The sequence below is a fragment of the Asterias amurensis genome, chromosome 5, assembly GCF_032118995.1.
Source record: "Asterias amurensis chromosome 5, ASM3211899v1".
In the NCBI taxonomy this organism is placed as follows: domain Eukaryota; kingdom Metazoa; phylum Echinodermata; class Asteroidea; order Forcipulatida; family Asteriidae; genus Asterias; species Asterias amurensis.
This window is the reverse complement of record NC_092652.1, coordinates 10,219,735-10,333,055: the sequence shown is the minus strand read 5'-3', so window position 1 is coordinate 10,333,055 and position 113,321 is coordinate 10,219,735. Positions and strand designations below refer to the sequence as shown.

Here is a 113,321-nt window from a genome sequence, read left to right as displayed (position 1 = left end):
ACACAACTTCGTGTGACCATGGTGCGACAAGGTTTTTTTTCTTTAATTAATATCTCGCAACTTCGGTGACAGATTGGGCTCAAATTTTCACCGGTTTGTTATTTTATACACCAAGGGGGTTAGTGTGAAGACATATCTTCGACAATTACCAATAGTGTCCAGTGTCTTTAAAGGAACACGTTGCCTTGGATCGGTCGAGTTGGTCCTTGAAAAGCGTCCTGTAACAGTTTTTTTATAAAATCGGTATGGTTAATAGAAAGATGTTATAAAAGTAGAATACAATGATCTACACAAATATCCCTCGAAATTGCTTGGTTTTCTTTTTACCTCGTCAATGGCCGACCGTGTTAGTTCGCGACGTATAATGAAAACCGTGCAATTTTGAGTGATACTTGTGTGGATAATTATATTCTACTTTGTAAACATCTTTCTAACCATATGCATTTCATAACAAACGGTTTCAAACGCTTTTTATAGACTAACTCGTCTGATCCAAGGCACGTGTTCCTTTAAGTATACCGTTGGTAATTACTCCGAAACATATTATTTTGGTTTTTACCCATACACTCGTGTGTGTTAGCACTGCAGTGCACTGTATCTCGCTGTACTTTCCTTGGGTTCGAATCCCACCCGAGTAATATGCCTGTGAGCTTTGTTCACAAAATTCGGGAAAGTACTGAGTATACATTGCTAACACACACACCGGCGTTTTGGGGGTAAACAAAACACAAAAAGAGGAATAAAACTTCCTAATTCCCGATGCAAAACTTACCCCGAAACAACTTTCTTTGTTAAAAGCACTTCATCTGTTGATAATGCATAAGAATATGAAAGACAAATTCCCTTTTAACAAATGTGGATTTAGAGAGATGGGTTCAAAAACAAAGGTATACTTTCTACACCTTATTGCTGGTGTTTCGAGCATGTGTGTAAACTTGTTTATTTGTCTTGATCTGTTTCGCTTGTTCGTTGTTTTTATTTTGTTTTATAGAGGGGGGGGCTGCGGCTCGTGGTTTCACAAAGAAGATGACACTGTTTGAAAAAGCCAGTGGTGGAACGGTTCCCTTAGCTACATTGATCACGGGCAGCAGTGAGCAGTGCTATTATCATTGTATATGCCAGGGGCGCTTTCACGGCAACTTTGATGCTTTTTGTTTATAAGTTGGACACTTGGACACTCATGCAAAATGTAATCCCCCGCCCACACACACACTTGAACACATCACTGTCAGGAAAATCCAACACAAACTCCTTCTTCAATACATTTTGAATGTTTCCCGATGGTCTAACATTCAAACGCATCGTTGTTTGGGGACTATAGACCTGGCACATTGGCCCATCCAAGCAAGCCCTTGTTTAGCTACGATGGAAGGACCTGGCCCAATTTTCATAAAGCTGCAGAAAATACTAGTCAGCAAAAACATGAGTGGGTGACTATATGAAAACTTAATGGACTAAATTATTACAAGAAAAAAAAAAAATGAGGGGAAAAACACTGTTGGACGAATTTGTGTGCTTTCAGATAGGAATAAAAGACTTCTGGCTAGAAGTATTTTATTAATTTAGTGAAAAATTACCTCTTTCTCAAAATCTATGCTACTTCAGAGGGAGTCGTTTCTCACAATGTTTTATACTATCAACAGCTCTCGAATGCTCGTTACCAAGTCGGTTTTTAAGTAAATATTTGTTTAGAGTTTTTAGTAATTACCAAACGTGTACCTTCCCTTTAATGCCGATACTGTGGACAAAATACACCAGTGTCAGTCGCCCTAAAAACGAGGGCGACATGACAACAACGGACACGCCCCCACCCTCCCCATCCCCATACTATGAAATATTTTGTATGAGTGGGTCCACGTTTCAAATCAGCTTTTACTGAATAAGTGGGGGAAATATTCTGAACTAGTTGGGCAATTTGTGTTATCTTGAGGAACATTCCCTCTTCCCAGTCTCTCCATGGAGGTCCTCTCCCACTCCGGCCGCCCCTTCGTCTGTCCCTCAAGTGGCGGCGACGAAGCGAGAGCCATCTGCAAAAAACTGCTTGAAAAGAGACTAAACGCATACTGCATGGTACCCAGCTTTATTGTCATGAGATGCTAAGCAACAGTAGGATTACCATGTATGCCTTCTAGTCTGGTTCTTCTTCTACCGCTGTCCTACTTATTTGATATAGGGATTGCTGTACGGAACCAGACCGTTCGGCGGTGTCGCAATCCACGTGTCTGAAATACACGCTCTTTAATTAAGAACGTACATGCGGTACGGAATGTATATTTTCCGTAATTTTTTGTAGCGTTTTACCGGTTTTTCACTGATTGTCGTTTTTTTTTCTCACCAGTGTTTGTCTCCTTACTATAGCAACCATCATGTCGATGTATAATTTTAAGAAAATAACCGTCGTTCCGACGTCAAAGGTAACCTTTTCGTTCTTTTTAAAATTTTACATTGATCAATTTGATTTGTATTGATTGACTGATTTTTTTATATGAATGATTTAATTATTAATATAATAATGTTACTATTTTATTAATTAATTGTCAAATTGTCACTCAAGACTCAGATCAAGTCAATGAGATAGGCCTATCCCTTTTTGTAAAGATTTGTGAAAAATTGGTGGTGCCATACGGAAAGTTATCCGATATCGCTTCCAACAAAAGCAATCTGTATGTTGGCGGTCCTACCGTACTAAGTAATAAATATAAAAGCTGACAACAAGCCGACCAAGCCGACAACAAGTCCAGAGTGCCAACAACACGCTGCCGACAACAAGTTTGGAATGGCTCAAAAACAGCAAATAAACCAAAGAATTATTGGAACTATGTTCGGTTTAATTATATACAAATAAACGAAAAGTCTGAATTTTTAACCAGTAAAAAACCCTGAACTTACACAGGGAGCAGTCGGACGCCATCTTGGCTTAAAAACCGTGTTTAGACCAGTCCATATGTTGGGCGCTATCGGGGATCGGTCAATGGGCGCGATCGATCGATCGTGCTGTTGATCGCGCTGCGCTTTCAACCGATCGCGCTGCGCTATTGAAAGATCTATGTGTCGCGCAGCAATCGGTCGGTCCTACTAAAAGCCGACAACAAGTCCAGAGCGCCGCCAACACGCCGTCAACACGTTTTTAACAACGTTTTAAAATTCCTCAAAAATGGCAAATAAACCATATACATTTTAGAACTATATGTGTTCTGGGAAAAGTTTCCGTATGGCGCCACCACTTTTTCATTCGAAATAAAATAATATAGTATCTAATTTACCTGATTGACATATCCCTTTTTGTAAAAATGAGTGAAAAAGTGGTGGCGCCATACGGAAAGTTATCCCCGTTCTGTAATATAAACATAAAGTTAATGTAAAAACTTCACAAAAAGTGTGAATTTTTAACCAGAAAAAAACTTCACTTGCACGGAAAGCGGTCGGACGCCATCTAGGCTTAAAAACCGTGTTTGGACCAGACCATTATGATATGGGTAGATTTAGCACTTGTCAACAACAGAGGGCGGGCTTCATGTGAAGACCTTCACTGCAGAGTGCATGACGCCCGCCCTCTATTGCTAAGTCTGACTCACCCGCATCATAATGGACTGGTCCAAACACGATTTTAAGCCAAGATGGCGTCCGACCGTTCTCCGTGAACGTTAAGTTTTTTTTCTGATTAAAAATTCACACTTTTCACACTTTTCGTGAAGTTTTTCCATTAAATTTATGTTTATATTACAAAACACACATAGTTCTAAAATTTATATGGTTTATTTGCCATTTTTGAGGTATTTAATACTTGTTGGCGGCGCTCTGGACTTGTTGTCGGCGTTGTCGGCTTGTTGTCGGCTTTTAGTAGGACCCGCAATCGGTCGATCATGTAAAATAAAATTCTCTCAAGTCAATATGTGTTGTTTTCCAGACTGTTTTGTGATTCTAACATTGAATTTGTTTCTATTCACCAACAGGACTTCATCGACATTGTGCTGTCTAAGACACAGCGCAAGACACCTACGGTCGTTCACAAACATTACAAGATCAGTCGTATCCGTCAATTTTACATGCGCAAAGTCAAATACACCCAGCAGAATTACCATGACAAACTCACGATGATTATCACCGATTTTCCAAAATTAGAGGTGAGTAAATTCTAAGTAGTCTTGATCCATTAATATTGGTGCCTTTTTTGAAACAAAGTGATACACAAAGTACAGAATCCTATGAGGGTTGTTTTAAGTAGTGCATCAAGGATCCCACTTAGTCATGACTTTGAGTGATATCAGGGGGTGTGTAACGTCCGTCGATGTCGGTTTTTTCCCATAACCGATATATCGAAAATTTAATATCGAGTATACTCGATATATCGAGTATTTCCCGCACGCAAGATGGAAGCCTAAAAACAGCACTTGGTATACTCATGGAGGTAGAAATATATATACCGTAGACTGACAGTTTAATAGGGTTACATTTCAACCTGTTTTTGTCTGATCCCCCGAACTTGTTTGTAGTTCAAACAATTTCAAATTGCGTAGTCCCGCCCCGATTATTTCTGGTTTTACAACAAAGTATGATCGCCGCTACCGCTGGCTTGGCCATTTGGTGAACGCTCACCACAATTCTCGATTCGTGATTGGCCATGATTGGCCGTCTCAAAATGACACAGAGCCTTTGTGAGTTGCGTGACTCGCCGACATTAAGGTGTCAGTTGCCGATGCATTGACGTAGAAGTGTCAATCAAGTTGTCCGACGGGCGCCCGGACTACCTTTACGGTTGAAAATGGTTGAGATAATCATCGAAAAAAAATCACTAGAAAGTCCCGCAAAACACAGACCTACCACTCCGCGATCACAATATACAACGCACGCAGCATGCAGTCACATAGTCTCCAATAAAGGCTCGTAGTCTTTTTACTTTGCATTCTATAACAAAGGCAAGAAACATTGAATGCTAGAACGCCCTCTACTGTCGAAATAACGCAGTGCATCACGCGTTACCGCCTTGACCAAAGACTGCACGTGTCTGTGCATGCTTGGGCAAACGGGTTTTCCCCCCGAATTGCAATAACCATACACGCTGGTGTGCACGCTTAAACCGTACAAAAGCATAGTCTTCGCTGGTACGCACGCAATAGCCGCCGACAGCGTGGTCTGTGCTGCGAAGCATAAAGTTCCTCGGAAATGTTAGCTTGTTTACCGAAAACAACACAACGTGTAGGCTTTATTTGACCAAAATGACGCCATTACGAAACCTTGGATTGTTAGAAAGATTATTTTACTATATAACGTAAGATTGTTTTCTTCCTTGTTTTGTTTTGTCTTGTTGATTCGGGGAAGTTTTTGCGGGGTGAAGACGCATTGATTTTGATCACATGCGCAATGGGAAGTTGCATCTTAAACAGCCGATGGGGCAGCAGCGGCGGTTTCTTTTGAGGTTTTACCGAGCGCTCGCCGCGGGGTCGTGAACTTCTGCGGCGGGCCGGCGGCTGATGGCGAAAACACAAAGAACAAGCAGACATACTTGGTTGTAAAACGTATTTTATTTAATAGGGCAACTCAAAATGATGAAACTACATAACGACGACGGCTTTTCTAATACTCAAACACAGATTTCTTTTAAATAATCGGACACTCTTTTGGTATTTTCGATATCATTTAGGAACATCGAAATTTTCAAAACATCGAAATTATTTTCGATATATCGAAAATCCGATATTACGATATGATTATAAAAGTAATATCGGCGATTTCGATGTCAAAAAAATAGCGAGTTTTTGAGTATTTTCGATATATCGACGGACGTTAGGGGTGTGGGGGTGACCAATCTGCCCATGACTGCGAGGTTACCACACACCATGTCATAGACACTACAGGATTTGTTTAACAGCTTGCTGACCATCTGAAACAATTCGGCTAGGGTTATGCACACAGGTAAATTGTGTGTACAAAAACGATGGGGTTGTAGACATTCGTGGATATTGAATGGTGTATCAGTAGGAGGGTTAAGATACTAATCTTGTTTACAACAAATGTGCGTGGTCAATGTTTGTTTTTTGTCAACGTAATACAGATTTAAAGGCAAAACTATAAGAAAGGTCAACTGAACAGGGTCTAGTTGCTTAACAGCAAAAAACTGTCACAGTATTTCTGTATGAACGTCTAATGCATCCATGTTTAGTAAGGCGACAGCTGGGGTTGAACAAAGACAAATTGACTTCTGTGGGATTTGAACCTATGACCTCCAGATTTGCTTACCGGCGCTCTACCAACTGAGCTATTTAGCCCGGTATTAGTGGTCTACGTATTTTGTCAATATTTTTCGGGGTGCCGGTCAGAAACCATACATGTACAACCGTTAACTGCCGTGTAGCCAGGGATCACAGTCAAATTTATGATACAACCTATGAAGAAACAGTCAGGGATCACCTCAAGGGGCTACAACTTTCTAATTATTCTAGTAGCATCAGCAAAGCTGAGAATCAAATTTGTTTTCATTGCACCTTATTTGCAAACACTTTATTTATCATGTTGATCGTTGCTTTTTTATAGGACATACATCCGTTCTACGCTGATCTAATGAATGTTCTCTATGACAAAGATCATTACAAGCTCGCTCTGGGACAGATCAACACTGCAAGACATCTCATTGACAAGTAAGACTTAGAATTTCTTATTTCAGCGGAAAAAAATGCATTGGCTTATTTTTGCTAAATGTTGTCCTTTGAAAGAGACTCTCCTAGGGTTGAAACATCAGGCCATTTTTTTTTTTTTTTTTTTGCATTCAAACATATGTCCTTTTGGTTGGTGAGCAGTTTGCAACAACTAAATCGTCTGGGTCCTCTTGGTTTGCTCCTTCCGTAAAAAATTCAATCTCGGGCAATTTTCCATGGCCATACATAGGTTGATGTGGGTGACTGCCATAGGCACCCCTGCATGCCTGCGACCAAAGCGTGTTGTAGCCGTGTCCTTCGTCATTCAGCTTCTCGGCTGCGAGGGAGAAAGATGAGCCTCACAAATTATTGTTATTATTATCCAGGCCTGTGTGCTTCGTTTTTGAAAGGGCAATGGGCATCAAGGCATTTTCTCCTTGGTAAAGGGCACCCTTTGAGGAAATTTTAAGCTTTCAACATTTCAAGTGCACCAAGCCAATGACCAAATGGCATGGAAGCAATCGCCTTGATGCCTCTGTTAAGTATCAAGCCTGATTATCAATAAGTTTTTCATATTTTTCTCTGCAGCGTTGCCCGTGACTATGTACGTCTCTTGAAGTATGGAGACACTCTTTACCGTTGTAAGCAGCTCAAGCGTGCCGCTATGGGCCGCATGTGCACCATCATGAAACGCCAGAATCAGAGTTTACAGTATCTGGAACAAGTCCGCCAACATTTGTCTCGTCTACCTTCAATCGATCCAAACACACGCACACTGTTGCTGTGTGGTTTCCCCAACGTTGGAAAGTCGAGCTTCATGAACAAGGTATTGGAATTATATTATTTAATACAAGGTTTTTTTCTGGCCAATTTTATTAAAAGCCAATTCATTTTCACACTCAGATCATTCAGTTTGGTTTGAAAAGAAAATGCTTCGTTGAATCAGCATTCATTAATCAAGAGGCCATGAGACTCATTCTTCTGATGTCATCCCCCATGATTGTTCAACACTCAAAAATAATGTTCATAACCGAAAGTTATTTTATGCTTTTCCATTTGAATCAGGTCACCAGAGCAGACGTGGAAGTTGAACCCTACGCCTTCACCACCAAGTCTCTGTACGTAGGTCATATGGATTACCGTTACCTACGCTGGCAGGTGGTGGACACGCCAGGAATCCTGGATCATCCATTGGAGGATAGGAACACCATTGAGATGCAAGCGATCACGGCATTGGCTCATCTCAGGGCTGCTGTACTCTACATCCTGGACGTGTCGGAGCAGTGTGGTCATTCCGTCGAAGAGCAGGTATAGTAATATTAATAATACCTAGTTCGTATATAGTGCATTTTATAATGTATCAAAGCGCTTAAAGTTAGTGCCCTGGGCCCAATTTCATAGCGCTGTTTAGCGGCCGATTTTGTGCTCACTGTGTGATTTCCATTTCATAGCGCTGCTAACCGTAAGCACATGAAAAGGTATGCTAACCTTCCGGTGCTTACTACACAAAAATAAATGACGTCTCAACGCAAACCCACGGTAAATGCACAATATGGCCGCCCATTTTATTTTTGCTAACCTGTCAAATACACTTGCCCCTTAGCAAATTTTTCTGCTACAGTAAGCATGAAAATTTGCTTACCCCTTAAGCAGCGCTATGAAATTGGGCCCTGGTCATTGGGTCGATAACATTCCTGTAATCTTTCTCAGCTCCCAGGGAAATATACCGCCCGAAAGGGCTCTTGGAGCTGTTTCATACACAATATCAACCTCTACCCTTGCAGGTACCCATTTATACCCCTGGGTGAAGAGAAGCAATTATAGTAAAGTATCTTGCTCAAGGACACAAGTGTCATGACTGGGATTCTTCTATGAGGAAAAATCAATTTGTGTTGGAATTTGCAAAGAGCACACAGCAATTGCCGAGGGTGCTGTGGGTTATGACGAGGCCTGGTCTTGGAGTATCTGCCTATATGAGGGTTTTGACGGATTAAGTTTTCAATTTGATTGACAGGTGGAGCTGTTTGAAAGTATCCGCCCGCTGTTCTCTAACAAGCCTCTGATTGTGTGCGCTAACAAGACGGACATCGTGACCTTGGATGAACTAGCTCCTGAGAAAAAGGTATGTGAGATGGCTCCCTTTGAAGTAGCGTATTTTTTGAGAAAGAATTAATATCTCAATAAAATATTAAAATACCTCAATCTGTAACTGCCGTATAGCGAGGGATCATTCACTAGTTGATACAACCTAGTAAGCGGCCGAGTGTTGTAAAGATTTCAGATAAAAAGAGACTGTGTTATTCTCGTACTGAGTGACCCCTTGTGGGGCGCATTTTCTGTGACTTCTTAACCACGTTTCGAGACGTGCAGTTATCACCTTAATTGGGTGTTAGAGTTTAATAAAGAATCTTTGTTCTGGTGTGCCAGGGATCATATGCAAGATTACGATACAACCTGAAGTTGATTTGTTTGCGATTTTACAGCAAATTGAAAGCATATTGGAATTAATTTCATTTTGATTGTTCTCCTGATCTTATTTTAAGGCATTCCTCGATAAATTTAAGGAAGATGATATTCCAGTTATCAGCATGAGCACAGTAACCGAGGACGGGGTCATGGAGGTCAAGACAGAGGTGAGAGGTCATTTACAATTACCCCTTTCATCAGACAACAAGTAAATGTGTAATGATAAGAAGAGCAGGGCTCCATCACGCTTAATACTAAACCAGCGTACATGGTCTGGTAAAAAACTGCTATGGGCTAGTTAGTAAACACCACTTCTCAACTTGCCCTGTAGACGACTGAGAGGGCTTTATTAACTACAAACTGTGCAAATGCAACGCACTGTACATGTAGCAACCAATGCACTCTCTAATAGCCACCAATAAACTATACTTATAGCATTACCAGCTAAAATACAATTTGTCATGTAGAATCTGTGACTGGTACCCTGCTTATTTTTGCTTAGCAGAAAATTGTTAAGAAATATTCAGTGCTCAAGCAGCTCCATTAGCCTCTATGGGGTATGGTAGACGTGATGGGAGTGTACTGTTTGGTTTGGGAGTGTACAGAAAAATGTGCCCAAACTTTACAATGTTGTAGTATTTTGTCCGCCATATCTCAAAATGGCTTATGAAATTGGGCCCTCTGAAATATTGCTTCTTAGGCAGAAATGAGTAGGTTACCCGTCACAATTTGTGCATGTGACATGGTATTTTGGCTGGTAACCCACGTCTGGTAAGCGCTATTTTGTTTTGCTGAGCTACCTTTTATGCTTAAGCAGCTCTATGAAATTTGGCCCTGATGTATTGTGTCCTCCCATCCACACAGGCTTGTGACCGTCTCTTAGCCCAGAGAGTTGACATGAAGATGAAGGGAAAGAAAGTCACGGAGGTTCTTAATCGTCTCCGAGTCGCCATGCCAGCTCAGAGGGATACCAAGGTCAGAAATTTGTCTTTATTTGGTTTTGATTCTCCTGTTTTATTATAATTGCAGAATACTTTTTAAGGTTTTTTTTCTCCTCTGTTGGAAAGGCTGATGTGACTGATGTTGTCTATAGTTTTTTTAAGTCTTTTTAATTTTTGTTGTTTTGTTTGTTACTTCTTGTTGGGAGTATGTACCAATCTATGACTGTACCTTTTAGGTCTCAAGGCCTGATTTAGACAGAGCCAAGTGAAAAGTGAAAGGGTGACAAATATGAATTTGTAATCGCACTTTCACAATCCGCTTTCATCTCACACGTCATGATTTTTGCACTCTTTCTAACGATACAAAAACTCTCTTTTGTTCAGATCTACCTATTTCTGTCCAGTGGGCATGCATTTTTGGAGTGCTTACCAATCTATGAACCAACCTATTAAATCAATCAATCAATCGTACATTAATATGGCGCCATATTCCAATGATCATTGGGTCTTGTAAATGGGTGAGATTTGAGTGTTGTCTTAACATAATATATGTATTAAAAACTGATTTGTATTTCCAATATGGATTCCAACAGCCGAGGCCACCATGCATCCCAGCTGCCATCGCCAACCGCTCCAGCCAGCACGCCATGGACGTAGACAAACCCAAACGCAAGCTGTACCGAGACTACGAGCTGGAGGCAGCCGACGATTACATCCTGGACCTCCAGAGGGAGTGGGACGTCAACGAGGACGAGAAAGATGACATCATTCCCGAGATGTGGATGGGACACAACATCATTGATTACGTGGATCCGGAGATCGAGGCCAAGCTGGAGGAGTTGGAACGTGAGGAGGAGCTGAGAGAACAGGCTGGGATGTATGATGACGACGAGTCGGTAAGTTTGACCAGTCAATATCATCCATACTGGGGTTTTTTCAATGATAGATAAACCTGCAATGTGATATCATGTGATGAATACATCCGCACAGTACAAGGTTAACCCTCTTACTATCTGACCAGTAGATATCATCCACTGTGATGGTTTTTGAATAATAGATAAACTTTGCCAGCCTGCCATATAATATCATAATAATAATAGTCGGTTTTTATAAACGATTTATACACCATGTCTCAAAGCGCTTCCACATTATTACCCCTGGTCACTGGGCCTTAAATCATTCCTGAAACAATCTCAGCTCCCTGGGGAGTATACAGTCTGTGTGCAATATATGCGCTACTCGGCTAAACCAATCACAAGAACCTTCTCTGCCCTCACAGATACCCATTTACCACTGGGTATCATGTGGTATATACATTACACAGTAAACAATGGAAAGTTATTTCTATGCACAACCAATGTCACCGTTCACAACGAGTGCAGTTGGATGCAGAGTTGCCAACTCTCCCTGATTCTGCAGAAAGTTCCCTGAAAATAAACCAATCTTTCCATAATAACCAATTCTTATATGGCGCATTTCACAATAACCGTATCAATGCACTTGACATTTAGTGCCCCTGGTCATAGGGCCAATAACATCCCTTTTTAATGTTTCTCAGCTCCCTTGGGAGTATACAACCTGGGCAACAGTTTATATCGCTCCAAAGACTATTTCATTCACAATATCAACCTCTACCCTCACAGGTACCCATTTATACCCCGGGTGAAGAGAAGCAATTATAGTACAGTATCTTGCTCAAGGACACAAGTGTCACGACCAGGATTCGAACCCACACTCCGATGAATTAGCACCAGAACTTGAATTTGATGCTCTTAACCACTCGGCCATGACACTTTCCATGCTTTGATGATCAAATTTGAAAATCCCCCTATTTTGGAAAGTTTTTTCTATTACATTAAATGTAATTTGAAATGTCTCTCTAGTTGTTGTACATAACATTTCTGATTGCAAGATGCAAATGTTGGCAGCTCTGTGAATAGTTTTAAGTGGTTGGTCAACTCACTGGAAAATGGTAACAAGAGTAGGAGGGTTGATGTTTTTGTTCAGTGGTAATGATGCTTCTGATTTGTTTTCTCCTTTTCAGGATGAAGATGATGACATGAAGGAGATAAGAAAAACTGCCAAGAAGTAAGTAGATAGATCAACGAAGAAGTTGCTGAACGAAATTGAAGACAAATTTGTCCATTCTCTGTTTTTTATTTGTTTTTAAATGTTTAATTTAATTTTGTCAGTTAAAGGCTCTAGACACTATTGGTAAATGTCAAAGACCATTATTCTCTCTTGATGTTTCCCAACATGTGCATAAAATAAAAACTGAACAAATTTGGGAACAGTTGGTCATCAAAGTTGAAAGAAAATAATGAAGGGAAAAAACAACTTTGTTTCAAAAATTGTTGGGCCTACAAGTTTCAGGACTGATTTTTTCTCAGTGTCAAATATTTGAGTGAAAAATTACCTCTTTCTCAAAAACTCTCTTACTTCAAGGGATTTATACTATCAACAACTCTCCGTTGCTTGATACCAGGTGAGTTTTTATGCTAATATGTACTTTGAGTAATTGCCATTAACCAAACGTCTAGTGTCTTACAATACAATGTGGTCCTTATAAAAAATTGTTTAAATTTCATAGAAATTGGTCTACATCATTTTGAAAAGAGTTTTTGAGTTTATTGGGGATTTATATTCGCCAATGTATTTAACTGTTGAAAAATAAACATGAATTCTTTTGGAGCCCCTGTTTAATATTGGAAACTTTAAAATAATGTTTGGTGTTTTTTCTTTTTCTTCAAGGATTCGTGACAAGAAGACACTGATCATGAATGCATCAAAGGAGAAACGTCGCATTAATAAACCTCACATGCCTCGACCAGCACAACCTGTAAGTAAATCATGTCATTAGAGAGGTTTCGCAAGCGTCGGATACAGATACAGATACTGATACATCGACACTTTGTGTGTTCACGTGACGCGTATCCGTGACTATAGTAATTTGCATACACGTTACCAACGGATACGCGAGCTCACACACGTCGTAGAAAAAAGGATACTGTTTTGCAGACTTTTAGTTGTATTTTTGTCCCAGATCAAAAACATTTCCTACGGAATTGCTTTCACTTGTATAGTGCTTGATATACTATGTAGAAAATTGCTAGTCATTTGCAAGCAAAACGATGAGAAAATGCAGTGTATAAAACACGGTGTCTCTATCGGTCATGTTTGTCAGAAAAACTCATGCGAACGCACTCAAGTGAAACATACCTATAGTTTGCGAAACAATGTCCAACATGCGGCTGACGTGAACGGATACGGTTATCTTATCCGTATCTGTATCTGTATCCGTACGCTTGCGAAACCTCTTTATTGACTCTCAAAGTAAGACATCGCTTGGGGTCAGAAGTCAAGGCCTTTACCACTGTTTGGAAATAGTATTGACTCATAGGCCCTTTTAGAATCCACGGCTTCAGCTTTGGATTCAGCTTCAGGCTCCATTCTCATGTCTGAATCCCTGAGTGCGTACGCACTGCATATGAAAATGTAGAAACAACCCCAGGCCACGCTAGCCTGAGCCGAATATTCAAGCCAAAACCAAGTGAAAAGGGCCATAGTTAACACATTCAATTTAAATACCACAAGACCCCCGGATGTATTAGGTCATTAGTTTAGGGGTCTATGGTCCGATGTGAAATTTAAGCCCCAACATCATAGCTTAAGTATCTGTTGTCTTTTTATTGAATGAATATTCACTATTTTTTTGATTGCCTAATTTTGGCAGGGGGCACCCAGCCTCGGTACTTCAGTCTTGTATGGGCAAGGCGGTTTCTCCTAAGTGAGGGGCACCTCTATGACTGAAACATTTTAAGAACATTTTAAGGTGCACCGTGGCAAACAGTGTTTTTTTTTTCATAGTCTTGCTTTTGCTAAAGCAATACAAAGCTAAGCACAACCAAATTATGCCTACTGTTATCCTGCTCATTTCTGCTGAGCAGAAATTTGTAAAGCAGGTAATTGTCTTTGAAGTATCAGGCCTGGTTGTGACGGCTTTTCAGGAATGAGATTCAAGCAACCAAGTATTTGCAGATTGATAAAATATGTAAATTATTAATTAATTAATCTTGAATCTGTTTTATTTCTGAAGGTCAAGAGGAAGAGGTTCATGTCTGAGATGACAGAATTAGGGGTTGAACCAGCAGAGGACGTAAGTACAACACATCCTTCTTTGTGTAGGCTGGACTTTTCTTGTGGTTGTTAATAATAATAATAATATTAAGTTTTTATATGGCACTTTTTCACTCCCGAAGGGTGTCCCAATGCGCTACTGCATGTTTACGTCACTGCATGTTTATCCAATGAAATCATTGTATCATTGAAATCAGTGATTCTAAAAAGCCAGTGCCTGTCTTTAAAGGCAGTGGACACTATTGGTAATTACTCAAAAGAATTGTTAGCCTAAAACCTTTCTTGGTATTAAGTAATGGGGAGGTGTTGATAGTATAAAACATTTCGAGAAACGGCTCCCTCTGAAGTAGCGTAGTTTTCGAAAAAGAAGTAATTTTCCACAAATTCGATTTTGAGACCTCGGATTTAGAATTTGAGGTCTCGAAATCGAGCATATGAATCAAGCAAACAACTTTGTGTGACAGGGGTGTTTTTTCTTTTATTATTATCTTGCAACTTTGACGACCGATTGAGCTCTAATTTTCACAGTTTTGTTATTTTATGCATGTGTTTAGATACACCAAGTGAGAAGACTGGTCTTTGACAATTACCAAAAGTGTCTTTTAACCTTGTGGATAAATACGGGGGACCAGTCTTGAGGCACCCAACAGGAACAGCCGATGATCCAATATTGTTTTAAATACATTTGTGTTTGTTTTTTTCTTTTTCTTCTCTAGGGCCACTACACCAGGACACGATCCCGTAGCAGAACACCAGTGGTAGCTAAGAGACAGCGTAAAGACTCTAGAGGGCGCTCTATCAGCAGTACGCGCGTACCAAGAGATCTCTCGGGCGTTAGAGACAGCGTAGTAAGTGTCCTTTGTCCAGTATTGATCTCATCAACATTTATAAATTAAAAAGAGGACTCCAACATCGAATTCAGTTTGAAAACGGGGAAAAGTTACCATTCCCTTAATTATAACACCATTGTATTTGATACCGTTATTAAACTCATACCCAAACTATATATTTCAAATATAAATTGTTCACCTTTTTCAATTTAATGAACCAATCAAAGTGTTGTAGCGTGACCAATTTTAGTGTTGGGCTCTAAATCAAAGTTAGCCCACCAAGGACGAGCGGTTCAACAAAATGGTTCATGTTTAGATATGGGCCATCATTTTTTAAGTGCAATCTGGGGGAAATCTGTGCTGGGCAGCACAGTGAGTCTTTTTTTTCTCAGAGTGCTGGGCAAAATTTTCTAGTTCTTGGCAGGCTCCCTCAGCCCCACCCACCATGGCTACAACACTGCCACAGTTATTTAATGTAAACGCTCCCACTCTGTGAAAAGGATGTATACTTTCAATTGTTTTTGTGGGCAAACTCATAAACCCTTAAGTGGAGCTTTCCCGTAGTGTTTTTAGGTGATGAATTTTTTTTAGTTCGCACAATTTTTTTAACACTTTGATTTGTCTTCCTCCCCCCCCCCCCACAGCAACAAACGAAGGTGGAGAAAATGAGAAAGGTCGTCCAACGCAAGAGCAACATGTTGGCCAAGAAAGGTGAAGCTGATCGTAAGATCCCAAGTAAGATGCCCAAGCATCTCTTTGCCGGGAAGAGAAAAGGAGGCAAGACAAGCAGACGTTAACAACAACTATTGTTTTTATCGTTTTTATTGCAAAAGGGGGCTATTCTGTCTTTACTCTATTATTAGACAGTGTGACGTAAGGTCAGGGCTCAAATTTTACGAAGGACCAGAGGCCAGTGATTTGAGCACTGTGGAAAGTAAACATAAGTGCACAGCCATAATCATTGCTAGGGTCGTGGGTTCGAATCCCACCCGAGTAACATGCCTGTGATATTTTTTTCACAGGACTCGGCAAAGTACTGAGTATACAGTGCTAACACACATCAGTGCATGGGTTAAAAAAAACAAAAAACTAATATTCTTTATCCCTGATGCAAATTTAACATCTATTACATAATCATGGGTTCGAATTTTGTTTGTGTCTTTTTTATGGACAACCGTTTGAAAACCACTGCTGTAGCAGTTATCTCATTGTTATTTATACATCAAATAACTAATCCCTGTGTCAATGATAAATACAAAGTTCTGGAGTTTGTCAAAGACAATAATCTGCAAAAAGTTACTCAATGTTTATCTGTTGTTCTTTCTGTGTTTTTGCAAACCAAATGTGTACCCGTGATTGTGGCTATGCACTTAAGCATAACAAATAAAACAATACAATATTTTGTCCGTTTGTGATGAAGAAATTATGGGTCTCATCATCTGTAAAGTATAAATTATTTTGTTGTGCATGAAATAAATGTTATTTCAGGCATATGATTTCTCAGGAATTTTACCTGATTTTGTAAAAAGTCTCCTTGCTCCCGTCAAATTTTCTTTAGAAGTAAAGCACACACCAAAGCATCGTTTCCAAACCTGTAGTTTTGTATTTTTGGAGATGCATAAAGTCTGTAAACTTCCTCAATTGTAACATTTGAGATGTTCCAGGTGTAGAATAAAGGGGAACCATCCAGCTCTGTGTTGCAGTCACTTTGTGGACATTCCTTTGTTCTGTACTCTTAACTAAAATCCTATTCTTCACCACTGTAAGAAACACTGTGTGGACCTGTGTACGTCCACATGGTGTTTCAAGTCCCTACATTATGTGAACCTCTTTGTTTTCTCGGGTCCACGCTTTGTATTGACCCAATTCACCTGACGTCATTATCGGAACAATATTGGATGAGCATTTTGGTGGTCAATGTCTTTGTACGTTATTCAGTGAAGTGCGCATTTTAGACGATGTGGCGTTTACACGTAAACCTATTGACCACCACAATGGTGAGTGTGGCACAGCCGCTGCGTGTGATGTGCATGCAAGGGGTCAATAGGGGTAAAACCACAGACATATAATACCTGTAGACCGACAGCACCTATGGAAATTAACGTCTTGATAGTGTAATTTGGACGGCAACCGACTATACCCAAACCATGGGCAAAATCTGTGAAAACGCACGTAAAAACACAAGTAAAGCAATGGGCGAGTGAAGAGATGACGACAGAAAACTTGTGTTTTTAGGGTAAACAAATCACCAAAAGTCTAAGAAAACGATGTTAAATCAATAGCTAGATACCTTTTCTGTCGTTACTTGTTTGCCGTTTCTCGTCTTTTTTCTTAATTTTCTCCAAAACGATGAAAGTAGAAGGATTTTGCCAAGAAAATATTTTTGTCGTGCACTTTCCGGCCGAAGTGTGCGTTGGTGCGTTTTTTGCGCGGGCGTTGATGACGCGTATCACACAGACTTACGTGCTACCGATACGCGATTGTTTGGTGTGCATTTGACGCGAGCGTACGCAACACGGTGGGCCGAAGTATGAACAACAGAGTGAGTCTAGACTGGATTTCCCGGAAAAAAGGTCATAAAAACAAGATTTTAAAAGTTAAACCTCAACGCCCAACATTTGTAAACAGTCGTATGGAATATTTATGAAGTGTTGTCTTAAATGTTAAGGTTACAATCCAGCATCACGTCAATATCTCATGAAAATTTATTAAATATAATTAACAAGTGCGGGCACTGCCTCAAGGTTATACCAAAACGTGTACTAAAAGCAGCGGGTCGCGTGTTAACTTCCGCCCATGGTTTGAGAAAGTACAAAATTTTACAGTTTGGCGCCCCCTACTGTCCGTCTATAGGTTCTTTATGTATGTGGTTAAAACTCATACACCAGCCATATTTTTTTAATTTCTACTTTCATCCAATTTGTCCCAGTTATTTCTGATTAATCTTTGCTGTCAAATTTTGCTGTAACATACAAACAAATTGGAGGATTGTAGGATTACTGTATTCTTTCTATTTTAATTTTTTAATTATCAATTAAAAATAACCTTTATTGATTTCTATTTCTTATAGTGAAAAGTTGCAGCCGCTGAAAATTGCATTGGATATTAATCTTCTTTTTTTTTTTAATTGAATATTCATAATGTAGAATGAATGTGATAAAATTATATTAAATTTCACGAATATTAACAAAGCGTGCAGTTTTAAGATTGTTTTCTTTTGTGGTTGCCAATTTTCCTTGAAAAACTAGCAGAGTGTTTGAAATTGAAGATAAAGAGGTCACAGTTGAGGTCTGTCTAGATATGAAACTAAATTTTCTGTTTTCTGTTTTTTTTTTTCTGTTTTGATGAAAGAAACGAACAATATTGGCAATGTCTTGACATTTTATGATTATTATATAGGATGAAGGGTCACCTAAGGGTTGAACGCGTTGGGGTACAACAACCATGGAGCTAAGAATGTAAACTACACATCAAACACAAAAGAAGGAAAAAGGAACATCCTGCAATTGTGTTTATTTTTATTATCAAATGTTGAGGTACTTACACTACAGTTTCTATTTCAATTGCCACTATGAAGTTAAATATCCAAATAATTAAAAAAGTGGTTGATTAAAGTTTTAAAAGCAAGAAGAAAGGTAATGGGTTTTGGCTCAAGCTAAAATTTAATACTAAATTTTCACTTTACCATGAAAAATAAATTAATAATTAACAATAATTAAACGCAGTAACAAATTAAACTCGGGCTCAATATTTGTTAGGAATTATAACATTGGACCCTGTTTTCATGAAGGATACAAGTCTTTTAAACCTTAACATTTTAGCACGGTGGATCAAATTTATAAAATGTTATACTTCGTAAACATTGGTGCAGGTACACATGTACATACACATAAAAAAAAACATTACAGTAGGTTTAAATATAATGGCCGACTGCCTGTGAATTCGGTGTACTCGTCCCAAAATATGTAAACTGCACATGGCACATGCGCAGTAACACTACTAATGGGTGCGTTCGTTTAGCTTCCCTGGGTCTACCCCGTGGTGCTCACTTGGGTGAGCCCCTGACGAGAGCTTAACGAATGATCACACTCGCCCTCTCGTGGGGTCGGCATGCACCTCAGGTCACCTCACCCGGGTGAGCCCAGTCAAAGCTATTCGAATGTACCGGGGCAGACAGGGGTGGCCCAGGGAAGCTAAACGAACACACCCATTGTAAACTGCAAATGCACACTAGCGTACTAACACTACTGGTTTTCAAAATAAGGGAACTTTGCGCATTTTTGTATGGAACTTATAGTGGTAAGGCGCATACACGTTTGAATGATTGATCTTCCCGTTAAGGGAACTCGGCAAACTCTGACAAGGGGATATAAACACCAAGCTGATTCACAGAAAACATAAGTGTTACGTCTATGATTATGAAGGGCACAAATCAAGAAATTGTGATTCAGTAACTAGACAACAAACTTATTCTTGTCAAATCAGCAGTTAGCCGCTGGATCAGAATCCAAATCCCTATGATTACAAGTCCTGCAGTCCAGGAGTAACTGGATGCGCTAGAAGTCGAAAGATGGACTGTTGCAGTCGTTTGGAACGACTCTGGAGCGCCTTGATTTTAGGAGTCAATCTTGTCATGAGCCGAGCCAATGTAAATGTTATTTTAATTTCTCCTGTCTGAAATTTCATTGGGTAAACCTTTTTGGGTTTGGCGCAACTCTGGCGCACCTGTCTGAAATGGGTGTTAATCCTTGGATTACGAGTCAAATTTAAATGAATATCTAGCAGTGGGATAACCCAATTGGGATTGCCTTTTTTTGTGTTTTTACAACCATTTTTCCCCTCTTGTGTGTATTGCATGAATAAATAATACTGAAGTGCTTCAAGCACTACAACATAAAAGAACAAGATATTTACACATGCTATACTATACAGTTAACAAAATCATGTTTCAAAATGCAACACAAATACAATAAATTATATGCTGTTGAGATTTGCTATTTCAAATTTCCTCCACTGGATGAAAAATATGCGGCACTGGACATAGAGTAACATGCCATTGGGCAAGTCATTCTTGTTTTATGCAACACTTGTGGTAATTTACGGTTGTACGTGATTTTAGTGTCTTTTGCTGTAGCAGTCGACAAGTAATTACTTGTTATCAGAAACACAGACAAGTTTTAATCTGAAAGCTCACTTCTCATACCAGTACCAATCCTCCAGAAATATTTGTCCATCTGAAATAGCACTTCAAGATCTCTAAATCGCCACAAGATCCCTACATTGATGTACAGTACTCATCCACCAAACATTGATAAACCATAACGGTGTAGGCATAAACTGTATCCTAGCCAAACCTAGCCACAGCCATTGATTCCTACACAGTCCTAGGCCTTAATTCCATTCAAGGCTTGGACTCTGGCTAAGGGCCCAGTCCAATATTGAAAAAGTTTTTAAATTTTCTGATGAAGCTCAAGCCGCAAACTAAGCCATGTGCTCAAATTGTTTCAAGACTGGTAAAAGTAGAGTCCAGAGAAACAAAATAGCTACATCTGAACAAATAACAGAATGGAAACAATCTATATACTGGTGTGGTGGGAAATAATTCTTAAAAGAAAAAAAAACTGGGGCAAATCATTGATAAAATTGAAAATTACAATAACACAAACTCGTAATGTTTGTCTTCAAAAAGATGCATGTTTTGTCTTGAAAAATTAAAATACACCTGGTGAAACATGTCATACATTTACTTTTTTGATCTATTCAATATTTCAATCGTATTCAGACTTTATTGTATTAAAAATAATCTAAGCCACTTTGATTTCTCAAATTTGAGAATGGCAGAATGTTAGTTCAGAATCCATTGCACAAAAGACAAATTTTTAAAAGCACATAATTTACGCAGTTAAATGTTTAATTGTTACTTAAATTATTGTTACTTAAACAAATTTACCTCAGTTATCAAATGCCCAGCTTATGTTTGTTTGTTTGTTTGTTTGTTTGTTTGTTTGTTTGTTTGACTTGTTATTTGTTTGTATGTTGGGGTGTTTGTTTGTCGTCTTCATGCCTTACATCAAACAGGACGCAGCTTCATTTACGTAATTGTAATTAACTCTGTGATTATTAAACTACACTTAATTTAATTACCTTTATAAATAATTGTTTATTAAAAAATACCAGCAATTCCCAACAGTTATTTCATTACATTATAAAAATTGTTAGTCAAATTTATTACACCTCATACATATTTACAAGATTGTTATGAATATTCAATGTTGTGACTAATTTTTTGTGACCACCTGACCACGGCCTCGCAATATGCTACGGGTTTGACTTTAAAACCTTACAAGCATGTGAATAACATTGGCAGTTGTTATACGACCAGTATCCGCACATTGTGTAACCCAACATAAACATAACAAAGCGGTGAAAATTTGAGCTCAGTCGGTCATCGGAGTCGCAAGGAAAATAGTGAGAGAAAAAAATCTTGCAATTTTTTCACTGTTTTTAACTACATCAGATTTTGGACGAGATCAAAACTTATTGTTTCTCACATTTCGCGACAATTTAAGGATTCAGGCAAAAACATTTCTACTAATAGGGAAGTTTTCCATCATGACCATCAAATCTGTCGACTTTTATAGTTTCACTCTTGCCAATGTTGCGACAACCTTTTCTGCTAAATTTCATCAAAATTGACATTTTCTTGTTCCCGTAATAAATTTAAAAAAACACTCCACTTCGATTCTAAATATTTATGAGATGTAATCAAACAAATACAACATGAGTTGAGCGAAGTTGAGCAATTTGCCTCAGATTGTGCTGTTGAATTATTAAAGCTATCCCCCTTTATATCCCCCATAGTATTAGGGAGGAAGTCAACAACTTCTAACAGCAGAAAATAGTTCTCTGAAATGTGATGCGATCAAGCTAAATGAGTTGTTTGTCGGAAATTATTGTGATACAAGCCGAAATAGGCCGAAACGGTTGAAGCGGTTGCATTTTGACAAACATTGTTTTTGAAAATTTAAATGTCACAATTTATCTTAATGTAGTTTGTTTATAATTAGCAACTTCCATCCTGATATGTAACATCAAAAAGGAAGTGTGCTGATGTATGTTTAATAAACAACCGAACTTTAAACTTCTTTTTCTCACATCTCTTGGCGTTTCTACTTGCACAACTTAACGGTACCAACATGTGGTTTTACAGCATTAAAGCTTAGATCAAGCTCTTTTCAAATGTAAATACAAATAAAAACACACCCTGGGTCGACAAACGACTCATTTGTTTGATCGCATCATAACTAATGTTCTCCACAATAAAAAACAGCCATTTTGTGCTTTGCTCTTTCTTTAATAAAAAAAAATCATCTGTTTAATGGCAAATTGAACATGTTTTTCTATAGATGTACATGTACTACTAAAAGCCTGTGCGTTGCTATTTACATGTAGACTGATTAAATAGTGGCAGTTTTAGAAGTGAAAACACCCTGAGAGGAAGTGAAAGAATTAAGACGACCAGGAAATTAATATAATTAAGATAGTACACTCTCTGGGAAAGTGGGACCCTTGGCTTCGCCTCGGACCCCGTCACAGCGTGCAACAACTGTATACTGTGGGCGTTTATGTGCATGAATATTTTGGAAACAAATAGGGACCAATCCCAAACAGCAACCTGGGCCCAATTTCATAGAGCTGCTAAGCACAAAAATTTGCTAAGCATGGAATATCTAACTTTGTAAAAACAGGATTACCAACCATATTTCAATTTGTTGCATATTCCTTGTTACTTGTTTTCAGCTGTTAGTTGGTCATCCTGAAAATCACTTTGAAATTTGGTTGGTAATCCTGTTTTTATCGAGGAAGAATTTTTGTGCTTAGCAGCTCAATGAAATTGGGCCCGGTTGAGAGATTTAAAGGCATATGTATAGTAAAATGTTTGCGTAGTTTTACAGACATCAGACATCAACTTAAAGTAACATCACGCCTGCTTGTACCTGAATGCAACAGCGTGAAAGATTGGACTTATTACAGCTCAACCCAAAAGGTTCAAGTAAACGCAAAGTGTTGAAATGATATTTTCCTAATTAAATGTTTCTACATGTACATTACCAACAAAGAAAATTCATATTTTTACCTTTGCACTAAACAAAATTTGATCAAAATATCAACAATATTTGCTATTGGGATGAAGTGTTAAAATACAAACTTTTGTGGAAGTTAATTTTTAAAAAGCGAGAGGCGATGGGTTTTTGAGTTTGGTGGTTTCGGTAATTACTCAAGAATAACAAAAGAGGAATGACGTGGGCAAATTTTGGAGCAATGTGCAAAGATACAAAAGAACTAGAAATTGGTCGCTTTATGAAATGTTTTTTTTTTTTAAGGCAAGCAACAAAATTATAAAGATAAATTTGTGAAAAGTAGAGTGAAAGACAATGAAAGTAAAACAGTGACTACCGTGACCTTTGACCTTGTGACATCCGGGGCTAAACCAGGGCAAGGTTCATCTGTGAAAGTAAACAAAAATGAGCAATTTGTGATTATTTCCTTAATAATATAAATAGCAATTTGCGGTTAAATGAAAAAAAAAACGACTGGAATTCGAGGCAGCGGCCTTCGGATTTATGTGGCAGCACTCTACCAATTAGGTTTGAACCATGGCTTCATGGCAATTAACAATTATATGGCTTCTGACTGGCACCCTCGCAAAAGATATTGACAAAATAGGGAGACCGCCAGCATAAGGCTAGATAGAGAGCTCAGTGTGTAGAGCACCGGCATGTTAAGTCGCTGGTTCAAATCCTGCTGCAGTCAATTTCTCTTTGTCTAACCCAAAAATCATTGAAAATTTACCCAGTCAGTTTCACTTGTAGTGCGTTACTTAATATCAATTACAATAAGCAAATATTGTACAGATGTCGGACAGATTTCTAATAATTCACATCAACAACCTCTACCCTGGCAGGTACCCGTATACTCCTCAGTGATGAGAAACAATAATAGTTTAAGTAAGTTGCCCAAGAACACAGGTTTCCTGACAAGGGTTAGAATTACCACCTCTGACGACTTATATTACGCCTGCGGTGAGCAATATGCCATGCATCTTATGAAATAAAAAATAGTCCCGACTAGTCTCAAAGTCGCGACTATTTGAGACCCAAATTAGTCGAGTAGTTAATTTCACTAGTCGCCCAGGCTTAGATACACTAACCTGTTATGATATGAAACCATTGAAATGCATTTGAATAGCTTACCTGTCGATAAAGATTTGACTAACTTCATGCACCTATGCCCACAGCCATTTGAGCAGCACTTCTTGCCATAACCGCAACTCTGGTCACTAACGATACAGTCTTCTGAACACACTCCGATAGAATCGTAAGCTAGCTTGGGACACTCCCCTTCATCACCGGGTTCTGTAAATCAGACAAGATTAGTACTGTGTTTCAGGCTACAAAATCCAATAAGAGAAGTCTAATCGACAGCTGGTCACTGGGCCTTACATCATTCCTGAAACCATCTCAATTCCCTGGGGAGTATACAGCCTGTGCTGCGAGTTACAGCGCTCAAAGCTTATCAATCACATAAACCATCTCTTCCCACACAGGTACCCATTTTACCCCTGGGTGGAGAGTAGCAATTGTAAAGTGTCTTGCTCAAGGGCACAAGTGTCACAACCGGGATTCGATGAACAAAATTTATCTTTACCCACATCCAGATGAAGCACCTGAACTTAAATATTATATTAATTTCACCCTTGCAGAGTGACTGGCCAGCAGGACCAGTTAGCTTGTCATTTACTAGACTGGTACCTGTCTTTATCTGCAAGGATAAAGACAGGAACCAGCTATTCAGATCCAGTGATTCCATTGGGTATAATGATACCATTGGATAAATGCTGTGACTGAAAGCTACCTTAGCTGGGTTTGTTTTGACTGGTCTGACTCACCTCGGTTGGCCAATCAAAACTCAGAATGATATGGAAAGCTTACTTTCGGTCGTCGGCACATGTGTGTCCACGTGTGTGGTAGTATGTACACAGTACATGCATGGTGGATACGGTACTTGCTTGGTAATTTTGGTGTAGAATTTGTGTGTATCTCTATGAGCGGTCAAAGGTCAAACCACACACCGGTTTTTGGCCGGTCTCTGGCATTATTCACGAGCCTCGAAGAATGACGTCAGACGTTCAGGCAAGTCATTTACTAGTCCACCTCCTTTTTCAGTAGTCCGTATTTAACACGAAAAAAGGATGCTTTTCAAAACAGAGCTAGCCAGTTGGACCACCTAGAGTATTTTTTGACTTGTCTTCAGGTGTTTTAAAGGCACTGGACACTAATTGCTAATTACTCAAAATATTTGTCAACATAAAAACTTACTTGGTAACAAGCAATGGATAGCTTTTGATAGTATAAATCATTGTGAGAAATGGCTCCCTCTGACGAAGCGTAGTTTTTGAGAAAGAAGTAATTTTCCACGAATTTGACTTTGAGACCTCAGAGTGAGATTTTGAGGTCCCGAAATCAAGCATCTGAAAGCACACAACTTCGTGTGACACAGGTGTTTTTTCTTCCATTATTATCTCGCAACTTTGACGACCAATTGAGTTCAAATTTTCACAGGTTTGTTATTTTATGCATATGTTGAGATACACCAAGTGGGAAGACTGGTCTTTGAAAATTACCAATAGTGTCCAGTGTCTTTAAGTGGCATTTGGCAAGCGAATTACTGCTAAGAAAGATCATTCATCCCTTCTTTCATTAAAGGAACACGTTGCCTCGGATCAGACGAGTTGGTCTATGAAAAGCGTTTGAAACAGTTTGTTATGAAATGCATATGGTTAGAAAGATGTTTTAAAAGTAGAATATAATGATCCACACAAGTATCACTCGAATCTGCACGGTTTTCCATTTAAGTCGCGAACTATCACGGTCGGCCATTTATGGGAGCCAAAGTTTTGACTTCCATAAATGGCTGACCGTGTTTGTCGACCACGCAATTGCGAGGCATATTTGTGTAGATCATTGTATTCTACTTTTACAACATCTTTCTAACCATATCGATGTTATAACAAACGGTTACAGGACGTTTTTCAAAGACCAACTCGACCGATCCAAGGCAACGTATTCCTTTAATGGTTTATTCTTACTGGAAATAAACATACATGAAGATTACACAATTTATTGTGCATTGCAATAAAAAAAAGTCTGTGGTACCAGTGTATCAAAAAACAAATGCACACAAACATGACTGATCGTTGCTTACCACTAACTGTAAGTTCCAGAGTTTTTCCACGTCTGGAACCTCGAGGACATAATGATCCGCAGAGTTCTTGACAAGACGGGCAGACAATCTTTCCTGTGTGGAGGTATTCCGATGATGTAACGCTGATTTCGATCGACTGACCTTCCCAGGAGCACAAATAGTTTACCCCCTCTATGGTGATTTTAAGGCCATCTTTACCACAAGAATACTAACAAGAAATGCGTGAAGAAAAAAAAAGGAATTAATTGACACCCAGAAGATGAAACAACATTAAAGCCATTGGACCCTTTCGGTAAACAGTGTTGTCCAAGGCCCACACTTTGTGTACCACAACTTCTATATCAAATAACAAACCTGTGAAAATTTAGGCTCAATTGGTCATCGGAGTCGGGAGAAAACAACGAAAAAACTCACCCTTGTTTCGCGCGTTTTGCCGTGTCATGACATGTGTTTAAAATAAATCCGTAATTCTTGTTAACGAGAATTTATATTGTTTTTCTGTTTTCTCAAAAAGTAAAGCATTTCATGGAATAATATTTCAAGAGAAGTCTTTCACCATTGCCTTCTGTAAACCTTGTAAGTTATTTGTAAATCTGTGAACCTTTTTTTTTTTCTGAACCGAAAGGATCCAATGGCTTTAACTGCAGCTAAAATATAGGATTCAAACTGCCTCTAGCTACTGGGCAATCGCGGTGGTCTAGTTGGTATGACACTGCTCTGGAATAGACCCTTCCCATATGTAAATTGCACATAGCGCGTGCGCACTAAAGTTTTGGTTGGCAAAATGAGGGAACGTCGCGCTGTTTTGTACACGGCTAATGGGTGCGTGACGCAGACGCGATTGCGCGTCTGCTTAGTGCACAACTCTATGGCGTTTGCCAACCAACAGGGTCTGTACGCATGCGTGAATGTAATTAGCATTTTTCATGGGAAGGGTCCATTGCAAAGGTCTGGGGTTTGAATGTCTCCCGAGCAATATGCATAGAGTGATTGTTTTTACAGAGCTTGGGAAAGTAGTGAGTGTACAAGGCTAACACATATCGGTGTTTATGAGTAAAACCCTAAATTTACAATTCGGAGATATTTTTCTGTTGGTATTTGGAAGAATGAGATCGTTCACATCATCTGGTTTTCAATAAACATACCATACAAACAACCTGCGGAAAAATTCAACCAAATAGACCCCTTGCAAATAGCGCCACAAGCTGTAACAGCTTGGCATGCTGAACATTTTTAAAAGGGCAATTCCATGGTTATTCTGGTTACATTTTGGATGTACTTTTGAGGTTCCTTTGGCTGTATCTACCTGACTGAAAGGGTTTAATAACTGTTTTTCCCGTATAAGTTAGGGTAAACCTAGACCTACTTCAGCACCAAAGATGAGATCCACTAAAATGTGTTAGGTAATGAAGACACTCAAAATTGGTAACTCATGATACACTTCTTGACATTTTCATTTCCCGAATGTTTTGCAGGAGCTAAGCACAGGGCGACGAATGCCGATTATTCATTGCGAATTTGTGGCGTCAAAATTTGTACATTCGCAATCACAGGAAGTATGAACCAGGCTTAACCGTGAAATTGCCCAAAACAAATATAACTTGCAGAAATGGAGTTAAGAACGTTAATAGCTGATGAATACAGTCTGAATATTTGTACTTACCTGGTAACATCCTGCTCCCCATGTCTGCTGTGCTTGATATTGATCACACTGTGACTGTCGCCAGGCTACCCCGTGCTCTACACACGTTGACCCCATCCCATAATACTCTGCTGCTACATTCTCACTTCTACCTGAAATAGTCAATTGTAATTGATCATATTTGTGATATCGCAGTGAATATAAAATGCACTTGGGAATGTTTAAAGGCAGTGGACACTATTAGTAATTCCTCAAAATAATGATTAGCATAAAACCTTACTTGGTAACGAGTAAGTGGGAGAGGTTGATGGTATAAAACATTGTGAGAAACGGCTCCCTCTGAAGTGACGTAGTTTTCGAGAAAGTAGTAATTTTCCACGAATTTGATTTTGAGAATAGTTTAGAAGTTGAGGTCTCGAAATCAAGCATCTGAAAGCACATAACTTCATGTGACAAGGGTGTTTTTTCTTTCATTAGTTATCTCGCAACTCCGACGACCAATCAAGCTCAAATTTTCACAGGTTTGTTATTTTATGCATATGTTGAGATACACAAAGTGAGAACACTGGTCTTTGACAATTACCAATAGTGTCCAGTGTCTTTAAGAAGATGAATGAAACTGACAATAACTATAGTTGAGGACTTGCATGGCGAGGTACAAATATACATTTGGTTTAATAATCATAACGATAATAACAACAAAGTTTCATACAGCACACTTATCCACCAAGGTGCTCAGCAACAGAAATATTTTACAAGATTTCAAGCCTTTTAGGGCTCCATTCAATGAAATATGCTAATTACATTCACGCATGCGTACAGACCCTGTTGGTTGGCAAACGCCATAGAGTTGTGCACTAAGCAGACGCGCAATCGCGTCTGCGTCACGCACCCATTAGCCGTGTACAAAACAGCGCGATGTTCCCTCATTTTGCCAACCAAAACATTAGTGCGCACGTGCTATGTGCAATTTACATATTTCATAGGAAGGGTCTATTGTGATGAAACGCCTTGCTGAACCCCATATCCACAACCCAGAACCACAGCTCGGGTTCAGTGCACCATTTGACCACATCACTCCATGCGTCCTTTGTACTTACTTGGTGTATTTGCTGAAATTTGACACGTTGTAGATTTTTTAGCACCACTTGGTTCTTTATAATTAAATTGCTGAAAAACAATTGAAAGGAATTTGATTCTTTAATGCAACATAACATTTTAACAGAAAAAAGAAATTGTGATAACAGAAATACATTGTCAAGATACAACTGGCACGTTATGGTGAATGGACCAGTGAGAACTTGGCTCTCAATCATGAATATGTACGAAGAATTTAACGCACCAGTGAAAAATGAATGTCTTAATTTCTATAAAATAAAACAAAATTGATATTTTCTCCATAGATTGTTTCAGGCTTCAAGGCACTTTTGATAATTTTTTGTTTCATTACCACAAATAACTAACAATGATATCAAGTTTGCTAGTAATTCTATACAAATATTAATATGTACCAACCTGATGAAAAGGGCAATAATCTGCTAACTCAGACGTTCCGCCATATTTCGCTAAATCTTCGCTACTAATTCCCGGCAATGAATCAAAATACTGCAAGAAAAGAATACAAATAATTAAGTTGGGAAGCAAAATACTCCCCTAGCATTGGCTTCCATCGTTGATGAAACGTGCATGTATGAAAGGCTTTTTCAGCTGAGAGATACACGCTTCCATTGTTTGACATCAAAGATGGTTGTCAATGCCGTCATGTGCAGTCCTTTGGTAAACAGAGCGTTCAGCCTCATTCATTTTGTAGGCCTTCAAAATGTTCTATTCTAGACAGATTTGAGAGCCCAAGAAACTGGATACAGCGTAAAAACATTTTCCAATTGTGACCCAGGGGTTGTTGACTTCCAACCAACTTAGGGTATTTTTGATGACATAAAATGGTCCTATTTACTGGGAGGTGTAGGGGCAATTTTTAAGATTCATGCCTCAAACGCTAAAATTACACTGGTTTAGCTGTGTTTTTTATTTGGACAGTCCCAGGGACTCCCCAGATCAAACTAAGCAGCTCTAGGATCAAAGTTCAAGAGTCAATGAACAGTTTTCCCTTTACTGCCCAAAAATGCAAGACTTCTAAGTTCTTTTCGTGTTTTAAAAATATTTAGCATTTTGCATTGTAGGCTATGGGGGACTATTTAGTGTGGTGAAACCATGAAATATATAAGATGCGCAATTTGCTAGATGTTTTTTTTTTTTAACTGTCTCTAGCTACCGGGCAACCTCGGTAGTCTAGTTGGTAAGACACTGCTCTAGAATTGCAAGGGTCCTGGGTTCGAATTCCACCCGAGTAACATGCCTGTGATATTTTTTAACAGGACTCCGGAAAGTACTGAGTATACAGTGCTCACACACATCGGTGTATGGGCATTAGTGCTGGGCGAATAGTGAAATTTTGGTATTCGGTTACCGCTGGCCAAGTATCCAAAATTAACCGGATATTCAAATAGTTTTTTTCGCCGCTAGAGGGTCCCTTCTTAAAAAAAAAAAAAAAAAAGGGGGGGGGGCTCTGTTCGTTTGTGAATGAGATCTTTTGAGCGGATTGATGTTAGTTTTAGACAGTGTCACTCGGTTCATTCATAAAAATAACCAGTTCTAATTTAAAGATGGCGATTTGCTTTTTCTTTTGATCGTGATTGACTCTACGTGAAGGAAAACTTTTGTAATCTTTGAACAAATTACGCCAGAAATGTCATTGTTTAAACTCTTAACGGAGGTGAGCAAAGTTAATACTTAACTTATGCTGCTTTATGCTGTCTTAATAAAAGTTTCATAAGGATTCAAACAAAACATTCCTATCAGTTGTCGCCCGACGTCCGTGGATATTCGGATATTAAAGAATATCCGGTTACTTGGTTGTAATTACAGGACTATCCGGTTTACAAATAGGTATTCGCGCCCATTGCAGACGTACGGTTTAGAAAAAAAAGGCATTTGCGGTTACGGATAGGAAAACCTATTCGCCATTAACTGGATATGCGAATAATTCGCCCAGGCCTAATGGGCATGTATATGAAGTCATGTGAATTATTCTCCACTGTACCTGATATTTGGGCTCCAAGTCCGTGCTGTACTGATGTAGGTTACATAGAGCTACTGACTTTCTACCCACACTGCACGTCAATGTGAATGGCTCTTCCCGTATTACATCACAAAAAGGGCTCAATTTTTCCTGACTGAAAAGAACGAAAAAGGCGAGAAAAAGCAATGACTTTTTGGGGGAATCTGTCAGTTGTCAAAAAACAAAACAAAGTGGCCAAACTTGAATGTTAAACTCATTTAATTGCTTTGTTATACCGTGTGTATATATCTACTCTGCTTTGTAGTTTTGTTCTTTGAGAACTTATTTTACTATTTATTCTATTATTGAGGAGTAGATTTCAGAATTCATGAGACTACTTAGCTATGAAAAGAACTGTTCTGCTTTAACTACTACCTGGGCGGAAGGTAGGAAATCGGTCGGGACTAATCTTTCGCTTAGTGGTCGAAGGGACTTAAGGGTTTATTAACTTCAATGCCGCAGAGTGGGCTCTTATTGATTTCAACATTTCAACCAGCTTGCTCTAGCCACCGTAGAGAACTAAGAAGTCTCCCAAATTCTGAAATCTACTCAACAGCAGTAGAATAAATAGCAAGACGAGTTCACAAAGAACAAATCCACACAGCGAAAGTAGATAGATACACAACCTGAATATACATTGATACCTAACCTTAATGCCTCAAAACCCATATCCTTTTTACATTTCAAACTTTTAAAATTTGTAAACCTCACTTTGGTTCAACTATGCCAAGTTTTTTAGTTTAATTTTTGTAATGAGATATCACCCAAACTCATAAGACCGAATAGCTACTTCAAGGTGAAGGCTACACTTAATTGATTTGGGCAACCGACCCAAATCAACTGTCACCAGGGACTCGTTGCCACCTACTCCTAACGCTGAAACAGGGTTATTCCCTTTTACAGTCCATAAGGATGTAGGCACTAGAAGCCTGGTTGCTAGAGCAGAATACACTACCTTCCCAACTTTTCCACAAGTTGCATTCATTTGGTTCAAACTGTAATTATTTTAAGTCCTAATTTATGCATAACAGATACATTTAGTTCAATAAGTTACAATTCATAGGAAATCTAAAACGTTCTCGACAAGACACAAGACACAACTCCACTTACGATTCGCGTTGTTTATCCATCCAATATTTACAGCTTTTTCTAACAAAATCACATCCAAGTCCTTTGCCCCAGTCCAGAGGGTCAGCCATGTCATAGTTGGGTTGGTACCATCCCGTGTCCTCCAAGACGGCTAGAGTCAGACGAGAGAAGACGCGCTCATGGGTGTGTGTCCCGGTCATAGCTTCATTCTGTCAAACAAACATAGTACCTTTTTTTCAAAACTAAGATATTGACAAAATAGAGAGACCCCCAACATAAGGCTAGATAAATCATTTGGTAGAGCACAGGCACACAACGCAACACTGAACGCCAAGGCAAGTTTATGACTTTTCTACCGCCATGATTACACACAGCGCATCCACGCCCAACACAGAACGGATCAACCGCAGGACTAATTGTAATATCCCATATATTTTGATATTTTGGAGCTACACTTCCAGTGGTTATGACCGAGCAAGGCATGCTGGGAAAACATGGCGCGCCGAGATTGATCACCCCTGGGAATGAGGTTGGAGTTTTCCTCCCACATCTAAAACGGACTATTTCTTCATCTTCTCTACACAGGTACATGTATCTAATTGGGAGTTATGGCACTAGTCACTCTTTTAAGAGTCCCTTGGTTTCATTAACAGAAAGATTTACCAATACTAAACCTATAGAAAGGTTTGCGGTAACACCATGTCATGAATATCTCTAATGAGTTGGGGTGGTTCTAAAAAGAACCAGTGGTTTCAACTTGACGTTTCGATCAGTATGCTCTGATAGTCTTCTGGAGAAAGCTGACGGTTCTTTTCAGAACCACCCAAACTCATTAGATAAAGATAGTCATTACATGGGGTTACCGCAAACCTTTCTATATCGTATTTCCACCATGCAAAGTTTCAAATCCTACTAATACTAAACCTTACCTCCAGAAGTCTTTTTTCAAAATGAGTTAATTTTGTTCCGTAACCTCCGTTGTTCTCTACTTCCATTCCAACCATGACTGGGCAGTCAAAATGCGCTCTAGCCTCCCTCTGTAAAAATTTTTAAAAATTCATTTTAGCTTCCCTGCTACTTTATAAGATCATCATTGAAACCACTCAAGGGTTAGATTACATCAAGGCTCAAATTAAGGGCAAAAATCAACTAGACACTGGAGTTTTGTAGCTCATAACATCTTAAATGGTGTCCAGTGTCTTTAACAGATATATGCAATTGAGTTAAATACATAGAACTCTGTACGTAATCCACCTACCCTAACATTAGGCGTAACCATTGTGTGTATCGTATGTGTTATCTGGCCTCCTCGTACATCCCAGTCCGTCCGTTTAAGCTCTTTAATCACCCTATCACTCCATTGGTACAGTCCAAGGCTGTTAAGAAACACAAACAAACAACATAGACTCTTTAATAGATGTTAAATTTGCATCGGGGATAAAGATGCAAATGTAACATCGGGGATAAAGATGCAAATTTAACATCTATTAAACCGTCTGCAGTACCCGCAGCTAAAACATAGGATTCGAACTGCCTCTAGCTACCGGGCAATCTCGGTGGTCTAGTTGGTATGACACTGCTCTAGAATTGCAAAGGTCGTGGGTTTGAATCCCACCCGAGTAAAATGCCTGTGATTTTTTTTTCACAGGACTCGGGAAAGTACTGAGTATACAGTGCTACATACATCGGTGTATATGGGTACAAACCAAAAATTAACATAGACTCTCCCAGTCATTCAGTGGCAAATAAACAACCAATTCAAAGGGACCTGTTGCCTTGTGTTGGTCGAGTTGGTCTATGAAAAGCGTTTGCAAATGTTTGTTATGAAATCAATATGGTTAGAAAGTTGTTTTAAAAGTGGAATATAATGATCCATACAAATATGCCTCAAAATTGCGTGGTTTTCCTTTTACTTTGCGAACTTACACGGTCGGCCATTTTATGGAGTCAAAAACTTGACTTCACAAAAAGGCGTGCCGTGTTAGTTTACTACTAAGGAAAACCATGCAATTTCGAGGCATATTTGTGTGGAACATTATATTCTACTTTTAAAACGTCTTTCTAACCACACTGATTTCATAACAAACAGTTTCAAATGATTTTCATACCCCAAAAAGAAAAGTTGGCGTGTCATAAGATGTGTTTTCAATGCGATTTTGTAATAAATTACCTTTCACTAAACGGTGGTAGACCTGATGGGTCCCTAGGCGTAAAAGGCAGACCATCACTATCATGATAAAAGGCATATAAGGCGGCAGTAAAACCCTGAGGGAAAGAAAAAAAATGAAAGTAAGACACTACACAATACCTGTTATTATTATTATTATCATTATTAATTTGTAGTCAACAGCAGGACGCTGACCATATCTTCATTTTCAAGATGCAGCAAGATAAACAGAAGCAGCTTAAGCGTGCTCAAATCCTGCAACTTTGTTTACGGCTATTGGCCTTTTCAGCAACTTTTAGAAACTTTTGAGATTGTTCCTTAAAGACAGTGGACACTATTGGTAATTGTCAAAGGCCAGTCTTCTCATTTGGTGTATCTCAACATATGCATAAAATAACAAACCTGTGAACATTTGAGCTCAACCGGTTGTCAAAGTTGCGAAATAATAATGAAAGAAAAAACACCTTGTCACACAAAGTTGTGTGCTTTTAGATGCTTGATTTCGAGACCTCAAGTTCTAAATCTGAGGTCTCGAAATCTTTCTTTAAAACTACTCCATTAAGCAGCTCTATGAAATTGGGCCCTGGAGTCTAGTGGACAGACTTGATGTAACATATTGATGAATACCTACCAATGAGTGAATAATCTCATGCTGTACGGTGGTGAGTTGCATGGTGCGGTGGGATGGATCGGTGCTCAGAGCGCTCGGACACAGGTTTATGTAGCCAGCAATCGGCCTGCATGGAAAATAACAAATAAAGACAAAGCTACAATCTCATTCATATTATTATACATCCAGGCAGCCAAGCCACTCATCAGTCTTGTCTGTTTACACAGTCACAATATCCGTATTTGTGTGCTTTACTTTACACTACAATTCAACTCTTGCTCTAAGAGACTTACACTGGCTACCCGTTCACTCTCGCATTTCATTCAAAATATTGCTTATGAATGTTTAAATAATTTTGCGCCTCCTTATTTGATAGAGCTGCTAACATTGTACACACCTACAAGAAATCTTTTGTTCTATTAAGAAGAAGAAAAAATTTTGTTAGGCCTATTCCACCATTTTTGACCAAGTCATATGGTCACACTGCCTCAAGTCACACTGCCTCAACCTTAAAGGCAGTGGACACTATTGGCAATTACTCAAAATAATTATCAGCATAAAACCTCATTTGGTAACGAGTAATGGGGAGAGGTTGATAGTATGAAACATTGTGAGAAACGGCTCCCTCTGAAGTGACGTAGTTTTCGAGAAAGGAGTAATTTTCCAACAATTTGATTTCGAGACCTCAAGTTTAGAATTTGAGGTCTCGAAATCAAGCATCTGAATGCATACAACTTTGTGTGACAAGGGTGTTCTTTCTTTCATAGTTATCTCGCAACTCCGACGACCAATCAAGCTCAAATTTTTACAGGTTTGTTATTTTATGCATATGTTGAGACACACCAAGTGAGAAGACTGGTCTTTGACATTTACCAATTGTGTCCACTGTCTTTAAGGAACAATCTCCCGGAACATTTAAAAAAATGTTGACTCCATTGTTGACTTTAAAATTGCTCTACAGACGCACATTTTTTTCATGCATTTTGTTTGATACCTAGTACATCCTGTATCTTGTATTTATATTCTGTTGTCTTTTTTCTCTACGGCACATAGGGACATAGGGATTTAATCACTATGTGTTATGCGCTTGGAAAATTGGTTAGTTATTATTACAATTATTTATGACATTTCAAATTACAAACCTATCCAGGGTGGCCTCCAGTTGACAGAAAGACGCATGCGCCGTTGTGTCCTCAATCTGACAATCAGAGGTCATCTCCGCGGTAACGTAGAGAATGAAATCCGTGTCAGCCACCCCTGGACCCGTCTCCCCGCCGCTTTGTTTACACTGGCTCTGGGTCTCATCACACGTGTAGCACGCCTAGTAGGGATAATGAAAAATGGATATAAAGCAATTAATAACGGTGAAATTAACAATCATGAGGTAACACACAACACACTGGTTTCATTATATTCAGAGTAACACTAGTATATAATAATATGCAGTTCTTGTTCTTATTATTATTATTTATTATAATAATATGCAGTTCTTATTATTATTATTATTATTTATTATTTGTTCTGCATAAAAAAAACATACAAAATAAAAACATAATCAAAACACACAAAAACAGGGACATATGCCTGGAATTTAGAAAAAAAAAAAAAAAAACAAAAACAAAAAACCTGTAACCCGAAGGCCATCAATTCCAATATCCCTGGTCATATATTAAAAATCTATAATTGTTTACAATAAATCTATGTAGACATTAAGAACATTAGACAACAGCAGAAAAAAAGCAATGACGCAGAATGAGTAAAGATGCAAAATATCCCCCCCCCCACCTCCGACCAGGCAAATACGAAACAAAACCAGCAAAAATTTAACAAAAAACAAACGTGTAAAAAAAAAATTAAAAAATTAAGGGTGTCACAAAGGACTCATTATTGTTTTACAAAGTATGCAGAGATTTGTTCGAGTTATAAGAAACCCAGCCATTAACTGATTGAAATTTTTAGTGAAAAACGAAATCCTAACACATGTATCAGTCAACTAAACTTGAAACTTATGTTGACAATTTTATGGGTGGTGTCAGGTAATAGTAATATTAATAGTAATAAACAAATTCTTATTTAGGGCATTTCACAATAACCGTCTCAATGCGCTTTACCTTAGTGCTTTGGTCATTGGGCCAATAACATCCCTTTAACCTTTCTCAGCTCCCTGGGAAGTACACAACCTGTTATGGGCAACTGCAGTGCTCCAAAGGCTTTTTCATGCACAATATCAACCTCTACCCTCGCAGGTACCCATCCCTGCATCAACCTCTGTCTGCCCTGGTACGTTCGAATAGCTTTGGCGGGGCTCACCCGGGTCAGCCCCCAGTTGGGGGTGACCTGAGGAGCATGCCGTCACCACGAGAGGACGAATGTGATTGTCCGATTAGCTCTTGTCAGGGGCTCACCCGAGAGAGCACCGCGGGGTCGACCCAGGGAAGCTAAACAAACGCACCCAGTATCTTGCTCAAGGGCATAAGTGCCACGACCAGGATTCGAACCCACACTCCGATGACTTCAACCACCAGAACTTGAATTCGATGCTCTTAACCCCTCGACCGTGACACCCTATAAGGTAGATTTCTAGGGTTTCTGTACTCACATGAAGATGTTTGTTAGGTATCGTGACAGGCCCACATCGTGTGACATTCCCACAAGCACCAAGGCAGTACTCGTGGGTATCATTAGGCAAAGTGTAGTAATGCGAGTAGGCACATGCTCTGAAAAGAAACAAATGACGACAAGATAAAACAACAGCGCCCTCAAGGACCAACATATCAAATACAAATCTGCCTCATTACAATCAATAGTAATGCTAAAACAGAGTTCTTACACTGTACACATGTATATATGGATAGTACTTTATCACAAGTGGTGCCGATTTCTCAAAGCATTAAAAAATCATCGTAAGACAAATTGTCAGTATCACCATAGTAATTTGCATTGTGACATCACACTTTACTTAGCAACTACCATTGGTTCGCAGTTTAGATCAATCTTGACGCTTTGAGAAAACAGCCCCTGGAGCCAATTTCACGGCCCTGCTTAACGGTAGGCAGATTTTTGTGCCAATTATGGCAGAACAGTTTGCTGAAAAGCGTAATCGTATTTCTTGGCTTGCACATTCACAATGGCTTTGATTTTATTATGTAATTTTGCTGTATTTTGCTTACTCTTTTTAGCTTAATGTTTATAATATGTAATATACTGTACAGCGTTTTGAGATTTTTGTTTATGTAAGACGCTATATTAAAAATAAATTATTATTATTATTATTATTATTATTATTGTTTATGTGGTTCAATTTCATACAGTAGGCACCAGAAGGTTAGCATACAAGTACCTTTTCGTGTTCTTCCGGTTAGCAGCACTGTGAAATGTAAACTGGCGCAGTAAGCACCAAATTGGCTACGAAACTGCTCTATGGAAGGGCCCTGAGCGAATCTGTATGCACCGATGGGGGACATAAATCACTTACCTATTTAGCCTAACAGGGCCTGTAGCTGATGACCAAACATTAAGCATACGAGATAAAAGTAAGACGGCAGCGGGCAACAGGTCATTCTGAAGGAAAACATGAAAGAAGAAAAAAGGATTTGGGTGATTTTCGTTTAAAAGGAACCCATTGCCTTGGATCGGTCGAGTTGGTCTTTGAAAAGCGTTTGTAACCGTTTGTTATAAAATGCATATATGAGTAGAGAGATGTTGTAAAAAAAGAATGCAATGATCCACACAAACAAGCCTCGAAATTGCACGGTTGTCCTTTTACATTGTGGACAAACACAGTCGGCCATTTATGTGAGTCAAATGTTTTACTCCCATAAATGGCTGACCGTGTTAGTTAATTGTGTTTTACTTTTAACAAACGGTTACAATGCTTTTTATAGACCAACAGGATGTGTGCTTTCAAATGCCATGCATTTTAGCCCCGAGGTCTTGCCTAGATATAAACACCCCTTCCATTTCACAATTTTTAGTCAGAACCTTTCCCTTTAAGAGATCACTTTAAAATAGCTGCAGGTGAACCTAGAAGCGATGCCCAATTGAAACTCAAATGCTTTTGACACAAATAAATAATTCACTGGTGTTCTCTAAAAGTGGACGTCTGAGTCGAAACGGTTCAATTCAAGAAACAGCAGGCCTTGACTTAACCCACTGCATCCTCAGCAAATGCCGTGGTGCCCTGTGCTTTTACTGTGGAGCCTTTTGAAAAGTTCCAACACGTTTTCCTCAGATGTGACCTTTACCACCGAGAAAATTGCTGTGTCCCTTCAAGAACAAAATTCAAGGCCTGAATCAGCCCTTATTAAAGGCGGTGGACACTTTTGGGAATAATTGTCACAGACCAGTCTTCTCATTTGGTGTATTTCAACATAGTTATGCATAAAATAACAAACCTGTGAAATTGGAGCTCAATTGGTCGTTGAGGTTGCGAGAGAATAATGGAAGAAAAATTACCCTTGTTGCACAAGTTGTGTGCTTTCAGATGCTTATTTTCGGGAACTCAAAATCTTAATTTGAGGACTCAAATCAAATTCAAAAATTTCAGTGAGAAATTACTTCTTTCTCAAAAACTACGTTACTTCAGCATTCAGGGGGAGCTGTTTCTCAATTTTGTTTTATTATCAACAGCTCCCCATTTATACTCATTACCAAGTAAGGTTTTATGCCAATAACTATTTTGAGTAATTATCAATAGTGGCCAGTGCCTTTGACACAAACTACCCGGTTCTATTTACTTTAGTTGTTTCTTCCGACCATAATTCTGAGATAAGCCTACCCCCCCCCCCTTAAAGACAGAAAGATTTACAAAACAAATAACTAAATAAAAACATTCTTCAATTCTTCATTCTTCTTTTTTACTATTTGCCTTTTTATGTATGAACAGCAACTTATAGGACTATTGTGTAGGTTTTCTATTTTGTTCGTGTAGTTTTGGTAGTTTTTGTTTTTAGTTGGGTTTTTCATATCACGTGATTAAAAAATTCAACAACTTGTACATTGAGACTAACAATGTAGGCTGAATGTGCGTCAACGGAATCATTGACTAACGAGTAAAGAACGGCTATCCAAAGAATTCAAAGCAAGGAGAGTCACCTTTTGAACTTTACCATCGAGTCACCATGGCAACAGTATTTGCTTTTCAGTTTCTAGCGGCATCCTACATTCTATTAAGAAGCTCTGGATAGTTTGCCAACATCCAAATGGCCGGCATCCTTCACTCACTCTTGAGTAATCAATGCACGCTTTAATTTACTGAGCACTCCCAATGTTACTCGGTCTGAACATGGAGGAAAGAATAGAAGGAGCTCGAACAAAGGGACTTCAAAAGTCGAACCCGCGGTACCGCGGTCGTTTAACAATACCTCGTAATCAGCGACATACCTTATACAGACAATGGGCGACCTGGCGTATGTGAGTTTGCGCGTGCGCACTTGGTTCTTCACTCAACCATGGTGTCGTATGTCGTATGGATATAAAACAGAAAAACAACTTTTTTGAGACCTGAAAAAAATTGTGTACACTTGTGCTCACCAAATCGAAAAACACAATTGAATACCAACAACCCTCGTGTGCTAATACCCAAATTTTGAACCACCACTAGTGACCGGAAAGTCACAAGAAATGTAAAAATATGCCATGATGTTTCCGTGAAACACCACAAACGGTAAATGAAAACGTGTATATTCACAATTCTTGTCTCCAATGATTCAACTTTACACGCAGGCAAGAGCGCAGACTGGCGGTACCACACGTTCTGTACAAAGAGATTTAATCCTACTCGTTAATCGGCCGTCCAGCTGGAGGTCCCCATTCTTTTTCCACTGGCCAGACAGGGGCATTGTCAGAGTATTCTTTTGTTACTCTGCGGTTTTGCTGGTCGTTCGAGCTCCTTCTCTTCCTTCCTCCATGGTCTGAACGACCAAAGAATGCCTTCAACTCAAATCAATAGTAGCATTGCAAGAAAAATCATTTTGTGTTTGTGCTATTTTATTACCATTGACTCACAGAACACCCCACCCCACACCCATTCAAACCGGCGCCCTTTATTTGACCAGGAACGTTAATGAACCCATAAGTATCTGTTACATTCTTAATATACTTTCATGATGGTGAAAACAGATGGCAAGACATAACTGTCACTTTTGCATGTCCCAAGGGACTCCGTCCCTCCCAGTCTTACCAGCTTGATGCGCAAGTAATGACATTTAAAGGGAGCACAACTGAGCTTTGGGTTACCATGGTAACTCCACATCTTTCCCCAGCAATGCGTTGATTTAATCTGAGAGTCGAAAGTTGCTTGAAATCTAGTGTGACCATGTTGATTGTTCAGAACAGTTATACTTGTTTCATGACAACAATTTGTGGCCATTCGAGGGTTTATAATCCTCTTGAGTAGAAAGTACAACATTTTATAGCCGGATTATGTCCACTGGAATTACATTATAAGTACATGTAAGTGGAGAAAAATCAAGTAATGTGAAAAAATGAATTCCTAAAGGCTAGGTCCCACTGCAGCGATTATGAGAACGATAACGATAATGACGCAAAGATAATGCATTCCATTGGTTGAATGAGCATGTTCGTGTTCTTCGTGGAGCAATTCAAACAATAGAATGCTTTCTCTTTGCGTCATGATCGTTATTGTTTTCGATATCGCTGCAGTGTAACTCGGCCTTTAGAGGACGGCATCAACCTTAAAGGGAGGTTGTGCTTTTTTAAATTTTCCCCTAAAGGTTTATGTATCCATTTTAAGGTAAGGTAAGGTTTATATAGGGAACGATTTCATCCAGCAACTTTTAGTCAGAAGCTTATTTTGTGCACACTAAGTGCTAACATTGAGTAGAAGCTGATGATTTTTGAGTGGCAATTGATACATTTTGTGAAACATTTTGCTTGGCTATAAAAGGGAAATCGTGTACAGGTTTTGTACATCGTTCTGAAGAGGCATGGCAATTTTCTCCTGGTAAGGGGCTTGCTTTGAGGCAAATGTAATCTTGTATTTGAAATTTGCAAAGGGCAGGGCAGCAAAAGCACAGGGCACCAGGGCAATTGCTGTGTGTGCCATGGACTTGTTGAGGCCACTGAAGTTCATAGATTGTTTTGGTCAGTGTGTGCTGATAGACAACATAAAAAAATAAAAAATAAAACATCAACACTTTTGGATGCACAGTAAACACCCACATAACAAATGATCATTTCAGACTGGACTCGAAGTCTTTCCTTTATGGTATCATAACTCATGGGGCCATTTACAAAATACCAAAACGCTTAGAAAAGTTGCAAATTGTTTCAATTCAGTGTACTTCGGCCAATCTTGCAACTTTGTGTCCCAGAATGCCCCCTGAAAGTTTTTACATATCCTGGGGAGAACCTAACGGACATTACCTTGACTAGAAAAGAGGTAGCTGCAGGTAGCTTATCAACATCATCTTCATATTCCACATGGATGCGTAGGGGATGAGACGCACTTCTTTTTCTTAATCGGCCTGTTGGTGTTTGGTCCAAATGAACGCCATACTTTATCTGCAAATGTCAGACAATATTTCAGGAGTCAATTAATTCAAGGGATGTATTTGGGGTAATATTGTCGGGGCTTTATGTATAAAAAGAAATTCTAAATTGGATTTAAAAATAAGAAAAAAATACTGGAGCAGGACTTAAACCAATGACACCTGGTTTATTTTCCAACTGAGCTTTTCAAACTGATTTTTTTCAGCCCTATATTGGTGATATTCCTGTCAATAACTTTGTTCGGGGCCAGTGCCAGCCAGAACCATATAATCGGTAACTGTCATGTTTTTGTAGCCAGGGATCACACCCAAGTTTATGATACAACCTGGGAAGCAGAAGCCAGGCAATCACCTAAAAGGGATGGGATTTTTGTTATTTTAATATCAAGAAATACAACACAGGGGAGAATGACGGGGCGAGTTTTAAAAACTTAACTAGTCAGTTTTCCCTTATGGTTTACAGGCATGCATGCTTCGTTTTTGAAAGAGCAAGGGCACCAAGGCCTACGTGTATTCTCAAAGGGTGGAGTGGTGATTTAATGCTAAAAACCCCAAATTCACCTTCTTCATCTGCTACACTGCCCTTCTCGGGCAAAACAGCCAAACTCGAAATTATTTGATGTTTTCTCAGTAAATTGTGGGTGATTTTCCCTTTCCAAAATTTCAAAGGCATGCTATGTCTGGATGTGAATATAGACGATGTGACCTCTGACGTCATACGAAAACCATAACATGATTGGCGCGCATACTGCCAGGCAAAACCTTTGTGTTTTGGCAGCCTGCTAGAAAGTGTATGCAGTCTTACCATATGCATCTTTTGGCCATTTGCTCGGCTAAACATGACGTATATATATATGTATATATGACGTATACATTGTATAGTGTTTTGTCAACAGAGAGCGGTTTGAATGTAAACATAGGTCACATCCTCTATATAATGTTCCATCTTGGCATATTTTCCTATTTTTACACTTTCATCGCGGTTAGTTGCAAAACCGAACACCTCTGTACTTGCTTTTTCTCAAAATGCGGTTTGAATGTAAACATAGGTCACATCCTCTATATAATGTTCCATCTTGGCATATTTTCCTATTTTTACACTTTCATCCCGGTTAGTTGCAAAACCGAACACCTCTGTACTTGCTTTTTCTCAAAATGTCATTTTTCTAGCAAGGCTGTTTTGCCATTAAGGGCCGCACACTGCTTGACTTCACAACCTTTCATGGCAATTTGGAAATTCTGTCGAACGTCATTCTGCTTGAATGAACCTTGCGAAATCTAATTAGTTTGCCTTCTCCTGGATGCACAGTAAACACCCACAGAACAAATTATCATTACAGACTGGACCCAAAGTCTTTCCTTTATGGTATCATAACTCATGGGGCCATTTACAAAATACCAAAAGGCTTAGAAAAGTTGCAAATAGCAGGGCCTTATTGCTCTGCTCTTTATCAAAGCCTTGAAATTGGGCACAGGTTACCAGCCAAAAGAGCAGTGTTATTGACTGGTTCCACGCAAATGTATTTGCTCAGCATGCTTAGCACATTACTGTTTAAAAAGCAATATTCAATAATAGCCAGATAAAAGCATCAAATTCTGAAAAAGTATTGCACCGGCAGTTTTATTTTTTAATTAGTTTTCAATTACTGAGTCTGAAAACTCACAGATAAAAGTTAATTCCATTTTAAGGCAATAAAAGTGTAGCGACAAGTTCTTTCGAGACTGTTTACACGCTGGGTCGTTGCCGTTTGATAAAGGCCTCAGCCGAAGGCGAGGGCCTTTATCACTTGGCAACGACCCTGCAAGGTTTTAAACGCCCGTTCAAGGACACGTCACTGCTCTTTCATTCCCGTTCTTAAATGCTGTTTTGGTTAAAAGTAATAAAGTAAGAAACTCTGTAAAACGTATCCGTTTCCGACATGATTGAGCTCTGTATGTACATGTACGACGCCCGTGTGTTGCATTGTTTTGACTGAAAAACCTATTTCCGACAGTTTCTGGTTCCGTTCATGCGCGTATAGTCTTGGTGCAACAAGTTCTTGTTTTCCTTTCACACAGAGTGCGTCCGCTCGCCCATAACAAGAAAAGTCTAGCACCAAGACTAGCATGGAGTATCTGCTCACAACCGGCCATAAACACTGTTCATTATCAACTGTTTAAACACCCCCTACATGACGCACTCTCGACCAATAGGATTTAGTGAAACTGTCCATTTGTATTTGTGAAAAATTCTTCAGAAAACAAGGTCCATCTGATATAGTATCAAGTAAATGAAATAACACTTGAAAACCCTAAATGTATTATTTTGATATAAATGCATTCAAAATAATCAGTCATCTACCCCTTTTTCTACTTATCTTCTAAAACCATCATTAAAAGCATAATGTCCTCACAGTCTTTGCTATACATGAGAAAGCATGCCCAACTGGATGTAGAAAATTGTCTGCCTGTAAAAGAATTACAAATCCTCTCTAATTTGTTCCACCGGAGTGAACCCAACATTCATCCATCCATGTGAATAAGTGCTGCATGATTATACACAGTCCGCTGCTCATTGAACTCATCTGCTTTTTAATAAACACAAGCTTTAAAGGCAGTGCACACTATTGGTAATTACTCAAAATAATTATTAGCATAAAACCTTACTTTGTAAAGAGTAATGTGGAGAGGTTGATAGTAGCGCTCCTTCTGAAGTGACATACTTTTCGAGAAAAAAGTATTTTTCCACGAATTTGATTTCAAGCCCTCAGATTTAGAATTTGAGGTCTCAAAATCAAGCATCTGAAGGCACACAACTTCGTGTGAAAAGAGTGTTTTTTCTTGCACTATTATCTCGCAACTTCGATGACCAATGGAGCTCAAATTTTCACAGGTTAGTTATTTTATGCATATGTTGATATATACACCAAGTGAGAAGACTGGTCTTTGACAATTACTAATAGTGTCCGGTGTCTTTAAAGGTAACATTTACAGCTGCACCTTTCCAGACTGATTTGGAGCATTATCATAGTTACACTCTTTAACCTGCGATTGAACTTGCTAATTATAATTAAAGGCAGTGGACACTATTGGTAATTGTCAAAGACTAGCCTTCACAGTTGGTGTATCTCAACATATGCATAAAATAATGAACCTGTGAAAATTTGAGTTCAATGGGTCATCAAAGTTGTGAGATAATAATGAAAGAAGAAAACACCCTTGTCACACAAAGTTGTGTGCGTTTAGATGGTTGATTTCGAGGTCTCGAAATCAAATTCGTGGAAAATTACTTCTTTCTCCAAAACTATGGCACTTCAGAGGGAGCTGTTTCTCACAATGTTTTATACCACCAACCTCTCCCCATTACTTGTCACCAAGAAAGGTTTTATGCTAATAATTGTTTTGAGTAATTACCAATAGTGTCCACTGCCTTTAATGAGCTTTACAAATTATTTTGTGCAGTATCACCGACTCCCTATGCACAAACTTGCTTATCTGGGCAATACACGCAAATTCAGACCGATACACAATCAATTGTGGACTGTAATACACACCAATTGTGGGCCAATACGCGCGAATTGGGACAATGTACTAAAAATGTAGGCCAATACATGTATGCCAGCTGTGGCCAATACACGCAAATTGAGGCTGATACAAAACATGTCAACAAAATTCAAATATTAAGTATTTATTATTTGATTTTGATTCACCAAAGTTGTAAATAATTTTCTGTTTTAGATGGTCAAGATTGCGCAGTATTGTTAAGGCCCAGTCCCACTGCAGCGATAACGAGAGCGAGAACGATAACGACGCAAAGAGAACGCATTCCATTGGTTGAATGAGGGCATGCGTATTCTGCGTGGAGCAATTCAACCAGTACAATGCGTTCTCTGTGCGTCGTGATCATTATCGTTCTCAGTATCGCTGTAGTGTGACTCGGCCTTAAGGCTCTTAAAACCTGTAAGTTAACATAAACATCCTGTGTCTCCTGTCCATTCAGCATTTTGCGAAATCCTGGGTGTAAACCCTCATCATACTGTATAATTATTCCAATGTCTGGAGTGTTGCCTTGACCTCTTCAGCTATTGCATAGTCAAAGGTTACACAATTGATGCAGCAGAATGTTTGATAGTAACTTTAAAGGGAGGGACCAACTTCAGAAATGGAACCCATTTTCCAATGGTTGTTTAAAGGCAGTGGACACTAATTGGTATTTACTCAAAATAATCATTAGCATAAAACCTTACTGGATAACGAGTAACTGGGAGAGGTTGATAGTATAAAACATTGTGAGAAATGGCTCCCTCTGAAGTAACGTAGTTTTCGAGACAGAAGTAATTGAAGCATCTGAAAGCACACAACTTCGTGTGACAAGGGTGTTTTTTCCTTCCATATTATCTCGCAAATTCGACTACCAATTGAACTCAAATTTTCACAGGTTTGTTTTTTTATGCATATGTTGAGATACACCAAGTGACAAGACTGGTCTGGTCTTTGACAATTATCAATTGTGTCCACTGTCTTTATCTGTATATTAAGTACCTGAAATAACCCTAATCAGAAACACAAGAGCTAAGTCCAGTGATCTTACCCACTCGGCCATGTATTTAAGATGCCAGCCGTCGATTTCACAATACTCTTCCTAACTTAGGATTAATTTTAGGACGAATTAAATTAAAGAATCAGTATTATTACTTTGTATCTGAATTTATGATTACGTTACTCATCACAAGCATCAAAGCACATCTCTAACTATTTTTATTTTAGATTCAAACCAAACCCTTCACCGTATGACATCTGTTTTTTTCTCAGCAGCATTATCCACCCACTGAAGCTGTTTTGTAAAAAAAAAAAAAAAGATTAACTTGATATAATTCCAGAGCTTAATACAAAAGGGCAAAGTTCTTTCTTTGCAAGATTGTCTCGCCCCGTGAAACTGACCTGCCTAGAAAGTACAACATATAAGAAGACTGCATTTTAAAACTAGCCAGGTGTTCATAGAGTTTATACAATTTTCAAAAAATAATAATGGAAGCTTTTGTAGCACCGGTAACCGCTGCAAACGCCGCTCATGGACCTGCTCTACAAAAACTATTATTAAAATCCAGACAGATTTTCTTTTGAGCTTCAACTGAGAGTATTTTTGAGCACCTCAGGATATGTGTGAACCAAACCTACGTGATGTGAAACCGGTGAAACGGAACAGTTTTCTATTGTTATTATCTATTTGGTCATTGATGCAAAAAAAAATAGCATAATGGTACAGGCAGTCAGGCCTGGAAGTTCATCTATGAAAGGACAAGGCCATTTTCATTTTGGAAAGGGCACTTCCATTAGAAAATCTTTAAAGGAACACGTTGCCTTGCAGCGGTCGAGTTGGTCTTTGAAAAGCGTTTGTAACCGTTTTTTATAAAATGCATATGGGTAGAAAGATGTTGTAAAAATAGAATACAATGATCCACACAAACATGCCTCAAAATTGCTTGGTTTTCTATTTACCTCGTTGACTAACACGTCGGCCATTTATGGGGGTCAAATTTTGACGCCAAAAAATTGCCAACCATGTTAGTTCGCACACCAGAAGGAAAACCACGCAACTTCGAGGCAAACTTGTGCGGATCATTGTATTCTACTTTTAAAACATCTTTCCAAACCATATGCATTTTATAAAAAACGGTTACAAAGGCTTCTGTTTTGACCAACTCGTCCGATCCAAGGCAACATGTTCCTTTAAGTCATTGGGAATTTTTTGATTCAAGGGCACAAAGGCCAAGACCAGGAGCATCGGAGGCAATGCCCTCCATGGCCTACGTGTAATTCAAATCTGTGATTGTGATACAAAGATATTGCCCATTGAAAGCGCCCTCGTGCAATTCAACAGCATACATTAAATGGAAGAAAAAACAAGATAGTTAGATCCAGAGGAAAAGTTATGAGTGCAACATCCGGTACTGCTGGAATAGCATTTGCAGGCCTGTATGCTTCGTTATTGAAAGGGCAAGGGCTCCAAGGCACGTTTTCTTTGGTAAAAAGGGCACCCTAGAAAGAACTTGATCACTTCGAACGGAGCATTTAAAGGGGGCAACAAGGCAATCCCCAGGGGGGGGGGGGGGGGGCTGGAGGCAATCCCCTGAGACAATCGCCTTCATTGCCTCCGTGGAATATCAGACCTGCATTTGTCATCCCATTATGTAAACCTTTTCTATTGAAACCTTGCACGGTGGGAACAGAATCTAATGAGGTTTGCGAAGACTCCACAAACAAAAACCTCTCTATTTGAGTTGGTGGCTCTGAGGAGATTCAGTGGTTAAACAACTCAATGCTTCGATCAATATGCTCTGATCGCCTTCAGGAGAATGCTAACCCTATTCCTGTTTCCCAGCCAACCTTCCCAGCCAACCACCCTGCCTTTATAGCCCGGTTCATACTTCCTGCAAATGCGAATGCGATACGAATGTTGACGTTACAAATTCGCAACAAATAATTCACAGTATTGAGTTGTGCTTAGCAACTCTCTTGTCAAAATCGCATTGAATTCGCATTCGCAGGAAGTATGAACCGGACTTAAGTCCCTTAAAATGTTTCAGTAATTTCCCTCATAAAGGAGCCCTTAATAATTGTTACAACAACAACAACAACAACAACAAAGGGCTGAATCATGATTACCAAATACCAATAATGGTTTTAAACTGCTTCACCCTTTTGTAATTGAGCATCAATTTCTACGATTTCTATTTTTCTATGAAACATAATAGTATCCAGCAAGAATAACAATAAATGGGCTTCCTGTTCCTGTTATGACTGGTACTTCAAGATGCGGGGTGAGCCCTTGTTGACTCGCGACTTCCTCTTTTGTTTCTCAGTAATATGTTCTCCGAAAAGCAGCTCTATGAAATTGTGCCCATAAAGTTTGGGTCATAAGCAAATAGAAAGATACACTAAAAGTCAAATTTAAAATAGTTTCAGCTGAACAGGGTTGTGCTTGCTGAGAAAACAGCAAAAAAATGTCACCCGTGTTGTCACAAAAAAAGTGGAATCCATCCACGTTTAGTGAGGTTACAGTGCTCGGTAAATTATCTGGCTGCAGCAATTGCAAGCGGACACCATCCCTCAGTTATCCGAGAATTTGATTCATGCGTGATTGTTTCTCAGATTCAAATGTATAAGGGTACAAAATTTAAAAAAACAAATTTCTTGGAAGGGAATCCTTTCTCAAAATAGTCGACAGCTGCCGTGTATTTTACCAACTTTAAAAACTTTTCAGGGTCATCCATTAATTTTTGGAGTACTTGTACTTACCACTTGTACTTTACCACTTAGTGTACTTTATGAAATAAAAGAGTGAGTTGTATGTGTTTATACATCATGAAAGGGAGGATTCAGAACCACAGTCTAGACATTTGGTCTATCACAAATAGTTGAGGTTTGCCTTAAAGGGTCAATGTACTTTTTTTCTAACACAAAACTTAAAGATTACGTTAAACTTGCACAGTTTGAAGATAATGATAGTAGAAAGCCTCCCTTGAAATATTATTTACTGAAGTGCTGTAGTTTTTGAGAAATTAGTAAAACAATGTCTGACAGAAACTTTGAAGTGAGGCAATTTGCGGGTTAAATTTTGAATCATGTCTGGTGCCATGACTTGATTGGTCACAAGAGAATACTCCAATTGGATATTTCTGTAATGTACATTGCATGGTTCGGGCAAGCTGTTGTTCAGCAACCTCAGATTGGACAAAGCATGGTACGATTTTACCATTAACATGTGTTCATTCAGAATTGTGTATTGTGTCTCCGGTTGCTTGCAAAATCACACAAAAGTGTACCCTGAACTATTTGTTAAACTAGAAAAGTTATAGTCAAAGGAATTCATATTGTAAAAGCAGTCATTTGTGACTGAGCTACATGTACATGTAACATGTAGCAATTGCAAAAGAACCACTTGATCTGAATCCGAGTATCATTTCTTTCTGACAAATAGATGGCTGCAGAAAATTTGAAGTAAGCATTTTGCTGGTAAGATTTAGTATCATGTTTGGTGCCATGCCCGTGACATAATTGGCCACAAGAGATTACTCTAATTGGATATTTCTGTAATGTACATCACATGATCCGGGCAAGCTATTGTTCAACAACCTCAGGATGGGCAATAAAACATGGTACAATTTTACCACTAATAACACGTGACATGTTCATTCAGAATTGTGTATTGTGTCTAAGGTTGCTTACAAAATCACACAAAAGCGTGCCCTGAACCATTTGAACTAGACAAGTCCTATCTCTATAGTCAAAGGAATTCACATTGTAAAAGCAGTCACATGTGACTAAGCTTCATGTAGTCCAGAGATGCCAAGTCCAGAGGCCAGCTATGCGTGAGATTTTTCAAAACTCACCACCACCCCCCCCCCCAATTTGGCAATGCATTGTCGTTAATTTTTTTTTTTTTCCCGGTGTCTGGCCCCAATGCGTGAGAAAATAGTTGCTGTGCGTGTGAGCGTGAGACAGAGCCCAAATGCGTGAGTCTCACGCCTAATGCGTGGGACTTGGCAGGTCTGGTAGGCCTATTCATTGTACCACATCATTCAAATCTAACTTGCGATTGGCTCCATTTGAATCATTTAAAAAATACTTGCAACAATTTTACAAATTCCAAATAAAATCAAAGTCTGAAGTTGAAGTTAACAGACTATTAGCAAAACAAGATCTATAGTAAAAAATGTAAAAAAAAAAGGAGAAAAAAAAACAGCCTGAAAATAACTTGCAGTACCACCGGACCACTGGGACCAGCTTATTTTTTTAAAGCATTTAACGTAATTTGACACTTGATGATGTTATGTTGATGCTCTAAAGGCGATTTATTTTCAGCTTTAAACTGTTCTGCCATCTTGTCACTTTTATTACGAATTCATTGTGTCATGTATTATGTTCATCTGCCCTTTTGTCTGTTTGTCTGCCTGTCTGGTTGTCTTGTTTTCTTGTCTGTCTGGCTGTTTTTTACAAGCTAAATGCTTACCAAAACAGCCCCGCCCTCTATTAATTTATTCATGTTTACTCTTACTTAATGATATGTTTTGCTTTACTCCTAATACATGTAACTGTTGTTATTCTTTTATGGAAGTATGGAAATAAAATGTATTCTTGAATTGAATTTAATGGACACTTTTGGTAATTACTCAAAATTATTATTATCATAAAACCTATCTTGATTCTGAGTAATGGGTAGAGGTTGATAGTATAAAACATTGTGAAAAACGGCTCCCTCTGAAGTGATGTAGTTTTCGAGAAAGAAGTAATTTTCCACGGATTTGATGTCGAGACCTCAGATTTAGAATTTGAGGTCTCGAAATCAAGCATCTGAAAGCACACAACTTCGTGTGACAAGGGTGTTTTTTTTCTTTCATTTTTAATCTCGCAACTTCGACGATCGATTGAGCTCAAATTTTCACAGGTTTGTTATTTTGTGCATATGTTGGGATACACCAAGTGAACTGGTCTTTGACAATTACCAATAGTGTCTAGTGTCTTTAACAAGAAACAACTATATTACACCATTTTAGGCATTCCATTCTGTAGAATACCTTTTTACCAAGACTTTCTAAGATTCTGGTTCAGGGGAAGAGATAAATGCAGTTGAATTAAATTGTAATCTCAATTTCCTGTAATCTCAATTTCAGTAAACAGGAGCTGCTGTACTTTTTGCCATAAAGACAAGTCCACTAAAACAGTGTCTACAACTCCATGGACTAGTCATTGACTCATTACTGAGCTGTATGGTCTACAATGAGTGTTTTGCACATCGTCAGTGTTTTACTCAATTAACTGCATTCGTACCAAAAGTCAATTATACCACGATTTTGTTTCTTCTTGAAAACAGTTCTAAATATGTATGTGAATGTCTGTCTGTCTGTCGAAACAATCTGGGCCCAATTTCATGGCTCTGCTTACCGTAAGCACAGAATCGGCGCTTACGGAAACAGGGAATTCTGTGCTTACGGCAAGCGTATTTCACGGGTTAGCGGCGAAATTGGGCTTCTGCGCGTGCGTTCTCCACGTTACTAGGCATTCTACGCTTACAAGGCTAGCGCAGAAATTTGGCGCTTGCACGTAAGCGGGGAATCACGATCGTAAGCGCAGAATTTGGCGGTAAGCAGAGCCATGAAATTGGGCCCTGTAGTTATACCTGTAAGACACAGGCGTCATATGAAAGTAAGACACTATCTAATGTTTCTATCCACACATCATGCACGGATATCTTAGAAAATCACTTTAAAAAGTTTCCAATTCATACAAAATAATATTTTAATCATAAATAATTTTGAAAAGTTTCTGTATCACGCCTTACGCCACCCCTTTTTTCATTCAATATGTTATAATATATAAATAGTAAATAATTTACCACAATAAGATTAGACCCAGTGTTATGGGCGCTAGATTCCTTTTTTCGAAATTTTGACATTATCGGTCATAGGCCTATTAATTATTATAATGTCAAAATTTCAAAAGAAGGAATCTAGCGCCCCAGTCACTGGGTCTACATTGACTCAAATGAGATATCCCTTTTTCTTTTTGTAAAAAATGAGTGAAAAGGTGGTGGCATGATTGATACGGAAAGTTATCCCATAATTTGTCAGTAAATCCATAGAGCAAGGGTAAATCAAATACATAACTTGTTCAACAACAATACATAAAACAAAAAAGTGCAGTGAGGACATCTTTGTTTGGGATGTTGGCAAACAGTTTAGTTTTAGAGTAGTGGCACTGGAGTGGTAGAGGCGACTTCCGGCGACTGTTTAGAAAGGGGCAACTTTGTATGGGGCAACTTTGTTGTGAGAAACTTCATGACTTTTGACGTGGACGACCTTGTTACCGGCAAAATGACAAGTCAGGCATCATCAGGGAACCAATTAATTTGTTTGACACGTTAATCGTGATTGTGTAACTAAAAAACATAGCAAGAAAATGTATTTTGCCTACCTCGTCTCGGCCTGGTGGCCGATGAACACAGACACTTGCAGTCACCACACTAAACAGATACAGATGTGAAAGAAAATAAAGCAGCTTTCCCATGTTTAGACCCAAATATTACCCCCAAACCAACACGGCCCAATCAAGACAACGTTGACATTGTGCACAGCATCACCGGTCTCTCGAAAATAATGTAACTGAACACTTCCGCTGATTAAAAGTATAGTACTGTATTGTTGTGGTCAACCCACGGTCAACCTCGCGCTCATAACAAAAAAACAAGGTTGTCTGAATTCAAGTCGTATGGTTCCACTACTCCTAAAGTGATAATTACTGTTGTTTGTTTGTCCTTTGAAGGTACCAGACTTTAAACATTTTGAACGGTCTTGTTGGACAGCGCCCTCTTGTTGAAAAGCTCCATGTGATGTGTTGTGTTTATGGAGGAGTGGGCGGGCGGGGTTGGTTATGGGGGGGGGGGGGAGTTTTTGTAAATGAGTTGGGATTAAGCTTTTTGTCATAGCATAGAGAAAGGACAATGGGTGCCGAATAGGCAAGTGACCCAGGATGGAAACAGTGGTGGCCTATTTAATAGATTTTCCTTGGGGTGATGTTTGGAAACACTCGGACTACTTCTACCTCCCGTAATGGGGGAGGTGGGGGCAACTGTGGCTCATTTTTGGGGGTATACAATTGGTGATGTGACTTTGATTAATTTATAATCAGAGACCAATATGTGAAATAGAAAATTGAGTTTTATTGTAATTTTGACTCAATTAAAAAAAGGTGTGCCTACCAAGCATGCCTGCTAATCAAACCCAATGCCTGCCAACCAGAGCGCATATGAATTTGGGTATCAAGGAACAGTACAAATTATGGGTTTTTTTTTTTTCTTTCACCTAATTGACATTTTAATGGTTTAAACAGAGAGGTAAATTACTGAGTATACAGTGCTAACACACATCGGTGTATGGGTAAAAAACCAGAATTAATATTCTTCATCCCCAATGCAAATTTAACATCTATTATATCGTTGTGGTACCCGCTGCCAAAACATAGGATTCGAACTATCTCTAGCTACCGGGCAACCTCGGTAGTCTAGTTGGTAAGACACTGCTCTAGAATTGCAAGGGTCGTTGGTTCGAATCCCACCCGAGTAACATGCCTGTGATATTTGTTCACAGGACTCTGGGAAAGTACTGAAAATACAATGCTAACACACATCGGTGTATGGCAAAAACCAAAATTAATATTCTTTATCCCGATGCAAATTCAAGATCTATTATAACATAGACGTAGTTTGATTCCTACCTCCATGTTTGACCATATAGGTAGTTGGTTTGACCATGACTAAACCGAACAGCAAAAAGCATGTCTTTCCGTCTAAAGCCTCTACTCTCACCACCCTCCCCCACCCGGCCCCACCCCCTTTTTGTGATGTAGGATGGAGAGCCGCAGTTCAACGCAAGGGGGCGCTATATCAACTAATTGCAGGTTGTTGTGTGTGAGTCTATTTTCCCGCCTTGTTCGTGTGCTCGGATGCATGCTTCACAATCTTGAGATTCACCTAAGAAGTAAAAGACTGTAAGTTTCTTGTCTTTCTGTCTCCTTGATGTGTATTAGTAAACTTCTAAACATACATAAATGTTTACTTTTATTTGAGTCAATTGACTGAACGGTGTTTTATATGTTATTAAATAAACAGTTTGTTTTTTAAACGAAATGACATGTGTGTTCTAACGATTGGCCGACCCAAACGTATTGTGTGTCACCGACACCGACGGATATTGCATGTGTTTGCAACAAACAGTGGCACAGTGGCGTGCTTGCCGGCCTTGGTGTTCATTTAGTTAACACAAAAACCTAAAATTTAATTTTATTAACAAGGGCTAGCATAATGAGGAAGATGTGGAACTTGCAAGTTGTAGCTGGATCGACATTGTTGCATTGCATGCAATTGCATACCATTGTTGTTTGTCATTCAATTGTCATGTGATTTCTATCTATCTAAATAATCTATCTATCTTCCAATAAGTACATCCCTCCACAAGAGTATAGTCATACTGTGGTGTTCACGCAACGAGTTGTAGATAACCGGAATAGATTCCCAGCCAACGTGGTCAAACTCAAAGCCAAGACAACCGATCAGTTCAAAAACAGCTTTGACAAATACCTGAATGAAAATGGATATGGGGTGTTAAAAGGCATAAGCCTACAATATTAAAAATCCCATCAAACCTTAAAAAGTGTAAGAAAATGGATGATGGTCATGGTGGTTTGGGTTAAATAAATTAAATCTATTTAAAAAATCTAAAATTATTGTACTGCTCGACTGGTAGGATAACTTTCCGTATGGCGCCACCACTTTTTCACTAATTTTTACAAAAAGGGATATCTCATTGAGGTAAATTAGATACTATATTATTTCATATCGAATGAAAAAGTGGTGGCGCCATACGGCAACTTTTCCGACTGGTAGAGCAGACAGTCACAGTATTCATGTTTTGTGTGATAAAATAGAGGCCCCACATACATGAAATGAAAAAAGACTGCGGAAAATTTGGGCCGAGTCTGCTGTCACTTGTCAGCTGTGTAAGTCTGGGGAAAAAAGCAAGCCAAGCACAATTTTCAGCATGTATGTCAAATTGTAAAACACATTTGATTTATGTCTATTAATTATTTTGGTCGTGACATTTTAAATCAAATATTTGTTTCAGAGACAGAGGAAAGTATTGCATAATATAAAAAAATTATTCTAATATGAATTTCATTAGCAGTGAGCAGTTTATAGTTGCGATAACGTAACCCTCCTGCCGACGGCAAAGCCGGAGGGTTACGACTCAAACTCGAACGACTTTCAGGTCCAACACGTACAATTTCGACAGCTAGTCAACAGATTTGCTCCATTTTTACCACTTTCAAAAATCATGACGTCCAACAATTTTGCATAGTTTTGTGGGCACAGAATGCCAATATTTAGTAGCAATGCTGATTTTTGAGTAACAACTGATCCATTTTGGGGAGCATTTTGCTCTGCTACTCAAGGGAAACAATTCACTACCATGTGTGTTGTGTGTTAAAGACACTGGACACTATTGGTAATTGTCAAAGACTAGTCTTCACAGTTGGTGTATCTCAACATATGCATAAAATAACAAACCTGTGAAAATATGAGCTCAATCGGTCGTCAAAGTCGCGAGATATTAATGAAAGAAAAAAACACCCTTGTCGCACCATGGTCACACGAAGTTGTGTGCTTTCAGATGCTTGATTTAATCAAATTCGTTGAAAATTACTTTTTTTTTCGAAAACTACGTCACTTCAGAGGGAGCTGTTTCTCACTGCCTTTAATTAATCAGAACTTTTATCTGTTCAATCTTTCCAATGTCGGTTACTGATACATGTAGTATTAACGTACTTGTTTTTGTGTTGCCATTCTACAGAGCCGTGATTTATCATCACAAGGTCGTCAGAAAATAATGGGAAGAAGTAACCCAAAGAGCAAAGATAAATCCATGTCGAAGAAGGAGGATAAAGACCCGATGGCTGAGGGCAGCGCAGCTGACGAGGAGGAAGAGGAAGCTTACCAGGTGGAGAAGGTCCTGAACAGGAGGGTCAAAGGAGGCAAAGTAGAGTACCTTCTCAAATGGAAAGGCTACCCAGAGTAAGTCTAGTCATAAAGTGATATAAGTCTAGAAAATAACTAAGGCAGTATACGATGGTTGCTTTCCTAGCTCGTGACCAAGGTCTTTATTCTTTCATACCAATTAAAGACAGTGGACACTATTGGTAATTGTCAAAGACCAGTCTTCTCACTTGGTGTATCTCAACATAGGCATGAAATAACAAACCTGTGAAAATTTGAGCTCAATCGGTTGTAGAAGTTGCAAGATACTAATGAAAGAAAAAAACACCCTTGTCGCACGAAGTTGTGTGCTTTCTGATGCTTGATTTCGAGACCTCAAGTTCTAAACTTGAGGTCTCGAAATCAAATTCGTGGAAAATTACTTCTTTCTCGAAAACTACTTCACTTCAGAGGGAGCCGTTTCTCACAATGTTTTGTACTATCAACCTCTCCCCATTACTGGTAATAAAGAAAGGTTTTATGATGATTATTATTTTGAGTAATTACAAATAGTGTCCACTGCCTTTAGTAGAAGGAAGATAACACAGTGGTGTACAATATACATGGGCAGGATAAAATAGTCCTTTATCACAAACAGCCTAGTTGCCATTTTGTCCTTTTAAGCCTGGGCGACTAGTGAAATTTATTACTCGCCCTTACCTTTAAAGGGGATTTTTTTTCTCAATCTGTTTAACAAGTAGGTTTTTGAGGTCATCTAAGCCTAGGCGACTAATGAAATATATGCTACTTGACTAGTCGCACCTAGTGGACACTATTGGTAATTGGGTCATTCCGTGTCAAATCACCCCAAAAAAAGGCAATTTTAAACCCTACCCACTTCAAATTTGCTCATATTTGGTTGATGGGGTAATCGTGGCTCAACAAGCTCAAGTTTTAAATTTCAGCTCCATCCGATAAACGGTTCTCGCGCTACGGCATACTCTTTCTTGTTGATTTCGGTCAAAATGCGCCTGACCTCTGACATTCAACTGACCATAAATCGGTAACCTTTGTGTCAAATTGGTTGAAATTGGTGTCTTTGGAAAGGAAATTGTGTAAGGTTTCCAAATATGTCTTTATTTCTTTTGTAGGAACATGTTTAGGTATGATAACCTTTTGACCTCTACTTTGACCTTGAATTTGACCATGTGGATCATGTGACCTGGCGACGAACTTCGGTGAAAATTTACCCTTATATGTTTTCTCCACAATATCAAAAATTTAGAGATATAATATTTTTGGCTTGCTTTCAAGCTCAACTCAAAGTTGTCCTACTTCACTTTTCCTGTGCAAAGTACATGTACATTTGATACCATGTCCATACGTATGTATGTCATGATTTTGCTTGGGGACCATAGCCTTGCTTGATATACATGCGTATGAACAGGTATGTACATGTACTTTGCATAGGAATAGGCAAGTAGGGCAACATCTATTTAACATTCGAACTGCCTCTAGCTGCCGGGCAACCTCGGTAGTCTAGTTGGTAAGACACTGCTCTGGTTTTGGATAACTACCAAATGTGTTCAATGCCTTTACTATGGACCACAGACTAGTGTGAACAAGTAAACAAGCTCATAACCAAAACTAAATCAAGCTTGCATGTTTTTTTCTTTGGTTATTCAGTGACCAGAACACATGGGAACCCGAGGAGAATCTTGATTGTCCAGAGCTCATCCAGGTATACCTTGACTCGGTTAAATTACCTCAGCAAGCGAATAAACGCAAACTCAACGGTGGTGAAGGAGTTCCTAAAATGGCAAAGATGACGGCGGTAAGGTCAAATCCTTTTCTGAATCAAAGGGTCTGGATACTTTTTGTAGAACACAAAACACAATGTCCACAGATTTACATTAAACTCACAATATTTGAAGATAATGATGGTAGAAAGCTTCCCTTGAAATATTACTTACTCAGGTGCTGTAGTTTTTTAGTAATGAGTAAAACAAGTCACAAAAATAATTTTTGTCTCAGGAGACGAAAAATTTAAATTTTTTACTCATTTTTGTCACAGGAGACAAACATTATTTTAGCTCAGAAATTATATGTTTGTGCCATTGTTTTGCTAATTTCTCACAAATTACAGCACCTCGGCAACTAATATTTAAAGGTATGCTTTCTACCATCATTATCTTCAAACTGTAAGTTTATTGTAAATCTGTGGACATTGTGTTTTGTGTAACAAAAAGTATCCAAATCCTTTAAATCATGTGGTGTCATGACTTGGATTGAAATATATTTGTGAGACTCAACCTTGGGCTTCAGTCTTTAAAGACAAAGATGTTAAAAAACGAGACCACTAGACTTGTCCTGTTCAGAGTTTACTGGCCAATCACTGAAATCATTGGCCCCGGCCAGTTGTCCAGTGTAAAATTCGAACCCTGGGTTTAGAGCATTGAATTCAAGCTCTTGGGGTTCGAATCCTGGTCATGACACTAGTGTCCTTGAGCAAGATACTTTACTACAAGTGCTTCCCTTCACCCAAGGGTAAAAATGGGTACGTGCGAGGGTAGAGGTTGATATTGTGTTTGAAAAGCCACTGCAACCCAGGGTTGTATACTCCCCATGGAGCTGAGAAAGATCAAAAAAGAAATGATATTGGCCCAATGACCAGGGCACTAATGTAAAGCGCATTGATACGTTATTGTAAAAGTGTGCTAAGAACTAGTTGTTATTAATATACGCTGCTAAGGATTTGAACTGCCTCTAGCCATCGGGCTAGCTGGTAAGAGATCTGCTATGGCAATGCAAAGGTCACAGGTTTGAATCCCAACGGAGTGATTTACCTGTGGTTTACTGAATATACAGACTGTAAAGACTGGATTACAGTGTTATTGTTAATTATCTTCAAGTATGCGCTAATCCTCCAATCGGATTCGCAGAATGGAGTGGTGATGAAAACCTATGTTACACGGCTAATGTCTTGTGTGTTCTATGTCATGCGCAAAGTTTGCTTGAAGATAAATACGTTATCACGCACGCTCGTGGAAATACGGAAAATATAGCGCGTCTGCGTCCCATATCCAACGAGGCCGAAGCGCTATATTTTTCCGTATTCCACTTGCGCTTGTGTGATAACTTATATTATTATTAAGTATTATTTATACAGGGTAGCCCCATCAGTGGTAAAACACTGTTCTCTCTGGGGGCCCTGTAGAAAAGCAAAAACACAGAACTAGAGAGAAACAAATACATACATGTATGTATATAGAACAAACCCCACAAAAGCAACAAAAGCACTCTATACCACCAAGGACAAAAGTAGAGAAAAACAAGGCGAAAAATTGCCAGACGCCAAAAAAAGAAGAAGGTATATATATATACTTTTAGTCCTTGAAAGTGTGCTGAGATGGGCTCCTAGTTCCGATTGGAATTTGTAGGAACGGTTTAAACGGACAGTCGCAAGTTAGGTTTGCTAAACTATGTCAGGCACCCTATCTTCAAATAAAATTATGGGTTTAAAAACAAAAATCCTGATGTGTTTCAGGACAAGCAGTTTGTATTTGCTTGAAGGGAGACATACAGCAGAATATTTGTAACTAATTCTTTGCCATTCTTATTTACAGGGCCAGACGCTAGAATGCACACCAAGCGCAAGCTCGACAGAGCCCGAGGGCTTTGACAGAAAACTGGAACCAGAGAAAATCCTTGGAGCTACGGAAAAAGATTCTGAACTTATATTCCTAATGAAATGGTATGGTCCTATTCAAAGTATACAAACTAATAGTGCTAGTACCTTTAAATGAAATGGACATGCTCTCAACACTGATTTAGCCAACTCATTTTACCAATTTTTTTTCTTCTTTTATTTTTTTGTAGGAAAGGCAGTGACCGCGCCGACTTGGTCCGAGCGAAAGAAGCCAATGTGAAGTGTCCCCAGGTCGTCATCGCATTCTACGAAGAGAGATTGACGTGGCACACGGAGTCGAAAGAAGAAGACATGAGGGATGCTATAGCAGCCAAAGAGAAAGAGAAAGAGACCAAAGCGTAGTGAGTTTTCTAACACAAAAATAAAAATAAAAACCTCAATTTTACATTGGGGAAAAAAAAAATAGGACAAGAAAAGGATTTCTCGATGGATGAACTGGCCAGATTGTATATTTTCCTTTTTTGGGGGATGAGATTTCATTCAAGAGTTGCAAAAAAAGGAGTTACTCGGAACAAGACGCAATCTGCATACTCAAACTCACAACTGGACGCCATTTTCTTTCTCGCTTGAAAAAAAAAACAACGTTAAAGCAGTATTCTGGTGCTGGCAAACTCCCTTTCATCCAACCAACACGCCATGTTGCCAAATATATACGTGTATGTACAAAAAGATTTGACTAACTCCTCGTTAATGTGTGTTTGAATTCAATCAATTTTAAGTCCGGAGGCTTCTAGCGAGAGAAGAATTAAATTATGATGAGCCGGTGAAAACATTGATGTTTAAAAGAAATATATCTAAACAGCACAGTTCGTCGACACTCCGAGTGGACGCTGGCTGATTTGATGTGTTGAATTGTTCCTATTTGTATTTTTAATGAAGAATGATTGTCCCATTGCTTTTTAACTTGTCAAGTAGTGGTTTTTGTTTGCGTTTTTTTTTCTTTTTTTTTTTCCTTTTTCTTTTTCTCCCCCCTTTTAAATGCACTAGAATAGTATACTTGTAGAAACGTTTAAAACTAAATTCCCCACTTAATCGTGTACAGTCTGGTCAGCTGTACAGATAAGTCTTGTAAATACTGTAAATAAAAAAACGTAAGACCATAAATCAGGAAGTCCCCTCCGAACCCATTTATCCAAATTTTAAAAGAGCTGTTAAAAAAAAGTGCCAATGAAAAATTATTACCAAGCAGATTTATGTGACCAGCAAGAATGCTATCTGTTAGACACCGATTTTGATTGGTTTTGTTCAGGCCTTGTATTTCATCTTTGAGGGGGCAAGGCCATTTTCAGTCTCCCAAGGGCACTTGCATTGGCAAATCTTAAAATCTGCATGACACTTTGAAGTAGCACCAAGGCAACAGCCCCCGTGTAATTCCAGGCCTGTTGGTTCCCTGCTTGTTTTTTGCTTAGCACACTTCAAGTGCTTAGGAATTTTTGTGTGGTTAATAAATAATAGTTCTATTAAATTGGTTTTGCGAGACGGCATACTTTTCTGCAAACTTGCATTTGGGGACTTTTGTGGGCGCTAGATGGCGGCAAAATTACCAGGTTTATTGAGTGTTCTAGGAAGTATGTGCAGAATTAAGAAGTACGTAAACAATGTCAATTTACCGTCAAATTTCTGCCATTTCGAACACATTGCTGTAATAGTTGAGCACAATGCCGTTTTAGTTAATTTCTTTAACCCCCCCTTTCTGGACCAAGGAGTGTGTATTTCAATTATCTAGATTTTAAAAATTTGCTTACAAAATAAAATAAATAATCCTTGTTGAAGAATTGTACAGTAATTTAATTTGCATGTCCTTTATTGTTTTTGCTACTTGTGGGGTTTTCTTTAACTTTTATCGCTCAGAAAAATCCAAGTGCAGTAAAACAAACAGAAGGTGGACAGAAGAATAATGTGAAGAATGTGTCGAGTGGTACCAATCTTAGAGCTTGTTAAACAAGTAAACAAATGAACACCTTGAGACGCCAAATTTGGTGACCCGCCAAACATGCATGTGAGGTTTTACTGCTTTTGACCTGGTCCACTTATACTCGCTTTACAAACAATGTCATTGCTCTATAAAGTAGGCTGCAGCTACAAGTTGCCGTTGAACCAATATATCATCATTGGAAGAGCATAATGATCGGAAAGCAATTTGCAATAGAGTGCCAAATATAGTGCGCCCTCTGGAGTAAGGCCAAGAGATGCTATTTTCAGGGCATCTTGGGAAGTGGTTGACATGTTAGTCATCTCACAGCGCCAGCCACATGACAGTTTGTGGTTTACAAAGTTTGAGGCACATTTTATTTATAAGAGAGACAAAAAGAAAAATTGATCATCGCGTGATTCGTGTGTATGGCAAAATGAGCCTCGCATGACACCCATGTATGGCAAAATGGCAAGATGTGTTTTCATTGGTCAATGTGACGCCTACTGTATATGGCAAAATATTTTGCCATTCACATGTAAATAAGTGGCATATGCGCGTCCATGAAAATAATCTCTCAACGAAACCGCTCCCACAATGACAAACGCGACGTTCTCCGGGTTCTATTTCTATGGTTTGAGCATGCGTACTGACTGTACTACGATCTTGCGTGCTGATGCCGTAAGAGCTAGTTGGTAGAATGTCTGTCTGACATATGGGTATTTTGAGAAAATTTGTGTCAATAGTGCGAAGTGCTACAATTATGTTTGTATGTGCTTCATTTGAAACGATACCTCAGGATGATTTTTTACTTATAGTGTTCTGTAATTTGTGAATTGATGTCAGATTTTTTCGATGAATTGTGCACTCTAAAGGAACCCAATTTAAAATTATTTTTCATGTAAATTGGTTCATTGTTTTGTTGTCCCAGCAAGGGAAACAATTTACTTCAGTATAATTATGTTGTAAAAGATGAACTGTATGCCAGAGACCGTGGTTTAAATCTGCTCTTTTTAAGTATTACCTAAGATTGGCTCAATGCATTGTTCACTGGACCTGAGCCAAGTATAACTTGAATTATGGTCTCATTTAAAAGTAAATTAATTTCTGTTCCATTAATGTTTGTGGCTGCTTGTTAAGTGACTACTGTATGAAATGAAGGTAGTACATTTGGTAATATTAGCTCCCCTTGTTATTCAGGGTTCACAAAGTAGTTCCTTTAACTCCTGGAAGGGGGGGGGAAACGAAGTGACTAGGTGAAGTTATAACACACCTCTTGCTCATTCTGTATTCTGGTTGGCTGAAACACTGTCACGTGGGATGAACTAGTATAGGCTTGTGATCGCGCGCGCGTGTTTTGCGGGAATAGCACCAGAGCGGGCACTAGTCAATATGCCTGTGATTGGTTTTTTTTTTCACAGTACTGAGTATACAGTGCTAACACACATCGGTGTAAGGGTAAATAAAACCAAAAGAATCATGTTATATTTGTTTTACTATACTTCATGGAGTTTTGGAATATACAGTGATTGAAACTTGTGTGTGCAACTAAGCTTGGGCGATATCAATTTATTTTATTCACGATATATCGCCGACAATATATCGCGATATTCGATATAATCGCGATTAATTAAATTTGACATCATCAGTCTTCAAACTCCCAGTGAAAGTTGTAGAAGAGACAGTCATAGCATAAGATAGGTGTTCTAATGACCTATTCTTCTGGTTTTACTCCAAACCTATGGGGTGCAAGATGTCTCAGCGAGGAAATTTTATCGATATTTCGATTTATCGCGATGTATCGATATTTCGATTAAAACCAAATCGTTCCGATATTGAAATCGTTTCCAAATTAGTATCGCGATATTCGATAATATTGTGATATCGCTCAAGCTTATGTGCAACCATCTTTTCATGCGTATGTAGCTAGCGATCATTGCGCATGTAGCTAGCGATCATTGCGCACGTGCAACACTTCCTTGTTTGCTTCATAAAGCACATGCTGGTAGTAGTCTACTATGCATGCATACTTACCCTGTGTGTTGATAAGAGGTGTGTTGATAAGAGGTGTGTCGATCATGAATATGTAGGAGGCGTATTTATATTCACTAAATTACAACTAGCAATGGAATGTTAAGGGCGGGAGACTATTGTGTTTCTTCTTTTCTCACTATCCTAAAAAATTATTCTTTTGTAATAAATTACCGGGCAGAAAAAAAACGAGCAGGGAACGGTAACCAATTCTGGCTAACAAAATTGCTTTGTGCTGTGGTTATTTTGAGCGATTCAGCCACAAGCTGTTATTAAAATGTTCACAGAGAGTATGACTATGCACCTAAATTGCATGATCTTCAAAAAATGTTTGTGCTGTTTCGCCCGATGAGTATTTATTTTAAAACTTGCATGTTGTGGCTGTAGTTGGGCTTTGTATGTTGTTGTTTAATCCCGCTTAAGATTTACTAAGAAGTTCACATTTTTACTGCAAAGTTTTTGGGGGGATGTCGTGTTTGGTTTGGCAAATCATCGGCATTCCCAGCGGAGACCGGTAATGTTTGGGTTTTGGAGGGGCTATTCCTGTGACCCCCATGAAGATGGCATGATTCATTGCAACTTAACGTTTCCTGTAAATCAATAATTAATTCAATACGATTACTTAGGTCTGTCCGTTAGTCTGTCAAAAAAATCCCATGGAGTTATTTACATGTAGATCAACCCATGTTATAAAAACTTGGCAAGGAATTCGTAATTTTTATCAACTGCCTCTCCAGGCAATATTTTTTAGTTACAATAAAGCATTTTGTATGTGTATTTGTATTAACGCTTTGCGTCTAAAATTGTGTTTGATTTTTAATTCCACACTGTAGAAATTACCCTTTGCTAAGGATTCAAAACTCTCTCCCCCCCTTCCAACATGGCCCCCATCTCTCCCCCCCCCCTCAATATCCCTAGATGTGCTTTTCAAGACCTACCCCCTCCCACATAGGCCCCAAGTCTATGCCCCCACACCCCAAGTAGTTTTCCAGACTTTCCCCGTGATATCTCAGAAACACGACCATCTTTTAAAATGAAATAATCACAAGATAGTTTGATTGTATACATCTACATTTATATTGGACTTATTAAAACAATAAAACCGTTCCAAAAACCAAAGGTATACTTTGCGATTATAGGCACGGGACACTCTTGGTAATTACTCAAAATAATTGTTCGCCTAAAAACTGACTTGGTATTTAGCAAATGAGAGCTGTTGATAGTATAAAACATTGTGAGAAACGGCGCCCTCTGAAGTCATATAGTTTTCGAGAAAGAAGTAATTTTCCACTTAAATGTTTGAATTTGATTTTGAGACCTCAGAATAAGACCTCAAGCATCTAAAAGCACATAACTTCGTTATTCTACCTCCATGGTGTGACATGGGTGTTTTGTCTTCCATTATTATCTCGCAACCTCAACAACCAATTGAGTTCAAATCTTCACAGGTTTGTTATTTTGTGCATCTGTTGAGATACACCAAGTAAGAAGACTGATCTTTGACAAATACCAAAGGTGCCCATTGTCTTTAACCAATGCCACTGATACAAACCAGTAAATGGTGCTCTTAAACCAGACCCCTGTACACCATGTCTTATCAGAGAGCCCACCTAGATTTGCCATTCGACTTCCATCAGCCCAAATATTTTAGTAGAATCAGAACTGATTGCAGAAAAAACGTTGAGAGCTGGAGGAAAGTTGCTATAAAATTCTTACACATAATAGCAAATATCCTTTGAAATCAGTTTTTTAAGTATAAATACTTTATTTGGTATAAACTGTTTTATACAACTGATAATACAATGCCATCATACTGCACTTTGCAGTAACAGTATATTGGGAATATACATGTAGTTTAAAGGCAGTGGACACTATCGGTCATCGCCCAAAATTATTGTTGGCATAAAAACTTGTTTGTTAATGATCAATGGAGAGCTGTTGATAGTATAAAACATTGTGAGAAACGGCTCCTTCTGAAGTTACGCTGTTTTGGAGAAGTAATTTTCTACAAATTTGATTTTGAGACCTTAGAATTAGATTTTGAGGTCTCGAAATCAAGCATCTAATGGCACACAACTTCATGTGACAGGGGCGTTTTTTTCTTCAACTATTCTCTCCCAACTTCAACGACCAATTGAGCTCAAATTTTCACAGGTTTATGCTTATGTTGAGATACACCATGTGAGAGGACTGGTCTTTGACAATTACCAATAGTGTCCAGCGTCTTTAATGGAAGTTAGAAATAGAGTTTGTTGTTATTTTCTCTGTTTTTTTACATAATTTTTATTCAAAGAGGATTATTCATTTAAAATTATGATGGGATTGTACTGAAGTGAAACTATGTACATTATTTTTGCATTCCCAAAAAAATGAAAAAATACATAGAAAAATACCACATTTATTTAGGATTTCAATTTAAGTCGTCCAAATCGTCACAAAATCTCTAAAATTTACAAATTACATAACACAATTTAGTTAGTATGATACATTGTTGACATGGAGGAGATAACATTAAAAAAAAAACTATGACTAACAATAAATGATTGGGATGATAGAGAGCTGCAATGGAAAACCACAAAAGCCTTAAACTTTACAAAAACCAAAAGGAATGGAAATCCACAAAAGCCATTAACTTTACAAAAACTGAAGAAATGGAAAACCACAAAAAGGATAAAAAAAATCAAATTCCTGGAGATTCAAAGTGAAAACCTATAAATCTACCACTTCTCCCCTCCCAGGAATCATTTGTTACGTCTTAGAAAATCTTTTCCAGTCTCAAAGATACTTTTAAGAGAGCTAATGATAGAGAGAACATTTTACTATTTGCAGCACAATTCCAAAAAGCATAAACATTTTGGGATGATACCAACTTATTCTAGGTAATCTTTGATTATTAAGTTCATAAATACCTGGGACAGTTCATCCGTTCTGATTGGTAGAGAGAGGACCAAGAATTTGAATTTTGTCACAAGAGCTACCTATAGCCTTCAACATCGATAGAAGTTCAGCGCAGAGTCAAAGTGAGCTAGAGGCTAAACTATCAGAGTTGTTCACAAATTGTAAAAGTTTTATGATATTTGTAATGGAAAGTCGTAAACGGCCTTTGAAAACCTTGCTGGGTCATGGCTGTGCCCTTGAGGACCTAGTCCTCAAACGCATGGCCACAATACTGCGGTCTAAGGTCCTTCGCACACGAGGGAAACTTTGCAATCAACTAGGAGGCAACCAACAACAGTGCATAGGTAGTAAGGGCTCATTTGTTCAGGCAAGTGCCCCAACAGTCAGTGTTTTTTTTTTTAAATTAGTTTTGAGTCATTAGTTTTCTAAGTGTACCCTTTTTCTGGGTTACACATGCTCCAGAACCACATTGGTAGTGTAGAGTGAGTGAAATTTAACTTTGTTTTGTTATCCATAGCACATGCGTTATTGCTGACAAATTGTATTTCAATCCCCAAGAAAAATATGTCGACATTCAAATGTGAATGCCTTTATCATCATGGAGATTGCCTGGAACTGGTTGCCAGGTGTGACATGGCCCTAAGACCTTGTTGCCTACTCTGTTATTCCGTTACCAATTAGTATAGGAAGATATTGTAACAACTTTATAATGTCATATCCTTTAAGGGCAGCGATAGAGCAACAGATAAAGAGAAATTTTGTTCCACATTTTACAATTAACCCAAAGAAATCGAACCAGAGTGATTCCTATTTCCTCTTTCAAAGGAAGTGAATTTCACCAATAATTAGTTTTTTGATGTTGTAAATTTTCATTATAATTTCTTGTTGAACAGGAAGTTGTAGTCCTTTTTCATATCATGATTTGTAATATACCAATGTAGTTAGATACATATACACACAGTTGGCACCTCAGCAGTAAGATAAACAGCTGTTTTAAATGTATATAACAATAATTCACTCCAAACAGGGCTAACATAGAATTAGCATTTACCTATGGTGTATAAACTAAAAGAAAAAAGCTAATGGCTAGGGCCCAATTTCATAGAGCTGCTTTAAAGGATTCAGGTACTTTTTCAAAATGTCCACAGATTTCCATTAGAACTACCAGGGTTTGAGGATATTGATATGGGAAAGCTTCCCTTCAAATGTTACTAACTGAGGTTCTGTAGGAGACTTTTGAGACAGTGGTGGCAGCAGTCATAACGGTCCTTTTTTTGCGGCTCCAAGCATGTGCGCACATGCTCAGTATTGTGGGTTTAGGTCTGAGCAAGCACACTATTGTTAAAAAGGACCATCTAAAGGTCTCCAATTGAAAGCCATACCACCCCTACCCAGTTTATATCTTTTCTTCCCTCCCCTTTTTGTTATCAATTGACAATTTTCTTGTTCATGCCACTGATGAATGGTGATGGATCGAATGCTAAAAAAAACCATCTCCCCTTACTGGTTTGATATTAGTTGACAATACTCATTTAAAGGCAGTGGACACTATTGGTAATTACTCAAAATAACTATCAGCAAAAAAACTCACTTGGTAGTGAGTAATGGGGAGAGGTTGATGGTATAAAACATTGTGAGAAACGGCTCCCTCTGAAGTGACGTAGTTTTCGAGAAAGAAGTAATTTTCCATGAATGTGAGTTCAATACCTCAAGTTTAGAATTTGAGGTCTCATCTCGGTCTCGAATTAAGCATCTGAAAGCTCACAATTTTGTGTAACAAGGGTGGGTTTTTTTCTTTCATAGTTATCTCGCAACTCCGACGACCAATCAAGCTAAAACTTTCACAGGTTTGTTATTTTATGCATATCTTGAGATACACCAAGTGAGAAGACTGGTCTTTGACAATTACCAATAGTGTCCAGTGTCTTTAAAGTTTCCTGATTGATATCCTGGGCCCAACTTCATTAAGCTAACAAGCAGAAAATACTGCTTAGCAATTCATTTGCTTAGCAACAAAAGGAGTGGGAACCAATTGTGACAATGAAACCTTATGGAATTTTAGCTGGTAACCAGTTGTCTGTGCTTAGCAAGTTTTTGAGCTTACAGGGTTTATGAAACTGGGCCCTGATTGGAAGACAGGGTCACATAGCATCCATTATAAAGGATACCAGTTTATTTGCTTAGCAACAAAAGGAGTGGGGAACCAATTGTGACAGTGAAACCTTATGGAAGACAGGGTCACAGAATATCCCAAAAAGGATAGCTTAGTTAACACTGACCATGAGATGGGGAAAAGGTGTGCATTAGACAGAGTAAAGCACAGTCCCCCAATGGGACAGTTCAGATCAGCATTAGTAAACAAAACACCTTATAGATTGGAGCCTTTATCAAATCATGTATGCTTTCATTAGATAGTCCTTGGGCACCAGACCCACTTTGTTATTTCTCTCTCCGATCCACCAGCTGAATGTGTCGTATTCCTTACTAATAATATGCACCATCTCGCCTCGTTTAAACTCCAATTCATCCTTGTCATCAGCCATGCAGTCCCACAACCCGATGTAAATATTCTCATAATCTTCTTCCCACAACTCTCTCTTGGGCAAACTTGTCGTCTCAGCTCGGTTCGGTATCGGCGGCGGGGGTTTGCCCCCTCCTTTCACAGATGACTTTGTGTCATTCTTCAGATTCTTCTCATTCTTACCTTGGTAAGCTTTGATTTGTGTGTGAGGCGAGTAGGGCGTCACGGGCGTCACGGGCGTCACGGGCTGTTTCTCCACTACGGGTAGAGTAGGCGGGGGTCTGTGCGTGGTTGGCACGGGGGGTGGAGCCGTCGGCTCTGGAGGGAGGGGCAAGTTTGCGGCCGATTTTGCTGGGCGTGATGGTACTGTTACAGGTGGCGGTAGGGGATCGCTTGATTGACCAGACACATCTTCATAAATATCCTCATCGATCGGTTCAGGTTCCTCCTCCTCAATGTTAGTGACTGGAATCTCTGGAGGAGGCAGGATGCCGGTCTTAGCCGACTGATAGTTATCCAGCTCCTCGTATGTCTCGCCGTAGCCGTCGTCATCGTCTGCCTCGTTGTTGTTTATCACCGGGATTGACGTGTCGTCATAGTCCAACATCTCTTCGCTGCCTCCAGAGTTGTTTGGCGTTGACTTGGCAAGAGGGTCTGATGAAAGAAGGAATGAGGAAATAAATAAGAAGTCTCCAGTCTAGGTTTCCCATAGGCCTAATGGATACTGATGCACTTATCTCAACAACAAAAGACCAGGCCCCAATTTCATAAAGCCTGTAATCATACAAACTTTGTAAGCACAGATCAGTTATCGCTTAGCAGAAACTGGTCACCAGCCAACAGTCCATAAAGTTGTCATTGTTGTGTCTAGTGCCACATTAATTTTTTTGCTTAGCATAAAAATTTGCTATTTTTGTTTTGCATTTACGGCTTCCCATAGTTATCCAATCTTGCAAAGCCTTGGTTTGCAAAAAGTGACGTTGCAATAGACTATGCAAGTCTCGCGTGCATCGGAGCGAGAAACACTACAAACAAAAAACTTGTTTTTTATCAAATCAAATCGTTGCATTAAAGTATTCTAAATACCAAATTTGAACAACAAAAATACTCATTAGAGCTTGTTCAGTTTAGTTTTAGCTTTTTAAACATTTATGCAATTAATCGGTTATAGTTTATGTTTAGACAAACGGAACATTCTGGGCAAGGATGTTTATTTGATCTTATTTGATCTGTTGCAAATCTACGCCCGATTGCGAAATTATCAAAAGCTGGGTTTTACGCAGACGCACAATGTTCGCGAGGGCGTTAGATTAATGCGTGACGCAGTTAAAAGAGGAAGCTGACGCTTAAATGACAAATGAAAAGGCTGTTCACCCTGCGTGCACGAACAAAACAAGCGTCTGCGTAAGTTTCGTGATCGGAGATGGGCAAAGATTCTTAAATTTTTTCAAGTAACTTGACCTGAGGTCAAGTTTTCATATCTGTTTTTCTTCGCTGTTTTGTTAAATTTATTTGTACTTCTATATATGTTGTTAATTAGTATTACATTTTCAACAACATATGTCATTTTTATGGTCTTTAGGTACGTTAAACTAAAATAATGGACGAAAAAAATCTCCCCAATGTAAAACTCTGTAAGATTGGGACCACAATGGTCCCGGAAGTTCAAATATGCGCGAAACTTGCGGGAGACTTGCACAGTCTATAGAAATGTCTACATCCTGTTTCCTGGGCACCACCCAACTGAAATGTTTCTATTCCCCCTGAACAGGACGGCAGTCCATTGCAAGTTACTTCCCAGCTCTCAACAGTACCCATTTGTACTCCTGGGTGGAGAGAAGCAATTATTATATCTTGCTCAAGGACACAGGTTTCAAGACTAACAACTAGGCCAGAAATTCGAACCCTTATTCTGTAAACTCTAGTCCACCGCCCTAGACCACTCAGAAACTGCTTACCAACCAAAATGACCAATAGTATAAATGTGAAAAATAGTTAATGGCCTAAAGGCTCGGTCACACAGGCCTTGATAACGAGAACGAAAACGAGTATGTTAAAAATAAGCGCCCTCGATTGGTTGAATAAGCGTGGGCGTATTCTGCGTGGAGCAATTCAACCAAAAGAATGCATTCTCTTTAAGTCGTTATCGTTATCGTTTTCATTATCAACCTTAAGTCTTGACTCTGCCAGGGTCGACGTACGTCAGGCCATTAATTATTTTTCCCATTAAATACATTATGTAAAAAAGGTTTCCAGTCAGATTTCTATCAGATTTCTTATCATACCTATTGAGCTTGGTGCAAGTTTGCTGGCGAACGCTATGGCTTTTATCCAATCGTGCATTTCCTTCTTGTTCTGTGCAATGAACTGTAAATAGAAGAATTGATAGTAATTGACATTATTAATGGTGAACTGTCTAAAAGGTTATGTTAACCAACAATACTGGCTCATACTAAGCAAATTGTAGTGACGAAATAATCAGCACACCCCTTTTATCAAATTGTATCACAGGAAAACTTGCCTTGCTTTCGCTTTTGCATGAAGTATGAAACTGTCCTAGCTGGCCTAGCTGAAGCAAACTTAGTGCCCAATTACACAGATGCTTATCGCAGAATTCTGCGCTTACAGCCCATAGAACCACACAGTGTAGAGGGCGCCAAAAGTAAAGCGCCATAGACCTGCAAGCGCTCAATGTTGAATGAGGTGCATGCTGGTCTAGCTATTGATCAAACTTGATTGCTAGCTATAGACCAGCATGCATCTCATTCCACGCCTAATGCGCGCGTAGCGTTCAGCTTGGCCAGTGTGATCACAAGCACAAGACCTATAGCCCCAATTTCATAAAGCTGTTAAGCAGAAAATAGTGCTTAACAAATTTCTTTGCTATGCAAAAAATAAGTGGGGCACCAGTCGCAACAGTGCAATCTTTAAGGAATGTTGGCTGGTAACCTGTTTTTTAAAAAAAATCATGCAATTGGGCCTTGAATGACTTAGAATCGGATCAACATTCTATACTACAAGAAAAGAGAGGGTACAGGGGAAGGGAAACATCAAATGTGATTTTGCTTCATAAGATCCATTGACTCCTTTTTAAAGCAACCCTGGGAGCGTCTTCTTGCTACTGCTCATGGTCATTCATTATTGCCCTCGGCCACCCCGGGCCACGTCATTTATTATTGCCCCCACTGGAGGGCCACATGCAAGATGGCCTGGAGAATGACACATAAACTATGTGATGTAGTTACAATTCTTGCAAGCTTTTTGGTGCAAGGTTGAGCTCCTATTCATTCCTGTGAAAGTAAGAATTTGAGTAATTACCAACAGCGTCCATATGTCGACTTCACAAAGAGCTGGGACAAGCCCTAACTTGGGACTCGTCCTAGGAGATATAAAAAACGTGCGGCTATTCCTAAGTTAGGGCGAGTAACTCGTCCTGACTCGGATAAGATTAGTCTTTTTTGAAATCCACCCGCGTGCCATTAAAAGAGGCAAATAATAGGGACTAATTGTCTAACCTGATAGGACCTCTTGGCCGGGCACACCACCTCAAACAGACAGTCTTTCCTCTTGTTCTTCTTTTCATACTCTGGGGCCTCCCGCCCCTGGTATCCAGTCAAGACAATCTGGTTGCACTGCTCCTTATCCGTCTTCCTCTTGTAGTAGTACAGGACGTTGGCCTTGATGATACAGTATCGCTTCTGCCAACCCTGTAGCCCAAACTGTCCTTCTGACCAAAAGAATGGAAGGTGATTTAGAAAGGTCTTGCATTGAGAGTGTCATGCTACAGCAGATAAACGGAAGGGGGGGATGAAGGAGCACAGTTTAGGCGGGATTCATTTTTCTAATATTAAAATGCAATGCAAAGCGACACGTGAAACGCCCAAAGTGTCCTATAGTTATGAATGTAGAACTCCTATATTAACTTTGGAATTTATGAAGATGGGGGGGGGGGGGGAAAGGAAGCACAGTTAAGACGGGATTCATTTTTCTAATATTAACTGAATGGTCAAGCCCCTCATGACCTCTACTGCAGTGCCTCCCCTTACCTCGCCTCCCCCTTCCTCCCCCCCCCTATGCAGGCATCCAGGCTTCCGAGTCAATAATCCAAGTAATTTTGCTGCTCCCATGGGGCTGCCCTAATGAAGCACTTCTAGTGACACTTACCAGCCATCATGAGAAATATTGGTGCCTGGAATTCTGGATGTTGACTGATCGCCCTTAATTAAGTCAACTAATCTAAATGTGCTCCTCTTAAAGCCAGTGGACACTATTGGTAATTACTCAAAATAATTATCGGCATGAAACCTTACTGAGTATTGAATAATGGGGAGAGGTTGGTAGTATAAAACATTGTGAGAAACAACTCCCTCTGAAGTGACGTAGTTTTTGAGCAAGAAGTAATTTTCCACAAATTTGATTTCGAGACCTCAAGTTTAGAATTTGAGGTCTCGAAATCAAGCATCTGAAAGCACACAACTTCGTGTGACAAGGGTGTTTTTTCTTTCATAGTTATCTCGCAACTCCGATGACCAATCAAGCTCAAATTTTCACAGGTTTGTTATTTTATGTATATGTTGAGAGCCACCAAGTGAGAAGACTTTAAAGGAACATTACAGAATTGGTTTTGCTAGCAAACAAGTGTATGTAATCCACCATATAACATAAACTGTTAAACCTGTAGAAGTTCGATCGGCCATCTGGGTCGCGAGAGAATAGTATAAAAAAAAACGATTGCTGTACAAGTTTTGCATTGCATGGATGCAAGTGTATATAGCAGGAATACAAGAATTGGCACTTGGATTTTTAGGGACCAATCTCTTCACTGAAAGTTGGGAGGTAAAATTTCTGAAACTATAAGTTAATTTTAACACTGTACCTTTCCTTTTCTTGTCGAGGAATCCCTCTTTACTCGGTGAAGTCAAATCTGACGCAGCAATGGGGTTGACCTTTACATCCCCTAAAATGAAAGATGAAGTTATACTTATTAATTTTGACTTGAATCAGATGAAGATCATATTGACAAATATCTATATTTTAGGGAAGGGGGAGGAGGGGAACTCAAAAACAACCACTTGTAAAAAATCAACCAAGTTGATTAGTAACTATATTAATAATAATAATAATAATAATAATAATAATAATAATAATAATAATAACAAAGTTTTATAGAGCGCACATATCCACAAAAGTGCTCAGGGCGCCATTACAAAGAAACTCAAACAAAAAACAAAAAAACAGATTAAATACAAAAGAACGGATCTATTGACATGAGGTGTGTTTTGAGAGATGTTTTGAAAGAGTGAATGGAAGTGGATGTTTTGATGTGAAGAGGTAGTTGATTCCAGAGACGTGGTGCTGCAATAGAAAAAGATCTGTCCACCCCAGGTGCGATTAGACTTGACTTCTTGAAGGAGATATCTGTTTGCAGAACGAAGGGAGAGATGGTTGTAAAGTAGTGTCTCTGAATAATTCAGTTAAGAACAGTAATCTCTTATGCAGTTGCTATGGATACCGATAACACAATATTGAAGGAGTAATCCCTGTGCATAAATATTGTATTATGTTCTTTAAAGTGCCATACATGTACATGTACACAACACAATGGACCATTAGAAACAACAGAGCTTGAGTCAAGTGCGTTTGACAGTTCTGCCAAGACACAACGTCAAAGAGAAGTGAGCATAGATCATAGCCGATGGATTTATATATCGCACAGAATTCAAGTTCTGGTGGTTAAGTCATTGGATTGTGGTTTCAATTCCCGTGGTTTCAAAACACGTGCTTCTCTTCACCCAGGGGTATAAATGGGTACCAGCGAGGGTAGAGGTTGTCAAAGTGTTTGCAAAAAAGCCTTTGAAGTGCCCAGGGCTGTATAACTACCCAGGGAGCTGAGAAAGGTTAGGTTCTTTTAAGCGCCATACATGTACATGTACACAACACAATGGACCGTTAGAAACACCAGAGCTTGAGTCAAGTGCGTTTGATCGCTCTGCCACGACACAACGTCAAAGAGAAATGGGTATGGATCATGGCTGAATTCAAGTTCTGGTGGTTAAGTCATTGGATTGTGGATTTAATTCCTGTGGTTTCAATACAAGTGCTTCTCTTCACCCAGGGGTATAAATGGGTACCAGCGAGGGTAGAGGTTGTCATAGTGTTTGCAACAGAGCCTTTGAAGTGCCCAGGGCTGTATATAACTACCCAGGGAGCTGAGAAAGGTTAGGTTCTTTTAAGCGCCATACATGTACATGTACACAACACAATGGACCGTTAGAAACACCAGAGCTTGAGTCAAGTGCGTTTGATCGCTCTGCCACGACACAACGTCAAAGAGAAATGGGTATGGATCATGGCTGAATTCAAGTTCTGGTGGTTAAGTCATTGGATTGTGGATTTAATTCCTGTGGTTTCAATACAAGTGCTTCTCTTCACCCAGGGGTATAAATGGGTACCAGCGAGGGTAGAGGTTGTCATAGTGTTTGCAACAGAGCCTTTGAAGTGCCCAGGGCTGTATATAACTACCCAGGGAGCTGAGAAAGATTACAGGCATATTATGGGCACAATGACTAGAGCACTCATGTAAAGTACATTGATATGATATTGTAAAGTGCTATAGACCATGTGAACCTTGTTTACAATAAGTGTGACCTTGTGTACATTATTTAAGTATTCTGGCAGGCACTGTACATGTACTACACTGGTTCTATGGGAATGTTGACATTTTGTGTCATAATTTCCACATAAAACCAAGAGTTATGAAAGTAAAAGCTGGACAAGTTTTGAGATGAATCATATCAAAAGTTGATAAGAATTAGACAGTGCAATCTCCATAAAATAAAAGATTTTATATTTTCTTCCATTGAGCTGTGTACAAATCAAGCCTGCAGGAAGTCCAGGCTTTGTGGCTCTTTTGTAAACATGTGATGTCACAGGTCACATCGTCTATAGACACCAATATATGTCACACTCTCAAAAAGCACCATCCAAAAGGCCAAAAGAAGGGGGTACATTGGACGATAGCTGTTCTTCGTGCCTAAAAAAGTGCGTGTGACCTCAGTGTTATGACAGCGCTTCACGTTATGCAAGGGGGTCTATATTGATTTCTAGACCCTTACACAACACGGACACCTCTGATTAAAAGGCGCATCAACCATTTTTATCAGTTTCAGAATCAGATATTTGTACGTATTTGTGGATGATTTGGACTCCCAAAATGGCAAACAAGAAAGGCGCATGTGAGAGCACAAGGGGTCTGTATAAGAACTAGGTATAATTAATATGATCATTATTAATCAAATGACATGGTTCCCCACCGTATGGATCACCATCAAGGTCAATAGTTCCAATCTTATTATCTTCCTGCTCTTCCTCTGAGTTGTGAGATGAGTCGTTGCTGTGGGTCGACTCGGCTGGAACCGTGTCCTCGTACAGCTCTTCAAGTTCCCCTTCTTCTTGGATGTGCTCCGAGTTTGGACTCATAGGTAGGTCCACATCGACATACTCTTCTACAAATGGATACAAAAAGAGACTGTGAGAAAATGTGTGGTGGGTACACAGCTTTAAAGGAAGTTGACACTATTGGTAATAACTCAAAATAATTATTAGCATAAAACCTTTATTGGTAACAAGTAATGGGGAGAGGTTGAGAGTATAAAACATTGTGAGAAACGAATCCCTCTGAAGTGACGTAGTTTTCGAGAAAGAAGTAATTTTCCACGAATTTGATTTTGAGACCTCAGATTTAGAATTTGAGGTCTCGAAATCAAGCATCTGAAAGAGCACAACTCCGTGTGACAAGGGTGTTTTTCTTTGATGACCGATTGTGCTCAAATTTTTACAGGTTTGTTGTTCTATGCATATGTTGAGATACACCAAGTGAGAAGACTGGTCTTTGACAATTACCAATAGTGTCCACTGTCTTTAAGAAGATCTGTCCCAAGAGATGTTGTCGTGTGGTTATGAAGACAGAGATTACTTGTCAGTTTATGGGTAGACTTTGTCAAGGCCTTCGTGGCTTGGACAGCTTCATAGAGCCACGGTCCCAAGCGACTGGAACAGGAGACTACACACGCGAGTGGCGAAGCCACGAGGGCCTTTTCCAACTTGTTTGCAGGTTTCTAAAGTGTATCATTATAACCTCGACTATTGCTACCCAAAAGGATAGCAAAAATCCAAACCAATCAGAATCAACGGGGGTCAGCAGGTCAGCTTGCACGTTTCATACTCTATGAATAGTTCATCAACAAAACCACAGAACAATTTGGAAAAGGCCCTCATGGCTGCACCACTCGCGTGTGTGGTCTCCCATTCCAGTCACTTGGGATCGCGGCTCTACGAAGCTGAGTTGTTATGAGTTTACTAAAAGAGAGAAAAGGACCCCCCCCCCCCCCCCCAAATCATTAGCTTCAATCTGTGACACAATGATTATGATCGTCACATTTATACCAGTAGCACTACCCAAGAGAAACTTTTCTGGCCTACAATACTATCAATATGTCATAGTAAAGAAAGATGTAGGATTTGAAGACTCTCCCCCCCCCCCCATGGGTTTGGGCTTTCTTAGGATGGCAGCTAACAAAGAAATCAAATTAAGACTCGGCCTTGCCTCAACTGCCATGACAAGGCTGAATATCATCTGGAAGAACAGGGCCAAATTTCATGGCTCTGCTAAGCACAGAATCAACGCTTACGGAAGCAGGGAATTCCGGCTTAAGGCAAGCGTATTTCACAGGTTTTAGCGGCGAATATTGGCTTCTGTTGTGCGTACTCCACGTTACTAGGCATTCTACGCTTACAAGGCTAGCGCAGAAATTTGGCGCTGGCAAGTAAGCAGGGAATCGTAAGCGCAGAATTCGGCGGTAAGCAGAGCCATGAATTTGGGCCCAGCTCCCTAGCTACCTTCCTACATTGCAATCTTTACATTTACATGGGGGTCAAAATCATTGAAGCCACATCACACTGTGTTAAGCCAACCATTTTGGGGGCAATGATACATTACACCACATTTGAACACATTTCACTCTATTGAGAACATCTTGTATGAATTGTCAATGAACCACCTGGGCCCAATTTCTTGGCTCTGCCTACCCAATTCGGAGCTTGCAATCACCATTCTCCGCTTGAATGGCGAGTGCCAACTTTCTGCGCTCGCTATGTTTTGCCAAATAGTTAACGGGAGTACGCACACAAAGCAAAAATTCCCTGCAACCTCTGAAATGCTTGACGTAAGCACAGATTTCCCTAACGTAAGTGCAGATTCTTTAGATATGGTTAGCAGAGCCATGAAATTGAGCCCAGATGGTTTCCAAAAGATGGCGTACATCAGGTGCACTCTATTCCAGATTGGTAAAAATCATGTATTATCCATCAGCTCTTTCTATGGGTTTGATTAGCTTCCTCGGGTCTACCCCTGCCTACGTTCGAAATAGCATTGACGTCATTCCAGAGGCTCACCCAGGTCAGCCCTATAAGTGCCCTGCTTTTAAAACGGTTCAATGGGAGACTTTCGGGACGCTTGGTGGCAGCAGACTTACCAGGTAAATCCATTGTTCTTGGTCATGTGCGCATGCTCAGAACTACATAAACAATGGAAATTTATCTAGTAAGTCTGCTGCCACCTAGCGTCCCAAAGACTCCCATTGGGGCTGGCCCGAGAGGTGCAGACGTCACCACGCAAGGGCGAATGATCGTTCAGTTCGCTCTTGTCAGGGGCTCACCCGAACAAGCAACGTGAGTCGAACGCACCCTATGTTGACCCCACAAAAATGGTCTGTGAGCTAAAAGGCATTTGCTGAGCGTGTGTCATGACACATAAACCTGGATTTCCACTGCTGTGGGAGAAAATCCATTTACTGTGATGGATGGGCACCTCCCTTATCTGATTCAGATGTCTATGGGGAGTGTGATGAAGATGCATTGAATGTCAAGGTCAAGGAAACATAGGCTAAAGACCCAATCTCATGATGCATCTTAATGTGTATTATTGAATAGAAATCAGACCCAGGCCCCGAGTCAACCAGAGTTAGTCATGCAGTGTTTTGCGGCCATCTCTCTTGACTTTAGGATAAAATAAAACGATTACCCGGAAGACACTACAAATAGTATGTAGAAGTTATCTCCCTCTAGGATAGATCTCATTTCTTTTAGGGGAGCTTTAATAAGGCAATGGACACTATTGGTAATTGTCAAACACCAGTATTCTCACTTGGGGTATCTCAACATTTGTGTAAAATAACAAACCTGTGAAAATTTCAACTCATTTAGTCTTCAGACCGAGAGAATAATGGAAGAAAAAAATACCCTTTTTGTGCTTTCAGATGCTTGAATTCGAGACCTCAGCTGAGGTCTAGAATTCAATTAAAACATTTAAGTGAGAAATTACCTCTTTCTCAAAAACTATGCAGGATGATCAACTGGTTTTTTTTTTTACTTGGCCTTTATCCCAATTTAATCTGCATGAAGAGCCCTCCCCCATCACCCATTAAATATTACCTATTCCGCCTCCAAATATAAACCAAACTTTGGTTCATTATTGGACGACAGGAAGTTGTGTGCACAATTAAACTGAAAGTACGTGACATGTGTTCTAGGCTTGACGACAATTTAATCACAGGAAATCCTTCCCGAAGTTCGTTGCTTTTCATTTGTTTAAAAAACACACCCTGAAAAAAAAAAAAACAGCAATGGCAACATGTGCTAAAGTACACAAAATCAAGGAGAGCCTTGACAAACCCATTCCTTCCTTCTTGTTCAAAGCAAACCAAAACCAAGCTATTTTTTATAACAGCAGTGTAAAACAAGTCCTGGTAATTATTCAGCTGAAATCCTGCATGACAAAATAAAGATTTCCCTCCGTTAAAAAACTTGGGGAAAAAAAATACAAATAATGTCTCATTTTGAGGTGTCGTGGCCGAGCAGATAAGAGCACCAAACTCAAGCTCAGGGCCAAATTTCATAGAGCTGCTTAAGCAAAAAAATTTGCTTAAGCAACAAATTCATTGCTTAGTAAAATCAGATTACCGGCCAAGACTCCACTCAATTGTAATGCTAATTAAACAACAGCTTAATACTAGTCATAAGCAATGTATATGGCAGGAAATTTTTCCCAGTAACATGTGTAAAATAAGCGAGCTATTTTCGTGCTTAAGCAACTTATTTGCTTAAGCAGCTCTATGAAATTGGCCCCTGGTGTTTCTGTTCAGCAGAGTGTGGGTTGGAATCCCGGTCATGACACTTGTGTCCCTAAGCAAGACACTTTGCTATAAATGCTTCTCTCCAACCAGAGGTAAATGGGTGCCTGTGAGGGCAGAGATGGTTCTTGTGGTTGGTTTAGCTCAGTGCGTTACATATTTGGCGACACGGCTGTATTCCAGGGAGCTCAGATGGTTTTTAGGAATGAAATGGCCAAGTGATCAGGGTAATAATGTTGGAATTGGAAGCGCTTTGAGACATGATGTGTATCGCTAAAATACAAACCAAATATTACTATTATTATTATCATTATAATAATTATATATATATATTTTTTTTACTTCGCTAAAAGTTTTGGCTGGTACTAAAAGATAGTATATTAATCCTGAGAAATATTCATTTCTAACAAAACCTCACTCAATAAAACTGGGGGGGGGGGAATAAACTTAACTTCTTTAATGAAATTTAGACTAGTTTAAGGTTACTATTTACCATCGCCTTGGCAATTGAAATGAAAGGTTGTATTATCCATAGCAAAGACATCAAACTTCTATAGAATAGACTCTTTGTTTGTCTTAGGGCCGGTCACACAGGCCTCGATAACGACGACGAGAATGTTATCAAAACAGGCCCTCGATCGGTTGAATAAGCGTGGGCATATTCTTCGTGGAGCAATTCTACCGATAGATTGCGTGGAGCATTCAACCAATGGAATGCGTTCTCTTTGCATCATGATCGTTATCATTTTCGTTGGTGCTGCAGTGTGACTTATACCCTCCACCCAAAAGAAAAATAATCAAATAACAAAATCTCCTCAAAGATTCAAGAGTCTAAAATTTCAAGTCCGGGACCCTGTGAAAACAAAAATGTCTGTTCCTTGTTCAATCATGACACAGGAAGGAAATGATCATATTGTCATTGATCAGGCAATGATAACTTGGAAACAAACTAATGATGCAATTTGACCCCTTACACAAGGAAATACAACTCAACCTCCATGGAAATACAATGTACAGTACCATGGAGCATGGAGGTAGAGCAAGGAAGAGTCTATGATAGTACACTGTACACAGTTTGGTGCCAAAGTCTTGTTTCGTTTTAATCAGCATATGAACAGCGAGGGGGATTTCCCCCATAAATCCTATTCTTTGTCTGGTGCGTCCTCCATTGTGCTAACTTTACATGGTGTGTCAACACTTGTGTACCCCCTGTATGTTTATTCATCAAAATAGCTGTTGTACCCATGCATGTTTTCTGCTCAATACTTTGACTGCAAGTGCTTTGCTTGTGACTTAATTGAATAAGATTTTCGTTCAAAAGGCAGTTCCTTGCCATCTTGTAACAGGTTCTCTAGATAAAAACAATTTTTTTTTATAGCTACAATTTAAGAAAGGAATACACAGTGTTTACTTGGCTGAGGGAAACTTCCAAATATGTCAAATTTTTAGAACAAATGTTGATTAAACTGACTGTAATGAATATCCTTAATGTATAGCCATGGAAATCAACAATCAGCAATTAATTCATCAAATTCTCCGCAACGACACTTTAAGTTATTGAATCATAATCCTTATGATCATGTACTAAATCAGCACTCAAGTTATCCATGGCTTGTGCAGGAACAGTCTGTCAAAGGTTGCCATTAAAATAAAATTCATAAACACCTCAGACAATTTCGCTATTCCTATTGGTGGAGAGCGCGTCACAAGGGAGTGTTTCAACGGTTGATTATGACCAGCTGAAGCTGTTTATAACCGGTTGTTTTTGGACAAGTTTAGATGCATAGCACGCGCACGAATGCATCTCCGAAAACTGTCTCAGTCTTAAAAGCACATGCTCAAGGACGTCGGAAAAACTGATCAATGTTTTACTGAGTTTAATACTTGATTACGCATTATAACTAAAAAGGCATTTATGAATGAGAATAAAAGAGCAGTGACACGTTCTTAAACTGCAGTCTAAAACCTTGTAGGGTCGTGGTCGTGGCCATGCGAGAAGGCCACTACCCTTTAAATTTATTCCCTTATTAAGAGTCCCTGGTTATTATTATTAATAATTATACATCTAACTACTTTTTACTAGTAGTGAGACAAGATGCCTGTGCATAGAATATGTTGAAGATACCTCAGATTAAATCTGGGAATGTGGGGGCAAACCAAAAAATACAAAAACTTGAATTTGGAAAAAAAAACACGCTTATCAGCTTGTAAATGAAAAGCCAATCTTTAATGCAAGGCACGTCCCTCTGAAGAGAGGAATTTAACTGGGATCTACCATGTGAAAGGCAAGAAAGAAACACTGAAACCTGAATGCCCAAACAAGCTTGTAAACAGGTAAACTTGGGCAAAAGTTACTGCATACAGGATAAGGCTTCAACCCTTAGAAAGTGTATGTATGCAGTTCATGCAAAAGATTTATACAGGAAGTGCACAATAACAAAAGCCATTGTAGTAGGGGGTACATAAAGGCCTGCTGCTAGACGCCTAAATGTGTTGACATATTTTTTGGAAAGTAAAATGAACTCTAGGACTGGTTCAACTACATGCACAATGTCACAGTGAATTTTTTTTAAGTGCAGAAATACTTTTTTGGTATTATAATCTAGAGTGTCATGCTTTAACAGTTTGTAGGGCGGGTCATATACATGTCATTGTGGGTGGGGTACACCGGTTGGATAGGAATTCAGTAAATATATTAAATTTAATTTTAGGTTTTGCAAGGATCTTGTAAAGGGTTTTATTCCAAAGGGATTTGCAACTTTAAAGGGTGACAGGGAAACAAATCAGTTGTAGGTATTTGAAGCTTCCTCTGCCCCATGCCAAATATTTGCTCATAAAGGGGCACGTCTGTCGCCCAAACTTTTGCAAAACAGTATAGGGGGGCGTAATGTTGTCTATACTATTGACAGTTGCTGCCTTTAAGTTTTCCAAAATGAGATCTCTCAAAAAGTACACCCTTACAATGAAAACTCTTCGAAAAAGTTCAGATTATCTAAATGAAACATTGACAACTTTCAACCGATAGGTCTATTATATCTTTAAAGGCAGTGAACCTTATTGGTAATTACTCAAAATAATTATTAGCATAAAAACTTACTTGGTAATGAGCAATAGGGAGCTGTTGTCAGTATAAAACATTATGAGAACAGGCTCCCTCTGAAGTACCATAGTTTTTGAGAAAGAAGTAATTTTCCATGAATTTGATCTCAAAATCTAATTTTGAGGTCCCGAAATGAAGCATCTGAAAGAACACAACTTCGTGTGACAAGGATGTTTTTTCTTTCATTATTATCTCGCAACTTCGACGACCAATTGAGCTCAAATGTTCACAGCTTTGTTATTTTATGCATATGTTGAGATACACCAAGTGAGAAGACTGGTCTTTGACAATTACCAGTAGTGTCCAGTGTCTTTAATTACTATATAGCTATGTTTGCAATAAGAAAACAAAATGAACAACAGAGTGTTTGAGTTATGATGACCCTTAGAAAGATAACTAAATCATACATTGCAAAACCTGAAATTTAATTTCAAAATATTTATTTATGGTTTTTACTCATATACACCGATGTCTGTGAGGTGAGCACTGTATACTCAGAACTTACCAGAGTTCTGTGAAAAAAATTGCATGTTACTCAGGTGGGATTCGAACCCACGACCTTTGCAATTCTAGAGCAGTGTCATACCAACTAGACCATCGAGATTGCCCAGTGGCTACGAGGCAGTTCTAATCCTTTGTTTTAGCAGCGGGTACTGCAAACGATTTCATAGGTGTTGGGTTTGCATCGGTGATAAAGAATACTCATTTGTGGTTTTTACCCATATACACCGATCTGTTAGCACTGTTAGCAAATTTCAAAATATTACTAAACTCCCATCCAGCCTGTATCCCCCAACCCAAAACTATGACCTGCCACACAAACTGTTAAAAGCTTAACATATCTATTCACATTTTTTGCAACAGCTGCTGCTAAGCGTTCCCTTCAGAGGAAGACAAAAACGGAAGTGACGTTTCTTCTCAGCCTGGACTCTCAGGGGGAGACTTTTATCAGGGGCAACCACGGTGCTGGCCAGCGCTGTCATCGTGGCTGAGGAAATGCTGAATTTAAAATCTTGGGGTCGTGATTATTACGCAGGTGACTTATGACACACGGCCGACTGGGAATTCATCAATGTTAATGGCCGAAGAACGAAAAACGATTGAATTAATGCGGTTAAGGTCACAAATGGAGCTGAAAATATCAGGAAGTTGAGAGATAAAAACTTCTGACATTTAAAATATGTCGCAACCACCCCATATATATAAATTAAAAATACATTCCGACTACATACAAAGGAGCATGTACAACTTTGAGTATGTTTGTAGACGGATGCACGTACAGTGTGATCTGGAGTTCACTGACATACTTCACGTACCACACACTACCACAGAAAATGTGGGGTGGGAGGAGGGGAGTGGTTTGGCTGACAAGAATGACAAGATCAGTTCTATAAAATAAAAAATAAGTTCTACTCCTAAGAAAATAAAAATGAAAGGGACAACACCTGTTTATGTTTTTTTGAAGAAAGAGTTTCTAACTTTTTCTTTTTTAAGAGCTGCTTAAAAATAAGTAAAGATATTGCTTAACACTTTTCTGCTAAGCAAAAATGAGCAGGAGATACCACTTATAAATTGTACTTGTGACATGGTAGTTTTGCTCGTAACCTTATTCTGTAAATGTCCCTTAATAAATAAATGTTTGTATTTCATAAAGAAAGTAGTGTAAACAGATTCGTTATGATCATTGTATTTTAGTATCTCATCCTAAAAAGCAGATTACCATAACTTTCAAAACTTCATGGTGACAGCTTTTCACATCAATAGTGTATTAGTTTCTCGTTATTACCAACTAATAATTTAACTTCTAAAACACTATTTTAATATAACATAACCGCATTGTACACAATTTCGGACAGTTCTTTCCTGAATTTAAAAAATCTACTCCGCGCTAGTAGAATAAAAGGCAAGACAGTTCTCTGCACAAAATCTACCGTAAAAAAAATTGTAGACACAAACATTAGATGTTTCTTGGTTGCAGCCTTAAACCCTTAGATCACAACCTGACATTTCTTCATTCAAATCCAATCTCAAAACTTACCTTTTTAGTCAAGCCTACCATTAATTTTTCCCTTGGTCATATTTATAGCGCAGTGAATAGTTTTCTAGATACCAGCGCCTTATAAAATTTATCATTATATTACCACAAACCAAATATATAAACACTATAATATATAATATATTAAATGCCTCAAATCCTCTACAATTTCTTCCTTTTTACCTTGCTCTTCATCGTCCTCCTCAATCAGCGGAGGGGAGAGCTTATCCAGGATACTTTCAACATCTTTAAGAAGTTTCTCTCGCTTAAAGTTAGTCTCCTTCTGCAGTTTTTCCTTCTTGAGGGTGATGGATAGGTAATCCCCCACATCTAGAAGAAAAAGTGGTATTAATCATTAGGAGACAATTTGTTTTAAGTTAACCAGGTCAATGAATTAAGGGCACTGGACACCTTTGGTAATAATTGTCAAAGACCAGTCTTCTCACTTAGTGTATCTCAACATACGCACAAAATAACACACTGTGAAAATTTGAGCTCAATTGGTCGTCGAAGTTGCGAGATAATAATGAAAGAAAAAAACACCCTTGTCGCACAAAGTTGTGTGCTTACAGATACTTGATTTCGAGACCTCAAAATCTAAATCTGAGGTCTCCAAATCAAATCCAGGGAAAATTACTCCTTTCTCAAAAAATATGTTACTTCAGAGGGAGCCGTTTCTCACAATGTTTTATACTATCATCAGCTCTCCATTGCTGGTTACCAAGTAAGTTTTTATGCTCAAAATTATTTTACCAATAGAGTACACTGCCTTAGGGAAGGTACACGTTTGGTAATTACTCAAAACAAATATTACCTTAAAAACTTACTTGGTTACGAACATTGGAGAGCTGTTGATAATATAAAACATTGTAAGAAACGGCTCCCTCTGAAAAAGCATAGATTTTGAAATAGAGGTAATTTCTCACTAAATTAATAAAAGACTTCTGTTCCTATCTGAAAGCACACAAATTCGTCCAACAAGGGTGTTTTTTCTTTCTCCCAACTCCGATGACCAGTTGAGCTCGAATTTTCACAGGTTTGTTATTTTATGCATTATATGTTGAGATACACCAAGTGAGAAGACTGGCCTTTGACAATTACCAATAGCGTACCTTCCCTTTAAACAGGGGCTACAGATGCCTACATTGCCTTGGTGTTGCCAAGGTGCCCCTTTAAAAAGTTTCACATGGACTTTGCAATCTAAGTGCCCCTTTGCAGAGTAAAAATGGCCCTGCCCTATGAGAATCTAGGGCTTGATTTTACAAAGCACTACATGTACACATACCATATTGTGTTTTTAACATTAGTAATTTGTATTGTGACATCACACTTTGCTTATCGCTTTTCAATCTTAGCCCTCTGTGAAACTGAACCCAGGCCTGTTTAATTCTACATCAAAACAATAACAAAATGTTTCATTAAAGTCAATCAAAAGTATCTCATCTAAAGTAGTAAACAAACCTAAGTTCTTAGGGCCTTAAAGAAAGTCCTCAAATTGTTTTACTTTAGCTGCATTTTAACTTAGCTGCATATGTTTCATGTCCGCATAATCTGAACTTTGTATCACTTTTTTTTTCAACACAGAAGATAAAAAGTGTAGATAATACAATGGAAGAGGATCATTCAGATAATGAATGTAAACAGTATGAACATACTTTGACCCCATGGTGTGATTCGTATTGCTTACGTTATTATGCAGACCTGATCAACTTGTGATAATAGCTCAAATTTACATTTAAAGGCAGAGTTGGACACTATTGGTGATTACTCAAAATAATTATTAGCATAAACCTTTCTTGGTAACAAGTAATGGGGAAAGGTTGATGGTGTAAAACAATGTGAGAAACGGCTCCCTCTGAAGTGCCATAGTTTTTGAGAAAGAAGTAATTTTCCACGAATTTGATTTTGAGACCTCAAGTTTAGAACTTGAGGTCTCGAAATCAACCATCTAAACGCACACAACTTCGTGTGACAAGGGTGTTTTTTTCTTTCATTATTATCTCGCAACTTCGATGACCGATTGAGCTCAAATTTTCACAGGTTAGTTATTTTATGCATATGTTGAGATACACCAACTGTGAAGGCTAGCCTTTGACAATTACCAATAGTGTCCAATGCCTTTAAGGGCTGTCTAAAGTTAAAAAAATAAAATAAATCACAATCATTTATCAAAGAGTATGACTGAGGGAAGGGAGGGAAGGTCTTGGCATCTTGCCCTTTAAGTGCCCTTTGCAAAATGAAAATTGACTTGCCTTGCCAAAGAAGAAATTCCAGGCCTGCATATTTTGTTGTGTATTTTGGCTACACTATTGGTAATTGTCAAAGACTAGTCTTCACAGATGGTAACAATATGCATAAATAACAAACCGGTGAAAATTTGAGCTCAATCTGTCGTCGAAGTTGCCAGATATTAATGAAAGAAAAAAAACACTCTAGTCGCACCATGGTGACACAAAGTTTGTGCTTTCAGATGCTTAATTTCGAGACCTCAAATTCTAAACTTGAGGTCTCAAAATCAAATTCGTGGAAAATTACTTCTTTCTCGAAAACTACGTCACTTCAGAGGGAGACGTTTCTCACAGTACTTTTAAACTCTCCCCCTTACTCCTTACTAAGTAAGGTTTTATGCTAATAGAGTAATTACCGATAGTGTCCACTGCCTTTAAGGAAACAAGCTTCAGAGGTTCAAGCCCCGCCTTGATGTCTTAGGATATTAAATAACTGGTAGAACTTCTTCAGTCAGTATAAGTGTACTTTCAATTTTTATTTACTTTTTTTCTGTCGGCTGTCATATCTCAGTGGATACAAAGTGAATGTTGGAGCTCTAAATTTAGCAGTTTCTTGTTCGATCTTAATTTTAAAGGAAAGTGCTGAGAAACTCCAGGGAACACATGTCAGTTTAATGTTAACGGATTTAGAATCCAACCGCCTGAGGGTTCTGACCACATGTGCCAGGGATAAGGAAATCAAAATCTATTTAAGACGACGCGTCTTTGTGATGAACGTTGTGAGAAATTTTATCTGAATGATTTCAGTGAACCTTAACACCAAAAGTTTAAACTGGAAACAAGGGTTCTAAAAATAAATGAATGTGACGGTTGAATAACCAAGACTTTGAATTTTGAACTTATGATTAAGTGGAAAGAAAACATACACAGTCATCGCAACATCATATCAGCAAAGGTCAAAATGTTCAACACTATGCAACATAGTGAATGAGCAAGTAAACCACTTTTCTTTTCTTTTTTAAAGGAAGGTACACGTTTGGTAATTACTCAAAACAAATATTAACTTAAAAAATGACTTGGTAACGAGCATTGGAGATCTGTTGATAGTATAAAACATTGTGAGAAACGGCTCCCTCTGAAATAGCATAGCTTGTGAAAAAGAGGTAATTTCTCACTAAAATAATAAAAGACTTCTAGCTAGTACCTGAAAGCACACAAATTCGTTCAATAAGGTTGTTTTTTTCTCTCATCATTTTCTCACAGCTTCGATGACCAATTTAGCTCAAATGTTCACAGGCTTTTTATTTTATTCTAATGTGGGGATACACCAAGTGAGAAGACTGGTCTTTGACAATTACCAAGCGTGTACCTTCCCTTTAAGTTGAGTTTCCTTTTTTTCTCGTTTTTAACGGTCTGTTATTATCATTATTACTCAAATTATTCATTTGATGTGGTTACTCTGACACCTTTTAAATGTTTCTACTGTGAAGTGGTCTCACCTTTCTAAAAATAAGTTTCCACAGAATTCTACCAAGAAAATGTTTCATTCTGGATATTGAAATAACATCACACTTGTAAGTGTCATCATCTGTTTCTGATGAAAACTCACGAGTTTCTCTATAATCATTCACCTTTAATAAACTGACAGAGCATTTGTGTCACACATTTCAAAGGGTTGCTTCCCTTTAACCTTAAAGTGAAGTCCACTATATAAAGATCAGCGCCTAGGTATTAAGTGAGACACCAACACTAAGGAAATGGGGACCTTGGGAGTCTCATGCCCCTATGACTAATTCTGTGATTTGCTGTGCACTAGGAATACCGGTACCTTTAAATAAAAGGATCATGACGGGGGGGGGGGGGGGGGGGGGAGGGGGGGGAGGGAGGGGTCCCAATTAAATTAGCAGTAATGCTGCTAAGTTCATAACGTTTCTGACAGAATGTACAGCAAAGATATTTTGAACTTTCAGGCCTGTAGGCTTTGTTTAAAACAAGGCAAGGGCACCAAGGCATTTTTGTTTTCTCTTTGGGTAAGGGCACCCTAAGAGGAAATTGTAAATTTTACCGGAGCATTTCAAGGGCAAGGAGGCAATGACCCGGGGGCATTCAGGCAGCTGCCTTCATTGACTCTGTGAAGTATTAGGCTTGAACTTTGGTATTAAACCACAGGACTTTTTTGTGACAGTTGGTGGTGGCTTAGAATTAAAATAGTGGCTTAATACTAGTTGAATCATAGTGGCATATAGTGGCATTTCAACGGGCGGGCAGGGGGTGAAGTTGGCATCATCACAAAACTTTTAGACTAGAGGGGTATATTTCGTCTTGTGTTATGATACTTCAATGAAACCAGGTTCAAATATGTGTGTGAGACTTGCAGTCTATAATAAATTTAAGCCATTAATAGAGATTACAAACAATTCCATTTGTTTAATCAAACATAGGCCTAATCAATCTCCTAATCAATAATCTTAGGCCTAATCAATAATCTTCTTTGATCAAGACCATTGAACAACTGACTTCAGTTAACTGTTTGTCACTTTTTCTTTTTCTGATTGAAAAGTTTTTAGACATTTTATAATTTTCATATTATTTATCCTTGAACCCCTTTCTCTAAAACATGGTATCCTAAAACATTTAACCGCTTCACCTGTTGAGCTTTTCAAAACCTTCAACTTTATGATTTTACGGACTGTGGAGTCAATGGTAGTATAAAGTTCAACCAATTGTCTGTGAAAAACTGGTTATTTTTATAACATTGCTAACGTTAAAGTTGGTGATCATAGAGCAAGGCCTGCACCCAGCTTGTTAAGCATGAATGAAACTTGTTTAGCAGTAAAGTAAATGCAAAAAATAGTCAATGGGCTGATGACGTCTCAACCTTGTACAGCAGAGTCTTTAATCAGTGATTTATTTATTGTTGTTGATGGGTTCACGGTACTCCCCATGCACTGTAAGCTAGCGAATCCGCCAACAAAATAATGGTTTCTTCTTTTTTAAATTTCTTTGTCGAGGGTGGGGGAGGGACCTGAAAAACATCATTTACAGAATACCCAATATAAAATAGTAGGCCTTCTGAAAACCAGAGATAAACACCAAGTAAAAAAACATTCATAGGACCTTGTTTCAGAGTGATGAAGGCAAGGCTTCACAAATTCCTAGTCCACACGTCCATAATGCACAGTCTGAAAAATCCAGGGGAAAAACCCTGCAAACTAAAATACAATTGGATCCTGTTGTGAATATTCAAAGCTCCACTTAGGGCCTTTTGATCTCGAAGTCAAAGTTCATGTGAGGTTCATCAAAGTGTATCAGTATATTGCAGCAGTTTGCAACAAAGGTGGTATAAACCAAACAGGAAAACAAACCAATGTGGAAATTACGTGGTGGATATTCAGCCTAAATCAACATCCTCTTAATTATTTTCTGTGGTGATTTCAAAGTAAGGTAACAAAATTATCCAGTAAAAAGTGTAAAAAGTTTAAAGGTTCAAGAAACTAACATTAGATTTGTACTTTATAAAGCTTGTTGTAATGTCAACGTCCATTTCAAAGTTATCTAAATAACTTGTTTTCAATTGTTATTTGAATCACAAGAATGTGTACTTTCACTTTCTAAATTAAAATGAAACCTTCAATCTAAAACTTAAAGTTAGAAAGAAGAAAGTTTGATTGGCTGTTCAAGCTGTTTCATATTGTTCAAAGAGCAAAACGAACAGTTGATAAAATTATTAAGGAGGAAACATAACTGTTAAAAAAAATTACTTGGATACACTTTGTAACAAATTTTTCCTCCATAGATTAATAGCATCTAATTTTAAATTCATAACATTTTGTTAACATATGATAAGCCGATACATTGATTTAACACGAAAGTGTGACTGTGGGGTTGCTGATCAGACTGCAAGGGACACATTGTCAACGAGTGAAGCATTAGAAAACTTGACGGTGGCATCGTTCGTCCGGCCAGCTGTGACCCGTTTGCAACCTGATGGTTGTTGGATATGGAACTCTACATTTCACAGTTGATTTGATGTCGCATACGAGAAAATGATGTCCGTAGCAATCGACCGATGTTTGCTTTTAATAGTTACATTTGCATCAGAAAGAACAGTGGGAAAAAGGCTACAAAATACAAAACCTAACTCGATAATTTAATAATCATATTATTAAACTTATCTTATTATATCTTTATATGATTAATGTAACATCAATCATGGAGGTAGAAATCAATCTACCTCCAGCTCCCAGACCCAGGCATCAATCATCGCAACTTTACAATTAATTAATTGTTTAATATGTAATGTAGGCATGATACTTCACGGAGAAAACAAAGGCGATTGCATCCGTTGTCCCTGCCTGGTTGCTGTCTTGGTGTCCTTCAACTTCAACAAGAATCAAATGCTCCAATAGAAACTTACATTACAATTAATCTTAATGCCCATGTATTATTACGTTCCTTTTTGCCCTTTCAAAAAGAAGAATACAGGCCTGAATATGAAACCACATGCAACAGAATGTGTCAACAATAGCTCACTGCACGACATCGCACATGCAATGCACTGGTGACTGAATTGAATGGTCCTCGCTCATGAAAGCATTAAAGGCAATAATACATTCTGAGGATGACAGCGAGCTCCCTGCAGAGAATAATAATATTCATCGAACGAAACTTCTCAACTTTTGACATTACCTTTTAGAAACTTCTTCACTTCTTCTATCACATGTTCTAGCTCCGGCATGATGGCGACAGATTTCTCATTAGATCCTCCTACCACTGGAAGTTTATTCGCATATGTTTCGTAGCATTTCACCAAACTTTGAGAACTTGAGAAGCCGCTGAACAAATTTACTTCCTTGTACAAGTGTCGTCTGCACGCGAAATAGAATTTTTTTTCGTGGAAAACTTCCTCTTAGAAAGAAGGGCGCCCGCAACGTTTGTATTGTGCCAATAAAAACAACAACAACATGTGAGCTGGTTTGTTCCTTCTTTTCTCTGTGACCGGCCGATGGTGGACGGACCGGTTCGTGCAGATTTCATGGTAGTTTCGGGCAGCGTAAGTATAAGGGGGCTGTGTTTTTTAGGACATTCTGAAGAATTATTGTGTTATTTGGTCTATACAGAAAGGTGCATCCATAATTAAATGGCTTTTTATTCAAATTTATTGTATACATTTTTAAAAATAAAAGTCATTGTTTCTGCGTCCCGCCTTTGCGTTTTTGTACTACACTGACTCTGAGTGCTTCTAGAAACTCTAAAGCTCCCCTGTGAGCCATAGGGGTCTCATATAGGGCTAGCCCACCCTGTTGAGCTGTTAATGGCTCCGCTTTTAACATCGGTCTCATGGTGACAGTGATGAGACCGATGTTAAAAGCGGAGCCATTAACAGCTCAACAAGGTGGGCTAATAATATAGGGCCTCCTTAACGCTATACGTTTTTCAAATCAGCGTTGATGGGTGAAAGTTTTACGACCGTTAGCCAGCCAGAACTGTAGTTTCCTGTGTACTGTACACCTAAAGCTTTCCCCACCCTACTCAATATACATTCATAATGCTTGTATTTCCTTTTTGTTGAGTGAAATTAAAAAACATCATCAAAAAATACAATTTTCTGTGAAAGGGGTTTAAAATTAGTTGAAAACCTCTTCACCACACATTAATTCCCTTATTTACACACACACACACACCCAGTTATTATTGTTCTTCAAATGTGTCATTGGTTTCAATTCAGGTACCAAATTTAGCCAAAGGAGTCTCTGCAGCAAGTGCACTGAAAGAAAAATGCCTCCCAAAAGAAAAAGTAAGACGGAATCTCCTTCCTCTTCGAAAAATGCAAAACTTCTTACTCTCGCTTCAGAAAAGAGTGCAGAGAATGAAGTAACTGAGAGTGGAGATGCTGTAACTACGGACAATGTACCACCATCGAATAAGAATGAAGTGCCACCATCAAATAGCAGTATTGCAGAGCGGTTCCTTAGTGAGCTTGTCGCCCCTTTCAATGAAGAGGTAGTTGGGCTGACGTTTGAGAAGCCCATTGAATACGTCTACAATCCTCTGGAGTATGCTAGAGAACCACACGAGGACTACATCAGGAAATATTGCAACTCAACCAAGGATATCTTGTTCCTGGGAATGAATCCAGGACCGTTTGGAATGGCACAAAATGGAGTAATTATTTTCAGTATTTCATTCCAAAGTTTTTAGGGCACCAACATACATACATACACTCTAGGGTAAGGAAAATACTTCAGGGATATAAGAACTTGGGTGTGTACTGCCAAAGCAACAAATTCTAGACTTGAGTCTGGGTATCTCAATTCTATTTTTCATCCAAATGGGGGAAGAAATTTCTAGTTGAATATTAATTTTGTTCAGCTGTCATGTAAACTTGATTCCTCATTTCCATATATTGTTAGATAATGTATCTTATTTCCCTATCTTGTTTCTTCCTCTCTTTTCATGGAAGGTACCTTTTGGAGAACATGACTCCGCTGTCAACTTTCTTGGTATTATAGGAAATGTTGGTAAACCTCCAAAGGAGCACCCCAAGAGACAGATCGTTGGCCTCTCCTGCACCCGCAAGGAAGTTAGTGGCAGTCGTTTCTGGGGCTTGTGGAAGACACTTTGCAAGACACCGGAAGAGTTCTTCCGTCACGCTTTTGTTTACAACCACTGCTCCTTGGTCTTTATGTCCGAAACTGGAAAGAATATCACACCGCCAGATATGCGGGTAGGAATGCGGAAACAAATTGTTGAACTCGGTGACGATTTCGTCTGTAAGATGGTGAAGCTTCTTGAAGTCAAGGTTGTCGTTGGAATTGGAAAGTTTGCTGAGCAGCGCGCTAAGAAGGCGTTGGAAGCTGCGGGTATAGATGGGGTGAGAGTGGTGGTGATTATGCACCCGTCGCCCATAAATCCAGCTGCTAATAAGGGATGGGATCAGGCCGTGACAAAACAACTCAAAGACTTAAATTTACTTAAATACTTCAAGAAATAACACCTGAAATTGTACTTTTATACCTTTTCACAGTCGCTTTAGTGCTTTTTAAATTTTAAAATTTCTTAACTACATGTATGTTGTAAAAAGCTGGCAGTAGCATTGACATTCTGGAAAATACTACATTTTATTTTGTACCCTATAATTGTTATTGTACTTATTAATTTATTGCCCTCACGGTTAACCTTTGTAGAGCAAGGAACAGAAGGAGTTACAACTCCTGTCTTAATCCCCCCCCCCCCCCCCCCGAGGCTCCAATTAATCCAATTAGTGCTGCACCCAGCTCCAGTGGAAACACTATAGAGGCCACCCGAAGCGCCTGTACACATTCCGACCGAGAGGTTGTGCTCATGAAGAGCACATTCTAAGTCCTGAATCTCATTTCTGTTTCTTTGTTTTGCTGCCTCTTATTATTGAGTGGTAAATTGGTCAGTCCCAGTAGTCTTGTCATCACAAAAGATGACTGTACAAGATGACTGTTTAAATTGCTTGAAATGTTTCCCTTATTTTGGAATGCAACCAGAACAAATAAAGAGAAAGACAAAGAAGAAAAAAACAAACAATGGTCGATTTTGTTTTCTTGAAGTTTAATTACGAGAACTTGTCAAACCTGGATGGTTTTGAACGTTTGAAATAGTTAGGGACTGTAAATGTCTAATTAAAGGTTGGATCAAACTTTGGTAATGATTGTGAATACAAGTTATGTACCTTTTATCCGAAAGGCTACATGTTATAAAGATGGTAATGGTAGTAAAATTATTTCATCTGAGGTGCCCCTGATGATTATAATGAAAGTTGGTAGAAAAAAAATTGAATCTCCATTGATCACCTAAAGGCAGCTTGAAGATTCAAATTTCCATGGTGTCAGTTCATGAATGCTGTGGCCAGAGATACAGCTGGTACCCGCTGTTGCCTTGATAAATGTGGACGGGTTCAAAGCTGAGGACATTTTTCCTTTTTTCTTCTAAACAAGTAGACCCTGTATTCAATTAAAACTTTCACAGGTGACCTTTTAATGTATCGTTCTTGGTAATTGTGCCCATAAATTGGCACTACGTTGACAAAAAACAAACAATGACCCTATCTTAAGGTATGTTACTCATAATCTTTGTAATTAGTATTTTGTACCAACCACAACAAAATTAATATTTACACATATAAATATTATCTACAAACTATTTACAACATTATTGCACTTAATCTTTGATTTCTTAGTTAAACTTTATAAACATTTCATAAGAAAAGGCATTTGTTTTTAAAGAAACTCCCTTTCATGAGAGAGCTTGATAAATCTATTCAACAGTACTGCTATTCAAACTAAATGTACCCCATCTTTCAAAATGCACTCTTGGAACTGGAATCTATTGATTAAAGCCATTATACACTTTGGAACAGAAAAAAAAAATAAAAGTTCACAGATTTACAAATAACTTACAGGGTTTACAGAAGGTAATGGTAAAAGACTTCTCTTGAAATATTATTCCATGAAATGCTTTACTTTTTGAGAAAACATTGAAACAATTATCAATTCTTGACGTCGAGAATTACAGATTACAGTAAACACATGTCATGACACGGCCAAGTGGCGGAAACAAGGGTTATTTTCTCACGAATCCGATGACCGATTGAGACAGAATTTTCAAAGGTTTGACCTTGTGGCATTTTGGCTATTAAGCTAGCCCAACATGGTCAAGTGGTTAGACTGCAGGACTTGCAATCACAAGGTTGTGGGTTCGAATCCCCAAGCTAACCTCTGATTTCACAATGACTAGAATAAATATTGTCGTCTAGTTAATGCAACGACAATCTGTGAAGGTAAATCAGATACAAACTACCTACTCAGTAAAATGTTACACAAAAGGAAAATGCATTACTATATTAAAATGTCACCGTGGTCAAGTGGTTAGTTTGCAGGACTTGCAATCACAAGGTTGTGGGTTCGAATCCCCCACTAACCGCTGATTTCACAATGACCAGAATAAATATTGTCCAGTTAGTGAATCACAACTTCTTGATTTGTGTAATTCAAAATCATAGACGTTAAAAGCAATGTTTGTGAAAGAGAAATTTGCTGTTGCCATCAGCTGGGTGTTTATATCCCTTGTGGGAGTTTGCCGAGGTTCCCTTGATGGGAAAATCATTCAAACAAACAAACAACAGAATTCTGTACCAGGTAAAACTTAAAACCCAACCGTTAGGATTCTGATAGGATGTGCTTGGCTTCCTAGAATGGTTGGTTTGGCTATACAATACAGAATCTATAAAACTCAGTTGGAACAAGGGGCAAGTATCTTTGGGGTTTTCAGGGTTAAGAACCGATGCTGGCACAAAAGTCTGAAACTTCGATCCTGTGCCCAAGTTAATAGAGCTGCGTAAGCTCAAAAAGTAGCTAAGCACGTCAAAACATTGATATTAAAAACACTACACATACGCAATGTGTGACTGGTTTCCTGCTAACTGCACTTAGCAGAACTAGTTTAACGCTATTAATGTTAACACTAGTTCTGCTAAGCTTTAATTTCTGCTTAAGCAGTTCTATGAAATTCGGCATACTTATTAAAAACCATGGCATTTCCTGGAGTTTATAAACTCCAAGACAATTTGGGACCAGTCTCCTCAGTGCATGATAAGTAGATCAAAGAGCAGGATTTCTGGAGAAAATTAGAGCATTTGTTTTAACCAAGCACACTTTAAACAAGTCTGAATTCAGATTCAAATCAGAAAATTGTCAAACGTGGTATTTAACTATCAAACTCTACTGCAAATTCGTCTCCCCCCTTCCCTTTGAGTAAAACATTTCAAGTTTGGGAAAGATTAAGCCCAGTTCATACTTCCTGCGAATGTGAATGTAATAAAAATTTTGACAGCACAATTTGCATCAAATAATTTGCAACAGTTGAAATGTGTTCAACTCCCGCGAAACATTCGCTGCGAAAACAACCATGTGTGCCAAAATGCGCTTTGCATTCGCAAGAAGTATGAACCGGGCTTTACTCGGTTATAGCTCCGATTTCAGAAGACATTGAAGTCGTAGTCTTCCCCCACCTCCTCCTCCGTCCTCTCTGCAGCGTTCAACTTCTTCCACCATGGCTGACGAAGCATCACCATCTGCTCCTTGTGATTGGCTAATGCCTTAGCGGCAATGGGCGCTGAGTGGCTAGTGAATTTGTGCATGTCACGCTCGGTCAGGTCATGTAGTTTGGGTGCATCTGAGGATAAAATGATAATTATTTAGATGTGTTTGAAAGACAAAAATTACATTATGCGGCGTAAGCTTTAATGTCTTCATTTTCAGGGTGCGAGTTCAAATCCCGGTCATGACACTTGTCTCCTTGAACAAGACAATCAACTACAAATATTCCTCTTCACCTACTGGTAAATGGGTACCTACGTATGAGGGCAGAGATGAGTTCTTGTGATTGGTTTTGCAGTTACCAGTACAACCATGGAGGAAGGAAGAGAAGGAGCTTGAATGACCCGCAAAACTGCAGAGTAACAAAAGAATACCCTGACAATGCCTCTGTCTGACCAGTGGAAAAAGATAGGAGACGTCCAGCTGGACGGCCGATTAACGAGCGGGATTAGATCTCTTTGTACAGAACCCGTGGTACCCCCAGTCTGCACCTTTGCCTTCGTGTAAAGTTGAATCATTGGAGACTAGAATTGTGAATACACACGTTTTCATTTACCATTTGTGGTGTTTACATGGAAATATCATAGCATATTTTTACATTTTTTGCAACTTTCCTGTCACTAGCGGTAGTTCAAAATTTCGGTACTAGCACACCAGGGTGGTTGGTATTCAATTGTGTTTTTCGATTTGGTGAGCGAAATTGTACACAAATTTTATCAGGTCTCAAAAAAGTTGTTTTTTCTTCATTATATCCATACGACATACGACACCATAGTTGAGTGAAGAACCAAGTGCGCAAACTCACATACGCCAGGTCGCCCATTGTTTGTATAAGGTATGTGGGTGATTACGAGGTGTCGTTCAACGACCGTGGTACCACAAGTTCGACTTTTGAAGTCCCTCGTTCGAGCTCCTTCTCTTCCTTCCACCATGGTACAACTCAGTGTTCCAACATCCCTATAATTCGACAACCCTATTTTCCAGCTAGCATGTTTTCCTAACCCAAACCCTAGCTTATAATCATCAAAGGGGTTTCAGAACACAGGGTTGTCGGTACATAGGGTTTCGAATCCCTGTCATACCCCTAATGTGTTTTCCTAACCCCAACCGAAACTCAAGCCCTAGCTCGCAAACCATCAGGGGGTTTCAGAACACAGGGTTGTCGGCACATAGGGTTTTGATATACCCCTAATCTGTTTTCCTAACCCTGACCTAAACCCTAACCCTAGCTTGTAAAAGTAAACCATATCAGGGGGTTTCGAAACTGTCGGAATATAGAGCAGTCACAGACTTTGCTTCATAAATATGTACTCCCAAACGTATACCTTCTCTTTAAGGGTAGGTTCGATTAGCTTCCCCGTGTCGACCCCGCGGTGCTCATTCGAGTGAGCCCCTGACAAGAGCTAATTGAACGATCACTCGCATGGTGGTGTCATGCACCTCGATCCAGCCGACATTGACCTGTCACATACGCAGAACACTTACTGGTGGCAGACCAGGGCCAACCCCGGGAACCCAATCGAACGCACCCTAAGTTGCATATTGGAATAATTATTACAATTTCTCCTTTGCACAAAACTTGAACTTACCACTCAAGAGGTCGACATCAGTCTCGAGGGTTGCTAGCAGTGCTTCCCTTCTTTGGTAGTTCTTACGATGAGCCATACGGACGCTCAGGTACCTTCCTAGTATCTCCTGGGCCTCTGAATGGAGTTCCTGCTGGGCCTCTCGGCTCAACGGCTTCGGCTTCAAGACACATTAAAAAAATAATAAAAATATAATAATAATAAGACTTGTAATGTGCACATATACATCCTGCTGGCAAGGCGCATCATTAATCATCAGAAGATAATTCTGGCAAAGGATTCCATGAAAGCCTGACAGGGCATTTTTAATTTTTTATTTGATTTGAATCTGTTAAAGACACTGGACACTATTGGTAATTGTCAAAGACCAGTCTTCTCACTTGGTGTATCTCAACATATGCACAAAATAACAAAACTGTGAAAATTTGAACTCAATTGGTCGTCGAAGTTGCGAGAGCACTAGTTGTTCAAATCAATAAGTTCTACCCTTGCAGGTGTCTATTTCTTCTTGGATGAGAAGCAATGGGAGACTTTTAGACGGTCCGTTTTCACAGCATTGTGCGTGCTCAGACCTACGCGCACAATACTGAGCATGCGCGTGCATGTTCAGAGCCGCAAAAAAGGACCATTATGTCTGCTGCCGCCAGCGTCTCAAAAGTCTCCTATTGTAGATAGATGTCTTTTCAGGGCCCAATTTCATAGAGCTGCTAAGCACAAAAATTTGCTAAGCATCAAAATTCTTCCCTGATAAAAACAGGATTACCAGCCAAATTTCCATTTGTTAAATAGTGCTTGTTACTGGTATTCAGCTTTTGTTTGCTTATCCTGAAAATCATATGGAAATTTGGTTGGTAAACCTGTTTTTATCAAGGAAGAAATTTCATGCTAAGCAAATTTTTGTGCTTAGCAGCTCTATGAAATTGGGCCCTGATGACTCAAGTGAAATTACAAGCCCTCCTCCCTCCCCCCTCCCGAAAAAAAGGAAAACAAACAGGAGACAAAATTGTTGAGTTGCTTACAGGATGTGCCTCTCTATGTTGGTCGATTTCTCGTTGTAGATCAACTCGTCTTTCTTCAGTCAGACCAGGGGGCGGCTGAAACAACAATGGCTCACGCTTTTTCTCCTCCAGTCTCTTCAAAAATCTACGCACCTGTACAAAAAGGACAATGAATCATCAACAAGAACAAAAATAATAATAAATAATAATAATATCAAAGTCTTATATAGCGCACGTATCTACCAAACAAGGTACTCAAGGCGCTGAGTATATACAAACTTTCAGAAAGATAGGTTATTGCAGTGATGAATGTTCTGAGACCCAATTATTTAGCACCTTATAAGGGTTTACAAGGTGCTACGGCGCATACAGCAGCCACAGCCAGGAACACCGGGGCGAACCCCTTCTCTTTTCGATAAGTGCACTGGGTTCTTTTACATGCATTACACAACACATGGGACCAATAGCTTCAAATGCGCTTCAAATAGCTACAATTTCTACTCTTTTAAGATTTTACTACATAGGTAGGTTTCAGTGATTGTTAAAACCCAATCCCAGTTCCAGCTCAGCATATATAAAAACCATTGAAAGTCAAGGAGCAGAGGTGGCCTAAACAGTCTTCAAACATGGCTCATCTAAGAATCTACCATACACTCACCACTCTCTGTATGGCGATGGCAGCTCTCACTTGATGTGCCGTAGCCTTCCTTAAACCGAGCTTACGTCTCTCAATAATTCCCCTCCATAGTGCCTGGATCTTCACTGCTGATGCAATTTGAGACATCTGAAGGTACTTGTCAACTTTGCCTGCAATAACAAATTAAATCAATTCAACAAAGGTTATATTATTTTATCTTCACGCGCTAATACACCAATCAGATGCTCTTACTACTAGGGGGGTAAAAACATATATACTACTTCCTCTGTTTTATATCCTACATCCTCTGCTTTTATTACACAGTGCGTTTTATGAATGTCAATGTGTTGCGCTCCGTATACAGACACTGCAAAAATAACATTCTAAACTTTGTGCGATTCATCGCAAAATAACGTTCTGAAATTTGAAACTTTGCATGTTGACATGCGTGAAACTGGAAGATAAATTCGTTATAACACGCGCGCTCGTGGAATAACAGAACCTTACCAGGAGCCATAGCAGAGATCATATCTAGTTGTTTCTGTCTAGTGTGTCTGATAGCGTGCCTTCTTGATACCAGTAGCTGATGCTGAAGCTCCCTCTGCTCTTTCTCCTTCTCTGCTCGAAGATCTCGTTTCTCTTGCTTCTCTCTGAAGAGATTTATCAATAACACAAAATTAAAACTTGCACTTGAGGCTACATCTTAAAAGTTAAACAATGTTTACGCTACATCCCACATCTGTTCGAAATGTAGTTTGGACCAGTCCCAGCAGTAGTTTGGACCAGTTCAAGCTAGATATAGTTGGTACCAGTTCCAGCTGTAGTTGGGACCAGTTCCAACTGTAGTTGAGCCAGTCCCAGCAGTAGTTGGGCCAGTCCCAGCTGTAGTTTAGGCCAGTCCCAGCTGTAGTTTAGGCCAGTCCCAGCTGTACTTGGGACAGTCCCAGCTGCAGTTGGGCCAGTCCCAGCTGTAGTAAGGCCAGTCCCAGCTGTAGTTAGGCCAGTCCCAGCTGCAGTTGGGCTAGTCCCAGCTGTAGTTGGGCTAGTCCCAGCTGTAGTTGGGACAGTCCCAGCTGCAGTTGGGCCAGTCCCAGCTGTAGTAAGGCCAGTCCCAGCTGTAGTTGGGACAGTCCCAGCTGTAGTTGGGACAGTCCCAGCAGTAGTTGGGCCAGTCCCAGCTGTAGTTTAGGCCAGTCCCAGCTGTAGTTGGGACAGTCCCAGCTGCAGTTGGGCCAGTCCCAGCTGTAGTAAGGCCAGTCCCAGCTGTAGTTAGGCCAGTCCCAGCTGCAGTTGGGCTAGTCCTAGCTGTAGTTGGGCTAGTCCCAGCTGTAGTTGGGCTAGTCCTAGCTGTAGTTGGGCTAGTCCTAGCTGTAGTTTAGGCCAGTACCAGAGGTAGTTAGGGCAGTCCCAGTTGTAGTTAGGCCAGCCCCAGTTGTAGTTGGGACAGTCCCAGCAGTTAGGTCCTAAGGTCTACTTACCTGAAGCCCTTCTGCAACCGTGCAAAGGCATTATTAGCTTTCCTGAGTTGCCTCCTGGACCTAAATCCTCTCCATACAGCTTGGATGGCTCTGGCTGCTTGGTGAAGCCTCTACAAGAAGATATACAAGCGGCAGTCAATTCAATATTCTTAAAAGATATATTTGTTTACCAATTCCTCTCCTTGCAAGTTAATGGGTTTTTTTTATTTCAACTTATCAGATCGAACTCTTCTGATACAAAACTACAAATAACTCCGACAGAATAAGACTGATTTTGATGGTTAAACTTTAATTACACTTCCTGTGAGGTTGTTAATTTAGGGAAAACAATTCAATTCACATTTACTTCAAGATCTGTTTGTGATTTTATTTCATTTATTCTGGTTGTGAAGCGAAGGATGAAGTGAACTTAATCACTACTATAGCCAAGAACCCAATGGAGAGAAGACAAGGAAGGCAGTTTCAGTTTAAGATGTGGTAGGAAAACCCCAGAGAAATATTCCAGAGAAAACCCACGCAATCAGGTATGGACTGGTGTGATTCCAACCGGGGTCCTAGAGATGGAAGGTGACAAAAGATACCTCTACATCAACCTGACCACCCCAACGATAATTATTCATTTTTTGTTGCTATGGTTACTGTCAGCCATCGCAGCATCTCACCTTCATCTCCGCCTGTTGAGCTGTTCCAGAGTCCAGTAAGGCCAGAAGCCGCTTCAAGTCACGGCCAAACCCTTTCCCAGTCCATCGACTCAACAGTGGTCGCAAACCTCTGTGAAAAGAAAGGCAAGAATGATACCAAGAATAATTATGTACCGCCAAAGTTTGTCCATGAATACAAAACCCTACATTCATTCATTCTTGCCAATGGATTCCACCATGCAGCAACAAACTTTCTAAAAATGCAATTTGAAAAGACTTATCATAAGAGACCTGATTTCCAGGTTTTATTGCAATTTGCAAGCCTACAACAACAATTCCATCCTGGTCTGTATTTCAAGACTCGTTCTATCCTCACTTCTTAAACCTATCTTATCCTGATTCCTACAAGGTTTCAACAGGGTTTCTACAGGATTTCAACACTGAAACATAAAGCCAGATTTGTAGCCATGGTGGGCAGTGCCAAGCGGGCTTGCCCAGAACGAACAAATTTCACCCAGCACTCTGAGCAAACACTGTGCTGCACAGCACAGTTTCCCTCAGGATTGTACTACAGCAATGAGGGCCCCATATCTAAACATGAATAGTTTTGTTGAAGTGAACCGCTCACCCTTTCTGGACTTTAGAGCCAACCACTAAAATTGGTCTAGCTACAACACTGAACATAGCTCTGCATACAATTATGTGGTAAAAGAAAGCGCTTTGAGACAATAAGGTGATTTAGGTGTCATTACGTGCTATATGCAAGAACTGTGTACTCGCACTTACTTGTATCTAGTGTAGAGTAATCGAATGAGAGGTTGATGTACATCAGAGATATTGACGAGGGCACGCGTTGCTGCCGCACCAATCTCAGGATCAGTAAACGCTGATAGCTTGTAGATCACCTCATCAAGGAGACTGTGTACGACTTTCTCATCTAGTGTCTTTAGCACCTCACTGGGGGATGGATGGAGGGAGTAGGAGGAAGGGGTAGGAGGAGGGGGTTGGAGGAGAAGGTGGGGAACGAAGTATAAATTATTAACAATGAGATTATTGGTAGTTGCGCTGATGTGTGTAACGTATTTGCTGGGAGGGGGGTACTAATGGCAGGTTTGCTTTCGAATCATCCGTGATTAAGACAAATATGTGGTTCCTTTTTAAAAATACCAGTCTCCTAAGTACAAATAAAATGCGTGTTTGAAAAGTGACACTCTGGCAGCATGCGACCTTTTTACATATTCTGCATGACGGGACAGGTGAGGATAGCAGCACCTGTCATGCAGAATAACATGGATGAAACTTGCAGCAGAACATGGTGCATGGCATGTCGTTAATAGCAGTTACCTTAGTTAATTATTTATTCATATTCCACTCATCAAAACACATATTTTAGTGACAAAAGCGGAAATGAAGCATCTGATAGCACACAACTTCATGTGAAAAGGCATGGTTTTTTTAAATTCATATCTTGCAACTTCGACGACCAATGGAGCTCAAATTTTCACAGGTTTGTTATTTTAGGCATATGTTGAGATACACCAAGTGGGAAAACTGGTCTTTGACAATTACCAATAGTGTCCAATGTCTTTAATGGAGTACACTTTGTGGACTTACGGATTGACTCTCACTGCATTCTGGAACATGCTCAAGATGACAATTCCTGTCTCTTTGTCGTCTGTTATTAACATCTGAAGGAGGTAGTTGGATCGAAGAACTGAAAGAAAAAAAAATACTGTGTTGACAAAACCACTACAGGACATTCCATAAACCATTTTGAGATATGGTGGAAGAACTATATCCTTTGTTTTTCAAAGGTCATGGTCAACGAGGCATTTTCTCCTTGTTAAAGGGCACCCTATGACGAATTTGTAAATTTCTACTGGAGCATTTCAAGGGCACCAAGGCAATGACCATGGGGCACGGAGGCGATCTTCTTCGTTGCCCGTGTTTTGTATTTATTTATGAGATATCACCTACTATCACAAGGCCCAACAGCCACTTCAAGGCGAGGGCTACACAAAACAAATTTAGGCTCTTAACCAAATCAACTGCCACCAGGGGCAGATTGCCACCTACTCCTAGTGCTGAAACAGGGTTACCCCCTTCACAGGATGTTGGCCTTGGTATCATCCACAAGAAGCCTAGCTGGTAGAGCAGAATGCACTACTTTCCCCACTTTTTACGAATAATGGTGAAGTGCCTTGCTCAAGGGCACAAGTGTCATGACCTGGATTCGAAACATTTCGGCGGTGGATGTTTGGTGATGGAAAGATTGTGTTTTGCTGGCTACACCAGAAATACGTCAGAGAAACAGATGCATGTACAACCAAAATTTTTATTTTTTTTCATTCAAATTCTAGTCTTGTAAAAATATCTCTGGTTGGTTCAGTAAACAATTTGAGATACAAGTCCCATGGTCTTCCAAATTCGGGCCCTTGACCATCTCCGGCATTCTTACCATAGATGGCGAGGAACACATGTCCGCTGATGAGCCACTGTAGAGCTTCGATTGCTTCCTTGAAATCCTTAATGAGATCATCCTTCAGCGTCAACGTCTTCTCGGGAATCTTCATGTATCTGAACTGGATGTTGCGGGATAGGATGAGAAGTCTCTCCGCTGCCTCCGGTAGGAAGATGGCATGGTACTCGTATGTGTCTGTCGGCTCAAGTCCGACTGCACAATGTCTATGTAGAGTCAAGAAAAGTTTGTGATGCGTTAGTTTTTCGGTGTAAATGTTCGGGTAGTGCTGGACAGAGGCTTCCCAAGTTTTCTGGTTGGAGGGTGGAAAGATTGAACACGACATGGTTTGAGGAAGCTATTGCAAATACCTCACGGCCAATTACAAAGCGCACTTTGACAGGATTTATCTCATTTATCTTATGTATGGGTTGTACAAGCAATGTTAAACAAATGGAAATTTGGTTGGTAATCCTGTTTTATCAAGAAAGAAATTTCATGCTAAGCAAATTTTAGTGCTAAGCAGCTCTATGAAGGTGGGCCCTGTCCATCATGGGATCATATCACAGAATCTAAGGCTGTGTTTGAATTTGCGGCTACAGCTACGGCTACGGCTAGATTTCTGCAGCATCATGCGTTGAGGTATAGGACGTCCTTAGCAACACCCTTAGTAACAGCCGTAGCCGCCGATTCGGATTCGGCCTAACTCACGCAAGTATCCTGGCTAGTGAGGCAGCGGTGTTCCATTTTCCTTGAATCAGAGAGAAATCTTGTCTCAGTGCTAGGAGGACACTTTGCAGAAGATCATAATTCCAGATGTCCTTCTTGACTTTGGCTGCTTTGTGGGAACCAGGTACCACACTGTCTAGGATCTCTGGGGGGAGTGGGGGAAAGCAAAACAAACATATAAAAAATATTTTAAAAATTCAAACAATAGTGAGGGGAAACTAACTTGAAACTTTTTTTAAGGTGTGACTTTTATTACAATTTATTTAAATGGGTGTAATCTGCATTTAAAGACACTGTACACTATTCGTAATTATCAAAGACCAGTCTTCTCACTTGGTGTATCTCAACATATGCATAAAATAACAAGCCTGTGAAAATTTGAACTCAATTGGTCATCGAGGGTGCGAGATAATACTATAGTTGAAGAAAAGACACCCTTGTCACATGAAGTCGTTTCATACTTTCAACAGCTTTCCATTGCTTGTTACCAAGTAAGTTTATTAAATGCTTAACAATTATTTTGAGTAATTACCAAATAGTGTCCACTGCCTTTAAAATGGTGACTGGTTCTGACTGATTCTGAATGGGATTCCGGTAGAGATAAATCTTCAAAAATAACTAAAATAATTACAACCGACAATGAAAAATTTCGATAAAAAGGAGTACTTCTTCTATTAGAAACTAAGCTGATAAGGTAGAATGATAGAATTACTAACACTCAGTGACAGTCACTACATTAATAATATAATTAATTAATTGTTTGTGCAGTAAAGACAAGACAAGACAAGACAAAAGGTCAAGGACAAAGGGAAGCGTTATTTAGTAATAACACTTACAGCTTAAATTACATTACAGTTTTAGCAGCCCAAAAGTTAAGAAATATCTAGCAAAATGTGTAGGTATTCTATTATTATTGACTTTGAATGGAGTTACCATGGTAATGGTAACAATCATGACAATAATGCCGATTAACCCCAAAAATGGGGGTCACGGCTGGCTGGCAAACTCTGTTTGAAACTAACCTTGAATTGCAAGTAGCAAAGCCGGAACATTTTTATCCGATGTTTCGGCAACTTGGTTAGCTAAATCCTCCACCCTTCTATCTTCCAATGGGTCATTTCCAGTCATTTTCTTCCAAAGGTTTAACACAGAGCGCAGTGCTAAATGTTTAGTTTTTCTGAATTCTTACTGAAATTCGATTTCGCGGTTATCTTGAAGAGCGCCCTCAATTGTTCAATATTAGAACTTTAGAAGCTAACGAAACGACACTTGTGCTGTTTGTGTAATTGTGAACGCCAAAAAAACTCTTCAAAAGTAAGAAACTTGTTGTTTAAAAATGTGTAAATTAAGTTACATGTAAACAGAATACATGCCCCAATGTGTTTTAGCTTTAAAGTGAATCAGAGTTGTTTATGCATTGTCAGAAAAAAGATTGTAGTTTGGGTTGTGTAATCACGATTTTTTTTACCCATCCATGGGCGCTGCCATATTGTTTCTCTCCATCCGGACCCCCCCCCCCCCCCCCCCACCTCTCTCAAATGATGAGAGGGGTTTTGAACTTGGATGGAAAAGCCCACATCTCTGTGGCTAAGATCATGACGTCCTACAAATGCTACTTCAATCACCGATTCTGCAGGTCTGCAATTGCATGGTTGAGAGGGCAAGGCCAATTGGATTTAATAATAAATTCTTGTTTTATTCCTTTTTTGTTTGCACAGCAGGTGTTCAGGCTAGGCTTGTGCTTGTGGAAGGTGTTGGTGGGAAATTTTGTCAAATTGAAGAGGCACCAAGGGCCCAGACATAGACCTTATCACGATTTCCGCGTGGCTGATTTTGAAGAATTGCTGAAGAGCACTGACTCTCTCTGCTGAGAGAACTTCTTGAAAAGGAAAAGGGTTCTTACAAAAACAAAGCCCCTTTTTCACTTTCTCAATGCCTTAATTGCAAGTTTTGGCCATTCAGTAAAATCAGACAGGAGGATTGGCGACAAGGTCTATACTATTAAAAAGGGTCCATTGCATGGCCCTGCTTAGGCTAATTACCACAGAACTCTGCGATTATGGTGCCCTGTTAAAATGTCTGACATAGTTCCATGGGCTGTATATTGAGTGCGTAATTCCACATTGAAAATAAGCAGAACTGTGAATTTGGGCCCAAGTGAAGTAACACTCACGTGCCAATGCCCTCCGTCCATGTAATCATTTTATTATGTTCATTGAAATATTGGTTTCCCTTTTTCAGTATTGATCGAGTCTGGATCAAGTCTACGCATAGACCATCATCATGTCTTTGGGTAAAAAGGTTGCAGACTTTGGCTACAGGACCTTTACAGTCGGAATGCTGGCCCTGACAGTCTACGGGTCGATACTCATCAGTCAACGAGTGGGTACCTTCATAAGAACCAAAGAGGCAGCGAACACTGTGGTTAAAGATAATAAAGTTGAACTACCAGCCAACACCGAAGAAGATAACAAACAGTAGAATGTATACAGACTCAATAGAATCGTGACCATACTTGAAACTGAGAGTGAGAGTGCAGTAGTCTGGCTCCATCTTCAAGCAGCAATGTGTTAATCATTATTGCAGACAAGGAATGTGACACACATGGCAAGAGCATGGGCCGTGTAGACCCTACACGATACGTGCAGTTGAAACTCTCGCCCCATATTGGGCATGTTTGCAATGATAGCCTGCCAACCCATGAGCGATTTTTACATCTCTGAGGTTTTTGTCTGCGGTACGTCATGTTGGATGAAACATTTATCACCATGTCACCTGGAGTTCTTGGAAAAAAAAAAACTGTCCTCTTTTTATTAAAACTTTCTCATACCTGGCGACAGTTTCACAGAGAAGCTTGCACACAAAAAGTAGCTGAGCACAGCAAATTCATGCTCACTAAAATAAGGTTACCAGCCAAATTACCATGGCACATGTACAATTTGTGACTGCTGTCCTGTCTTTTATTGCTAAGCAGGATTTTTTTAAGTAGTATTTTCTGCTTGAGTAGCTAGCTAGCTATGAAATTGGGCCCTGAATAAAACTACAGTCAAAAGTTATGAAAGTTTGAAACTTATCAAAATCAGTATAAAAGCCTATGGGAGACTCTTGGGGACCATGGTGGCAGCAGAATTTACCAGGACAATCCAATCATGGAGGTAGACTATTTCCACCTCCATGATCCTTTCAGGTGTGTTTAGATACGGGTGCCTGCTGAGACACACACACAATGGAAAAGTTACCAGGGATGTCTGCTGCCACCAAGTGTTTCAAAGTCTGCCATCAATATTCATGAATGGAAATAATGGGCTAGTTTCCAGCCTCAAATCTGACCACCTTTTTCCATTCACTTATTGTTGTATTTTTTTACTTTATACCAATTTCAAAATACAAAGTTATCCTTATACCTGATTTTACTTGTATTTTGTATGAACATCTCCTGAAAAAAGTCACTAACCATCATTTGAATGTGGCCACTTTATCTGAGAAAGAGTGGAAGTATGTCCAGCAGTTCCAAGCAGGGTAACTGTTACCAGCAGTAACGACCTTGGCTAAATTTCAGAGAGGTGCTTAAAGGCAGTGGACACTATTGGTAATTACTCAAAATAATTATCAGCATAAAACCTCACCTGGTCACTAGTAATGGGGAGAGGTTGATCATATAAAACATTGTGAGAAACGGCTCCCTCTGAAGTGATGTAGTTTTCGAGAAAGAAGTAATTTTCCAATAATTTGATTTCAAGACCTCAAGTTTAGAGTTTGAGGTCTCGAAATCAAGCATCTGAAAGCACACAACTTCGTGTGACAAGGTTTTTTTAATTTCATTCATATCTCGCAACTTCGACGACCAATTGAGCTCAAATTTTCACAGGTTTGTTATTTATGCGGATGTTGAGATACACCAAGAGAGAAGACTATTCTTTGACAAATACCAAAAGTGTCCACTGTCTTTAAAGGAACACGTTGCCTTGGATCGGACGAGTTGGTCAAAACAAAAGCGTTTGTAACCGTTTTTTATAAAATGCATATGGTTGGAAAGATGTTATAAAAGTAGAATACAATGATCCACACAAGTTTGCCTCGAAATTGCGTGGTTTTCCTTCTACTGTGCGAACTAACATGGTCGGCCATTTATGGGAGTCAAAATTTTGACCCCCATAAATGGCCGACGTGTTAGTCGACGAGGTAAAAGGAAAACCACGCAATTTTGAGGCATGTTTGTGTGGATCATTGTATTTTACTTTTACAACATCTTTCTACCCATATGCATTTTATAAAAAACGGTTACAAACGCTTTTCAAAGACCAACTCGACCGATCCAAGGCAACGTGTTCCTTTAAGCGAAACATATTACTTAAAGCAGTGACATTAGAATTACATGTGACATTAGAATTTGGCTAGAGTAATCATTTTCTGGTAAGCACAATTTTGTTGTGCTTGGGTCCTTTTGTGATTAAGCAGCTCTTTGAAATTGGGCCCTGGAGCCAGAAGCATTTATAATATTGCATGAAATTTTCATTGATCAATTTCTTCTTTGTACATTTTGATAACCACCATGTAAAGTTTAAAATCTTAAATACCATTCACTTGGAAGAAATTGCACAAAACAGGAAATGTGGATTTTTTTTAAATTTCTCTAAACATGTAACAACTGCCTAAGAAGCTTAACATGAGATGCTGGGAAATCCACAGTTAACCAACATATTTGTCTTGAGTTTTAAAACTTTAGGAAGATGCCATCAAATCGAAATCATTGTAAATGATTGTTAATTTGTTTGTGTATAAATGATAATTAAATGAATTTAATGGTATGTTCAAAATAAGTATCTTAATGGTTTCATTTGATTCTAGTCACATTTGTACCTGAGGTAAGTCTTAGAACTCAGTTATTTTGCGACATGAAAAGTACTTTGAGAATAAAAAGGAATTGCATACCTCATGATTCATCAGTCACTTCCTCGTTTCTTTTTAACACTCTTGGCTAAAAATTACTCCCCAGGTTTTCAGTTCTTAGAACTCTCACAGTTATGTGTATGGGACATTTAGAAAGTTGAATCTTCATTGATTTCAGTGATTTTTATTCCAGTGTTTTGGCATCTGCCAGGAAAATACATCTTGACAATGACTACAGCAAACTAATAGACCGTATTGAATAGACCGTATTGAATAGACCGTATTGAACACGTGTGCGTGTGTGTGTGCGTGCATGTGCCGTAGAAATCAAACCATGAATGTTGCGTGCTGCGTGCTTCATTGATGAACGCGTTTTCACGCGCATACTGTTTGCCCTATACAGGATGGCAACTTTCATAGCAAAAAGGGGTTATTCAAACGGTCTATTGAAACATCGGGATCAATTAATGACTCGCTGCGTTGCAGTAGGTTATAATGAGAAGTTCCCTCGATCCAGTAAGTGAAAGTCCCTTCCGATTTACTACCTCCACAGAGAATGCTTTATAAAGAATGGTTCTTTTAAGAACAAGGTGGTCTCCCGAGTTCTGAACTTTACTCCGCGTCAGTAGAAAAATTTATAGCAAGTTAAGTTTCTAGTAGATGGCTAAGTAGATAAATGGTGTTACTGCAAACCAAATCAATGATACTTCACCATGCAATGCATCAAAACCCATAGTTTGGAGTCCTTATTGATGATTGCTTAATTTTATTTGCAGTGTGTGACAAAGGTTACAATTGGACCTTTCTCGGATCTGCCCATATGTTGAACAGACAGTACATATTCTCATTTTTCAAAGTCTTGAACATTTGTGTTGAATATTATTGTTATTTTAGGCCCTTGTTTATTAGCAACAGCTATATAAAGGAAAGGTCCATCACATATAAAGGAAATTAAATTCCATTCTCAGTTTTCAAAATCGCTCCACAATATCATATTGAAAAATCCTTGGTGACGTTGTGATGAAAGTGTCTTTCAGGTCTTTTATTTTATAATTTTTTCTTCTGAGGATTTTGTGCACCTTGTTGGCTGATTTGATTTTGATAATTGAAATTAATAGTAAAAGTGGGCTTAAGATTGTCGGCCTTTAATCGGCTTTGACAGTTGTTTTGTAGTTCAGATGCAGACCGAAGCTTTCAGATTTAATCAATATTTGTTGTCTTGTATACTAGACTTGGGCCA

General features: G+C 39.1%; 6 protein-coding genes across 9 annotated transcripts; 3 read left to right on the top strand and 3 right to left on the bottom strand.

Annotated features, from left to right (window-relative positions):
• Positions 1-2,196: 2,196 nt before the first annotated feature.
• Positions 2,197-16,768, top strand: LOC139937618 (GTP-binding protein 4-like). Its single transcript, XM_071932848.1, has 14 exons — positions 2,197-2,414; positions 3,954-4,124; positions 6,532-6,635; positions 7,221-7,458; positions 7,698-7,940; positions 8,647-8,754; positions 9,176-9,265; positions 9,963-10,073; positions 10,633-10,935; positions 12,084-12,127; positions 12,791-12,878; positions 14,136-14,195; positions 14,893-15,024; positions 15,651-16,768. The coding sequence occupies exons 1-14, from the start codon at positions 2,367-2,369 to the stop codon at positions 15,801-15,803; spliced, it is 1,893 nt and encodes a 630-aa protein (XP_071788949.1). The 5' UTR covers positions 2,197-2,366; the 3' UTR covers positions 15,804-16,768.
• Positions 16,769-20,980: 4,212 nt separating this feature from the next.
• Positions 20,981-53,580, bottom strand: LOC139937431 (leishmanolysin-like peptidase). The gene is made up of 17 exons (XM_071932572.1): positions 53,362-53,580; positions 42,284-42,421; positions 38,373-38,458; positions 37,497-37,614; positions 36,040-36,218; positions 34,919-35,024; positions 34,291-34,385; positions 33,379-33,496; positions 33,050-33,157; positions 32,142-32,329; positions 31,014-31,146; positions 29,429-29,518; positions 29,014-29,083; positions 27,935-28,065; positions 26,272-26,479; positions 24,261-24,422; positions 20,981-23,513 (listed from the first exon to the last, which is right to left on the bottom strand). Exons 1-17 carry the CDS (start codon positions 53,452-53,454, stop codon positions 23,404-23,406), a joined length of 2,133 nt encoding a protein of 710 aa, XP_071788673.1. The 5' UTR covers positions 53,455-53,580; the 3' UTR covers positions 20,981-23,403.
• Positions 53,581-54,829: 1,249 nt separating this feature from the next.
• On the top strand, positions 54,830-65,353 carry LOC139937678 (chromobox protein homolog 3-like). The gene is made up of 5 exons (XM_071932936.1): positions 54,830-54,933; positions 56,793-57,013; positions 58,601-58,748; positions 60,541-60,668; positions 60,794-65,353. The coding sequence occupies exons 2-5, from the start codon at positions 56,829-56,831 to the stop codon at positions 60,963-60,965; spliced, it is 633 nt and encodes a 210-aa protein (XP_071789037.1). The 5' UTR covers positions 54,830-54,933; positions 56,793-56,828; the 3' UTR covers positions 60,966-65,353.
• Positions 65,354-66,307: 954 nt separating this feature from the next.
• Positions 66,308-93,414, bottom strand: LOC139937676 (src kinase-associated phosphoprotein 2-like). 3 transcript variants are annotated; one of them, XR_011786079.1, is made up of 8 exons: positions 93,227-93,414; positions 86,493-86,639; positions 77,299-77,490; positions 74,862-74,942; positions 73,501-73,712; positions 72,271-72,352; positions 69,687-70,639; positions 66,308-69,511 (listed from the first exon to the last, which is right to left on the bottom strand). XR_011786079.1 is itself a non-coding variant. In XM_071932932.1 (7 exons), exons 1-7 carry the CDS (start codon positions 93,273-93,275, stop codon positions 69,852-69,854), a joined length of 1,551 nt encoding a protein of 516 aa, XP_071789033.1. In that variant the 5' UTR covers positions 93,276-93,414; the 3' UTR covers positions 66,308-69,851. The 3 variants fall into 3 exon arrangements, 2 of the variants coding, with proteins under 2 accessions (XP_071789033.1, XP_071789034.1); XM_071932932.1 differs by having other exon boundaries at positions 66,308-70,639; XM_071932933.1 differs by having other exon boundaries at positions 66,308-70,639; positions 73,501-73,709.
• Positions 93,415-93,453: 39 nt separating this feature from the next.
• On the top strand, positions 93,454-96,054 carry LOC139937376 (single-strand selective monofunctional uracil DNA glycosylase-like). Of its 2 annotated transcripts, none has more exons than XM_071932496.1 (3): positions 93,454-93,590; positions 94,266-94,702; positions 95,001-96,054. In XM_071932496.1, exons 2-3 carry the CDS (start codon positions 94,316-94,318, stop codon positions 95,529-95,531), a joined length of 918 nt encoding a protein of 305 aa, XP_071788597.1. In that variant the 5' UTR covers positions 93,454-93,590; positions 94,266-94,315; the 3' UTR covers positions 95,532-96,054. The 2 variants fall into 2 exon arrangements, with proteins under 2 accessions (XP_071788597.1, XP_071788598.1); XM_071932497.1 differs by having other exon boundaries at positions 93,543-93,594.
• A 71-nt stretch (positions 96,055-96,125) lies between these two features.
• On the bottom strand, positions 96,126-108,459 carry LOC139937375 (IQ calmodulin-binding motif-containing protein 1-like). The gene is made up of 12 exons (XM_071932495.1): positions 108,214-108,459; positions 107,174-107,336; positions 106,463-106,689; positions 105,619-105,718; positions 104,791-104,961; positions 104,026-104,134; positions 103,364-103,473; positions 102,393-102,535; positions 101,907-102,055; positions 101,270-101,401; positions 100,254-100,410; positions 96,126-98,740 (listed from the first exon to the last, which is right to left on the bottom strand). The coding sequence occupies exons 1-12, from the start codon at positions 108,317-108,319 to the stop codon at positions 98,544-98,546; spliced, it is 1,764 nt and encodes a 587-aa protein (XP_071788596.1). The 5' UTR covers positions 108,320-108,459; the 3' UTR covers positions 96,126-98,543.
• Positions 108,460-113,321: the final 4,862 nt, after the last annotated feature.

Bases quoted from the DNA above. Each gene is read 5' to 3' on its own strand.
- LOC139937431 (XM_071932572.1), bottom strand. From the start codon at position 53,454: ATGGGAAAGCTGCTTTATTTTCTTTCACATCTGTATCTGTTTAGTGTG. The intron at 34,386-34,918 runs GTAGGTATTCAT...TCTTTCCCTCAG, and splicing joins ATGAGATTATTCACTCATTG to GGTTTTACTGCCGCCTTATA. The intron at 29,519-31,013 runs GTACAGTGGAGA...CTTTTCTTGCAG, and splicing joins ACTTGGAGCCCAAATATCAG to TATTTTGATTCATTGCCGGG.
- LOC139937376 (XM_071932497.1), top strand. From the start codon at position 93,543: ATGGTGGACGGACCGGTTCGTGCAGATTTCATGGTAGTTTCGGGCAGC. The intron at 93,595-94,265 runs GTATAAGGGGGC...GTTTCAATTCAG, and splicing joins GGTAGTTTCGGGCAGCGTAA to GTACCAAATTTAGCCAAAGG. The intron at 94,703-95,000 runs GTAATTATTTTC...TTTTCATGGAAG, and splicing joins TTGGAATGGCACAAAATGGA to GTACCTTTTGGAGAACATGA.
- LOC139937375 (XM_071932495.1), bottom strand. From the start codon at position 108,319: ATGACTGGAAATGACCCATTGGAAGATAGAAGGGTGGAGGATTTAGCT. The intron at 104,962-105,618 runs GTAAGTCCACAA...TCCATCCCCCAG, and splicing joins AATGCAGTGAGAGTCAATCC to TGAGGTGCTAAAGACACTAG. The intron at 102,056-102,392 runs GTAAGGTTCTGT...TTGTTATTGCAG, and splicing joins GATCTCTGCTATGGCTCCTG to GCAAAGTTGACAAGTACCTT.
- LOC139937678 (XM_071932936.1), top strand. From the start codon at position 56,829: ATGGGAAGAAGTAACCCAAAGAGCAAAGATAAATCCATGTCGAAGAAG. The intron at 58,749-60,540 runs GTAAGGTCAAAT...TCTTATTTACAG, and splicing joins AAATGGCAAAGATGACGGCG to GGCCAGACGCTAGAATGCAC. The intron at 60,669-60,793 runs GTATGGTCCTAT...ATTTTTTTGTAG, and splicing joins CTTATATTCCTAATGAAATG to GAAAGGCAGTGACCGCGCCG.
- LOC139937618 (XM_071932848.1), top strand. From the start codon at position 2,367: ATGTCGATGTATAATTTTAAGAAAATAACCGTCGTTCCGACGTCAAAG. The intron at 4,125-6,531 runs GTGAGTAAATTC...GCTTTTTTATAG, and splicing joins CCGATTTTCCAAAATTAGAG to GACATACATCCGTTCTACGC. The intron at 8,755-9,175 runs GTATGTGAGATG...TCTTATTTTAAG, and splicing joins AACTAGCTCCTGAGAAAAAG to GCATTCCTCGATAAATTTAA.
- LOC139937676 (XM_071932932.1), bottom strand. From the start codon at position 93,275: ATGCCGGAGCTAGAACATGTGATAGAAGAAGTGAAGAAGTTTCTAAAA. The intron at 86,640-93,226 runs GTAATGTCAAAA...TTTTTCTTCTAG, and splicing joins AGTGAAGAAGTTTCTAAAAG to ATGTGGGGGATTACCTATCC. The intron at 74,943-77,298 runs GTGGGGAACCAT...CTTTCATTTTAG, and splicing joins CCTTGATGGTGATCCATACG to GGGATGTAAAGGTCAACCCC.